Source organism: Larimichthys crocea, chromosome XVIII (assembly GCF_000972845.2).
Source record: "Larimichthys crocea isolate SSNF chromosome XVIII, L_crocea_2.0, whole genome shotgun sequence".
Taxonomy (NCBI): Eukaryota; Metazoa; Chordata; class Actinopteri; family Sciaenidae; genus Larimichthys; species Larimichthys crocea.
This window is the reverse complement of record NC_040028.1, coordinates 19,466,819-19,578,198: the sequence shown is the minus strand read 5'-3', so window position 1 is coordinate 19,578,198 and position 111,380 is coordinate 19,466,819. Positions and strand designations below refer to the sequence as shown.

Genomic DNA, 111,380 nt, shown 5'->3' with positions numbered 1-111,380 from the left:
CTTACATATCATTCTAGATATATATCTGATATGACAGATAGAGACATGCATTCCTGTTTATCTGAACACACAGCTGTCTCAGTTCAGACTCAGATCCTCTCACGGTTTCTCATTTCTATTATTAGGTTTGCCAGAACATGCAATCTATTATTTTTTGTTTTGGTTTGAACCTTGACTAATGTGATTCTAGTTGTGGTTAGAGTTACTTCAACTTATCTTTTCTTGTTTTAATTTAGAGAACGAGGGAGGATACGATAAAAAACGAGGAGAGAAACGAGCACGAAGGTTTGTGCAAAAATACAAAATATGAACTGAGAGAGATGAATTGTTCACGGCTTTAGTAATTCAACAGTGGCCTGATTTTCTATGAATGACAACTCTTATGCAGCACTGTGGTTTGACTATTTTTAGTGGAGAGGTCACTGATCACAGCATCTTCCTCATAGAAAACTCACGGAAAGATGGAATCTGTCCAACTGGTACACTCTTCCTTATAGAGAGAGACAGGTTTGTGTTCATTCTCAGAGTATTTTAGACTACATTATTGTTGGACTTTTTTCCTCTTTCAGACCACAAATGATCGTTTGAATCTGTCGGCTTTGGAGGAAATTTCTGTCCTCAGCATTCTGCCCAGAAGAAAGTGCAAACTCTTAAAACTCTCAGAATGTAATCACTTATAATGATATGCTGCAGCGAGTGTTTCCTTTTGCAGGGAACCACACGAGTATTTGAATGTCAGTTGTACTTTTGAGGATTTAGAAAGAATTCAGCACTGTAACAAACTAAAGGAATTTATAATCAATGCAATCACTGTGTCTGAAGTGAAGCCAATGCAGTTCTTCAAACGTCCACTTGAGTCTGGCTCCAGAAGTGAGTCAGTCTCCTAAGTCCCCATGTCCAAATGTCCAACTTCACACAGCAGAAATAACATGTTTACAGCCTGGTACAAAAAACAGTTTTGGTCTCTGTAGCTAATTCCCCGTTCATGACAACTGTACTGAGGGTGAATATATACAACTCACCGTTCACATATAAGGCTTAAAGTATGAGTTAAGAGCGGGGACCACAGCTGTGGTGATCCATCTGTCTGTTCTTTCTTCACTGTCAGTCACCTTCGTTCAAACTCAACTTTATTTGTCACTTTAACCACGAGAAAGCAGCTCAGTAAATAAACAGGGTGAATGCAGGGAGTTCATTTAGAGACATGTCAATGAAAACATGAGACTTGCAGTCTGTGTATAAATCCTTATATATATATGAACGCTCTGCACACAGCATTACACAGGTGATTTCATCCAGGTTGCTTTGAGCTTTGCTGCATTGCTCATCTGCACACTGGCTGTCTGACAATCCTCTATTTGAAGCTGTGAAATAAAGAAAAAATCTGAGGAGTCGATAGAAGCCCCTGCAGATGTTACGTAACGCAGGCTGAATCAATATCAGACAACAGAGGATGCAAAGAGGTGCGTGACGTTTCTTTAATTTCTGCACTTCTGTTAAGAGAGAGACAGTCTGACGGACAGCCACAGAAGTCTGTGGTGTGATATGCGTGATCACAGCAATGACTGTTTGAGCACAGAAATACTGGCTTAGCAAACACCAAACATCTACAGCAACATCTGCTTGACTCTTCTCTGACAGATGTCCGCCTCCTCTGCAGGACTTGTTTACAGGTTAAAGCTTGATTAGACAACTAGGTCGAATAATCTTCCTTTACTGCAAACAGCTTCTCGTTTTCAGACATGTCACACATTAAAGAAAAAGCAGATAAGTCGTCTTGTTTTGGCAATTAAAACATATGACACGTCTTGTGCTGGTTACCAAGGATACGGATGAAGATGAAAAAAGGTTATCATCTACCTTAAAATGTTGTTAAGGCAAAAAAATGCAAATCTCTCGACTCATCAGCGTTTCAGTTTGTGATACAGACACAGAGAGACGAGTTTGTGTTTGACAGAAAATCCAAATCAAATGTTCTTCCAGCGGAGCTGCAACCTTGAGGCAAAGCTTAGACTGCTTGTTCTGGCAATCATCAGAGTTATTTTGATGCTGTAAAAGCAACACACCAAAAAAACAACTTTTAAAAATATATCCGGTGCGTTACGTACAACTGCTGCACTGAAAATCAGAAATGAAAATAAAAACATTTTTACAGCAGAGTTCTGTTTAAAAAAATAAATAAAATTACAGACTTATATTGCATACATAATACTATCTGTAATTAAATATATATGTATAAAATAATGAATGTTTCGACAAAATCTGGACTGCAAATTTATAGTTTTTAATATTTATATTTTACTTATAATTTTTTTTGGTGCTACTATCCTGAAAAAGGCATGCACACATGGATTTCCACCTTTTCACTTTCTACATCGTTATTCATCTCTCAATCAAAAAGAGTTCTTCAAACTCATTGGTTGAGTTATAACATGATTTTTTTTTTTAAATATGCATTGCCGACATGAAAAATAGAGAATAATATCACTCTTATGAGTAAAAACTTTGCCCAGACTGACCTGATTGACACGTTTGTTGTGTTTTTTGTTCTACGGTGATTTACCGTTATGTTGTCTTGGTTGGAAATGTTAACATAACTCATAAAACAAAAGCAGACAAATGCTTTAGAAACATTTTTGTTGGTGGTGAAGTTGTTGTTGTTGAAGTTGTTGTTGCTGTTGTTGGTGAAGTTGTTGTTGTTGAAGTTGTTGTTGTTGGTGAAGTTGTTGCTGTTGTTGAAGTTGAAGTTGTTGAAGTTGTTGTTGTTGTTGTTGTTGTTGTTGCTGTTGAAGTTGTTGTTGTTGAAGTTGTTGTTGTTGTTGTTGTTGCTGTTGAATTTGTTGTTGTTACTGTTGCTGTTTTACCGTTGTGTTGTCTTGGTTGAAAATGTTAACATAACTCATAAAACAAAAGCAGACAAATGCTTTTGAAACATTTTAACTAAAAAGACCTTTTTGTAAAACATTTTTTTTTCCAAAATCTAATTATATTGAATAAAAATCATGGAACATAATTACAGCGTCAAGTCTTTCCTATTATACTGGAAAAAAGCGAAGCCGCTCAGTCAAGACTTTGTTATTCTCAAACAGAGCACCGACCTGAACTTTCACAGAGAAATATTTACCTGTGTGTCAGTCTTATCCATTAATGCACGAAGGCTCAGTAGTCTGCTGTCAAATATAAATAAAATAATAAAAATAAAACATTTTTTGTATAATAAAAAAAATTATGTTTTTGAAAATGTAGCATAATAATAATAAAATAATAATAAAATAATTTGAATGTTTTAGAAATTATAATATTAACGAGTAATGTGTGATGACGCAATGACGTACGTACGTACGTACGCCAGCCGGGGTCAAACGCGCGTTTTTTAAAATGGAGAAGCGGCGCTCAGTGGTTCAGCGAAAAGAAAACAAAAGAAAACAAAAGAAAACAAAAGAAAACTAAAGAAAGAAAAAGATAGAAAAATAAAGAAAAATAAAGAAAGAAAAATAAAGATGCTGCTTTGCTGCAGCAAACACCCCCACCTCGACATGTTTCACCGGGAAACCGAGGCAGGATGACGGTTCTGAAAACAGCGGAGCCAGGACGATGCTAACGATGCTAACGCTGCTAGCTCAAGTTCACCGGAGATGTTCGGTCGTGGTGAAGCGGCACCGCCTCCTGTGGACACCGTCCGGACCAGAACTACGGAGGACAGCAGCCGGACAGCGGAGCCAGGTCAGCGGAAGCCTGAGCTGATCACATCGCCAGCGGAGGATGAGGCAGGAATGACGGTCAACATTTCCTGATGTGAACATCGCCATGAGACATGAGAACATTTACCTGACGCTTCCTGTCACAAACTGTGACGGAGAACATTCACTAATGACCAGGATCAAACATGAACCTGACCCAGAGACCCTGAACCGTCTGTCACTCATGGACACAGAAGCTGAACCGTCTGTCACTCATGGACACAGAAGCTGAACTGGTCCGAGAGTTGGAGTTTGACGTTATCCAGGAAGAAGATGATGCAGGTGAGCTACAGGTGAGTCTGAGTCATGTCTGAATGTGTTTAAAGCTGGTCTGTGATTGGAGGATGAGCGAGGGGGCGGGAAGTGTGAAAACAGTTTGAACTGAAGTTGTCGTTGTTGAAGTTGTTGTTGTTGAAGTTGTTGTTGTTGTTGAAGTTGTTAGAGTTGTTGTTGTTGTTGAAGTTGTTGTTGTTGTTGAAGTTGTTGTTGTTGTTGAAGTTGAAGTTGTTAGAGTTGTTGTTGTTGTTGTTGAAGTTGAAGTTGTTAGAGTTGTTGTTGTTGAGGTTGTTGTTGTTGTTGAAGTTGTTAGAGTTGTTGTTGAGGTTGTTGTTGTTGAAGTTGTTAGAGTTGTTGTTGTTGTTGAAGTTGTTGTTGCTGTTGTTGTTGAAGTTGTTGTTGTTGTCGTTGTTGAAGTTGTTGTTGTTGAAGTTGTTGTTGCTGTTGTTGTTGAAGTTGTTGTTGTTGTTGTTGTTGTCGTTGTTGAAGTTGTTGTTGTTGAAGTTGTTGCTGTTGTTTTTGTCGTTGTTGAAGTTGTTGTTGTTGAAGTTGTTGTTGAAGTTGTTGTTGTTGTTGAAGTTGTTGTTGTTGTTGTTGAGGTTGTTGTTGCTGTTATTGTTGTTGTTGTTGTTGAAGTTGTTGTTGCTGTTGTTGTTGAAGTTGTTGTTGTTGTTGTTGTTGAAGTTGTTGTTGTTGAAGTTGTTGTTGTTGTTGTTGTTGAAGTTGTTGTTGTTGTTGTTGTTGTCGTTGTTGAAGTTGTTGTTGTTGAAGTTGTTGCTGTTGTTTTTGTCGTTGTTGAAGTTGTTGTTGTTGAAGTTGTTGTTGAAGTTGTTGTTGTTGTTGAAGTTGTTGTTGTTGTTGTTGAGGTTGTTGTTGCTGTTATTGTTGAAGTTGTTGTTGAAGTTGTTGTTGCTGTTGTTGAAGTTGTTGTTGTTGGTGAAGTTGTTGTTGGTGAAGTTGAAGTTGTTGGTGAAGTTGTTGTTGTTGTTGGTGAAGTTGAAGTTGTTGAAGTTGTTGTTGAGTGTGAGTGTGTGCTGTGAATTAACGAGTGTGTGCTGTGAATTAACGAGTGTGTATGGAGAATGAAAACGTGAAGTCCATCATTGTGTGGCCATGATACGTGCATCAGTGCCGGTGTAGATGGTTCAGAGGCCGAGTGTCACATCACCATGGACAGCGCCCGTCTTTTTGTGGTTGTGTGTTGCCCGGTGTTGTTATGTGCTTAATGGGAGGAGCGCCTTTGCACGCGTGCTGTTTGCGTGTATAGGCAGGGGCCCGTGGCGAGTTTGTGTCCAGGGCCCGTGGTCATGATAATCCGTCTGTGCCTGATTGACATGTTTGTTGTGTTCTTTGTTCTACAGTGATTTACCGTTATGTTGTCTCGGTTGGAAATGTTAACTCATAAAACAAAAGCAGACAAATGCTTTTGAAACATTTTAACTAAAAAGACTGAACACATTTTCTTCCCTTTTGTAAAACCTTTGACATTTTTCCAAAATCTAATTATATTAAATGAAAATCATGGAACATAATTACAGCATCAAGTCTTTCCTATTATACTGAAAGAAAGTCTTTGTTATTCTCAAACAGAGCACCGACCTGACTTTCACAGAGAAATATTTAACTGTGTGTCAGTCTTATCCATTAATGCACGAAGGCTCAGCAGTCTGCTGTCAAATACCACTTGTGAATAGACTCTGATTCAATATTTTTTTCCCTGTTTACACACGTTTTTCACTTGGACCCCCTGCAGTGCTTCAGAAAAGCAGCCTGGCTCTGTCAGATAGTCATACGGCTGCTGGGGAAGCCAGTGAACCGCCTGACGATGATAAATTACTGTTAAAACTTGGATTATTGCAACAAAGTCATCGCTAATACAGAGTTGTGTTTTAAACTGTAGAGTCAGAACTTTAATCTCTGCTGAGAGCTCATTATTACCTGAAGTGGGAGCAGGTAGGAAATCCTATATGAGACCAAAACACCTCTGTGGAAATGTGGAAAGGGTTTCCTGGTGTGCGAGCGTCTCTATCATCATTTCAACTGGATCAAATTCAAGTGCTGGATTAGATAAGATGGTGGGAAGCGAAAGATTTTGGGAAAACATTGGCAGTTTGGATTTCACCCTTTATTGGCGGGGGTTGCTGCGCTGTGCGTTAATAACATGAAATTCATGTTTAACGGCACGAGCTGTAGACGATCCCTGAAGATGTTTCCACGCTGTAAATATCTCTTTCTCGCCGATGCACATGGATCACGCCGTCGCCAGTGACGACAGTGCGACAGGTGGTCTGTAGAGTCGCACTCAGTACATTCCTTTTTCGCCGTGAAGCACACATCTCACCGAGACAGGTGACATTTAAATGACGCTGCAGTCATTCAGGGAGGTTTTTTCTGGAAATATAAAAGGTCACATGGTGCCAGGGTGACAGTAAATACCAACAATATGCCAGATACTTGTTTTTCCAGGAAAGTAGTGATAACCTGAGTTTGAACTGTCGTATTTTCACTAATAAAAATAGGACTGAGAATTGTAATCACTAACCTGTATTTCTCTTCATGCTGCATACTGTATATCAACTTCTAGACCAGTGGCTCCCAACCACAGGGAAGAAAGAGAAATCTGAGGAAAAAGTGCAAGAGCAGACGAGCCTATTTCCTGAAATAAAATGGATGTATACATGTACATATGATCAAAAATTACTAACAAGGTCAACAACACAAGACATAGCAGCCAGCTTGTCCAACAGCAGTCAGCCCAGCTCAGGTTCTGGCACAACATTGGCTCTGCTCCCTGTCACAATTAACTCCTGCCTCAAAACACTGCCCTCGGTGCTCTGAGCTCACAGTCACAGTTTGCTACAGGTTGCAGCACTTTGCTTCACTGTCCATCAGGAAGCTCTGTAAATCACAGCTGATGCGTTGGCGGTGTGCGACTTAACATTACGTACTTTAAAGTTAGTGCAAGAACAGATGGGCGCAGAGTACGAACGACAGAGGCACCGTTCACCTAATTACAAGTCAGTGTAACCTGATTTTAAATGTTAATTTATGGTACATGGCGTTGCTTTAAATGAATGTTTTCATGTGTGATAAACCTTCATATCATTCCCCATGGCTTCCAGTGAAATACAGGCTGCTATTTCATGCATGTGCAGGTATATCCAGGTGTTCGATTGATGCAGCGCTCTCTTATTGCTGTTGTTTGTCCGCCTGGTGCTGGAATGTGTGAATGCAGCTCCAGCTTTCCTACTGTCTGCGGCATGGCAATTTAACTGCTGACAGCAGCTCAAGTAGAGGAGACAGTTGGTGATTCAATATAAATTAATATCCACTTCTAAAAGGGCCGACCCATGTGCTGTGCAGAGCTACCCCACAATTAATGCTTGCTTGAATTGGTGAGGAAGTTGAATTGAATTTACAGGGACATAATTACCGGCCTGTGTTTCCTTGTACAATTCTCTCAGAGTGTTGTAGGAAAACATGTTTCATTTCAGATGAACATATTCAGGTCATATTGCTGACCTAAAATCTTACCTTTGGGTTTAGGAGTGAATCTGTAAGTCATCCTATGAAACTCCTGTGCAAGAGCTCTTTTATTACGGAAGAGAAGATCGGTCTTGCTCTATTTGAACATTTCTTTCAGGTAGTTACAAGGAACCGTTTCAACCGGAGAAAGTCTTGATCATCCATACACCCATCCATCCATGAAATATTGATCAAAAAACAGCCGTGTGATAAGTCACAGATACGACTTTGAAGTGCAGAGGTGGGTGAATTCATTACGGTGACTCATCCAGAACCAAATGCTGCAGCAGCAACGTGATTATCAGCAATGTGCCATGATATCATGTGTTCTGCAGGCTGCCTTTTCACTGGATTACGATAAGGTGTTTTAAATTACAGGTATATTAAGAGCCGACTTGTACTCCGCTGTCAGCTTGGCAACCCTCTCCTGTAATGTCATTGGGTAACGGGAACAATTACATAAAAGAAGTTATGTAATGGCCTAATGGTGGTGCCAGTAAGTGACACCATTATCAGCGCCAAGAGCACTTATATCTTCATACGTACGAGGATTGTAGATTGATTTGCCTGACTTTCAGGCTGATGATGGACTAGGTTGAGCAAAAAAAAAACTCAAAGAAGAAAAGTTGGTGCAACTGAATAAAAGTTTAACTTCTGTACCAGAGAGCTGACGTGTCCACACAGTCAAACCCCGGCTGTGATCTGATCTCCAACATCCTGTCAGCCTCCCACCAGCTCTGCACAAGACTGAGGCAAGCAACCAACTTCTCCCAGGGTGGATCTTCTGCCTCATCCTGCTCTCTCAGCCGGCTAATCTTCCCCCTACCTGTGCAGCCATCGAACCAACGCAGAATATTCTGTAGGCTAGATAAGGCCAGATGGAATAGCAAATTAGCAGTATCGATTGCTTATTAGATTAGAGAGGGTTTGTCAGGAAGGCCGAGAGGAAACGCATCCTACAGCAGCTGTGTTCCAGCTGGTGAATCAGCAGATAGCTGTGTTTTACGGAGGCCTACGTCTGGAAAAGAAAATCAACCCTCTCAAATCAGAGTTAAATCTCCACAGCAGAGAGGTCAACAGCTGCCACTCCTCAGTGAGGAAATCAGGCTGGATGGTAGAGATTACTAAAGGGCAGAGGAGGATTAATGAGCACAACAAAAGAAGTGAGACGAAAGAACATTCAGACACAACAATGCACTATCTGCTAATCCACCTTTAATGTTTTCTGATCTGCTGCAGAGCATGCACACGTTTTTAATGATGAAAGTTGACTTTTAGTGCCGATTGCACTCGTATTTGTGCGTTTAATGTAAAGCTAAGCTCAGCATAAAGTCTGGAAATGTTCTGAACGAACAAGGTAACGAGGAAACGGGTAGCCTGGCTCTGTCCGAAGGTGACAAAATCAGAATAGTAGCACCTCTAAAGCTCCGATTTCTCTCTCAAAAACCAAAGTCTACCACCATCAATCTGTGGTTTTAGAGGGGAGATAATGTTCTGGACCATTTCTTGGCCTGGATCAGTCTTCTTGCCACTGTGAGTTTGCCAGACAACCACCAAATAATTCAGGAAGTTACTCCATCCGGCCAGGAAACAGTCTGGCACATAACACTCGTGTAAAACCACAAAATGTTTGTTTTTACATGTCAAACATTTCCTGTCTTTCTGCTAATCTAAGCGAACTGTCTGCAGGCTGTAGCCTTACACTGACGAGCCATAACACTACGAATAACACTGATTATGCACTGGTATACCAACATAACACTGGTTATGTTGGCACCCATCAGTTGGTGGGATAATATGAGGCAGGAAAAATGCGCCAGGAATTGAGCAACTTTGACGGGGCCCAAATTGGGTCAGAGCATCGGGTGTTCCCGGTCTACAGTGGTCAGCGTGTGTTGAAAGTGTTTCAAGGATGGAAATGCGGTGAACCGACGGCAGGGTCATGGGCGTTCAGGGCTCACTGATGCACGTAGGGAGTGAAGGCTGACGACAGACGAGCTGCTGTAGCTCAATCAGTTCGCTACTTTGTGACAAAGTGGGTGAGAACACAACATCTATCCCACGGATGATCAACTCCACGTGTAGTTTAACCATGCGTGTCTATTGTTTTAACCATAGTTCAATCAGTTATCATCATTTTACAAATACATCTACTATCCTGAGTTTGTTTGTTTTGTATTATGTTTGGTTACATCTCACATTTCATCATCTTTGGTTGAAATAAGAATACTTATTGTGAAGTTAAGTGTTTTTTTGTTACTTACCATCCTCATCATGTGTCCAGGGACATAATTGATATAATGGCTGACATAATTGATGATGTCACTGGACTAGTCCAAGTGTGTGGTGGGGGCTTAGGTAAATTAGTTTAGGAGTTATTTGGGTCTATTTGTTGTTTGATTTATGTATGGTTTGAATGTAGATTAATGGTTTCTATTGTAAACTGTGTAAGAATGTAACGTGGTGTTAGGAAACCAGTGGCGATATCTCCACCAGCGGTACAGTCAGAGAGCAAATGGCAGGTGAACAGAGATATATATAAGATATATGAGCAGTTTCTTTTTGTCTGTTGAGGAGAGAACAAAGAGAACATGGTACACGTCATGTGTAGCTATGAGCATATGAAATTGACCTTCATGAAAACATGTGAAAAGACTTTGAACGATATATTTCTGAAATGTGGAGTTAGAGGTTCAAACAGTTTTTCACCAGTTTTCAGGATTTTGTGGGCGGTCCTTAAAGGGTGGCTCGATGACACGCTGAGGCCACCCTGAGCAGAGAGATAGAGATAAATTCATCTCAGCTCAGAGTGTTTCAAAGTTAGTCATGTCATTTTCTGAACTCATCCGACACATTTCAGTCGAGAGAATTCATTTTCACCTGATTTTGACTCCTAATTTCATAAACTTGTTTATATTTTTAATCATTTAAATCTGGCTGGGTGGTTAATAACACTTTCTTCTTTGGTCTGACAAACTCAGAACACATATTTATTCTGACTTTACATTAACTTTAACAGGTTAACTAAAGCAAATATTCTGATATCTGTAAATTAGAGTTTTGACTTTTGGAAATTACATTTTCACCAAGCGAGGCTGAGGAGAAGTCAGCCAGTATGATTCATTTGAAGCTATAAGGAGCCAAAGCCCTCAGAAATCAATCAGCGGTTTAGAGAAACACGCTCAGTCTAACATCCTCAAGTGGCTTGCATTACAATGAGAAGCGAGTGTTTATCAAAAACTCCCCGGCTTAGCGCTGTTGTTAATTAAGAAAAAGGAAAAAAAAGGATTATTCTCCAAAATAATTTGAACAGGACCAACGGAGAGCCAACACACACACACAGAGGGAGGGACGAGAATCCGGCTGTACCTGGAGGACGTTTTGATTTGTGTGAACACTGTTAATATCTTATTAAAGATGGGGAACTCAAAGAGACAATCAATACAGACACATTGTGTCTATAGTAACCAACAAGGAGACAATAAGAACTAGAAATGTAATTAAAGTGGTGAAAATGAGCTTTTGTAGCCCTACAGGTACATATATAATGACAAGCGGAGAGGCAAGACCTTTAGGCGCATTTCATAATGAAGAATATGTCGCGTATGAGTGAAAATGAGAATCCAATACGTGCATCAATACGTCAATGTTTGTATTTATGAAAACGTTTGACATCTGCATCACGGCGTGCGCGTAAACAAAATGCAGTAACGTCGACGCACGTTAATTATTCGATCGGTTTGATGAAATCAAAAAAACGCAGAATGAGCTCTCTGCTTCCAGCTCGATACAAAATAAAGATCCTAAAATGTCACTGAAGCAGATTTGTATTGATCTCCACTTGTAGACCAAGAGGTTGTAACGTGCACAACATCTTTTTCTAAATATAGCCGCCTGACGCTGGTACAGTTTATTCAGTTTGAACTGCGAAGGGTTCAAGTGAAAGAAGTGAAATCTTATACCACAGCAACAGCAGCAGCAGCTGCTCTCGTGTTTTTCAGTATATAGGCACATGTATGACGCGTGGCAGAGGGATGATCCTGTCCGCTCAAACCGCTTCATACCTTCTCCTCCTAAGGACATAAAGTATGAGCTCAGGAGAGCATGAAATTGAGTTTAGAGACAAATGGGAGTAAATGATGTTTTCATGATAACCTAAAGCAAACACCTAGGCCATTAGCAAGTTAACAAGCCAAACCCTCTAATAAGCTCGGCTCTTCTCACAGGGGTTTAATGATGAACAGAGGTAATGGCTGGACTGCAAACAGACAAGGATGCAGCCGGGGTGGTCTGAGTGCATCACTTTGTTTCCCAACCGTGGAATTCAAGCCAACAGGAAAGCGTACCGAGGGAACCTGGTATGTGGATTAACGTCTGCAGCAATGTTTCATGAAGACAGCATCATCTCAGGGACACGAGTACAGAAAATGAGACCGGATTTGTTCCGTTAGTTTTGTGGACATTGGAGCCACGACAAAGGTTCTGTATTTATATTAAATTAACAAGGCTGCAGGGGGGGAAATGTCCCCACAGTGACATGAAGATGAATGACGAGTATTCGTCCAAAACAAACAAATTGTTGAATTGTGATTATAGGAGTGAAATCCCCTCAGAGGCGGCCCTGTTCCAGCTTTTATCATTCCCCCTCCGGACCGGCAGTCAAGTATGAAGAAGATAGCAGCTGTGCGTATCAACATGCCGTACGCCTGGGACCTCAGGGCAGAAAGAGGAACTCACCCGTTTACAGCCTTAAAGTCCGAATTAAATTACTCAAAGTGTTCAGGCTCACAGGATGTGCAGCCTGCTGCTCCGTATTATACTCTTTTACAATCTCTTCTTCACAGTGAGCGGAGCTGTGGTCAATTCTTCGATATGTCAGACTGTCAGGAAAGTTCTCATTGATGTCGGTTTTCATTCTTTGTACGCACTTGGCACAGGCACAAAAACCCTCTCCGGCGTCGCCGTCACAAAAAATTGTTAATATCAATATATTCACAATAGCTCAGCTCCGTTGTAGCACGAACAAAACAAGAGGCTTCAGTGCAGGAAATGATGGGTTCTGGAAAAGCTATTCACCATACAGTAATTGCAGCTCTGCAAGGGAGATAATGATGTTGAATGGACCACAAACAAAAGACTGGACTCACAGCTTTCGTGTTCTAGTGCTGCTTTTCAGATGAAATATCGCCCCGCGACAATAAGAGTCCCATCTCCAACGGGGGCCCGCCGTCTTTTTTCAGGAATCTATTCACTCCACAGAGACACAAAGTCGGACCAATGAGAGGTAAATTCAGCTTGTCAGAGAGGATGAGGAAGGATCTGAGCTTTTTTTTTTTTACTGAATTTGATCTTTGTAGCATAAAAGAGCCAAAATTCGACACTTATGCAGCAACTATTTCTCCCCCCTGCTGATTTCTTACAATTAAGATTCCCACACGCTTAAACCACAGAAGTAATGAGCGCTATTTGCAAGAGTTTAGTGTTAAATGTTTCCTGTTTTTGGTTTTTGAATCTTCCCACAAGACAATAAAAAAGAAGCTTGTCACAGCAAGAAAACTCTTGCAACACATTTATAACTACAACTGACATCCAACATGAGCAACCACGGGTCAAAACACACACTTTAAGAGCATCGACATGTGTTACAAACACACACACGTACGGTGAAGGCAACTCATCCGTGTCAGGCAGCCGAGTCACCGTCAGTGCCCCTTTTGTGTAAGTGACATCTGCAACTGTGATAAAGACGACACAGACAAAAATATGCTTCAAACTGATGTGTCATCAGTCTGGTCTTCACACACGCGCCATCAAAGAAATGTTCCACACGAACCAGAAGCTGAAAAAATAGCACAAAAAGAAAAACTTCCCTCATGGAAGAACTGTGAAGGAGCTGTGTCAAAAAGCTTTACAGAGAAAGGAAGGAATAAAATTCATGACTTTATGCTTCAACAGCAGATAAAAAAAAAACAGAACATGACTATAGCTGGGCGATGTGGGGAAGAGCTGGCTGTCACTCCTCCCAGCCCACATGATCTCCTGGAGAAGGAGAAGAAGCTGTGGCTGTCTCAGAGGAGACGTTATCCAAATCTTCATCAGCAAAACGGCGTCCAAAATAAAACACACAGCAGCCTGTGAATCCTGCAATGCAACACTTACTGAAACAGCTGGGACCCAACGAGGTTAGGCTGAATACTGGTCTTGGTTTGTTTCTGTCTTGATACAGTAAAATCTGGGGTTGGTTGTAGATCCGTGAAGATCTTCAGCTCTGACCGACTGGCGGTCGCTGACACTGGACCTCAGGTGACCTTAAAGACTCGGAGCACAGGAGCACTGGCCCGGTTAACGATCCCACCAAGGCTACACACCTGGGTTTCCTGATGGACAATACAGTAAACTGCTGCAAACTGTAACACAGGTGCCCGGGGTACAGGAAACTGGAGGTACGCAAGCAGGTAATGTAACCGGGCTCAGCAGGACATAACAGATATGACGGAGGCCAAAAGACCAAAGAGGACGTCAATGGAAGACGTTAAGAAGAGATGAAGAGCTGCAGATTTAACGGGTGACCCTTTTCATATCGTCATATTGTTATCATGAAAATATTGATTCCTTTAAGGTGTGCATCTTAGAAAGTAGACTCTCTCCCTGTTGAAATACTAGCCATGTCTGTGGATCTTCTGCCTGTCTGTAAAACATGAGCTGACGCATTATCCGGGCTGTCGAAAAACCTGACTGTTACACTGAACTGAACGCACATTACATAATCTGCATAACAGACTGTTCTGCACAAAGTGGTTAGAGGTCCACAAAAAGATCCTATTTAGGCCAAAATCAAAAGGACGGATTAGAGAACAAAGCAGATGAATCCACAAATGAACCGCATGGGCCTGTAAACCTCACCACTACTTATTCAAAGTCGCTTAACAGGTTTGCAAAAAAAACTACAGATCTTTCTGCCTGTAGGGAAATTAGCAGGACACATTATATATATACGCTTCAGTCTCTGTTACATAATCAAAGGCAGTAAATGGTTTCTGCTGTCAGCGTGTGTTAATCAGGCTGTTTCAGCCTCAGGTTGGCTTTAGGCTATCTGGAGGACTGACTTCTCCATATGGCGACTCAAAGACAGGCCGAGAGGAGAACAAAGCTGTGTCCCTTTGTTACTACATCCAGTGATGAATGAGCGGCACTCATGCACAGTCACAAACACTCCCCGAGGCACGTAGAGTGTGACACTGTCCTGCCGGAGATGAATTTAACAGCTCTGCTTCTCCTCTGTCGACTCTGCTCCTCACACACACTCGTTCTTACCTCATTCGCCCTTGCCTTGTGTTTATGACACAGATGTTTAATGGATGGATCCTGGAGCTGCACATTTAGATTAATAGTGAACTCAACCGAAGCACGGCTCGATAACAAATCATCAGGAGTGCTTTAACTTCATATCTGTGATCTAACTTTGACACGCCAGAGATAATTAAAAAAAATAAGATACCCAGAGATCTCTGCAAGACGTAGATATTAACACACCTGTAGTTTGATTTGTACATCCTGTGTGAACAGTTGTGCTCCACTCTTCAGGCTGTGGACTGGTTGCATAGGAGGGCTTAATAACAATAACGACAGCTCGGATCCATTAAGTCGATTCAATTTAAAGCAACATTGCGTAACTCGTCTACCATAAAATAAAAGATTTACAATCATGCTGTCGCTACACTGACTTGTAAGCAGTTGAATGGTGTGTCTGTCTGTCTTGCACGTTGTAACTTTCAGCATAGTTTATGGAGCAGCTCTCTGTGATTTACAGAGTTTCCCGATGGACAGTGAAGTAAACTGTAGCTGCTGTTAGCTCAGTTTGTTAGCCGGGCTGCCTGGACTGTGAGCTCAGAGCACTGGGGGGGTGTTAGTGTTTGTACCACAGGCGTTTTGGACCACCGGAAAGAAGAAGAAGAGTTTTTTCTGTCCCAGGGCTTGATGGTGAGTGGAGCCAGTGTCGTGCCAGAACCGGATGCAACTCAGCAGCTTCTGTGGATATAACGACAGAGGCAAAACGACAGAAGGCCAACGTTGACGGAAGAAGCCATGAAGAGAAAGGAAGAGAGTAAATCTGGGACTGCTGTCATAGCTGGCTGCTATGTCTTGTGTTGTTGCCAAGCGGCAGTACTAAATAACATTTTGTTTGTGGCCCCAAATCACTCCTGGTGCAGTCAATAAATCGCGCACACTGCTAATAACTGAATGAACACACACAGACGCACAACAGAGATGGACAAATTGAGGCTTTTTTGAGGCTTAGCAAGCAGAAAAACAAAAAGTTCACAGACCTGTGAATCCTGCAAAGATCATTTGTCCACAAAACAAACAAACTAGTTATTAAACTAGAAGGTCAGCCTAGAAATTGAAGAGCATACCACTAGTTTGTTTCTCATTTATTATGTCCGAGGTGCTTTTCAAAGCACAGTCACCTGTTGCACCACCAGGAATATGAATCTGTAGGTTAACGGACACGTGGCGTGAGAGCTGCGTGGGTCTCACGGTCCCTGTGTGATGAGCGAGTGAGTCAGTCCGTACAAACTGTGAGCAGCATAAGAAAGGCACAGTGAATGTGTGGCTCTAAACAACCGCACACACTGTTTATGCCTGCGGCCGGCCCTGAAAATGATAATGGGGCAGATTTATCACTTTAAATTCAAGGTAAGAAACACGTCGGCACTGCTGACAAACTGTCCACGGCATAAATAATTAACATTAACGCCATGGGTTCATGAGACATGGAAATAAAGGAGCAACATTGTTCTTGTATTGGAGAGTAGAGCTAATTGATTTATGTGAGACTCAATGCTCATTTTGGCACTGGGATTCTCTCTGGATGCTACTTTAAATGCAACAAAACCTCTAAAATAATCATTTAATTCTGGAACAGAAATTCTTTGTTTGTTTGAGCTGTGGGTGTTGGTCGAAGGTGATGCACACAGTGGTTGGCGTGCATGGTAGCAACAGCCAAACTCAGAACTATATAATGACATTTAAGCAGTGAAGGACATTTCTGCATCAGATGATGTGAGCATGACGTCGATGGTGAGCTGGATGTTTGGGTGGTGGGTGACAGGTACAAACAGGACCTCCGTCATGTCTTTGTAGTGATGTGCGCAGTGCAAAAAACGTCTAAATGAATCTCCTGACATCAAATGAAGGGCAGAATCGAGAGTGCGTCACTCCCTCTTTTAAGTTTTTCCTCTGATAAAATTCTAATTAACTTCAATCCTGGGTGACAAGTGAGGACACAGGGTTGGGAGCAGAAGGCGGTTTGTGTGTGTGATGAACCTCACTGTGACGTTTCTGTCACTTCACAACAGACAAGCATTGCAGTTACCATCTGTGGACTTTCCAAGTCAACCTGCGCGCCTGCTGCTGCAACTCATCTGTCATTCCTTGCACGTTGTAACTTACACGCCACCAACTATTTCACTGATTTTCACTGATCATATTCTATGGAGCACTTCTCTCTGTGATTTACAGAGTTTCCTGATGGACAGTGACATAAACTGTTGCCAACTGTAGCTGCTGTTAGCTCAGTTTGTTAGCACCACCAGGAAGAAGAAGAGGAGGTTTTCTGTCCCAGGATGCTTGACAGGGAGTGGAGCCAGTGTCATGCCAGAACCGGAGCTGGGCAAGCAGGTAATGCAACAGGGCTCAGCTGCCTCTATGGACATGACAGAGGCAAAAAGACAGAAGGCCAATGCTGATGGAATCAAATCAAATCAAATCAAATCAGATTTTATTTGTACAGCCCAAAGTCACAAAGTACATTTTCCTCTGAGGGCTTTACAATCTGTACAATGGAGTGACACCCTCTGTCCTTAGACCCTCGGTTCGACTGAGGAAAAACTTGCCCACAAAAAACCTTTAACAGGAAAAAAAGGTGGAAGAAACCTCAGGAAGAGCCACAGAGGAGGGATACCTCTGCCAGGACGGACGCACAATAGATGTCACGTGTACAGAACGGAAGAAGCTATGAAGAGAAATGAAGAGAGTAAATCTGGGACGGCTGTTGGACTAATATTATCTGGCTGCTATGTCTTGCGTTGTTGCCAAGCAGCAACCTCCAGTGCTTAATAATATTTTGTTTGTGGCTCCAAATTACTCACGCATATTTCACCCAACAAATCGTGCACACCGCTAATAAAGGTGTATAATGGGTGTCAACCTGCTGCTGCAACTCATTAAGTAAATCCTGCATTGTTCAGCGTGACTGAGTTGGACTGTAAATGGCGTGCGACCAAATATGCTGCATCCGCTTCTGTCACACATCTGTCTTCCTGTCAGGGTGACGTTTGAACAGATGCAGCTGTGACCGCGAGGTACATGCGTGTGGATACATTTGATAGTATTCAGTCTCAGCAAATTATCGCTCTCCTCCTCCCGTTCATCTTCCCCCTGCTTGAAAAACGCACAAAAACACCAGATAAAGAGCGGCAAATGCATAAATGAGAATCAGTATTCAAGCTCATGCTCGGCTCTATAGGACTGAAGTGGAGCGAATTCATACGAGGACAGAAAAACGTGGTCCCTTGTCACCCTGGGCATAATGCAGTCTCAAGCATATCAGGGTTCCCCAGCTGTGGCCATGCTGTCTTATCATTTCAGACTATGTAACACTTTCTACACTCCCAACTGGAAAAAAACAACAACAACTCCAATGCATCCAGTTGCCAGTAATACTCCCCCCCTCATCCACTAAGTAGAGGAACGAAAATAAATCAGGAATGCTTTTTAAGGTCACGGAGAGAAATCACAGATGTTTTTCTTCCTGATTGTAACACGGCATAGGGTGTAAGAAGAAGAAGAAGAAAGGAGGACATGAGTTTAACGATCGTCTCTAACCTTCCTCTTGTGAATGTGTCATATTGACTGTGCACCATTGTAGTCTTACTTTAAAAGCACGCACCTTCGCTCCGAGGTTGAGTCCCTCGTGATTTGCCCTTTTGTGAGTCACGGATTAGAGTCATAATGAGGACGAAGAAGGGCGAGAGGCTGATTATATCCTCATTGAACGAAAGGTCAGATCAATAAAGTTTGAAGAAAAGAAGTCATGTCCGCAGATAAGAGGCTGATAATCAACAGTTGATAATCTGTGAGCTGCGTCCCACTTCTTGCTGCTTCTGGCCACCACAGACTGGTGAAACATCTGCAGCAGTTTAAAACAGATAAATATGGGGGTAAGAAATCCAGTCCACAAGAGAAAGGAAGGGGCTGTGCTGTGTTTAGTCTCTGATTCCTCAGGCCGAGTTTTCATTAGTCCTTGTGCAACTCCAAAAGATATCCCAAGAGGTCGGTCATCCTCCTCGTTAGCTGACAGTTTGTGAAGCATGGACCCGTTGCATTAGTCCAGTCTTTCAAATGAGGGGATACAACAGTTTTCCAGTGTCTTAAAATAGCTGTGGAAGCCGTGACCGAGCCCACCGTACAGTAATGACAGAAAGAGTTCTTCATGATGCGTTTGGTATTTGTGATCCGTCCCCTAGTAAACCTGCAGCAGCAGCTTGACCAGAAGAAGTCCACAACTTTAACCCAGAACGAAGTCACTAATGCACATCCACATACACAGTGCAGAGACGTTCCTACACATGTTGACATGTTTCATTCTGTATAATCTCACGGGGGGTATGATCTATGATCCCTCTTAAATACTTTGCACAGTCTGCTAATACACTCAGCCATTTCTTCTTTGTAAAGTTCATTCTCAGGTCTCTCTCTGCCACAATAGATGACTCACCACTTACTGAACAGTTTGTTAGTTTAGACAAGAGCAGGCGTGCAAACATCACTGCAGGTAGCGCCAACAGAAATGCAGCTTTTAACCCTGACAGTGTTTGTGTCAAGGTGCGTCCACTGAAGCACAAAAGAGCCTGAAGGATAAGAGCTGAACTGTGAGCACACATGCTGCTGCTGCACAAACATGCATAATACTGTGCTCCTATACACTATGGCCTTGAAGGATATTGCACATTGACTACAATTTACATCACACTTATTAACTTTATAAACATGATTTCCAATATCTGCGGATATGTGCTGTAATTAACTTGCCGTCTTCCTTCGGCCCCGTGAGCTGTAATTGCCAAAAGTAATCACAGGTTACATGAATACATTACAACGCACATGAAGGTGAGAAATTTATGAAAGTCCTGCACCTTTTTCTTCAGCTTCCAAACAACAACAGTGTCACAGATTGATCTTTGGTGCTCTGGGGGATTTCACAGGTTCACTTAAAGTCCATTTTCTTTAATCCCTGTGGTTAATTGGACTTTATGACAGAGCTCAGAGTCCATACGTACGCTGCCTGCAAGCCATAGCAACAGGTCTGAGTGAGACAGCGTGTGCAATTACACGACTAATTATAGCATCAGTTCAAGCTGCAGGTGAATTAACACCCGGTGGCTCCTCTAACGTGTGAAAGGCATTCCTTCTAAGCGGTGCTGCCTGACTGAGATGTTTGATTGGAAACAGTGTTTACTTGTATGTTTTACTGGGAAATGAACCTTTATCAAGAAACACTTAAATTCACAAACTAAACCACTAAATCTTCCACGAGGAATACTGCTTAAATGATCTAATAATCTAATGTGGTTAAATAATAATAGGAGGATAATAAAGGATGCAGCACCTTCTCATACATTATTGTACTGTTAAATACATGAGTTCGAATCCAGCTGCAGTCCTTGTTGGTATAAATCTTAGATCACAGTGCCCCCTTTTGGTGAGTCCAAACCACACAAGCTTCTGACTGAGGTGTGGAGATGGAGCATGATTATTGGACTCCTATGTGAGTGATTTTGAGGTGAAAACTCGTCCACGTTGGCCCTGACCGCATCTTAAAAAAAAAAACAGCTTACAGTGAGCTGTTTGACTTTTTTGATGGAGGGTAGAAGAGGCAGTAACTATCTAAGCTCTTCCATCTGTGTTCCATCTTTTTACAGACTCTATTCTTCCGAGCAGCCAAGCATAATATTTCTCTCTAAGCTCCAACACACACACACACACACACACAAGGCCTACGCAAGCCAGTCGATTCTCCACGTCAAACCCGTCCATAAAGCCCCGGTTGTGGCCTTGGCTTTGGGTGAGGGGGGGAAAAAAGATGGGATACTTATCCTGAAAAGGTTTTATATTTCTCAGCCAGCTCGGCGCCATTCAGGCCGTTGCTTGTTTTCTAAGCAATGAGGATTAAAATCACCAAGGGAGCGCCGAGGAAAATCTAAAAAAAGGAATCCAAGAATTTGAGAAGTCTGCCTCCGGGGACTGTTTGTGCTTCACCTCAAGAATACACAGTCGGTCCAGCTCGTTTCCGTATTTTACATGTATGAGAAATGAGGACAGGTTTTTTTTTGTTTGTTTTGTACCTCACATTTTGGGAACAATCAGGAGGGTCCCTGCTCCAGTATGAATATTCAATATATGTTTATGCAGATGTGATTTCATGAAACAGCCAGAATGACGGAATACATTAAGAAAATATCTTATCAAAGTGTAATCAAATGTAATGCATGCGCGCTGGATGAAATATGCATGACAAATTGGCTTTGGAGAACACAGAGCAGGCAGGTCCTCTGAACCTTTTGCACAAAAGCTCATTGAAATTCCTTTCATTATGACTGTGGCGAGGAAACCGAGTGAGAGGGGCAGGCAGGCCGGGAGAGAGAGAGAGAGGAGGATAATGATTCTGATTACAGAGGCAGGAAAAGCCTTGCATCACGTACTGGAATATCATTGGCAAGAAGAAAAACACACACATGAGAGAGAGACATGAGCGTTTAGTTATTTTATTTACAAATGTTACTCTTTGCCATTCAGTGTGATATATTCTTCACAAACCTGCTAATGTGTACAATCCTCATCTATCAGTGAAAACTCCAGAGTGCTATCCAAGCAGACAGTTTCTTTTTTTTTTTGTTTTTGTTTTTTAAATATATCTCGAAAGAGCTCTAATAATCTTAATTACTTCTCCCTGTTACAAACGGAAAAAAAAAAAAGGCACGTAGACATGATATGAAGAGCTTGTCTGACGAAACGTGTTAATACCACACAAGCGGGGAAAAAGAAGCGTGAAGACGCGGACTCTTTAGATTCTCTCTCAGTGGACGTCATTGCAAAGATCTGCCTCGATAATCTTACAGACGATTTAACGTTTCGACTACTTTTAAAACATTTTAAAACTCTGGTGCATGCAGAACCCCTTTGTACAACTGTAATACTTAATGATAGAAGACGCGTTAACGTAGATAACTTCTTTGCAAGCTTACCCACTCAATCACACACGGAAAAGAACAAAAAAACAAAAACACAAATATAATTCTCATCAGCGAGATTTTCTAGAGTCATATATGTCCAAACCAAGAGTCCCAAGCTAGTTGCAATGGCTTCAATGTTCACTTTAATGTTCATGGGTTGTTGTCACAAGTAGTTTCTTCGTCAATCTGCTGGAGCACAGTCACGTCACATGGGGGTTGGCTGGCCAGCTAGAAGAAAACATTGTTACACTCAAAGAAAGTCAGAAAAACAAACACGTCATCGTGCAGGCAAGATCGTGCACTCACTTTTGAATCGCATGTAGCAGGAGTTACAGTAGAGCTGTTTGTGTCGTATTCTGACTTCGGCCCCGGCTTCCGATCCTCCGAGGTCAGACTTGCAGTCGATACACTGAGGAAGTTTAGAGAGACAGAGAGGGAAAGAGTTAAAGAGCAGCTCAACCCGACCAAAGTGTCCAAAGGCGGAGAGAGATGGAGGACAGACAGAAGACCCCTTTGATTGAGTGTGCAGGAAGAGAAAAATGAAAGATGAATGAACAACAGAGATCGTCAGGATGCAGGAGAACAAACTCAAGTTCCAGGAAGGATCAACAACCAGAGTCAGGAAACAAAGTGAGTTAGGCTTGCAGGATCAGGACCCCGAGATGCACCAGGTTAGTAATTAAAGAAAAAGATTTAGTTTTTAGATAGAGCGGCCGATGACGTGCTCCATCGCCGGGAGTCCAAACTCTCACCTTAAAACAGCTCAAATGATAACAGAGTCCGAGGGACTCGATGATCATGGCCGCTCCCTTTCCCAGCGGGGCGTCACAGAACGTACAGATTTTCTTGCCACTCACTGACCTGGATTACAGAACGTACAGCTGTGATTGGAGGGTCGAGCACACACATGACGTAATGTAATGTACACACACACACACACATGTTCAAACTGGTACACAACAGGGTTAATGTTTGCTACGGTAACAAATCCGACCGATATGGATGGACCTGAACATGAACACACTGTGTGATGCACCATGAACACATTATGATACATTTAAAAGTAGAACACATGAATATGACTTTCCCCCTTTACCATCCACCTGGACATTATTATAGACATCCCAGTATACCAGTGAGAGGTTAGACGCAGCTTGCTGGGTGTGTTAAGCGAAGCAGCATTGTTGATTTTACCTGCTCCGCTGCTGAGAGGCGCCCACTTCAGACGTGGGCTCTGAAGGGGTGGGTGACGGAGAAGAATGCGAGGGGGAAGGCGACTGCCTGGACCAAGGGGACGAGGGGGTTCCTGCCCCGCCTCGGAGGGATCCCATGGAGTAGGAGGAAGGCAGAGTGGAAGAAGAACCGGGACGCTGAGGCATCGACCCGCCACCGTAAAAGGACGTGCTGCCAGAGAGGGCAGAGTGAGGCCGGGTGTAGTTTTGAACGTGAGAGTTGCTTCTGGGCGTCCATGACGAGCGCCAGGAGTTGTAGGAGTCCAGGTTGTCGAGGGACTCGCCTCTGCAAAGCCAACCCACGCCACACCCACGTTAGCTGGTTAGTAGAGGCATTTAACAGCAGCTACACCGAAGGTAACTGTTTTTATGTCAGCCAGACTGATACATGTGTTAGTCTGAGCACACAACAGGTGATTAGTACCAAGCACCATAGAGTCAGGACTACTCTCTGCCTTTACCTGCGCATGGGGGGCACATCAGCCTCCTTGGTGTAGGGGGTGGTGGTGGAGCGCTGGCGGATCCAGCTGCTGTCCGTCAGCACCGGAGTCTTCTTCTTCATCTCGTTCAGGATCTGCTGCCGCTCCGCCTCCGCCTGCGACCCCGGCTGCTGACCCTTCCTCTCGAACAACAACCCGCTGCCCGTCACCGCTACCAGAGAGGTGAAGAGACAAAACTAAGAACGATGCTGGGTGGAAATGAAAAGTCAGCGTGAGCTCGGAAATGGAAGAGCGAGTTTGGTTCAATCGATCGATGAGTTAATTGCTTTTGCTGCGTGTGATTTTCTGCATTGCTGGGTGATTGATTTCGATTGGTCGTCTATTGATCAAACAGACAGAGCACAGAGGCGTTCAGGTTCAGAGCACACCTCTCTCTGGCTCTCTGTATCTCATGGCATTGAGGATGTTTCTCCTCTCCATCTCCAGCTCTGACGCCGCCCTCTGACTCTGAGCCTCTTTGTCACACGCGATCTTCAGCTGCTCTTCCAGCAGCCACTGAGCCATGCCCAGCGGCGGCACATGCACACCTACAGCGGAGCACAGCCCACATATATGTGCAACAATGTCACTCAATACACTTCAAGGTAAACCGAAGAGGCATAAATCAAGAAAACTAACCTTTCGGCTGAGGTTCATCAAGCTGAGGAGACGATTTAGACTTCGTCCTGTCAAATAGAAGAAAATAAAAGAATAGGTTATAACAGGAAACAGCTGATTGCAGACCAATCACAGGCTATTACCTCAGCTGGAGTCCTAACCCACTTACTGACCAATTTCATGACCGTCAACATAAAACAGACATTGTTTGGATGGTTCAGTTCAAACAGAGCCAGCGAGACACGATGCAGCGAATGCATGGACACGTGAGCGCTACAGAAAGACAGATTATGTATGTGCTGCACCGTTAGCAGGTGTGTATGTTTTCAGGTTACAGTAGCTGCTGTTGGAGTTTGGAGTGATTACAACGTCTGAGAGGTGTTTGCTTCTTTTTTTTTGGCAGTTTCAGTACAGCGCGGAACAAATTGTGTTGCCAAGACGCATCCCGACTCCGAGAAGTTTATGAAGAACTCAGAGAAGGTGGACGTAAAAACACGGAGAGCTCGACATTTATCCGCTCCACATGTAGATATAAAAGGCTAATTCTAAGATAATAAAACAATAACAACTCATATTTTTAAGGTTATACATCACTGAAAACATAGTTAGACATGTTTATATTCCATTTATTATTAATTAGTGGAGCTCATTACTCTGAAATAAACTGTAATCACTGTAAAGCATCAAAATAGGGGATGAAGCGAACATTCATTTCAAAGAGAAGTATGTAAGAAGAGGTTTTATTCGTGGCACTAGCACAGACCGCTCCTGTACTAACCTGTCTGCATGCGACAGTGGTGCCTGGACATGGGACACCGCCCTTTGTTGAGGGGTGGTGTGTGGAGACAGATGTGGTGAGGGTGACACACAGAGGTGGAGGACAAAGCACATGCAAACATATTAGTCGCACTTGTTAATGCACAGATAATGAAGCAGGTGTTGTTATCGACATGGTGCACACATGACGGAGGCGTGTTAGTGAAGGAGGTGCAGCGTCTCTACTGACCGCTGCTGCTGCTGCTCGAAGGCTCTCTCCCGCTCTCTGCGCTGCTGCTCGAAGGCCTCCTGCCGCCTCCTCTCCTCCTCCCTCTCCTCCTCTCTCCTCCTCTGCCATCTCAGCTCTTCCTCCTGCCTCTTCTTCCTCTCCTCCTCCTCCTGCCTCTCTTTCCTCTGCCTCTCCTCCTGGAGACGCTGCAGCTCCCGCTCCTCCTCTTCCCTCTTCCTCCTCTCCTCCGCCTGCCTGAGGCGCTCCTGCTCCTCCTTCCTCTTTCTCTCTTCCTCTTCCCACGGAGGAGGAGTGGCGGGCTGGTTGACGGGAGAGAGGGGCGAGCGTGGGCTAACGCTGTGGCTGTTCAGACGCGCCGGCTGGACGGAAGGACGGAAAACAGGAAGTATTTAACATCTGACGGCCTGATCTTCTATTAAACAGGAAGTGCAACAACAGTGGAGAAACTCATGTCATCCCGTCGTGTCAGATGTTTTGAAATTTCGGGAGTTTTTGTTGCTAAACTACGAGCTGGAAAGACCACACACCTCTCCTGTCCACGTGACCGCACATTTCAAGTAACTGCTGCGAGTAATTCGAGTAATTTCAGCTCTTTGGGTACATTTAGATCAGGGGGGCCCCAACCAGGGGTCCATGACCCCTAGGGGGTCCGCAAAGGTACTGCAGGGGGTCCAATTTTCACCAAAATAATTTGTGAGAATTAAAAAAATGAAGAAAAAGCAAGCATTAATATGCAATAATAGGCTACGTTTAGAAATTATTGCAATGATGCAGACGAACATAACGTGACGTATCGGGTAAATGGACTGTACTTGTACACGGCACCTTTCTAGTCTTCTGACATCAGTTTTAGGAGCTGACCATTCACTTGGTGTACAGCAGTTTGGGGTTCAGTGTCTTGCCAAGGACACCCCGGACACATGCAGGCTGGGGGAGCCGGGGATCGAACCACCGATCATCTGATTTAAGTGGACGCCCCGTTTGTTCTTTGTTGTGAAATTAACGTGAATCAATAACGTTACTAAATAACGGGAGCTACGAGTTCGATATTCCACCTCTGCAGAGGCCTTAATCATATTATATCAATGAGGTACCTGACACACCTGGCAATAGAAAATATAAGCCTCATCAACAACAGGAATAATTATGCATAAACTTTTTATCGACATAAACACATACAGGCTAATAATGCAGCATATAAGTAGGTGAATAAAGTAAATATAAAAGTTATTATTGGCCATTATTAGCGCCACATTTTCTCTGGTATTAAGTCATAAATTATGCAGATTGAAAGTCACCTCTTGTTGTTCGGAGCTCGTGGTGATCTCCTGCTGAGCCTTCAGCCACTCCTCGTGCAGTTTCTCCTGGTCGCGCTTGTATTTCTCCTGCAGGGAGAGAGGTCAAAGGTCATCTATGGTGACGGTGGAAGACGGTGACCTGGACTACACAGTCCAGGTGGAACAATAAGGAATAAAAGACGACATGGATATCATTTTCAGATGATTCCAAGCTCCCCGACGTGTCATCTAACCATCCTGATGGTTGATAAACCTCGAGACGCTCGCCCAGGGCGGGAAGTCTCTCTGGGACATCATAAAATCAGGCCGTGTATCCAGCAGGGACTAACACTGGAGGAGTAACAAGCCTTCTCGGCTACATCAGCACTCTGCTTGGACACCTTTGATCTCCATCCAGAAATAGACCCTCAGAAAAATGTTTTGACAGGGTTCCTACGACATTTAAGTTGAGTACATGACAGGCGCTTTCCTTTGAGCTGTCGGAGCGCTCTGTAAAGTTTTTCTGTTTGCCGCCTATTAGGAGTGTTGTCTGCACCGACTGCGAGGACTTCCCAGCCTGCCTGTTATTTCCTCGCTCCGTGCCTCTGCAGCTCTTTGTCAGATGGGATTTCCAGACGGGTATTTTAGATCAAATGGATTGTGAGGTTGCTTCATTTGGTGTTTTCAGCTTTATTATTTGTAGCGTACAGTCAGACCTAGTTAAGAATAATGCAGGCTTATATAACAGTTTCCCTCGTGGAGGTTGGGTTATTCGGGGTTTTTGAGACTGATTCAGAGGCGTCGACTCAACTTCATGGTCATCTCAGTGGCTGTTGTGTAATGTGTCATGCTGAGAGGTGTTAACATTGTCTTTGTCAATCAGAAGAACTTGATTGCACACTTTTTAATTAAATTTGACCGTCTATTTCTGACTTTAAGAGCATTAAATAGTAAACTAACAGAGAAACAGCATCACAAACTAGAGAACCAGCACTCTCTGAACACTGCAACCTTTGCAAAGGAAGACTTTTTTTTGTTATAGCTACGCGAGTGTGTCTTTATGTACCTGAAGGATGCGCTCCTGCTCCTTCTGCCACTTCTCTTGCCTCCTGCGCTCCTCCTCTGGGTCCCAAGACCAGCGGCTGGAGGACGGAGTGATTGCAGGAACAGGAATCTGCAGACGGAGGAGACAGACGTGCTGACAGCGGGCTCCACCTGCTCCTACTTATTGTTATAAATACTGCAGATACGCCTCTGTGCATGTAGGCTGACTTTGGGGCAAGAGGCAGGGAACAACCTGGACAAGTCGCCGGTTCACCACATAGAGTCAAACAATCATTCACACCTACGGACAGTTTAGAGCCACCAATCAACCTGTTACATGTCTTTGGATTGTGGGAGAGTACCCGGAGTACCCGGACAGAACCCACAGACACGGGAAGAGGTCCGAATACAGGAACCTCCCTGCTTTGTGGTGACAGCGCTAACCACTGGACCACCGCAACGAGGATTTCACTTCTCCATTTTCAAAGAGATCATAATGAAACCTCCTTGAAGTCACAGTTGAATAAATGGGTGACTAAAAGGTTTGAGAGATAAAAATGCACTGATAACACTACTCACATCTGGCATTGCAGACTCGGATCCTCCTTTAAAAGAAAGAAAATCATCCAGTCATTACTCGTGGCATGCACAGGCCGACCTCGAGGCCATAATCCACCGCAACAAGTTGACAGGCTTGTTAAAGTTTCAGCTTAAGTCAAGTACAAATCCACGACGATTATTCATGTTTTCAACGAGGGGCTGAGGTCAGATTTCACCCACGAGCACTTATTGATTCTCTCAATCCGAGATCACCCACTCTGTTTGTCACATTTACATCGGATGCCAGCTCTGAATCGGAAAATCAATAAACTGATTGTGTGGAAAAGATCCGACAAACTGAGAAAGAAAAACACACATTTCAGCAGCAGCATGCAAGAAGATGCACACACACACACACACACACAAGTTCGATAACTGCATGCTGAAAGAGCAACAGGAGTGCTTTTAACTTCATGCACAGCAAACTGTGTTAAACCTCAACACCATCAACAAAATCAAATACCACAAACACATCTTGTGTATTTGTGGTTGGTACGCTGGTGTAGTGTCTGACATGCTGTCCACCCACTGGAGATGAAGAACAACAAGTTTTTATCTTAAAAATAATAAAACCAAACAACGTTTAGACGTTAAATTCGCCCCCAAATGACGATAAACTCCGCTGGGTTTGGAAAGCATGTCAGCGTGTACCAAGCAAAGGTGAGGAGGTCACTGCACACTCAACCCTGTTTACCACAGAGGTAGACCAGAGCACTGACACCGGACCCTGAGCCACCTGAAGGAGGGAAAGGGGCAACAACAACAACAGCACAAGGATTAAAGCTCCGGCACCAGACAAAGACTGTAATCAATTGATACTCATCAATTGAACACAAGGCTGCAGACATGCAGAGGTCTGTTGGAAATCTGGAGGAATTCAGTGAGACGAAAAAAGCAGAGACCCAGCCACCAGATCACACAGACGTCATTCTCATGTTTTAAGAGGCGGTCAGCACTTTTTCTGTGTTTACCTTGTTCAAAAAACTCTGACCTCCGTTTTAAGTTTTTCAAAGATATGGGCTCTGACTCTACATGAGAGATGGGAGACAGGATACAGTGAGGCATGGTTTCCTCAGGGGATAGATCACCTTATATTATTCATACATGAATTACAGTTTCACAGTTTCAGAGAGAGTATGGATTTTATTACATAACACAGAGTAAATGTCAGCGATGTTATCAATATTCCAGTATTTGCAAAGATGTAAAGTCAACGAAACAACACCCGTACTGGCGTGCTTTTGTATTCAGTCGTCAGGATCAATTTCACAACCTTTCCGAGTGTGTGCGCTCTGCTCTTTACCTTTGTTCCTCATGGTCACCGTCTCCTCGCCGAAACCTCCGTTGACTCCATTTGAAGCCGCATCCTGCGGAGGAGACACGGCGTTAAAGAGCAGGAATATAAAAAAACTCGAACCTGAGTCGACCTGAGTGATTCTGGGTCACTTACGACGGCTGGTTGCGCTGGGGCCTCTTTGGTGGGTGGCAGCTGGATTTCCCTGGACATGCGTGAGGTGAAGTCCAGGCTGGGTTTGACAGCGTTTGCGTCAGGCGAACCTAGAAGTGCCGGATGATCCGTACTGGTCAGATTGATGGTCTTATGGCTTTTAAATGGCAGGGAAGGTGGATGTCTGTCCCAGTCTGCATCCAGACGACGCAATGGCAAAAACAAATAGTGTGTTTGGACATAAAACCACACGTGTGTGTGTAGCTCTGTATGTGTGAAACATTCGACAAAGAATTGTCTATTTAGATGAAGCCCACTATAAAGCAGGGGACGAGGTTGCTGTTATGGTGTTATTATAGAGAGCAGCAGGGGGTGACAGAGAAACCACCTTCCCCAGCCATGCAGCCCAGTAAAAGCATTTCATAAACCCACACAGTGTTTCTAACAGGCTCACAACCACTAAACTATTCCAACAAGTACGGTGTGTTAGTTCAAAGCGAGCTGCTCCGGTGCGGTTTATTACTTTTGTAAGGTGACACTGACGTAGCTTGAATAAGTAAGCCTGTTATACCAACACTGTGAAAACAGCACACTCAGAACACCGTAGACTTTTAGTCCTCCACAAGAAAAACACCGCACGGATACAGAGAGGAATGCTGATGAGACAGAAACAAGAACAAAACAACCAGGAGGAATAAAAAGTGGAAAGAAATAGGACACTCAGAGGAAGAAACAAAAAAAAACCCACGGCTGAGGTCAACAGTCCTCGCTCGTCAGACGGGAAAGTAAAAGTTACAGGTCCTTCACGAGCTGTCATGAGATCATTCATGGCTGATTTCACAACAGTTTACGGACCAATTTAAAGTGTCACAACTGTTTAGAGACACAAGCGGCATGAGCAGGACTGTCAGTCCAGAAACCCTCAAACACACAAACACACACACACTGTTCAGACGACTCACTGTTCTTGCCATGACGGCGTATATCCATAACCAGACTGCCCTCCTGCAGAGCCTCCTCCATGCAGGACTTCCAGTCTGTGTAGCTCATTTCTGCCACCTTGTGCCTGTTCACCGACAGCACCTCGTCTCCGGCCCGGAGCTGGCACATCTCGGCCTGGCTGCCTGCGACGAGAGGCGGACGAACGCACGGTCATTAGCAGGCAAAGAAAGCAGCCTGCTCTCCCTCAAGTTTTCTTGAACTCATTAGAGCTGTTATTCTCACATTAAGCAGTGCATGTTTATTTAGAGATCATAACAATATGAGGGTTCATAACGCAGCACTGACTTCAGCCTTTATATTTTAATAATTTAACACTGTAGCAGCAGCTACAGATGAGAATCTCTGGAGGTTTTACTGCCGTGAAAGCATCAAAACAACCAAAATACTTTTACTTACATGTTACCTGGTTATAAAAACAGTCCAATTAATAATATTTAAGATGGAATACATATATAAAATAATATTTTATTAAAGGTTCAGTGTGTAACTTGTAGGTTGACCTGATATTTTTCACTAATAATCACCTTAAGAATGAATCGTTATTGTTTTATTATCTTAGAATCAGCCTCTTTTTGAAATGGAAATGGATCTGTAGCTTTAATTATGTGGTATTAAAAGTTTTGCAGTTATGTCTCTTTGCATGATGTGGCTGCTGATTCACGCTCTGCTGCTCTGTAACTGCTCTGCATGTCTGCTAATGCTCAAAGGTGGATGTGGTCATCGTCGTGTGTTTTGCTTTGCGTGACCTCTGCCGCACCGTCTTCTGCTGTAAGCTGATTTTATCGTCTTATGTTCGTCTTTCTGCACTGAGGTGATTTACGGCGGCACTTGACCAGGACTCGGAGAGAGGGAGAGGGTTCAGGCGGGGACAGGAGGAGAGGCGTCGGGGAAGGGAGGGATCGGGAGGAAGCCGGAGAGTCGCGAGTGGGAGGTCATTCATTCATTTTTCACATCTAACTCGGTGAATTAAAGATTTATTTCAGCCACACCAGAGATGCTGATTGTTGGAACAGTGGAGAGCTTTATATTGTTCCTTGGAGTTTGAATGAAGGGTGTTTAACGACGAGTTAACGAGGAAATTAATCCAGTCGATATGGAAAATAGGCGATTTCCTTTCTTGACATTTTGTGCTGGTAAAACATCAAATCTGTCATTTGAGCTTGAGTTGGAGTTCATGCGTCGATGTGTGACGTGTCGCGAGCATTAAACTAAATCACGAGATACTGACTGTGAAGGTGGGAAGACTCTGAGCAGAAAGAGGCTCAGGCCCAGCAGATCTGACCCAGTTAGACGCTGCCCTACATAGGGTCTGGCATCGCCACTGCAATGGTGTCGGAACCCTGCTGACAGCTAACCAGCAGTAACTGGCTGCAAAATATAACACAGCCTGAGCGCTGGTTTCCAATATCACCTCTGTAATAGGTGGGTTTAAGCGCTGGGAATGAAGGTCGGCTGAGCAGCACACATGATACTGGAAGGTGAATAAAGCTCTGCGGTTTGTTTGAAGGTGTTTCCGCCTGTTGTTACCTGGCTGGATGGACGTGACACGTGCTCCTGTCGAGTCCCAGGCCGCCTGGAAGCCAAAGTCTTTGCTGCTGTTGGGCTTCTGGTTCAGGCTGACCCGCATCTCACAGTAGCTCTCCTGGAAACAGAACACCAACACAGGTGAGTAGAGAGGAACAACAACTATTCACATGCACAAGAACAACAACGAATGCAGAAACGTGGTCTTGACTTTCCATTACTCTGGAGATCACCCTGTCTGTGTGTGTGTGTGTGTGTATTAATCATTCATGGCTTTTGGTTGAATGCCAGCCTGTTGCTATTCTTTAATTTCTGCACTCTTGGAAATGAGCGACATTTACATAAGAAAAGAGGTTGGAGCAAAAATTAGATTTAGTGACGCACGTGGGTTCACTAATTATTTACAGCAGAGCTAAAAATACACGCGGTGACTGTTGACATTGTTCACGTTAAATAAAAAGCGTGTCCGATCTGCTGCGTCAACAGCAGGAAACTCGAGTACCTGGCTGCTTTCTTTGGCTGGAGGACCGAGCGGAGCTTCGCTCTTGACCGGAGGAGGCACAGGTGAGACGCTCTGAGTCGTAGAGCTGACGGTCTCACTTTTTTCCTCCTTCGCCTCCTCCTCCTCCTCCTCGTCCTCGCTGCTGTGGGTCGAGCTGGACTGAGCCTCGGCCTCATCCTCCGAGGTCATGAACTGATGATAGCGGGTCGGCACCGACGACTTCTTAGAGACAGCTGCGACGTCGCCGTTGACGCGCTTGTGAGAGTCGTCCAGCTGTCAGAGAACACAGTGACATTAGAACAACTAATAAAATAATTTATAACAGAGTTAAATGTGTTTCAACTCTTCTCCACCTGATCTGGTTAAACATCACGTACTGTCTTTTTACCGTAGCAGTAATGAATGTGAGGGAGGTAGTCGAGTAAGCATTATAAAAACACGAGCTGCATCCATTATTCACGCAGTAATCAGATCGGACTCTTGGGTAATACTGATGTGGCTCAAAACAAATAACGGCGTACCCGACTAACAAGGCAAAGATTCCTCACTACCGAACAAACACTGTCTCCTCCTGCCCTCTAGATGTCCTCCAGGCCCCCCGTCTGCACTGCTGGTTTGCAGATTTATGTAGTACTCACTGTAAAGGCTCGGGGAAGCGAGGTGAGGCGGGACGTCTGAGTCCCGAAGGGCCTTGGCGTGACAACTGAGGTTAGACGTGCGCTATCCGATCTCTGGTAGCTCCTGGGGAGGGAGGCGGAAACTCGAGACACCCCGGGAGGTTTGGGTTCCATTGAGCCGAGCTGTGGTTGTTGTTTGTACAGAGAACCAGAAGAAGGGGCCTCCACCTCGGCCTGGGTGACCGACAATGGGCGCCTTGGCTCGGGCGCTTTCTGCACGGCGGAGCTGGAGGAGGAGACAATAGTTGTGGTCTTCTCTGTCTCGACTGCGGTGGTGTGTTCTGAGACCGGACAGCTCTGTAAAGGTGCAGCTTCTGGAGACTGGGATCTGTGGGAAAAGCTGCGGCTGCTGGCGGTGGGAGCGACGGCGGTCGTGGCGTCGCTGCCCGCAGGACGTTCCACAGTGTCGACTTCCAGTGAGGTGGGAGGGGAAGCGGCCCTGCCGATAGCCGGGGAGGCGGCAGGGGGTTCGACCTCTTTCGGAGAAGGCTCGGGGGGTTCGGAGGAGTAGTAAGGAGTGTCAATAGTGTAGCTCCTGGGAGGAAGGGTTCGGGTACGAGGGGTTATGACAGGTTTCTCAAACACGTCCTCGTCGTCCAGGTAAGAGAGAGATTTGAGACGACCGCCGATGCTGTTTGTTCCTTTATTTTCTCTGTTGGACCAGACAGAGGAGGAGAAGGAGGAGGAGGAGGAGGAGGAGGAGAAGGAGGAGGAGGGGTAAGTCAGAAAAAAAGTTGAGAGTGATGGGTAAAATTAAAGACGAGCAATTTAGGGGAGATGAAAGGAGACAAAGAGGAGGACAGGTTGAAAAGAGGAGGGTGAGCGAGGGGAGGGGGCAGGTTGTAAAGCCATGATTAGATTACACTTTCACACTGACTGAAGGCACAATTACAGAGAGTCTCCTCATTCACGCCTGCACAAATGATCCTGAAGCCTCGCCGCAAAACTCCTCATACAAACCTCTTTTATTACCTCAGCAAAGGATCCTCCTCCGAGGGATAAAAAAAAGGAGCGACAGAGGAACAAGTTCAGCTGCTTGGTCAGTTTTACAGCATAAAATGATTTATAATCCTTGCACCTGATCAGGTGTGTTTCCTCCCGCCTTACCTCTCTTCTTGCATCTCCTTGAAGGTCTTAGACCTTCTGTTGCTGCTGCTGCTGCTGCTGTACGTGATCTGCTCTATCTTCTCCCTCTCCTCTTTCTTCTTCACGATGTCAGAGTTGACACTCTTGCGCCGGCTCTTCCATTTACTCAGGTCCTGCAGCAAAAGTAAAACCGGTGCATCATTTTTTTCGTTACTTCATCTAAAATAACACGAAAAGAAGCAGACGTGGTCGTGCTGTATGGCTAACTGTAGAGCTGACAGAGCGGGTGAAGTTGAGAAGGAGAGACAAAAAGAAAAAGGGTTACATTTGAAGGTGTTCTATTTGCGTGCTTCTAAGCTCCTCCCGGCTCACCTCCCCTGTGTATCAGGGACTGTGTGACCTAAATGCTGCTTTAAGACTCCATTATTTTGCCATGACACCAATCAGACTGCTGACAGACACACCGCTGTCCACAGTCATATTACACTGCATGCGTAACTTTTTATTAACTCTAATATACAAGAATGGATCGCTGGTGTTTAAAACTGGAGCACGGCGGACGAGCTTTACCAGGAATAACTTGCAAGTTTTTATGTGAATTACTCCTCCGTGTCTTACATCAGCTGTCTGCCTTACGTCATAACACCATTCCACATTAACTATGTGTTTAGTATTAAAAATATGGGATGCTTTCTGCCACGAAATCACGCTGTGATTTGGAAATGAGGACAGTCCATAGCCAGAGGGCAGTGCTGCACCAATCAGTGTCTGCCTCCGTCTCTCTCTCTCTCTCTGGCTCTCTTTTCACCCCGTGGACACAGACTGCACCACAACACCTGCTCCCCCTTATCCCGACTGCCTCCCATAGATCACGTGCTCGCCTCTCACGTCTACGTCGGGAACAAAACTTTCCTCCTGCCATCTTCCTACGAGACATACGAGTTGTACTCACATCCTGCCACTGGTCCTCGCTGTCCTTTATCTTGTCGCGATACTTCTGCAGCTCTTCGTAGCGAGCCTGCCGGATGACGCTGGGGTCGACTTGGATATCGCTTGTTGATTTACTCCTGTGGGAAGAAAAGTTGTTTTTAAAATCAATTTAAAAGAAAAAAGCAGGAGGGGAGGTTTAGTTTGCATAAAGATGTGTTCCACTCCAAGTATTCATGCACCATCTCTTACCGGCGAGTGAAATGAGCTGTAGGAGAATTCAAAATAGTCAAAATAAATCTTGTACCATCCAAATATTTGGCGCTTTAACCTGTAACTAAGTGTTAGTCTGCAAAACACAGCACACAGGTGAGCCACAGACATCTGTGGGAAGCTCGGGAGGTTAGTCACATGTGTCACACAGCCCTGCCCGTCATGCAAGAAGAGCAAAGTGGCTGAAAGCTTGCAGCTTACCTGTGAAGATTTACACCTGTCTCATACTGCTATCAGACTCAGTCATAACTCTCACTGGGACACACTGGGAGTTTTACAGTGTACCCACCATATTTTGCTATTATTTCACTCTGTCAATAGAGCTTTGTGGAGCAACAAACACTCCCCCCCTGCACTCCTGTACCAAACCACCCTGAACTTGGCCCTGTGCCATACAATACTCTGTGTTGTGTGTCAGCATTTAGCAGCTAGAGGGTGAGAACAGCAGCACAAAAGCAAAGGGAGGGGAGGTCGGAGGAGGGGGAGGGCAGCGAGGTGCGACTGTAAGAGGCCAAAGAGGCGAATGCAAACGTGCCACATTCCTGGGAGCCCGTATCAACTCACCCGTCGATACTCTCTCGCATTTGGCGCTGTCTAGGAAACCAGAGAGAACCACAGACAACAAAGTCACATTTCTGCAGTTCAGATGTGTGCAAACGCAGCTCAGACATTGTGTGTCACCTTTCCTCTCCCTGACATTTGTTGCTGAGGAGGTGCGCAGACGTGCATCTTCCTCTAAACAAAGCTGCCTTTCTGCAGACCCCCAACGCGTCGTCACTGGAAACACGACTTTAACATACGGGAGTGAAGTAAATCCAGATGGCCTCCGCTCAGGTTAAATGGACGCTTTGTGCCTGTGTGTGTGTGTGTATGTGTGTGTGTCTCATGTACAAACAGTCCACGGTGCAGGTTTGTGTTCGGTGAGTTACTATGGAGTCGCATCTTCTTTCAGAGCTGTGGGGAATTTCTATAGGCTTTCATGACGGCCCTCGACAAGACAGGACTACATTACATCGCCCTGCCCCGGTGCTGTCAGCGCGTCGAGGACGGTTATGTTTGGATTATTACTCAAGCTTGAACCGTTCCACACTCTGCTGCTGCTGCACTTTGAGCTTTAACACGTCAGTGTGAAGTTCCCTCCGCTGAGGAAAACAACATTGAACTCTGGTCATATTCGTGTAGCTGCAGGTGTTAGATGAGGTCAACAAATGGCCAATTCAGTCCATCACAAGAGCGATCATGAAGTCTCTCATATGTTTTTTATTAAGTTTGAATATTCACAGGCAAACTGGGTCTGATAGGAAGACAAAACCAAAGAGAAATTTGGAGTAATGATGTCTGAGGTTTGTGTCGTTTTGTTCAGAAGAAATAAAATCACACTTCAAAATCACAGCAGCACTCATCAGGTACACGTGTAAAACTAATCATATTGTCATCATGCAGAAAACCAGAATCAACAAGTTCTCTCGTCCTGGAAAAAGTAACAACAAACAACCAAAAAGTTCAGTCGCTGTTCCTTCGTTGCAGTTTGTGTTGAAGGCACCTATTAGTTTTCAGAAAGCAGAGTTTAATGAGATGTAACACTCGTCCATGAACGTCAAATCAACAAGCACTTCACCTCACAGCGTCAGAACAGACAGAAAATATTCCAAGACTGAAATGGCACGTCTGAGATTTCACAGAAACAACAAAAACAGGCACTGTTACAGCTTCAGAGCCGCCAGCCTCTCCACCAGGAGTTTTTTCTTATATCTGAGCCGACTGGCTTCCCTGATGGCTTGCCATCTCTGCAGGTCTCCCTCGCTGCAGGAAGAAGGCACCTGCTGGGCCGACGGGCCTCTCAGCGGGCTCAGGTTCTCATCGGAGCAAACTCTGAGTTTCCGCACGAGCATGTCGTCCGTTTTAGGGCGCGTCTCCTTCACGACCTGATTTTGTTTGTTTGCTGCCGCCTCCTGGGTCAGAGGACACGGCGGGCACAGGAGTCTGGCCTTGAGGTCCGGAGGCAGAGCCCACGGCTCTGGGATGGGCATAGGGGCGTAGTTGTCCGGGGCTCCCGAGAGTGGCCGCTGTTGCTGAGCCTGCTGGGTTTTCTCCTTACGATAAACCACATCGTCCTGCTCGATGTCGGGGTATTCGACCTCCTCGCCACCGTGGCCGTGCCGCTGGGTGACGATGTTGAGCTGCGGCTCGGACGTGTAGAGGCGACGGTTGGCCGACAGACGAGTCTTCATCATGGCCAAGTCTATGTTGGACTGGAAGGCCAGAGTTCGCCTGGCAAACATGTCATCGTTATCCATGTCAGGCATAATACTGTCATAATCAATGGGGTCCAGAGGCTCCCGGGGGTCTTGGCGCCCAAGGAGGGGCCACTTCTGACATTTGACCAGTTTAGGACCCGAGGTGGGGTCCACTGGGGGAAACACCAGAGGTGGAGGAGTCTGTAACAGAGGGGGCTTGGGGAGCTGTGGGGGAGTGTGTGCTTGGATGTGAGGACTGCAGGGTGGGCAGAAGGAGAGAGAAGGACAGAGAGGTGATGAGTGCATGCACGTGAACTCCATCAAAGAGCAAGAAAAGGAAGGAAGATAAATCTGAAGCAGTCAAAGAGCTGATATTTGATTCAAACGGACGTCGATCAAATCATTTTACAATGAAATGAACCTGCGATGCAAGCTGCTGCAAAAATAAATAAAGTCTACATTAGAAGATGCTGCAATAAAAATAGGATAAGCCTATTTTTTCACTAAGGTCAGTGCTTCATAAAGCGTGTTAGTGCAACCTTCAGCAGCTCGACACTCTCATTTATCATTAGTACGTTAGAAAAGCGGCTCAGCGCTCGACAGGAGCCGCTCTAAGACATCCCTTCATCGTCACAATCGTGCAGCTGTATCGACCTTTTCCCCACAACGAGGGTGGTGTGAGCCGAGGCCTCGTGTGTGTGGGGGTGAGAGGGTGAGGTGCCGCGAGGAGGAGGATGGCGAGGAGGAGGAAGGGCAGAGGAGAGCCAAGGACTGATGTCACAGTCTGAATCATCTGACGAGGACGAGCCCGACCTCTTAACGCTACAGCCGAGGACAGCAGCAGGGCGGGCGGAGGGGACAGAAGCAGAGAGAAGGTAAGAGGGAAAGACAGGAAGTAGTTAAATAGAAGGAATTGATACAAATGCAGAAAATGTTGAATCTTAAAAGGATAAATTAGCATGCAGTAATCAAGTAAGAAAAGGCTGTGCAAGAAGCAGGGATTACGTGTAGTTTATGACTGAACATGTGCGTCCTCACACACCTGAAGCCTTGCATCTTCTTGTACCAGGGTCTCCTCTGAGAGCCCAGCTTGATCTTCTGTATGTGAATGTCTTCTTCAGGGGTCCAGAACTTTGGTAAGAACTTGTCGTGAGTTTCATGCCCGGCAGGCTGAGGTTTGACGCCAATCTTGCGTGCGTAGAGATCATCCTGTACGGGGTCGGCGTAGCCCACCTCGTCGTCCTCGTCCTCGGAGTCGCCATATATCTCCCTGAACAGGCTGTCATCAGACACGGCCCGGCGGCGGTGGTGAGAGTGCTCGGGGGGCTTCGTTTCCCCACCGCTGCTGCTGCTGCCGCTGCTCAAGAGAGACAGCCAATCACACGTGTCAGAAGAATCTTTCTGCAGCTGCACAAGAAGCACGCCAGTCACGGCAAAGAGGAGCATGTTCCTCGAGCACAACAACATCAAATGAGATGATGCAAGGAGTAGCAAACCAATGCAAGCTCAAAAAACAAACTATAAAGGAGGCGATAAGTCGGTTTGAGGAGTTACGTTGCCAACTCAAATCACTGCAGAAGGAGCAAACAACGTGCCGCAGCTAAAATCTCAAAACAATTTCAAACCAACAAACTGAAGACGTGTTAGGCGGCCGGAGAGGTCGCTCATGGTTACAATCAACCATGCAAACTGAGGGCAAGACAAGCGTTCTAGTTTGCTCTCGTCAGGCAGGCACATCAAAGTCACACCGCTGCTGCTTCATGTTCTCTGACCTGAGGAAGGTCACATTCTGCTGAGGGGCAATAGTGACCTTAGGCCAGGGGCCCCCTCTACCCCCGGATGCCCTCCCAGCTGCCAGAGGGCTGGAGGGCACGGCGAAGTTGGTGGGAGGAGCCGGGGAGGGGCTGTGGAAGCGTCTGCTGGCCAGGTCGTCCAGGACGAGGTCGGGGTCGGGTCGATCGGCGTCCGAGTCGCTGCCGCTCTCGTACTCGTAGGCCCACTGCAGGTGAGCGTCGGCGCTCGACTCGGGGTAGCAAAGCCTCGTCTCGCTGAGGCCATCGTCGCACGGCGAAACAAAACACAACCGCCATAGAGCATCCGCAGACAACACAACAGAACCACAACACACCAGCAGTGATGGAAGAGGAGACAGTTTAGATTTGAATAAGAGACGAGAAACCTTCACACGGATGTTTACTGTTGTTGTGTGTTTCCGAACAGTACCTGGTGAGCGGGCCCTCATCCTCTGTGTACATGGGGCCCCAGCTGCGACGACTGTCCTCATTGCGCTCGGCCCGTTTCTTCCTCAGCGGAGCCGGGACGTAGCCTGAGGATTTGTCTTTACTGGGAAGGAACTGGTTAAACGGGGTGCTGGCCTTTGGTGTGATGGCTACCGACCGGCGGTAACTGACATGGTCCTTGTTGTCAGCCATCCTGAAGCCAGAGTCTGCCTCTGTGTCACTGCAACACCCTGAGCGGGAGAGGAGGAGGAAGAGGAGGAAGAGGTGTTAAAAAAAGAAAGGGTAATGAAGTAGCAACAAAAAAATTGGACAAAAGAGGTGAGACATGAGCGAGGGGGAGTGTGTTGTGTGTTCTGGCGTGACTTTAGTAACAGAGGGGTGCAGGGTGGAGGAGCAGAGGCCTCCTCATTTACAAGCTGCTGTGGATGGGCTGAGGAATGTCTCACTGCCCCCTCTGTGAGATCAGCGAGCGGCGCTTCCCTCTCTCCGAAAACATGCAACACTTGTGTCATAAAACAAGATCACAGACGGCGCCGATTTATGAAAAACAGCTCCTGAGTTTTCACTGAAAATATTCACTTTCAAAAGCGAGCCACTAGATGGCAACAGGCGTTTGTTTTCACAAGTGGGGAGGCAACTTTCTGGCTCCCGTGCAGCATATCTTCCCTGTTCACAAATATTTGAAGTTCTAGACAGACGAGCTTCGTTATAAATATTCATTTTGGGAAAGTTTGAACACTGCTCGAGGGTGAGAGGCCACAAAAATACAGGAAAACTTCTCAGCTTTAAAAGTCCGACTGTGTCTTTTACCCTCGCTGCCGCCTTTAAGAGTGGTGTCAGATGAGATGCTGCGGGGTTGAGAGCCCAAAGAGTCCAAACTGTCCAGCGAGTCGTCTCTCTTGTGTCCGCCTCCTCCGCCTCCTTCTTTCAAATGATGGAGCTCCTCTCGCTCTGAGTACCAACTATCTCCAAAACCGCTGTCCCTGACGTTGTTGCCTTTCTGACTGGACGTTTCCTGCAGAGCCTTTCACACACACACACACACACACACACACACACACACACACAGTTAGATAACAGCATTTATCTCCGCTTTGTGTGTGGTGAGGTGAGGAGGAGATCTCCCAAGTCTTTTTATTTAACTGGAACCTCGCTGGTTTTTCTGCTCGCTGCCATCTCTGTCAAAACAAACAGTTGCAGGTACCCACGATGACTGTGTTTACCGCATGAAGACAATGTTATTGCACATAAACACACACAAGTAAGCCCCGGGGGCCAGCAGACAAGTAAAAGCCTGTCAGCCACTTTAAAGAGAAAACCATTTTCAGATCTGTAATCCGCCCAATCCTCCCAGACAATACAAGTCCATAAACTAAACCCAGCCTGATCTCACGTCACTGAACTCGGGATTATCATAGCTAAACGTACAAGACGCACGGTAACCGACTGCTATTACTGAAAATCCCTGTAGTCACTTGAAGTATAGAGGGCCCGAACACAGACACCATAAATCTTACGTGAAGTGCCAAATTCAACACGAGAACTTGCTGTGGGAGGAAACGCTCCTTCAAGAAAAGAAGCAGCTATTTCTTCATGCTGCTGTAAACAAGATTAAAAATAGCTGAGTCAAGGAATCGGGTCACTTAACGTGGCTTTGGTTTTCTTTGGTGGTCAGAAATATGAGTCCGGCCCCCCCCTCCGTGTCTTGGACATTCATTCTTGTGCAGATAGTCTACATACCAGGCAGGGTCAGTGGCTGTAAAAGAGGATTTCACCCGTGCTATTTCTGGTTTCCAACAGGAAAATTCAGCTTTTGTTACATGTCCGAGCAGATAACTCAGCTCAGAGTGCACAGTGGGATGATTATCCCTTTTCTTTTTTTTTTTTTACCTTGTACAGCGCTGTGCCCAATAATCCCTCAAACGCCTTAAAATTCAGGTAAGGTCCATCATAGAAACGGTCACACTGAGCTCTTCTACCCAGCCAGTAAATAGTGATCAACACCTGGAGAGAAAAAGAAGAAGAAGAAGAAGAAGAAGCTTATCACACAGACATTTATTACCAGAAAGAACGCATCAGATTACCTTGCTACACCTTTACCCTGACTGATAAATGTTCTGTGCAGTGTCGGATCAGTGTGTTTGTTAGGATAGCTGCAGCTCTGCACTGACACACACTGATATCACCCAGACTGTCCAGGCTCATCCAGAATACTCTGTTTGCTGCTGTGTGTGTGTGTGTGTGTGTGTGTGTGTGAGTATGTGTGTGTGTGAGAGAGTGTGTTACTAGGCTGGACAGGTAAAACAATCACCGCTGCCCTTTTATACGTGATACGGGTCAAATTGACACGTCAGCTCTTCGGTTTTATGTCGTTAGAGCGCACCGCAGAGGGATCAAAGGTCACTCTGAAATATATATCTAATATTTAGCCTCAGATTTGAAGAATAAACTCATTCATTTAGTGTTCTCATGTCAACATGTTGTCATTTACAATCTGTATACTTTGTAGCTTCGTAGATAAAGTTAAAATCTTTTCGTAGAAGCATCCAGGTGGTCTGAAAGGTTCAAGATGCCGACATGTAATCACAGCGTTCTTTGTTTCTGTCGTCGAAAAAAGCTCAAAATTTAACGTCGCCGTTGCATATACAGCTGTTTTTCTGTTTTCATTGTGCTCCAACAGCACTGTCGGACTCGTAATAGACAGTTCATAAATAGATGGAGCAGAAACTGACAGTCTATTCTTCATCCCCTGTCAAAACCTTGTACTACGTTACCCACAATGCACCCCTGACAATTTGGACAGAGATTTGGGCGTGTTATGCTGGCGGCCTCGAGCTGTGACAGATAACTTTTTACGCACATGCAGTAGCACTCCCCCATCATCTGTAAACAGTCTTTGACATGTAAAACAGGCGTAGTTCCCCTTTAAAAGAAACACCTGAACATGCCTGTAACCGAAGCCAAATTATGTTTTATTATCGCTGAATGACAGAACAACAAATCGAATCCTCAAACATCTTTTCCACTCACATTTTTCAGCCTCCTGTTGGTCTCTTGATGCCTGACGAGAGAGAGAAAACAGAGGTGCATGTGAGAGAGAGAGAGACAATAAAAGAACAGAGGCTGCTTGTCGAGTTGCTCTGTGTCGGGCAGTGAAAGAGCTGGAAAATGAGAGCACAATCCAGACTACTGCCAGCCCTTCACTCACTCTCACACACAACAACAACACAAAGGCGAGAGAGAAAAACAAACCCGATCATTGCGAGCAATAAAGTAAAGTGTTGTTAGGTGCGTGTGTGTCTAATTTTCCACTAATCCCAAAAATCAAGCAGCTGTAAAAACATTTTGTTAAGGTCTAGAGGACAGGAGGCTTTCTGTTCCTGATTTGAAGTAACGATAAAACTAATAGCTTCTCGTTTAACATCTAAATACCAAGACAAGGCGCAACTGTTGCTAAAAAGGCCCCTGAGCGTGCTACCCAGGTCAGGCAGAAGTTCAAGTCATATTTCTGACAGACGACCTGCCAGTCGCTAAATCACTTTCACGGGAAAAGCTCAACCTGTGATCCCGATATTCCCTTTCTCTGTGTGCACATTGTGTACCTGTCGAGTAAACGGACTGTTTGTGTGTCCGTTCAGAGACGTCAGTGACAAACAGCCGCGGTGCATACAGCAAACACGTCAGTGACAGACGAAGATATACAGTCTGCTTCACATCCTCCGTGCATGCTGCACATTCCTGCTCTCATGTGGTAATACAATAGTCACACATGCCTCTCTTGCCCAGGAGCACCTGGATTTATTACAGCCCCTCTTTCCCAGCACGCAATGCACCTGCCGAGAATGTGATGCATGCACGCTGTTGGCACCTTAGATAACTGCATGTTCAGGTTCCTGCAGGCTGTTTGTTCAGGGAGAGGAAAGAAAGTGAGGACGTATGATGAAAAGTATTTGGGAACTGAGCATAATATATTAAAGTAATCAGAGGTACAAGTACTGTACTATGAAGTTCTTGCATTTCAGACCAAAATATTTACACCTTTTACATTTTTATGACGGCTATCGCAGGCATTAAAACATTATCATTCATTATTAATAATAACTGTGTGATAAAACACGATTAACAGGTAATAATCAAACCATTGCTTCCCAACATTTTTGGCGCGTGGCGTTTTACAAAGACACAGCGACCACCCGGGATGAGTCGTAGCCTCCAGACTTCTCCGATAGTTTCAGAGAGGTTAAATTATTTAATACATGAAGCAGAACTTCCTTATTTCTTATATTTATCCTCTAATGACCAATTAAATATATCTTATCTAATCAGGAAGAGCCCGATAATCCAATTTATTTATAGGGGCCATATTTCCACCCAGTTAAACATGAACTATAGATGGACACTTGGAGCGGCGCGTTTTAAGTTATTTACACATCCAGCACTTACAGAGCAACGTTATCTTAAATTTGTGTGTCTTTTAGCTTCGTTTTGGTCTCCACCGACTCCTGAGAGAAATATAACTTAGCTGCTAAATGCTTCATTTTGTTCCCGGGCTGTTTGTCTGTCGTTTGGAGCTGAGCAGTGAGTGCACGCTGTCTGTTATGAATGAAATCGACAGACTTGGACAGTAAATTTGTGGACTGGAGAAGTTTTTTAATAATATTATTATTTGTATCATGGTCACTTTCTTTGCAATATTTCTTACACTATGGTCACTTTACATTACAATACTCTTTGTATACATCCTGCCACTTTTATCCTCAGTACTTGTCTGTTTGAAGGTTGATTGTAGGTTATAGATATTTCTGTCTGTTTATTGTTTAGTTTGTTTGCCTTTTCTACTTTTTTCTAACTCTGTAGTGTATGCTACACTTTCCTCTGCTGCTGTAACAAGTAAATTTCCCCGCGGTGGGATGAATAAATCTAATCTAATCTAAGTTTTGACCTGTGAGCATGTTTACATCACCGTACTGGTACTTTTACTCCAGTACAGAGTGCTCTTCTTCGACCACTGATTGGATTTAACAGGATGGAAAGCAGACCAACTTTCTCACCAGTATGACTCATCTCACATGAGGGGCGAATTAGCCAATGGTGAAAACTGAAATGGACGTTTACCAATTTGGCATATTGCAAATTTATAGACCCAGTAAAAAAAAAAAAAAAAAAAAAGTCCTCTCTTTGTGTGGCTTGGAACACAGTTACAAAGTCTAAGATTATAGCAGTGGTAGCCAGGTCCAGAAAAAAAAGAAGCTGTATACCAAAACTACGACCACACTACTTCTCATAATGCTCATTTATGGCTCTGTGGTAATAGCTGAACAGAGGGGAAAAAAAAATACATAAGGGCTATTTTCAGGCCTTCGGAGCCTCGGGAGTTTGCTGGAATCAGCTGAGAGTTCATATGACCGAGCACAATCATCGAATGGACGTCACACAAGCTCTGCACAGAGAGTACAGACTGGGAATAGTCATCGGTGTTATCTTGAACACCAGTAGAGACGATATTCTGAACACTATATAACACTTGTTACATGTGGTAATCTTCTGTTAGCACGACACAACGCACAGAGCTCTGACGAATTAACAATCACTTCACAGACTGTCACGTCGAGGTCAAAGGGTGAGACACAGCCGATCCTCCACCAGCTCGGTGATATCCTCCTTCTTTTAACTTCCAGAGCGGAAGTGCGGAGATACAAGACACCTTTTGTGCAGAGTTAACCACTTACTGTACGCTGCACCCTCACGACGATGATCAATCGAAGGTTGTACCGTCACTCGAGGCTAATCCAGCCAGAGCCGTGGTTCCTACAATAACTACACCAGAAAACTGTTTTCTAACTGATCCGAGTGAGTTTTATCTTCTTAAATTGCGACATGACTGCGTGATATTGTGTAAAAAGTTAATTAAACTTCTCTTAAAAGAGTCATAGGAGTGTTCTGCCAACGCAAACAGGAGACGCACAACCAAAGAACAAACAACGTTTGTCTAAGTTTCAAACGTTAGCGCCAAAGTAAATGAGAGTCAATCACTTCCCTGTGTGGCAAAATTATATTTAGATCTCCAGCGAGATACGAGTCTGCAGGTAGAAGCTGCACGCGGTGTTTTTCAATCCGTGTGCAGCCACCGAGAAGATCAAGAGCAGCTCTGCTTCTTTGAGACAATAACACACAAAGCCTTAAATGAATGGGTTCAGAAGCACTGAAGATCACTCGCTCTGCAGCATTCGACACCGTCCTTCCATTCTAATACATACTTTTGATTTACAAAAGACACACCCAGATACCATCATGCATCAGGAGTCCTGAAAGAAAAACACCCCACAACAACCCTGCAGACACACAAGGAGAGTTTGAATAGAGGAATCAGCTCTGGGCGAGACAGTGTCGGGCATCATTGTGTCGTACTTCTCGGAGACAGTGCAACCTCTGTGAGCGAGGGAGCAGGGTGAGGCTGGCATTTCTCTCCCCGAGTCGCCCACGGAGCACAAATATAACCCTTTGTCTTGGCCTTTTTACGGCCAGGGCTGTGTTCGTAGGGTAGAAACTTTATTGGCATTTCACCATCATCACTCGTTCGGTTTCACAATCTGCCCACAAGTGACAGCGGTGCCATATATTAAACCATGAAACCATGAGCGTGAAGTGCCAGCTCAGTGAACCACACCCGAAATACCAACACGCAGGCCACTTCGTTTTATCTCCTTTGCTTTATTGAACACAGCAAACATCTAGACCTGTCACAGTGAGTTTCATCTGCTCCAACAACAGCACACACACACACGAGGCATGCGGCACAGCATGGGTTGAATAAATTCTGATAACAAGTCGTGTAGTCGGTACAAATTTGCCTGGGAAACAACACATTCCTGCGTGTAGTTCAAACATTTGGTTTGATCTCCTGCCAAGGATGCCGTTGCATAATCCAAATCATGTAGGCCTAATCACACACGGCCACTCCTTTTTATATCTATTGTTTAGAAAGAGTTACGAACATTCTCCAAAGGTCAATGAATTTCTGCCAGTCCTCCTTCTCTCTCTCTCTTTTTTTTGAGTTTGGATAGTGAACCCTTGTCAATAATTTGCTTAATCAAACGGCGGCAAAACGTGAGACTTTGGACTCATCTCAGCGGGGGATTTGTTCCGCTAGTTATTGGAGGTCGCAGGGCAAAAGCTGGACTCAGAGACCACATGGGTTTTACTGAAAGTACTACAATACTACTTAATGTCCTAAAGTAAAAAATACAGAAGTAAAATTCAAAATATACTTTAAAACAAATCAGAAACAAGTTTGTGAACACAACACTGACATTTTTAAATTTTAAAGCTGTGTCTGTCTTTCACTCTTTTATTTCACCAAACACTAAAAGTCAGTCCCAGATTTACCTGCTTGCCCAGCTCCAGTTCTGGCATGACACCGGCTTATCTCCCCATTAGCATTCGTCTGTGCCTCAGGCCTGAAACCCTCCTCTGTGGTACAAACACTAAAACACTCCCCCGTTGCTCTACACTCACAGTCCAGCTAACATGAGCTAACAGCAGCTACAGTCAGCAGCTGTTCCATAAAATATGATCCAGTTTCACCAAAATCAGTGAAATAGTTGGCGGTGTGTGACTTACGTACTTCTCGGGGTGATCGTACCGGGAGCACAAAGTTACAAAGCGTGAGAACAGACGTACGGCAGATGACAGAGACACCATTCACCTGATTACTGATTATTTTATGATAGGAAAGTTACACAATGACGCTTCAATTTGATATGAACAGTCCAATATTCAGTCTAATGACGCTTCAATTTGATATGAACAGTCCAATATTCAGTCTCTTCTAGCTCCGTCTTTGACTCTCCACCAACTCTTTAGCAGCTCGTCACTGACATATAGTGCACACTGGGTTTTTATAACACGGTAATATGTTTTGAATGTAAAATGTTATTCAAAATCAGTAACTAGAGCTATCACATAAAAGTGGTGCAGTAAAAAGAACATATGCTATATAAAGTATAAAGTGGCATAATGGCTAAGTGGCTGTAATTCCTCTTAAACTCCTCGTAACTTAAAGTTATGAGGAGGGTAAATGTGAATAAGGGTCCCAGACATCCTGTTTAAGTTTCTCTGTGACTATTTAATCTTTATAAACATTAATAGTAGTCAAGAAGAAGCCTTGTACCAGCTAATGTGGATCCAAATGAACAAAAAAAGATCAAGCCAAGCGTCAAAAGGCATTTAGTGCCATTCGGGAAAACCACTGACAGTATATATATATAAATATATATGTATATATATATACCCGTCATGCCTTCGATGTTTCCTTTATGTCAGCTTAGAGCTATGGTCCAACTTTGACTGCACCATGCTGCTGAATTTCCACCCAGCAGCTAAGAGTCTAGAAGGAAGTGGGTGAAGTTAAATAGAGCAGTTTTAGAGCCGTGATTCATCCGCAACACTCGAATTCCCTCATTTCCTGGGCAGCTGTTAGAGTCGGCCTAAAGTAGGCTGTGAATCACAGCTTCCAATGATGACGATAAGAGCAAATATTGAGGCACGCCATCCCCTCTTATCTCCCTACACGCATGTCTAACGCAACAGTTTGTGGTGCCATGTGATGATGTTGATGCAGAATGTGTCGCTGACTCATAAACGTCTTTATCAGAAAGCAAAGTTTCACAACGTAAGGAAACATGCGGTGCAGGTGGTGGTCAGGCCGATCGAGGCTCAAAGGTCAAACTGACATACAATAATCTTTTATGGCTGCCGTGACAACACAGACTGACATGAATTTAAACTCCCATGACGTGTCGCTTCAACCAATATCTGATTTCAGCTTCATGCCAACAAGAACTGACGTCTGAAATAACAATATTTCAAGCTCAAGCATTTGCTTTTTTGAGGACTTTTCATAAAAATTAGTGCAGATAAACCCCGAAACCCCACCGGGCACGTCTCCGTCACGTCGCGGCTGTGACGCCTTAAAGTGTTTAGCCCGCCAGACTTTGGTAATATTCCTGGTTTATGTGCTTCTAAATATGCTTCTACATGTGTAAATATGCTACGTAGTTCATTTGTTTAGCTTTTGTCTGTTTATTTTTGCCGACCAGTAGTTTGCACGGGGTATTTTATTTTGAAAATCTGCTGTTTCTGTGTCTGGCTTCCTGTCAGCTCGAGGTGCTCACAGCATCCATCAAAAAGCCACCTTAAATTCAACACGGAGCCGAGCCGGACCACGGCGGAGCCAGTAAAGGTTTGAAACATTGACTAGGACGGGTGCGTATTGTGCCCAGTGGAAATTGGGGGTAAGGCTGTAACTGATGATCCATCCATCCATTATCTGTAACTGCCTATCCTCAACTGATGATTGTTAATTATTAATTAATCCGTCAAGTGTTCAAAATCTTTCCATCAATTTCAAAAATCTTCAAACGTTCTTGTTTCCTCAATTTGAGAAGCTGAACTCAGAAAACGTGTTCAGCATTTTTGCTGGATAAAAATGATTAATTCATTATCAAAAGTATCATCAAAATCGACTGATTGATTAATCAGCTAATCGTTGCAGCCCCAAAACGAAAGTATAAAAGGTTCTTGTATGTATTGGTCGAGGGTTTGTTCAGGAAAAGTACTGTGTGAAAGGAGACACACAGATAACGACGTTATTGCTGCTGAAACAGAGAACAGGGAAGCTGAGCGAAGCACCTGTCAGACTGGGTTTAAGGGAGTGGAGGTTGGACAGCCACCAGGGGCAAAGACAGCTGATAGCAACCACTTTCTCTCTCACTCTCTCTGTCTGTCTCAGTTAGCAGCTCATTTGCCTAGACTCTGATAAGCAGCATTGAAATAAAATCATTGGTCGCTTGGCTGCAGCCTTGTTTGGGATGATCTCCTCATGTTACTCTCTGTGTGCCACCACCGGTTAAAAATACCTGTCAGAGAACCACAAAATCGCGCCCACAAAACGCAAAAAAATATGCAAGAAATGTGCTGCATTCAAGCGTCAAGAAATCAATTCGAACACAAACTATTCATGAAGACTGACTCGTGCACGAAACATTTGAGCTGCAGGATCGTCGAGAAAATGAGAACCTGTAACCGTGGAGCACGTTCGAGATGAGCAACGCCAAAAAATATTGATAATATCTTTTCCTCTGAGTGAATGAGATAGAGTGACATAACCACAACCGCGACCGCAAACTTTCTCACACACACACACAGGTGTGTACTCTCAAGACCACAGTGTACCGGGGAGGAGACGACACACTATTAAAAGCTCTTCTCCGGAGTCCTGATACCATTCCAATCAATCCTGCTTGTGCAAAGTGACCCTAAGGTCCTAAAAATAGGATTGCAAGCCCCCCCTCCACCCACCTCTGTGACCAATCCACCCCCTGTGCACGCTGCTGAGCCAAAGCGTTCAGCTCCAACAGCACAGCGGGGCTCCGGAGGAGTGAAAAAGTTCATTTTAAAGAGCTTCGTATGCAAACACGCCACATTTTTTTTAAGCTTTCACTACATAAGTTTAATGTTAACCGCCAATCTCGCGGAGGAAGAGGTAAGATAAGATATAAGGTGAGATAAGGTGAGATATAAAAGATCCATAAACTTTAAATTATCTCAGTATTTACGACGCTGGCACCAGGAATTTAATGATACAGTCGCGTTCAGGGCGACCTATGTTCCGCTGTGTGAAGTGAGAGTGTGTCTTTGATAAAAACAGTTCATGTGTGTGTACAGTACATCTGTGGTTTTGTCACGGTTGTCGGTGTCGCTGCAGAATGAGGGTGGATCAAAATGTTCCTGAGGGTTGTGTCTCAACCAAACATCCAAACAAAGACAAAGCCGAGTGAGAACACGAGAACGACTTCAGGACTTCATTTTGCCGCCTGCTGTGATGTTTTTCTACTTCAAGTTTAACAACCTGCAGGGATTGCTTGCGGAAGCACTTTGCTTTGTGCTTGCACAGCAGTGCTCTATGGCCACAGACACAGGGTGTCACACAGTTGATGGACTGTGCTCTGAGCTCTGCCGCTCTGCCGCTGAAGGCACACCTGTGTAAAAAAGAACTGAACAGGTTGTTCAACATACCGCAGACATGCCGAAGACGCCACTGACATAAACACGACTCCCTGAAACTGAAGAACTGAAGACAACACCGTGGTGTCACCAAATGCCACCATCAGAAAAACATTTAACGGGCAAACGTGTGATGACATCATGATTTGCAAGACCTGCAGTGAATCGGTTCATTCTCAATCAGATCAGAGTACCACCCATGGCATTGTAGGCTTTTGTCCTCCATCCCTGTGCTTTAACAGGTGCTTACTAACACACACACTGAAAATAGCGCTGACCTTTTTTAAACTACAGCTTGAATCACGCCTCACACGAGAGGACATGTGTCAAAAGTGGCATAAAAGTTCATCTGTGCGTGTGACTGGAAGCGTAAACGGTCGGTTCATTCATGCAAAGAGTCAAAAACATGAGCTCACAGGAGGATAGAAACTGTGTGAACGGTGAGGATGGTGGCTGTGGAAATGTCACAACAAGATCACAACTTACTTGACTGTCACTCTTGTGGATAAGTCCTGAAGATCTCCGGGGTGAAAGAGCTGCGCTTCCTTTAGTCCAAGCTTGCCGCAGGCCTTGAGGAAGACGTTTAGGTTGTCCTGGACAAAGAACAAAGCAGGGGAAGATGAGGGCTGTCCACCTTCAGAGGCAAAGAATAATCACTCAAGCATTCTCTGGCAGGGACACAGCCTACAACTCATTGCTTCCAAAGTTCATATCACCAGAGAGCACAGAGAGAGAGAGGGAGAGAGAGAGAGGGAGACGGATGGGGAGGAGCATTTGTGTAGCAAATAAGAAGCGACCGGAGTGCAGGACACACACAAACACACACATGCATGCATGAGGGGAGAGGCTGCGTGACAGGAGCTTGACTGACAGCGGCAGAGCTACCTGTGGGCTGGGTTAGGGTGGGGACAAAGCCAAAACCAGGAGAGATGACATCAGAGCTGTGTGAACCCAACCAACCAACCAACCAACCGGCCATGCGAGTGCAAAAGTGACACACACACTTCTCACACCCTGAAACTGTCCCCTCCCCTGCCAAGCCCTTTCCCCGTGAATACCTGCGAGGTCTGCGGGGCGGTGGCGGTGGAGTATTTTGGAGACATTTTTTTGGTTGCTATGAAACATGAGGTCGGGTGACAGAAACCGACAAATATTTTTCCTGAAGCTGAAAAGAAAGGACAGGGAGGAGTGGAGGAATGGTTTCTCCTCCTACATGTGTGTGTCAATCATTTTAGATTGCATAAAGTTTATATGTGCGCACACACACACATACAAAAGGCATTCAGCTCTATAAATACACGCACACATCTCACGCATTTCAAACAGAGCCTCCACCACAAAAACACCATGTCATTCCCGGGTTATGACTTTTCCAGTTGTAATCCCAAATGTCTTGTTTGTATGTAAGTCTGCACTTCCCATCGGGGACAGCTCTGCTTAAGAGGGTTTCATGTAATGACAAATGGCTTCAACGTGGGTTGGAATAATTAAGGGGTAGCTAGTTCTATATTTAAATGGCAAACATGCTTATTAGCAAATGGTTCAGAGAGAGAGAGCGTTGACCTCTCTGAGAGTGAAACAGCTTTGCTTGTCCCTCGATGGCACTTCAGGTCAAAGGATCAACCCTCCACCCTCCACCTACTTTTACTACTTCTGCTTTGTCATGGTTAAAAGATATGTGATGTAATTTTCCAGATTGGCCACTGAGTTAATTACAAACTTTATCTCTCGTCTTTATCTGTCCCGTGTTAACACTGTTCACACACAAACATTTTTTCAGTCACACTAAATTTATGAGCTTGTTATTCGATGCATACAGCATGTACGGTCAGAAACCACAAAGTATACATGCTAACCTCGCATACTCTGCATGCTTGACGCGATTCTAGCTCGACCAATACTGAATTTTTGAAACTTGATATATATGTATGTAGATATAAATAGGCAGTAACCTCCATGGCTGGGAAATTAAGTCAAGTGCTAAAAAAACTGTAATACCTTGAGCGGCCACTTGAGGCTGGCTCCAGAAGTGAGTCCATAAGTCCCCATGTCCAAATGTCCAACTTCACAGCAGAAATAAACATGTTTACAGCCTGGTACAAAAAACTGTTTTGGTCTCTGTAGCTAATTTCCCCGTTCATGACAACTGTACTGAGGGTGAATTTATATACAACTCACCTGTTCACATTATATTAAGGCTTAAAGTTATGCAGGATTAAGACGCTTTGATTGACAGGTGCGTGTCGTCAGGAGCAACCAGGCGTCAAGACGACGCTTCTGAAATCTACAGGTGACGTCGCTCATGCTCTGTCCATTTTTTATACCGTCACTGGTACAACAATCCTTTCATGGAGCTCTCTGGTGGACAAACTATGCAACTGTGACTAAATGCTTGGTGTTTCTGTGCAGTCAATTCTTGTAACTGCTCAACCAATAAGATAATATCGTCTCATATTTATCAGTCTAACTCCCAATCTCTCAGACCTCAACAATAAAGCCACTGCACGCCGCAGAGCACTCCATGTAACACACAACTCGCTATGGCAGAGAGTTTTGTACCTTCTGCCATAGAGAGCTCTGCGTATGAGATACTCTGGTCTTCCTCTTGTGAAGCAGAAACTCACCTGAAGCCAACGTAATCAAGGCCTGTATGAAGTGATAATTAACTTCATTAAGGCTCCAAGAACAGTGTGAGCTCACCGAATAACCCCCCCCTAACAATCAGTCCCAGAACATGCAGAGATAATGATGTTGGAGGAATGTTATGCTGACTTGTGCCTGCACATAATCCTGCTAAATATGCTGTACCCATCCAGCAGCCTCTAATCCTCCTCATGCAGACTCGAGGATCCTGATTTTTTAAGCACTTCACACCAAGAAACGGAAAGATTTGGAAGCTCATCAGGTGTCTGATTTGATAATGAGAAAAACGCTGGTCACATTGTGAAAGCTTGTTTTTCTTCGACTGCATTCTTCGTCTAGGATGGACAAACGCTACAATTCCCCTCGACTGACCCCTGGCAGCGCTTCGAACACCAAGCAAAGCTATGGTTAAAATATCAGGCTGCACATTTTCTAGTCCTGTGACAATAAACTGAGAGGAATACTTGAAATGTTGCCTCTCCTGAAACGGGCCCGAGAAAAGATGTTCCTGCCCCGACAGTCAGATCCAGTCATAACACGCACCCATGCAACACAAACACAGTAACAAAACATGGTCAAATGTCTGTCATTGCACAGATGATTGCACAGACAGTTAGATGAGTAAAGACACCCTCGAGGCCATTCAAACTGTCTGTTTATCTCCTCCCACTGCTACCTCAACTCACCAAGGAGTTGGTGTGTGCAGGAACATGCAGCAATTACAGAGAATTTCACGGTGGGCAGAGACCGATGGAGTCATCTTTAACTCTGTCCCTCTGGATTCAGCCCAGTGGGACTTGAATCAAGTAGCTGCTGGCTGAGGCCCCCTTAACGCCGCACGAGCGTCGGCTTCCTGCACTACTGGTAAAAGCAGCAGAACCAGGTTTGAACCGGGTTCACTGTGACCCACCAGAACCCCACACAGCTCGCTGAGTGCTCAGCAACAAGGCAGAGAAAGTGTGCTGACATGGGAAACATTCCCCTGGACACAAGGGAAGCCAAAGAATATGGGTCTGGAGCCAGTGTTACTAAATATTCCACAAAACCGAGAGATTTCCGGGTTTTTTTTCCCTCCCTGGTCGTTTGATTCTGCCAGAGCTGAAGCCTGGTATCGATTTGAGCGCTGAAATCTTTCAGATAACAAAACTATAACAACCGTGTATGCCTAATGGTAGAAGCTCTTCATATCTGAGTGTTAATGAGGCGTGTTTGCGGCGGTTACAAAGCTCCAACAAGCTCCAAGTTCTTCTTTTTGGACACATTGGAGATGGATAGATGGAACCGTGAGGAGAATGAACACTCATTTATATTAATCGGGATGAGAGATAGAGCGCTGCTTGACTACTATTTTGGGGGGGAGAGTTAATCTCACAGTAGAGTGAGAGTGAGTAATGTTTGTTTGGAGAGCTCTCCACGTTTTTTTTTTTCTCCATGTGGTTGGCAGTAACCGATAGCCGCGGGCCAACTCGAGGAGCCCTCCTTTTGCTGGAGAATTTATGATCGTGCGGTTTCAGGTTGGAGTCGTCCAAGTCTCGGAAATACCACGCCAGGGCTACTGATGGAGGAGGAGATACTTTACCTCATTACCTCAGCAGGTGCCCGGTCAGTTAACGGTCCAAAGCAAGCCGGGAGGGGAACTTGATATATGTCATAACACACATCTGATGGTACTGCAAATACTATATTTACTGTTTACATGCAGTGCCAGCCAGTTTCCTGCACCGCAAAAGTTGTCATTGTCTTGCCAAACATGCTAAGTGTTACCGAGCCCACCGACGTGCACGCTCAGGCTGCCTGGGTTGGGGTTCTCTATAATTCCTCCAGACAGCTGGACTCAATTACTCCCACAAGAGAGAGCTTTGTGAGGGATGGGTTTAAAGGTAGGGTTTTTCAACCCTCTACTTCCCGAGCACTTGTGTGCAGACACTCCCAAAAACATTTATTTCAACTGAGCCACTGTGGCCCAAAAGACCTCTGCCACCAGCTACTTAAATCTGAACTACCGGGGGTTAAAAGAAAACCTGAAAAAAGCTTGATTTAATAAAAGGTTTCTGCTCCCTTCTGACCTCCTGTCACTCAATCAGAAACTCAATTATCACATCAGCACAGAGACTTTTCGTCTCGAGTGATCTTGATTGAACGCAGCCTCGAGCGTGGCAGGCAGGCATCATATTCAGGGTGCACATCCAATGCTGCCGGTGGCCTTTGAAGCCGCTCCACGTTCGCTGAACTTATTAGCGTGGATGGATATAAGAAGCGACGAGTCACCGAGGCGAACACATCTCTCTCTCTCTCTGTCATTGGCAGCCGAGCCTCAGACCTGAGACCTCAGACATGAAACAAACAGCACTAACAGGAGACAAATGAAGGATGAAGAAAAGCAGGAAGGCTGTGTGTCATGATCAGTTAAAATGTGTCTCACGTAAGCTGAATAAAAAAAAGACTTACCAGTCCAGCGATCGGCGTGGGCAGCCTGTTAACCCTCTTGATGATACCAGGCTTGATCTTGTTGATCAGACTGTGAGCAAAAGAAAGAAAGAGAAAGAGAGAGAGAGAGAGGGAGTACATCAGAGGGTATAAGTGAAAGTACTTGGTCATTGGCTAGGCTGGTCTAACCAGCCAGGAATGAACTTAAAAAAAGTGTTGCAGAGTCTCGGTGTTGTGTGTTTACGACTGGGTTTAATGGCGGCCACCTGGCTTCAGTTTAGTAAATGGCCAGTGCGGTACCCTGATGTAAACACGCCGGATCCCTGGCTCCTAAAACATGCCCTGTTCTACCGGATCAACCCCAAACAAACCTCGAGTCACCACATGTGAAAACGGTAATGTGGTTTGATGGGTGACGATATGAATTTGGTGTTTGGAGATATAAAAAATAATCCTGAATCCCATTAATGATAATACAAATTCAGATTTTAGGAGTAATATTGAAGTGTTAGATGCTTTGTTGCAGGTCTTACATACATAAATAAAGTAAATAAGACCTCAGCTAACGATTATTCTCATATTGATTAATCTGCTGATTATTTCTATGATATAAATATAACATAAATAAAACATAAAACACCAGAAAACCTGAAAAATGTGCATCATCAATTGTCTAAAATCTAAAGATATTCAGTTTTCTACGTAATGTAAGACAAGAAATGGCAGAAAATTCCCCCATCTGAGACAAACTTTTTGGCACTTCTGCTTGTAAACTGACCCTAACATTATAGACGGAGCCACCAACTCTCCCGCAACTGCAACTGGGACAGGGTGGCTGTGGGAAGGACCGCGCACATCCTGTTTCTTTTTCAGCGGACGGGATCAGTTCCCTAACCCTCCCCAGAAGGGTATCCTAAACTTAAACCACTTAGGCTCCACGCCTAACCCTAACTGCCAAGTTTCTGGCATGATCCGGACCCTAACATCTCTTCCACATGTCTGACTTTGGACCTTGGAGTTTGCTCCAACGCCTCCCCTGAGTGGTATCCTAACCCTAACCGCCTCGTCTTTGGCTGACCACAGGTCCTAACATCTCATCTATATACCTGCTTTTGTACGTTGGACATCCTCTAACATAAACGCCTCTTAACCTTAACTTCTCTGGCTTCTTCTTGCAGAAACCAAACCACCGTATTGAGATAATAAACCAACTCTAACGCGCTCTCTCACCATCTTCACTTCTATGCGGTGACGGTACACTTGGTGTGGGGTTATCTGGTGGATTGAGAGTTAATGTGATAATAAAGAGCGACTAATTGATTGATCAATTAATTGTTGCAGCTCTAACTTTGCAGACAAACCAAACTCTGATCGAGATTTTTGTGTTTGTTTGTTTTTTATGTGAGTTTTTCTTACGCTTGGAAGGAGAGGCTGAGGCGTGGGGAGAGTATTCACTTGGTTGCAATCTGCAGCTTCACCACTAGGTGCCACTAAATCCCACACACTGGACCTTTAATCTGTACATAAATGGCAAATATCTCACCCTTGGTTTGTTAAAAAAAAGAACTTAAAAATTCAACATGAGATGAGATGTTGAGCTTGCAGTGTGTATCTTCAGCTGACAGAGCGGGGCTGGATGTGATGGAGGATATAAGACTTCATATGTTTTTAGAATGTGAAAAGAATTTGGGAAAGGACTCGAGTTAGCTGTAAAACAATAGAAAGCTGTAATGATTTCATCAGATAACAAACACACTGTAAGCCAAGTAGGATATAATCATGTGTGTGACCCACACCAAACATTCCTTTCCAAGCAGTCGTGATAACCACAACACAATAGAAGCTGAGGCTTCGAGGTGTAACCGATTTTAATCTGTCTTCCTCTTCTTCCTCACGCTGAGAAAAACACTGACAGCTCTCACTACTGGGAAGCGTCTCTGTCGAGCAAACCGTGGAGTCAGACTCAAATCAGCAGAACGAGGGGCTTCATCTTTGAACCGACGCCAGTGGAGGTTTGGAAGATTCTGCATGGGCTGCTGGTAATTACAGCGTCCTGCTGATTCGTGCAGATTCACACATCGCTGTGTCCGTCCACATACACATGTCTAAAAGAGGACGTGATGCAAAGCCTCCACACACAAACACACATCCCCGATCTGGGAAACTCTTAGAGCTAATTCTGTGCAGATAAATTTGTTCCCTTAACTCATCAAAACTCTTCATGAACTAATGAGAAAGCAGCGTGCTCTCCGGCTCTCCGATGTGGTTTCAGCTGAGGGCTTTCCGTTCACTACATGGCTCTTCACAGCTCTAATTAAAGTGAGGATGGCACTCTGCCCATCCACAGATCTGTAACATCTGTCATACAGGCAGCACAACTCCTCCTTTAAATAGATCACACTTCATATTCTAAAACAAGAGCGCACAGGGCGGATCAGACACTGGAAATAACAACATAAAACAACCTCTATTGTGCTGTCTCGCTCACTCGCTGACAAAACACTGGCTCACTTTATGTGGCTGACAAACAAACAGTGACCCGGCAGGGGGTCTGCCTGGGAAATATCAGTAACACTTACGTTGGAGTGCAGACCTGGAGGGACAGCAGAGGGTTTCCATATGAATGAGTGGGCTTAGAGAGTGGTGCCTGGGAAAAGCAGAGTACTTACTCACACAACAGAACGCCATTCTCCAGCGCTGATCGGAAGTCGGTGCTCCCGAATTTCTTCTTGGTAACTGCCTGGAAAAAAAAACAAAAAAAACACAAAAACACTGAGCAAAATAGCGAGAGGGGTTGGGTGAGGAGAGGAGGAGGCGGAGGTTTGTGTGTGTGTGTGTGTGTGGTGGGGCGGGGAGGTGCGAGAAGAAAGGTAGGATGTTGAGAACAGTAGCAGAGGAAGTCAGAGGTATTTCCTCCTGAGTTCCTACAGTGTCTATGGGCCACAGTTCTTCAGGTATCCCACGGGAGCTCTCTCGAGTGGCTCTGCTCTGCTCACATTAAATGCTGGTAAAAAACAAAACAAAACCAGGAGAGCTGAGTTAAAAAGCTGCTCCGGAGCCAGCCATGCCTCCCCCCCCCCAAAAAAAGCCACAAGGCTATGGGAGCATCTGGAGCTCTGAGGGGGGAAACACAGCGCTGTGTTACAGCCTCATGCCTTTCCCATGATCTCAAACCACCGCTGCAGGAACACCAGGAGTCATTATGCAGGCGCTGCATGTGTGACGTGCAGCCTTACACGCTTAAACACATGCACACACACAAACAGCATCCTTGATTTTAAACACACACTCATCTGTACATTTTAAAAACAATTTAGCTTTTCATATAGACAATCTGTGGCATTACCATGTATCATTTTTTAAATGTTTTCACGTGAAACTGCAACTTTGTTATGGGATATCACGTCCATCCTGATTGCCACTCCTTAACAGAGCTTCCTGTTCTGTTTTCACTATCAACGCCTTGACCACGCCGTGCCCGAGCTACTAAACACCAGAAAAGAACCAGAGTGTAAAAACTTCCACCAATTCTGCAAAAATCCTGTTAGTTTAAAACAGCACCTGCATCCAAATAGATAATTATGGACTAAGTATGCATTGATGCATGCAATTACTGTGTTCTTGTTCACCTTGCAAAGTCTTTGTTTTCAAGTTCCAGTTTTTTGTTAACACAGGGTCAACAACACAATGAAATTTGTTGGACGTGAAGAAGCAGCCAGCTCAGCATGAGAGCACTAAACACTGCAACAGTACGACACACAAGAATAAAAATAATCTAAGAACAAAATACAATATTAAAATTTAAGTTAAAAAAAATAGAAATACAAAATAAAGATACAAAATATAAATAAAAGGGTATGAAAACATGCTTCACAGGTACTGGAGGGAGCTGTATAAACAAACATGACATACTATGTATGAACAGATGATGGATATTGCATTTGGAGTGTTTACTTCTTATTACTGCTGCTTCGTTTTTCACTCAAGCGATCAAATACACGTTTATTTCATCCATAAACGTGTCCTCATTCTCAGGAGATTTGGAAGACGAGCACAAATGAATCAACGATCAGCAATTATCAGCGAAGCAGTCAATGAAACACGGTAATTTAAATAATTAAGTGTTAATAAGTAGTTCAACAGGATTTAGCCGAAAGCTCAAAAATGCCTCACAGTGTCTGGAAAACTAGTAAATGAGATCTGGATCCGTGTCAAACACTAATCACTCCTCGGCTCACGGCCAAACGTTCCAAATTTCTTTCACTGAAACCAGATTTTCAGGTTTTCTGCTAAAAACAAACAAACAAACAAACAAACAAACTGGGTTCACCTCATTGGCTGAGCTCAGAACTACAACAGCAGCCACATTGTAGGCGCAGATTTAGATCAATAAGAATGTTTGTGTTTCTATTATTTTGTCCACCACATTAACATAAACAATAACAGAAACATGTTTCTGTATACGTCCATCCATCCTCCATAACCGCCTATTCTATCAGAGCTGATCCCAGGTGACACTGGGCAAGAGGCGGGGTCCGCCTCGGACAAATCATCTCTGCATGACGTGTAACTTCTGTACTTTTAAATATGTTAAATATGTGACCAACAGAGCAGGTGAGCACACTTATTATACTGCACCTATACAGGTAAGAGAGCTGGCAAACACACAAACACACACACACACAGAAGGCAGGCTAACAGGTCAAACAGGTCCCACCAACCAAATTGGTCAGATGTGCCTTGTTTCAAGGCTTTTGTCGTCTTTTCAAGTGAAATGGACAAAAGCTGAGGACAATTACCGGCACAGCTAAGTACATGCCATGTCATTTTGAGGTGGACATGAGAAACCAGAGCAATTAGACCGGCCGACCAGACGACACTATTATTACTTTCAAACAAACAAAGCCGTCTTGCACCACCTCGGACCACACCCTGGGAAACGCGAGACGTCTAAGGCCCTCAAATACCCATCATTCCAAGAGAATTGGACCATGTTGTAATGGATGAATAAGATTAAAGTTTTGACACAGCAGCTGTCTGTGTTTGCACAGCGATTGTTGCGAGATCGAGCTCCACCAACTCCTCCTTCATTGACAAAAATACAATCAAAAAAACAAGAACACACACACGCCCGCGGAGCAAACAAACCCTGCAGTGTATACAGTGTGTAATCAGCCAGGCGCTGCAGTTGGCATATGAAATCCTGACCCCTACTGTTCTATGTATGTGGGGGCAGCAGCTGGGATCATGCACAAACAAACAAATGCAGGTGGAGGCAGCACCACAATTCGGATTCCCCCCGTTGCTTACATCCCTGAGCCTACACCTCGTCTCATCAGCCGAACTGAATGAACGGGATGATTAAGACATTATCTGCCAGTCCATGTGTGGAAGCCGGCTGTAACACAATAGTTTTGTCCTCTCCATCGTCATCATTAGAGGCATTAACTCCCCCCGGCTCTGGGGCCTGCTGTGCCCCCTCTCTGTCCTGTCCAACCTGCCATGTGGGATAATAACTCTAATCTGCAACAACATACTGTTACTCTGATTTAACGGGGAGATTTAAGGCAGCTACAGCTCGCCATCCTGCAAACCCACCCTCAAGAATGTGCAGCCGAACGTGTTCACTCATGAGTCTCATGACGACTTCCTCGCCACCCCCCCAAAAAAGACAAAAAGTGTGGCCCTCAGAGTTCATCGCGGGCTCTTAAAGTTCTCCGATACATGTGTGAAATGAAGCCTTATTATTGCAGCGAACCAAAGAATGGGGAACACAAATAATCAGAGGAATCAGGGAGTTTCTGGGTCTGTGACCACAGCTATTGTTTATTCATGCGGGGTACTGAGGCAAGTCAGTATTCAAGGTTTGTGCGGATGCAGACCCCCACCAACCACTAATTGTTCCTAAAATTCTTTGTTTTCTTCTGCAGAGGACAGTGGCACGGGGTCATCACAGGGTGACTGCAATACTATCCAAATAACTCCAGGGATCCGGCTCAAGAAAAATATACCACTGACGTATCGGTATAATAGGAGTACATGGACGTGTAGCTGCGTGTGAATGGCTTCTGGTGTGAGGCGCCGCTTCACATGAGCACATCTGAATGTGCCCGCGTCCCAGTTTCTAATTGCTCCCTATCAAAACAGTCGGTGAAGTGACTAAAGGATCACAACTCCCCTCGTATGAGAAACACAGGTGACAGAAGACTGGATAAATCATTTTAAAGACATTTTCTTCCAGAGGACTTGAAGACAATTGAGAATTTCAACAAATAAAACTTTAACCTATCATAGCTTTGATCATTTCAAGCAAAAACACCAAACTAAGCTTCTCAAACATAAAAATGAGTTTGTAATGTCTAGAAAACAAACAGACCTGGATCTGGATCTGTACCAAACACTAATCACTTGTTTCCTTGGCTCACGGCCTAACGTGCCAACAAACTGGGCTCACCTCGTTGGCTGAGCTTATGACTACAATGGAAGCCCCACTGTAATCATATCTGTCGCAGATTTAGATGAATGATGTCGATAACCCTCAAAACATGAAGGCATTTACGACCGTGTGGCTGCAGTTTGTCGTGCTGTTGAGATGTATTGCATATACAGGCGTTCTTTTTATGTCGTCCACCCCATTTATATCGATGAGGGTAAGCTAAATCGTCAGTGAGGTACATCACACATGAGATATGATTTTATTGGGGTGTCAATAGTTCAGTCCATGGCGAACTCGCCCTTGGAACCAGAGGGTGGCTGGTTCAAGTCCAGCATGGACCAAAGTATGGAGGACTGGGCTGGTAGCTGGAGAGGTGTCAGCTCACCTTTACTTGAGCAGGATACCAAAAGTGCTCCCAGGACGGTGCCGCTACATCTCTACATGTTTGTGTGTGTGTGGTTGTATTTCAGGCTTATATATGTAAAAACTTTATAATTTCCCCACCGAGAGATCCATAAAGTATCTATTCTGTTCCAAATTACAGAAACAAATCTTTGTATATATCCATTTTCCACAATCACTGGAGCCAAAGATCAAAACAAAACAAACAAACCACGATTTCCTGATATTTCAAGGACAAAAAAATTATAAATTTAGAGTTTATTGTTTTTAAAAAACCCAACAGCGTGAACCAAAACCTAAAGGAAGGCTTGGAATTTCACTGTTTTCAATGTTACATGACAGCAACAACCGGATAAGTAACAAAACTTCAAATAATCCTGGGGATTATGTTACCTTTGATTGGCTGCTCTTTGTTCCAGAGTGTGTGAGGAACACAATACACTCCTTTTCCATCCAGCCACGCACAAAAAATACAGAGGGGAGCTGAAATCTAAGACAGACTATAGCCTGTGTTGTTGTATGACCTTAATAACAGATCAATGGCTGGAGACAATCGCCACCTGAAAACCTGTTTGAAGAAGTATTCGAGGTATTCTGGGTAACACCTCCCTGAGTGGAAGCTCTCACAGAAGAGAGACGAGGTGTGATTGTGATTTATTTATCACCAAAACCAGAAGAAGCATTTACTCGATTACTACAGACGGCCTGATCTTCTGACCCGCACGTTGCATAAACGCTCCCACTTGCTCTCGATTGTCATAACAGTCACACTTACGGCCTCTATTGAATTAACAAGGACCTCTATTATTCCACTCGGCCCCTTATGGTTGTAGGACACAGCGCCCCGTGCTGACGCCTGGCCAGCTCTGAGGTGGGGGGACTATGTTCACAGCCATGGCAGCTAATGCAGGAATGTGTCCATGTGACAGGCTCCAGACCATTTAGTCTAGTTTCTTTTCTTTTTTTTTAACAGTACCACCAACCTCGCCGCGCACACATGCCTCTGTTTAAAGTGCTGTGAAGCCGAGCAGCTTGTTAATCATTCGGTGGCAGAATCCAATTTCTCTTTGAAGACAGAGCATGTTGTACGCCAAACCTACACCTTTACCTATTCAACTCACTCTCCCCTAATCTGAGATCATGCCCCCACCACCACCACCACCACAAGCTCAGCCACTACAATGGGCCAGTGTGCAAACTGATGTCACACCACAAGCATTCAGATTCACATGAAACATTTAGAACAATATTTGTTTAAACCGTACGGCAGCTCCACGACACCCGCACGGTGGCGGCGGCTGCTGCTGCTGTGAGGAGAATTTGCGAGAGGAGGAGACATAATTTCACCCGCTTGTAAAGAGAAAACCAAAGAATGAGAGTCTGGCTGGGCTGGAGGGTCGATGGAAACTAGATCATCTGACATTTTTGGGAATGAAAATGAATACTTTGACGACTGCACAAGGAGAAGGGGAAGCATTACCAACAGATCAGCGGCAGTTTTTCTACTTTCCAGAAACTGTCATAAACATTTACACATGCCAACGAACGTGATTTATCACCTGACACCTTAAAGTAGCTACTCCAGCATCCTGCGTGTGGCTGAGAGTATTCCACTTTACATCAAGTGCCGTAAACGTGTGTGGTAAAAACCACAAAGCCAGTCAGTTCATTAATCCGGGGGGGGGGGGGTGGATCTGTGCCTACAGCAGGCGTTCCACTTTAAACGCTCTGCTGATTTACTCCCTGCACGCTTTCAGCTGTCGCCTCAAAGACTTTTTGATGGGGAACATCAAAACATGACGAGCAGGTCGAGGCAGGAGATATAATAACTGATCAAATCCATGCAGAGAGAGAGAGACAGAAAGAAATAATAGACTCTTTGCAGCTACATGATGCAGGAGGTCAAAGGTGACACATGCTTCCATGCCTGTTCCAGCCATAAAGCAAAGAAACACACCTTACAAAAGGTGTGTGTGTTTCCCAGCTTTACATGAGTAACCAAACATGATCATATGTGAGCTGACACCACTTTATTCACCCTCAGTCACCTCGTCACTGTTAAAACTCCTCTCAGACTCTAAGCAAAGTTACATTCTGAATAGTTTCGGGCTCACCTCGATCCACCTCCGAGTCTCCGAGAAGGCTTCGTCGCAGCTGACAGCGGACTGCGCTCTCCACTCCATCACGCACGCGTATTATCCAAAGGTTTCCTTAGTGTCCAAACAAGAGAAAGAAAAAAGGCGTCCAGTGACCTGAACACGAATGTGGGGCAGCTCACAGACACAATGAGAAACTGGCCAAGCAGTGAATTAGTAATCACACTCATCATTCATGAAATGTGCCTCCCATTGTTCTTTTCCCAGCAGCTGATCGGCGCATGAATGCAAGGTGTAACAGTTGCGCATTCCCTCCGCATCAGCCCGCTGTTTGCCCGCTTACCTGTTCTTTCATCCGACACACCTGTGGGTTTGTTTCTGGGTCTAACTCCACCTTTGTGCAGCGACTCGGTCGAAGTACTGACAGGAGAAGATCTCTTTACTCGGAGGCTGTGTGGCAACAAGGAGGAGGTGGTGGTGGTGGTGGTTTCCAAAGTGGGGTCCGAGGACCACCCACTGGTCTCCAAACTGTCTCCAGGTGAACACAAGTTCCAGTTGTTGTTTTTTTCCCTTTATGTCTGGAAGATTATATAAATAAATATATAAAAAAATATCCTCACATTACAAGTCCTCACATATGTGCACTGCTGACCAGCAAACAGACAAATGTCCAAAATAAAAAAAAGTCTCTTGAAGGAGTTTCTGTTGTTTTAATGAATCTCTCTCCTGCAACGCCACCTAGCGGCGGCTCAGCTGCACTGCACGGCCTGAAAAACAAAGTGCCAATTTCATTTTAAGAGTGAAAAGAAACAAATATATGTGCCACCTACAGTAATGTCATTGAACAGCATGCCCCTCCATTATAATGCATGTAATGTTTTGTTTTAATGGTTCTCAAACTGTGAGAACCAACAACCTCCTTGTGGAGGAATCTCTGAAATAATTCTTTTAAATTCATTTGAACACATATAATTAGATGCTGGCCCGTAATTTAAAATACGTTTTTCATGTTCTGTAATATTTCATATCAGCCCCGAGACGTAGACGTGTTCATGCATGTAGCGTGTGGACGTCCATGATTAGTTATGAGCTAAAATGTGATGAACAATTTCTGCAATCGTGGCTCCAAATGGGAAACATGAGGAGGAGGAGGAGTGCGGATCAGGAGAACCACTTTAACATTTAGCTCTGGTTCTTAAGACGGTTCTGTTCAAGATTAAACCAGAATCTTCTTATTAAGAAGAACCCTTCCTCCTGTGTGAACTGTCACGACGAAGCCGAATATTTTCTGAGGTGGCACACGGCGTAAAGAGTTTGAGAAACACTGTTCTATATTATCTTATTTCAGTCACTTGTCCAGATAGTGTTTGATCGGGTAAATTTGTGGTGTCTAGGAGCAAAGACTTTAACACGGTGGTGTGAACGTAGAATGAAGGGGTCATGCAGGAGAATCAGGTAATCAGTGTGCCATGCTGTTGTGCTTGTGTTTATGTATGTGCAGAGAAAGAACCCAGGTTTTAAACTGGAAGTCCTTTCTTCGGTGTCCAAGTACATGTGGTGAAGTTCTGAGTTCCACAGTCACATGCTACAGATATGCTGCAGATATAAAATACCAAACACTGTGTAGACTTGTTGTTTACATGGTAATGGATGAATGATGATAATCAGACAGAATGAAGAGGGGTTTGTCCTGCAGTACTTCTGCTACTTTAATGAGAAACAGGAGGAGGACGAGTCGGCTTCCCCTCCAGCATCACCTCTCCCTCTTTCATTTTCATTATCCCAAGGAAATAAGGGGCTCTGACCGCAGACGAAAAGTCTGACAGAATATTGCAGCTCATGTTTTGAGCTCTGCGGGGCCACGAATTAGAGCGATTTCAGCCAGTGGACGATATTTCCGTTGATCCTCTGAGAAGCACGACACGTATATAAAGGAAGACGAGTTGTCTGTTTCCTTTCCAACTGACTGAAATGTTTGTGTTGAAGAGAAGATCCACAAGAGAGACGTTTAATAAATTTGCCTTTTATTGAACAGAATTTCATTCTTATTACAAAAATGTAGGCACCTTCCACACTGATGTACAGTCTGCGTTTATTTCCCCGTCACTGCGGCATCAAACAGCATCAGGCCTATCTGCTTTCTCCTTTTCTATGACTGAATTTGAAGCCTCTCAGCAAAAACGTTGTTAGACGTTATGATTAAAAAAAAAAACATCACTACATACAGTATGTATCATTGAACCCAGAGTAAAAGAGGTCGCCTCGGGCGACGTGGGAAATTTGTTATTAATTGTAATTTCCTCCTGAACTGAAAGTCAAACATGCCGCGTGAACAAACTTTAGTGCAGCGTGGTTTAAGATGCTTTAAGCAGCAGCAGAACTCCCATCGGATTTAATCCAACTCCAAGCAAGTGACGAACGACGACAACAGAGTGTTCAGTATGACATCCCTGATATTTTATTATTTTCCCACTTTACATCACTTGCTACATCATTTGAAAAAAAAATTAAAAAAAGAATAAATCAAATTTTCCAATTGGGTCAGCACTTGAGAATGTTCGGCAGCCGTGATTTCTTTGTTTTCTGGGTGGAGGCGACTTTCCTCAGTATGAATCTTTGGAGAGGGCGATGATTGTGAAACGAACTTCCTGCGGGTCGCGAGCCATGAAGACCTTACAAACCTCTACAGCATCCTGCAGCGTAATCCAACACATCGGGAAAACGAGAATTTAAAACTCAGCCAGGGAAGATTTCTTCATGATGTTTTTATTCTGTGACGTCTTACCTCGAGTAAAGTGTCTTCTGAAGTCTTTCCGTGGACGATGGGGAAAGGCTTCCGGCCATCTAGGTATACAAAAATCACCGCTAAATTAAAACTACCATCAACAATGTGACAAATACAACTAAATGTTTTCTATATAATCGACTCACCCAGTTCATACAGCTGTCCTCCGACGTTCACAAAAGCTATAAAATGCAGATTGACTTTCTCGTCTAAACTCGGAGCCTGCGACAGACAAGAAATAAACACTTCTATCGAGCTGAACGCATTCTTTTAGAAAGTGGCGGCGTTATCGTCCTCGGAAACTCGATACAAACCTCGGTCTGCCCCTCCTGTGCGCTGGACTCGTGTGTAACACGTATACTCTGAAACAGAAAAGGAGCAGATGATTTCACAGTGCACACGGCAGCTCGACAGCACACTGGGTTCTTTCATTTTGGACTTTGTGGTAATGTCTGACCTCATCTTTTTCCAGGAAGGTGGCCCTTTCCTCCGGGGTCATTTTAGAGGTTTGTTCGATGAACTTCTTGAGAGCGGAGTCAGACTCTGAGGAGAGAGGACGACTGTAATCATAAACACTACATAACCCCCCAATTTATTCATTCTAACCTTCATACGATCAACCCTGCAGTCATGAAACTGTCTTGAGTTATTGCTTTCACATCTCTACCATCACATCCGATGCGATGATGATGTGGGATAAAGTACTCACCAAATTCCAGATGTGCCTGGTTGTTGGCCACGGCGTGAATCAATCCTATCGTTCCACAGGCGTTCCCGATAGTTTGCTTAACGAAGTAGACGTCAGGAGAGACCTCCTGTGGCTGTTCCTTCAGCTTCTCTTCCTCTTCCTGCTTGAATGTCTCATACTGGACAGAAGAAGAAGAAGACGAGTGTGTTGAACGTTGTTTCTTATGCTGCAGAGTCTGTAATGTTATGTATAAAAAAAAAAAAGGTACCTTCTCTGTCACTGGGAACAGGAGCAGCACAGCACACACCGGTCTTGGTACCATGCTGAGAAGCTCTGGATCCAGTCCATACACGTCTCCAAACTGCCAGCTTGGTCTCATTCCCAAACAATTGACAAACTACACAAAAGTGTGAGTGAGTAAGTGTGTGCACACAAAGACAGAAACATTATCCTTAAACTGTTGCTCTAATTGCTGCTGCTGCTGTTCACAGAATGACTCAGCCTCTCTCGATGCTCTTATTATGCACAGTCATGTGGCTAATCTGTTGCCAGGTTACCTCATTCATTGTGAGATGTTGCTCCACATTATTCCTTATTGACAACCTGTATCGAACATACACTTCTGCACAGTGCATTTCAGATATAGTTCAGTGTATATAGTGATGTATGTTACAGGTCCAGAATCAGGCCTCACATAGGCGACCCAGCCTTCCCATGGCGAGGCAAATTGTTCCATCTTATGATTAATCATCCAAACATCTGTGTGTTCAGAGTCGGGCTCTCCTGAGAGAACCATTTCTTGGTAATAGACTTTTTTTTTTATTTTATTCTCATCATGTCTCAATCTAAATGTCCAAAACATAACGTCTTGATCTCTAGAGAGATTTCACCTTTGAAAACGTCTTCGCGAGCATTATGTCGTCTTTAATAGCAGGACAGTCCCACATTACATGGTAATGGTTCGCCTTTTGTTTTCCACAGTTTCTCCAGCAGGTAGAGGAGTTTTCTGGGAGGGTGTGATAAAATATGTTGTCATATTCATATTGGTATCTCCAAATTGTTGTTCCCTCTTCCTCTCATATGCTTGTATACCTCCTTCCTTCTCCCATTACTTCTGACATATTCAGTGTAACGAACTCATAAGATTTGACAGCAGCCTTTTGTTGCTGCTCTCTGTGAGCCTGCAAACAACAGAATGTCTCAGTCCTCATCATCAAGTTATTTTTTAGTTAAATACGGGGTATGTTTATGATACTATTTACATTTTTGACATTGCATATCAAGAGTAGATTGATCCTATAAATATCTACTGTAGGCGTCCTAATCGATGCTTCTCTGACTTTTTAAGCCACATGCACAGTGTTTAAGTTAAGTTTCTATTTCTTGTGACTCGTTGCTGCAACATTTTTACCTGTACTGGACAATGGGGATCTCTTATAGACGCGTGCCTCTGCTCAGGCGTTGCATATGATCGACACAGCTCACCGTGCTTCCCTCAGGTTCATCATCACTGACTGTAACGCCCTGACTCCCCGCTGTGAGCTCCATGCTCGGGGCAGGATGGCACACTGCTATATTCTCGTACGCTTCCATCATATCTGCGTTCTTTTATTTCTAGAAAGCGTGACGGACGATATTATCTGCACCAAGTGTTCGTACTGAACGAGGGACTGTTTTTAAAGATCTCTCTGAATGCTTTTAACTCCGTCATTGGGGCGTCCTTGTTTCAGCTGATGTTGTTGATTTCATGACTCATATTACAGTTTTATTATATTTTTTAGACTCATGCGTTGTGATATTGTCCGTGTGTGTTGTATCTGTTTTAATTCGACCTGTTCTTAGTTTGTTAGTTAGTTTTTCCTCACTCGAACTCGAGGGTCTAAGGACAGACGGTGTCACTCTCTGTACAGATTGTAAAGCCCTCTGAGGCAAATGTACTTTGTGACTTTGGGCTATACAAATAAAATGTTATTTTATTTTATTTGTGCTGCTGTCTGTCTCGACCAGGACTCCCTTGAAAAAGAGGTTTTTGATCTGATTTTTGATCGTTGTTTCAGCTGATGTTGTTGATTTCATGGCTCATATTACAGTTTTATTATATTTTTTAGACTGTCATGTGTTGTAATATTGTCCGTGTGTGTTGTATCTGTTTTAATTTGACCTGTTCTTAGTTTGTTAGTTAGTTTTTCCTCACTCGAACTCGAGGGTCTAAAGACAGAGGGTGTCACTCTCTGTAGAGGTTTTTTATCTGATTTTTGATCGTTGTTTCAGCTGATGTTGTTGATTTCATGACTCATATTACAGTTTTATTATATTTTTTAGACTGTCATGTGTTGTAATATTGTTTTAATTTGACCTGTTCTCAGTCGGTGCTGCTGACTCCCTTGAAAAAAAGGGTTTTTTGGTTAAATAAAGGCTTAATAACATTTTTTTTGTTTGTTTTTTTGGAAATGTGCTCATGCAAACACAGCCTGCAGGATCCATAGCTGCACATCACCTCCTAACTTTTGCACTGTGTCATGATATCGTGACATTGTGTCTGCAGCCTCGCAGCTGGTCTCAGGCCTCTCTGCACCTCTGTCACTGTCCATGTAGCCCACGTGGTGTCCAAGTGAAAACACTCACCTTTGTCATGACCTGAAAACACACACACACAGTAAACACACGTTAGTTCATCTGTGTTCATGTGTTGCACACACACACACACACCGGGCTTTTGTTCTGTGTGTTAGCTGCACGTTAGCTCGTGCATCACATGCTTTATGAATGAATGACCAGCTGCAGCAGAATGAACCAAACGTACCTCCGGGTTTGACTCGAGGGGCAGCCAGCGTGGACAGTCCATGTCGGAGCGGATCAGCTGTTCGTTTGTTTTCCTCTCGGACTGAAACTGATTTAGTTTGAAAAAAAAAAATCTGTTTGACAGCTGGGACTCACATCCGCGTCTGGACACTCACATGAAACGTGCAGGGGTGATTTCTCCTTTATAAAGCATGCACACATCACACACACACTGCTTTAATGCACACACACGCACAGTTGCATATATTATTAGTGTGTCTGTAGTGTTTTTAAATCACAAATACTTGTATAACAGCTCTGTATCTGCAAAGTGAAGCATGTTTCACCCCCTTCAGCCCGACAGTGGACTCTTCCAGGGTCATGGGCGTGTTTCTATGATCTGATCCAGTGCAGATTTTTATTTATGTGATTTATCAGCTGTGATAAAAAAAATATATTTTTGGATATAAAGAAGAAGCAAAAAATAATTAAAAACAACCGCACACAAGTCAGGAAGCGGCTCGATTCAAAGCGTGTAGCCCCGAACAGGAGACCTCCAGACGGGCGGGGGCGCTGCGATGTACCGCTCCATCCACCTGGACATGTCATGTTTATTTTTATTCTTTCCCAAAATTGTATTGTAAGAACAAACAAACAAATAAAGAATTCAGTCATACTAGATCACATTGTACAATAGCAGCAGTTACATGATAGTTTAATACGGATCAGAAGGGAAAAGCAAAAATAAAACTTGTAGACTTGTAATCTTACATATAAATAAAGTTATAACTGTTGTGACAGGCTATTGGTTGAAAATATCTGCATGAATATTCATTATAGATAGACATTTATTATTAGTAATTAAATTAACAGACTTAAAATAATCAAAAATAGCTTAATAATTAAATTAACAGACTTAAAATAATCAAAAATAGCTTAAATGATGGTGATGAATCTTGCAATTTATATTTATAGATGTGAAATTTCCCAAACAGAATATAGAGGTTGACAATAATACATAATTTATTTTCTTTGTATTCAAAATAAGTAATGTTTTTTCCCTCAGTGCTGATTTTATGTTTTGTTTCACACAGTGTATAGTTCTCAAGTTCTTTCCAAAATGTGCTACTATAACTATTTGCATGTTTATTTTTTATCTTTATGTGCACTGTTTCTTTTCTTTTGAATACATTTGCACTGTTTCTTTTCTTTTAAATGCATTTGCACTGTTTCTTTTGCTTGTAATATGTCTGATTATACCAGAGATCAAATAGTTCTTATTGATTGTGCTGAATTGAACAGTTACAGTGAAACAGAAGTTTTATTTAGACAGACTGGTGACTCGTCATTCAGCTGCTCGTACTCTGTGTAATGACTCCGCTCTGTGCAGAGATTCTGAAACAGTTTCAAGTTATTGCACAAGAGTCCGTATGTATATTTTTATATGTATATTTTCAGAGGTAGAACAATATGTTCCTGCTCCTTAGAGTTTATTCTATTTATACTGTTGTCACCAGCTTCTGTGTTGATGCTGCTGCTGCATCTATCTATCTGACTGTAATCTTTGCAAATGCATATAAACACATCTTCATTTTTATTAGTGACCATAAAGTCCCTGGTTTATTAGGATTTTATTCACATATTATAAGGAATGACAAGAAGAATTATGTATATTTAAAAGATGCATGAGATGCATTTACATTCATCTTTGACAGGTATGCGGCTCAAACAAGTAAACTCATGACCAGCAGACCTTTGTCACACAGTACGGTCAGTACAGGTGTTTCCAGTTATACTAATTAGGAGTTTCCAGTGGGCCAACATGCAGCGCAGCAGCAGCCTGACTCTGTTTGACCTGGGACAAACTGAACCTTAACTAGTATCACTGGTAAAAAGGTCTATGAAGTGTACACGACTAATAAAAACCAACAGTGATTTGATCTGGATGATCTTTAGTGATATTTTCTGTGTGAAACCGTTAAGGCAGCGTGTAACACTGTAACACAACATTGATGAAAAGAAAAAAACAAATAGTTGAACTACAGAAATATTGAGACATTAATAAAATGCAAAAATCATGTACTGGAAGTGATGCTTTTGCACTTTTACTGATACAGCTTTGACAGCTGTTGGCATTCAGAAACTATAAAGTCTGTGGTGAAGTTACAGAAAGCAGGGCGAGCTGAGCCCAGTGCACAGAGCAGATGTCACCTTAAGACAGTGTGGAGGTCAGAACATGGATGTTTGGATGGTTCTGGATGGTTCTGGATGGTCAGGTCAGGTCCAGAAGGAGGCGGTGATGTGGCCGTGAGAGGAGGCAGAGCAGCCTCCGGTGCAGCAGGTGGCGCTCTGCAGCTTTATTGACGGTTACCGATCAAAACAAACCGATGCTGCAGAGAGGAGCTGACTGCTCGAGAAGTTCCTCTGATTAATTTAATTAATCACTTCTAACAGCTGGGAGCGTTCAAGACAAAGAGAGAAGATGCCAGCAGCGGCGGATTCACACGGTGCGTGTTTCACGGTTTAACGTTAGACTGACGGTGTCACAGAACCTCCACCCGAAACGCTGCCACTGATCTCCGTCACGCCTGGGTGGTGTGCGTTAAAGCCGGTGTTTCGGTTCAACGAGTGACCGTGTTAACCAGTGACCGTGTTGTTGCCGTAGTTACGACATCAACAGGACGGAATGTCCTCGTGAATGTCTGCTGTCGTAACCACGGCAACCACACGGACGCATTCGGCCGAGGGTCTCCAGTTATCACGGTCACTCGTTGAACCGAAACACCGGGTTAGGCTATAAGCATAATAAATACTTGACTATACAAGATATACATACTATAAATAATATACTATATAAGATATACGTACTATAAAAAATATACTATACATGATATACATACTATAAATAATATACAAGATATACGTACTATACAAGATATACGTACTATAAATAATATAATATACAAGATATACGTACTATAAATAATATACTATACAAGATATACGTACTATAAACAATATACTATACAAGATATACATACTATAAATAATATACTATACAAGATATATACGTACTATAAACAATATACTATACAAGATATACGTACTATAAACAATATACTATACAAGATATATGTTCTATAAATAATATGCTATACAAGATATACATACTATAATAATATACTATGCCATTTGGACTTGCAATAGTAAATACATATGTTTCCACTTATACTAAATAAGGTTCAGTTCCATTTATTTTGACCTGAATGGGACTGAGCCTTAATTAGTATCCTTGGTACCGCCTGTGTTTGTCCGGATAGTTCATGTCAAAGTAGTTGCTGTGAAATAAAAACTTTCAGCTGCACGATGAAAGTTTCCAAAGTCGTGCCTCCTTTCCTGCTCATTAGTCAGCTGCCGTCTCTGTTCAGAGTCAAAGACACAGGTTGGGAAACAGGTTCTTCTTTAGTCACAGAACAGAGGAGATGAGAACAACCAGAAGTCTAGATAGAAAGATAGAAAGCTTTTATTGTACAACAGACATACTGTGAGCACAACGAAATTACAGAGGGCTTCAACGAGGTGCTGCTCCTAATATAGGTAACAGTATAAAACCACAATATAAATACAAACGCAAAAATAAAATATATAAGCTGTACAAAGAAAACAGGAGGTATTCATAAAAAAGTGAATCTTGCTTGTTTTTGCATAGCAAATGATAAAAGCAAATACACAATTGTTGCACATGAGGTTATTGCTCGTGACACGCAGGTAAGATTATTGCACAGGAAGTTATGAGGTAAAGTTATTGCACAAGAGATTTTGCATGTTGGGGGGGGTTAGTGCATGTTGGGAAAGAAACTGTTCCTGAGTCTGTTTGTCTGTCTATTCCAAACAATCCACTGGTTGATTATCTTTGGTTACCGTCGCAGAACAAGCAGGGATGACTTCCACGTCTCAGACTCTGACCTTTTTTAAAATCTTTAACATAAGACCAATATTTAAAGACATTTAAACGTCACATTAATGAGGATTGCGCCTTTCTTTTCGCTTTGGCTGCTGAAAGTATTTTGTACTTTGGTGTTTGCATTCTTCATCACATCCTTCCTGAGTTGGTTTTGTGTTTTTAAAACATGTGCTGCTTTAGTTTTCATCCGACGGTGCAAAAACAGTTAAACCTGCATGTTTTATGTTTGTTTTCAATTTATGAACTAACACTTTTCTTCCTTTTCTTCTCTTCTCTCTCAGTCCTGTCCTGAATATGTATTATATTTAGTCTCGTCTTCGTGATATACTGTATGTACTCATATTTGTAGTTGTATTATCTTAAAACAAGGACAAGGAGGTGCAATAATTATCACAGCCAGACATGAGTGAATATTTTGAAACTAGTAACACGATTTATATAAACGTGTCTCTTCACTTTTGTGCTTCAGGTGTCACCAAAGTCGTGGACAACATCAGTAGGCTTTCTCCAGATCTGCTGGCTGAAACGGTGAGTATGTTTTATCAGAAAACATTACTTCAAAAAAAGAAAAACGGTCTTTGATTTAATATTTAAGCGAGCGAGTGAGTCAAACATCATGTTGTCGCTTGTACGATTACCACAGACGAGCTTTACAGCAGCGTGACGTTTCTGTGGAGCAGAACCTCGCTGTGAGATTAACAGCTGGGTGTTAAATACTATGTAACAGTGTTCATTGTAGGAGTATTAGCAGCCTGACTGAAGTCTGTACTGCACACACAAGTCACAGAGGATGTGGTATCGCTGCCATATATTGTAGTTGTAACTAATCTGATGATCTCTGCAGTGTCTGCACATTCTCACTTATCTTCGAGGACACACCAGAGGAGTGGATTCAGCTGAAGTTTCTGACGTGAGTCAAATATTTTTCACTTTAAATTAACTCATCTTCCCAAGTTCCTCTTTCGTTACTTGTTTTGTTTTTCTGGGCAGAAAGTTCAGAGAGCTGGAGTCAGACTCGACCATGAAGCCGTGCAGAACATCGTGAGATTTCTCTTGTTAACGTTCAGGTATGTCTTCCATCCTAATATTTCTTTACTCTGAATGTGGTGGATGTGTCTCCTCTTGTCTTCTCCGTGTTTATTCCGTAACGTTTGTATCACCAGGTCAGCCGGGAAGAGCAGCCTCTCTGGGGATGACCTCGTGTCGAAGCTGGAAGAAGGCAGCAACAAGTGGCCCAAAGCTTCCCTTCAGGTGTTGCACAGGTTGTGGAGTGAACACGGTGCATCGGTGCACGCTCAGCAGGAGGTCCAGGCCATGCTCAGCATCAGCCAGGTGTGTTCATATTTAACTCATTTTCAGATTTTTTCCAACAGCCTAAACACAGAAGCTGACGAGACTTTCTGTGTTTGTTGCATCGTTCCAGTTGGTGGACGTGCAGTGGAAGCTCGGCATGGCAGTGAGCTCCGACACCTGCCGATCGCTCAACTCCCCGTACGTGACTCTGCTGCTGAAGATCATCGAGCCCTCCGGACAGATTTCTCAGAGGTCTTTTGAGATGACCATCCCACAGTTCCAGGTCTGTTCGCGTGTTGGTGCGAGTCCGTTGTTTATTTTTATTACTGGCGTGTTTCTGAGATTCTTTGTTTGTTTTGTCCTCTGCAGAACTTTCACAAGCAGTTCAAGGAGATGGCGGCTGTTATGGAGACCGTATGAAGATCGCATGACGCCGTTACACTCCAGTTTACATGCAAGCAACTGAAGAGCAGCTTTACGCATTGTTTTGTGTGTCTGAAAATGTGGATACAAAATACTGCAAAATGTCAGTTGTCGGCTTTGCTTTAGTTTGCATACACTCCTAAATATTTTACTCTTAGGACCTCCAGTTGGTAAAATATTTTGTCTCCACTTTAAATGTTGTGTGCATCCAATCACTCTGTTGCCAGTTTATTAGGTACACCTGCAGTCAGCCCTAAAGGTTCTAAAGTTTGAAGGTGTTGCACCTGTCTGTCTAATGTAAGTCAGTTCAACAGCACCTCAAACTACATCCTGAGAAACGACCTTTAAGTTGAACCAACACTTCAGTTTGAACAGTGTCAACAAAAGCTTTAGAACCAGGTTTGAGGATTTTATTGCACGTTGGTTTTCAAACTGAGGTCTGGGGGCCAACAAGGGTTCTTGAGTGGGTTGCAGGGGGTCGCCAGCAAAAGGAAGAATAGAATATTGTTATTGTTGTTGTTGTTGTTAAGTTGTCCATGTTGTTTAAATAGGGTGAAGTTAGATCATAAACTAAGACAAAAACCTGTCAGAGTGTGGGTCCATGATCTATATTTTTTATTTTTGATCTATTGTGGGAGTCCTTGACATGATAAAGTTTGGAAACCACTGTGTTAGACTGCATTACTCTGAGCTAGGTGTACCTAATAAACTGAGTGTATATTTCCGCTGCTCATACTGCTAAACTCTGACTAATATTCAAATTGTGCCTCATTTTCTAACACTTAGAATACTCGTAGTTTGCACTAAACTTCAGTTTGGCTCTTGTTTTGCACTTCATTAGGTACACTCGAACAATCCAATGTGATCCAAAGCAACAGCTCTGCCATAAATTCAACTTTTATGTAGCTTATCATTTTTCAGTTCTTGTTGACCCCGTCAGAGAGTTATTAATCTGACTATTGTGTCCATTGTGGAGTTGAGAAGTGTTTCTAATATTCTGGCCACGCCATTTACAAACACGAGAGGGCCCCTTTAAATATAATGCACTCCTGTCTCGCTAAGACCTCATTAATAAACAGAGAGTCGAATTATGACCTCTCTGACTGTGTCAACAAAAACTGAAGCATTAAAAGCTTCAGTGAACACAGCCGTTCCTGTATTTTTAACAAAGGTTGAAGGATACAACGTCCTGTATACTACATTCATTTAGTGACTCTGCAGTATCGGGTTTTTTTGACAGTCCTCGTGTGTTTTGTTCATGTCTAAATTAAAAGACTTGTTGTTGTTGTTTGTACTTTTGTGGTTCCGAGGAGGCCTTTGACCTGTTTTCTTCTTCAGTGTGTCCTTGCCTGGATGCCATACAACAGGAAACACATTTTAAATGTAATCCTAACTTCACAGCTCAGAGCAAATCAAAGTAAAAGCAGCGGAAACCCGTCACTCATCTCTGTCCGTCATTGGTTCTCCCGCAAGGAAGGAGAGCGAGGCGAGCTGGCTACAATTTGCAACCTCACTACTGGATGCTAATAAATCCAACACACACTGGACCTTTAATAATTTATCATCTGACTACTCTGTATGTGTGGAAATATTTGTGACCTACTTCGGGGTAGTTTTATAGTCTAATAGGTTCCTGATGTGAAGTCTCTCCAGCTCAGAGCACTGCTTCAGTCGTCCAGTGTATAATTGCATATTTTACCTAAAGAGGAAAACTACAACTTATCCAACAGTGGTTGAGTGTGTGTGTGTGTGTTTATTTGGTGGCCTACAGTTAAGACATGCACACACACACAGCTGTGTGGGGTTCAGTAGGCTGCAGAGCTCCAGTGGCTTCTGCCTCAGTGATGAAGTTATATATGGCACGGCGACTATATTTAGGTTAGGTGGAGTGCTTGGAATGATCGGGGAGATGGGAACTCCTCTGGAGCAGAAAGCATATCAGATGTAATAACATCTATCCCAGACTGTGAATCAGCACAGCCTGCTTGTAAACAGGTCGCTCTGAAGTGACTTTTTAAATTTCTTTAACTGCTTTCACGTGTTTGTGTGTAGGCAGGATTGCAGAGTTCTAGGCCTGGAGTGCCAAGTGCCATATGGGAGCTGCAAACATTTTCCACTTGCACTACCATGGAAGAGACTTTCCAGTTATTCTGCACTGCTGTGGAGAAAGGTGGAGCTACGTGCTGTCACGTTCCTCATGGTGGCTCTGCCCTGCCCACTCCTCCAACATATGGCATGGTTAGGGCGGGTTCGTCGACGCGCACAGGCAGCCGCTCCGCCTCCAAGGCGTTGTGGAAGAAAGGATCACACAGTAAGGAGACTGCACTAAGAGGCGATAAACAATCATCCAATGTATGTATTTTATCACCACAGGACTCGCCGGTGAAGCTTGTGCGTAACGGGATTTCAGGGCTGGGGCTTGTGTTAATGCGCCGCCCCGGTTGTGCGCGCAGGAGCGACGCGCAGCGCGTCAAAGAAATCAGATTGAGGGCGACTTGTGTTTACACAGGAGCCATCCACAGCCACGTTTTAGCAAGCAAGCAAGCTGTGCTGGGACAGTACAGTGCAGGACTGTTCAGCTTCTGACTCGCTGCCCATGCAAACAGTGGAGGGACAGAGCAGGGCAGGGGCGCAAGGCACAAACGCACATCAGAAGTGAATTTCCTTGAAATCCTTGAAGGAAAACGAGATTAAAAAAAAAAAAAAGTGGTTTGGAGAACATGGAGTGTAGCAGCTGATCGACAGGGCGAGCACATGTTGTGCACGTAGCTAATCGCCTCATTGGAGCAACTTTCACTGTGGATGTGGGCATGGAAAGTGTTGCAAAGTAACGCGCAACTTCCACCCGGGGGATGGTTCATCGGCACCGTTTGATTTCAGAGTCATTTTTTTAAGTCCCACATCAACATGGAGAGCCAGGATGAGAGGGAGAGCAGCCCTCCGAAGTCAGACAGGAGGTTCGCCCTCACTTACATCGGCTGGTCCACGCTGGACAGGCGGACCACCCTGCCCATGCTGCCGTGGCTGGTGGCCGAAATCCGCAGGAGGAGCGAGAGAGGCGACTGCGGCCCCGCGGTGCAGCCGAGAGAGGTCCAGCTGGTCCTCAACCCTCCCTTCATCCGCTGCGTGCCCTGCAGCAGCAACAACTCCTCCGTGTTCATCTTCGAGCACAAAGCGCAGCTCATCTCCCGCTTCATCCACAACAGCAACGACCTCACGTACTTCGCCTATCTGCTGCGGGGACAGCCGGACAACCCCGAGTCCGAGATGTCCTGTCACGTCTTCAAGGCCGGCGACCCCAACCAGGTAGGCCAGAACCCAAAACAAACGCACCTTTAGACGTCATATCCGGGCCAGGAGAGCCTAATAGTGCTATTATTGCTGCAGACACAAGAGCTGGGGTGACTTTAAAATAAGGTTGCAAAGGGTTGGAAAGTTTCCTGTAGATTTCTGGAAACTTTCCATGGGAATTAACTGGAAATTGGGGGTAATTTAAACCAACTATCATATCCAAAAGTAAATATAAACATTTTCATGCATGCAAAAAACAAACAAACACAAGTTTGAATTATTTTATTGGACAATATTATTAGGAAAGGTTAAGAAATCACCTGTGCAGGTAGGGGGCGTGGCTTCAATAGCTCTGCATTACTTGCATAAAATCTGGTTGTTTTTAGTCAAGATTGTGCAAAAAATTCCCTTCAACTACATTTAAGTTCCCTGTTTTGTTTTGTAAATTCCTGGGGTTATCCCCATAAATTCACGTTAAGTCCCATGGAAAGTTTCCAACTATAAAACTACCATGATGTCAGGATTTATGATGTTTTTGCAAAGCCTGACTTGAAATCTCCCTGAGGTGACAGCTATGTTATTTAATCTCAAACACACACACACACACACACACACATATAGACACACACATAGTAGATTAGTCAGTGGGCCAAACATATTTGCTTTGGCATTAAGTATTTAGGCCACCAGTCAGTGAGAATGAGATAAACAGAGCACCCTGGATTTATTTATTTATTTTTTGGACAAAGTTAATCCATCTTTGTGTTTTTCCTCTTTAGGAGATCAGACATCTCTGTCTCTCTCTGTCTGTCTGTCTGTCTTTCTGTCTCTGTCTGTCTCTCTCTGTCGTGTGACAACAACAACTGAACATGCACAGTATCGAGTCAGCACATTTACATGCTGATCAGCATGCCAGTCTTGAGTAATAAACCGAAAAATGTGGTAAACAGTCCAAAAAAAAAAAATCAGGAACGTGGGAGTCGTCGAGGTTTAAATGTGTGAGCGTGTGTCATGTGTTTTTTTTTGTTTTGGTCATACTGTATGTGTAAGACACTGTACTAATATTTGTGTGTGTTTGCATATTGTGTGTTATTTGTGTGTGTGTGTGTTATGCCAATATGATTCTTCACCTTGCTTGTAAGGCGAGCTGAGCTCTTACACTTGTCCAAGTTATTCTTGTTTCCTCAGCGAACAAGGAAATAACGTTCACGAACAGATATGCAGTCATGCTCACATTTTCTTTTCTTTCTTTTTTTTTTTAAGCCGGCGTTGTCTCAGGTTTCCTGTGCTATGTACAGAGTCTGAGGCCGGCTGTTTGTGTGCTGCTGCTGAAAGCTGAGAGCAGAAGACAGACAGAGGCAACAAGTCGCTTCTTTCGAGGTGTATAGCCTCTCTGTCGGGGATCCAAACACGTGCAGCAGTCTTGAACATACCTCATTCGGCATTACTGCGCAACAAAAACCAGTTTGGCAGTCGGGGGCGAGCAGCATGTGCAAGGTGGACCATGTGGAATGCAGTCATGGTTAATGATCATGCACCAGGTTTTTCCTGTTTGTGATGCAAACGTTGTTACTGTTGTCCTTACTGAAGACATTACTTTGAAACCTATGCTCAGCTGTGGACGTGACAGGACGCATCCACATCAGAAATGTGGTGAGAGCAGTGAAAGTATAAAGAATGGACAGAGATTTCTGAAGAGCTGCTTCAGGCGCTTGCCGCCGCTGTGTTTGTAGTCCTGGTTCATGGCTGAGGTGGGGAAATAAAGCCAAACGCTAAAAAACTGCAGTTCCTCTAATGTCCACTTGAGGCTGGCTCCAGCAGTGAGTCAGTCTCCATAAGTCCCCATGTTCAAATGTCCAACTTCACAGCAGAAATAAACATGTTTACAGCCTGGTACAAAAAACTGTTTTGGTCTCTGTAGCTAATTTCCCCGTTTATGAATTTATATACAACTCACCTGTTCACATTATATTAAGGCTTAAAGTTTAGCTTTTGATTGACAGGTGGGTGCTGTTACAGGTGGCTTGTCTGAGCACCCAGGCGTCATTCGGCCCAACTCAGGTGTTCACATATTCTTACATCACTCAGTTATGCATTAAGGTGTTCCAGTCGCCTCTGGAGTCTTCATTGGTGTATCCATGACGATGGGCTGTATGTAACATGCTGCTAGAATAATATCAAGTTAAACCGGGGTACTCATTTACGTCCTCTGAGAGGCTCTCGTGGCAGGGTGCATGAATTTAACACCGAGTCGACCCAACGGCGTCGTCGTGCTGTTATCAAGCCAGCAGCAGACAGCGAGCCTGCACAGCGAGCAGTGGGATCCACCTCTGCTCTGACTTGGAGCCGAGCCACAGGAGGAGAAATCTCTCACTGGCTGACCCTCGTAACTGTCTTGTGGTCTTGGCTTTATCATCCCTCGGTGACACACAGCCAAGTCAGAGCAAGAGTGACATACTCGAGTCAGGGATGAAAAGTTAGCATTCGTCTCAGAGCACAGACGTTTAGTTTTCTGCTGATGCGAGGTGTTAACGAGCCTGTAGAGTCACACCTGAGCTAGTTCTGGTTAGCCAGGACAGGTGAGATCTCCGATCGCATTTCCCCCAAAGTGAGAAACTGAAGACTGTAGATTCGTATCTGGTTGTCCTGAGAGAAGGTGACATGCTCAATCTGCAGGAACAAACTTGAGTTTATGAATCTTGTATTATCTGATGCAAGAAGAAGAAGAAGAGCACCTGATTCCACGAGCTTCTTGCACCCGACGTTAAGGTAACATAGGAGCCTTTGTTGTGTGTCAGGACATGAACTGGGTTCAAAACCGGTTGTCCAGTTTGTCCTCAGGCGGGATGGAAAAGCACCGGGAGGACGTCACGGCTGCAGACACATGACAACAGTAGAACCAATGGTTGGAAGGCCACGCAAAGACAAACGTGTAGGAGAGCAGCAGCATTATCTGCATTATCTCTGACAAACGAAGTCATTGCATTGAGCGACTTACTGATTTCTTTGTGTAATCTTGCCCTCGGCTCTGACATGAGGAAGCGTCTTGCATAACTCTCACTGCTTCCATCCTTATCTTGCATGACACGACGATAACCTTTGTGTCTCTAATTGGCTCTAATTGCAGAGCGTGCCGGCTCCTCGCTGTGTTTCTGGCTTAATGGTTGCCAATAAAGGCAACACGGAGCGTGTGCCAGCTACTGTTTGATCAGATATGATCGGGGTCTATTGTGAGGGGGGTTTATACATTACATTATGCATGCAGTGAGCGCTCAGGACTCACAATCCTGCTGTTTGTTTTCTCCTAAGCTCTAAAGCTGCAGGTGTTTATGCAGACAGGCTCTGGATAGTGTTCAATGAAGCCATGCAATGGTGGGTGAAGGTTGGATGTAACACCCAGTTTGAAGGTTCTGGATATGTTTGACTATATTTCATGTGACTTTCCTCTCACTGCCCTAACAGCTTTCTGCCTGCCCGTGCACGTCTCCGCCCGAGGAATGAGCGCCAGCACCTTGACTGGCTCTGCGTTGGGTTGACTGCAAATAATTAATCAGATCAAATGGTGCTGCAGCGTCATCTTACTCATGTATAATCCAGCAGTTCCTTGAAATGTTAACACGCTGCTGTCATTTTCTCCCTGCTCCGTGACAAAGTGGTGCAGGACAGGACGTGACAGCAGCTGTGATTCCCCAAACGAGCATGGTCTTTGAATTACCTTCATCCAGCTACTAGAGCTAACAACAGCTCCATGTGTTTGTTGTTACCAGTCACAACTTCTAGTTAATAAAGCTAATGAAACCTCCATGTGCTAGTTGAAAACAGTTTCCAGTTAATATTTTTAATTTTCCATCTAATTAAGCTTACATTAACTAATTAATTAAGCTAATGAAGGCTCCATGTGCTAGTTGAAAACAATGTCTGCAGCTGATAGTTTTAATATTCCAACTAATTAAGCAAACAAAAGCTACATGTGCTAATGGAAAACAGTTTCCAGCTATTTTATTTATTGTTCCAGTTAATTTAGCTAACAATAGCTAGCTAATTAAGCTAACGAAAGCTCCACGAGCTAGTTCAAAACGGCTTCCAGCTAATATTTTAAATTTTTCAACTAATTAAGCTAACATTAACTAGCTAATTAAGCTAACAAAAGCTACACGTGCGAATGGAAAACATTGTTTCCAGCTATTATATTTATTGTTCCAGCTAATTAAGCAAGTTAATTTAGCTAACGAAAGGTCCAAGAGCTATTTGAAAAAACTGTCTCCAGTTGATATTTTTAATATTCCAGCTAATTTAGCTAACGAACTCTAGCTAATTAAGCTAACTAGACTCCACAAGCTAGTTTAAAACACTGTCTCCAACTGATATTTTTAATGTTCCAGTTAATTAAGCTAACAAAAGCTACATGTGCTAATGGAAAACATTGTTTCCAGATATTATATGTATTGTTCCAGCTAATTAAGCTAATGGTAGCAAGTTAATTTAGCTAACGAAAGGTCCATGAGCTAGTTGAAAACTGCTTCGAGGTATTATTTTTAATTTTCCAACAAATTTAAGTTAACACTAACTAGTTAATTAAGCTAACGAAAACTCCAGGAGCTAGTTGAAAACAATGTCTCCAGATGATATTTTTAATGTTCCAGCTAATTAAGCTAACGAAAGCTACATGTGCAAATGGAAAACACTGTTTCCAGATATTATATTTATTGTTTCAGATAATTTAGCTAACGAAAGGTCTAAGAGCTATTTGAAAACACTGTTTCCAGCTCATATTTTTTAATGTTCCAGCTAATTAAGCTAATTAAGGATTTCCGATAGGTAGCTAATTAAAGGGCCAGTGTGTAAGATTAAAGGCCTCTATTTTCAGAATTAGTACGACATGGAATATAATATTCATAACTATGTTTTTATGCATGTATAGTCGCCTGAAAATAAGAATCTCTATTTTGTTTTGTTACTTAAAGATGATTCTTTTATGTCTACGTAGACAGCGGGTCCTCTTCAGTGGGGACCTCCATTTTGAAACCCCATGTTTCTACAGTAGCCCAGAACAGACAAACTAAATACTGACTTTAAACACGGCCTTTTGAATGTTTCTAGGAAGGCGAGGGTCATTGTGAGGAGACTGCAATGCAGCGATTACACCACTAAACCCTACAACACAGTACCTTTTTTAAGCTAAAGAAAACTCTGTTTGGTTTTTATCTCAAAGGGTTATTTGAAGGTCTTCCAGGAAAAACCTTTCCAACATTAGAAAATGAATTACACAAGTCAGAGTTCCTCAGCTTAATACAGCTCTCTGTCACACAGTTCAACCCTTGAAAAGGCACTTAGGAAATGAGACTTTAAAATAGCTCGCGTAGCCTCAGTCTCTCATAGACAACGTCCATGAAAAGACTTTGTCAGGATGTTTTCTTTTATTCACAGTCGTTCCTTTCCTGTTTGCCTGCCCTCTCCTTTTTATCCTCTCGTTCTGGTCACACCTCTGATGCATTTGTGTTACATAACCCTCCCTATAGTCTACACAATAATTATATTTGCACAACAGTCAGCGTGCAGCTCTTATCAGACAGGGCTGGGGATGTGTTGCAGTGTATGTGTATGTGTGTGTGTGTGTTTGTTTTAGGGCTCATTGTTGTCTTAAACACGTTGTTTGGCTGACCTTGGCTGCGACCCTGGTTCTAGGCGTTGTCACGTTTTTAGGAGCCTGACAGTCAAAATTAATGAGACTGAGGGATGGCCTCAAATTTCCGAGTCTTGCCAAACAGTGTTAGACTCACATTTACTGTCCTGACTTGTTTTTTTTCTTCCTCATTGCGAATTAGAAACGGCAGATTTGATGATCATTCCTGGTGTGAGTGCCTTTCACACAGTGCAGTGCAGAAACAGGCTCGGTGACCTTCAAGTCTCTGATTTCCTCCAGCGCTCTGTTTTGTCTTCAGTCCTATAGAGTGTGGGTGTTTGCTGGCTCCTCGCCTGCTTCTGTTACCAGTGTAGTGTTTGGTCTAGACTTAGTAGACTTTTTCTTTTCAGCCTTGAGTTATTTAAAGTCGCAACATGAAGTTAGGTCATGTTCTTTGTTAATCAGAACAGGTCTGGGGGGTGAACTGCAACTGCGAGCTAAACATAGTTTAATTTGTTCCGTGTTGACTGATTTCCGTGTTTGGAGATTTATTTTAAAGGGTCAGTGTGTCAAAAAGCAGAAATGCAATATAACATGCATAACTGTGTTTTCAGTGATTATATAATCACCTCATGAAATGAACCGTTATTGTTTTATTATCTTAGAATTAGCCTTTTATGTCTACATATGGAGCGGGTCCTCTTACACAGAATCCACCATCTTTCGTGTTTTGTTAAGTAAAATGTCAACAAGTGGATGACTATAGTCATCCTGGAAACTTTCCATGGGAATTAACAGGAATTCATGGGAATAAACTGGGAATTTACTAAATTGAAGGTTGGCCCTTAACATGGAACTTAGATATAGTTGAAAAGGAAAACATATTTTAGCATAATCTTGACGAAAACAATCAGATTTTATGCAAATACATTTGAATATCTGCTATCACAGGCACATAGCACACTGCTTACTGCAGGGCTATTGTTGTTTAATTGTTGTTAATTCCCATTAATTTCCATAATTCCCTTGGAGTTTCAATATTCTCAAAATTCCCAAGCTTAACTTTCCATGGAAAGTTTTTTAGAAATTTACCAGAAACTTTCCACCCCTTTGCATTCCTATTATTTCGCACAAGAAAAGCCAAGGGAGGTAGAAATCTTTGCATCAAAGCAATAGATTAGCTTCTTACCCTTACGTCGCTTACTAGACATGACATTTGCTATGACCTGTAGTTTTACAGCGTATATAACTAAATACAGTTTATAAATAAATGTATCTAAAGGAACCTTAATAGCCTCAACATGCTACTCTTTTGGCACATGAAGGCCACCGTAGATTCTCCTACGCACTTGTAATTTCACCACTAGATGCCACTAAATATCACACGCTGTATCTTGTTCAGTGTCATAAACACACACAAAGTCACACCGTGTCATTTGAGTTCATAGTTGTGTTGTAATTGGTGTTACTCTGTCTCCATTGTGTTGTTTTCCTCGTGTTGTTCGGTCGTTATGGAGGAGTTGCGACCTGCCGTTTGGTTCCAGCTCGCTTCCTTTACTCCTTTGTTTGGATTTTTTTCCTCGTCTAACGTCTTCCTGTTCATCATATCCCGTCGTTCCACTCTCCTTTTTTCCTTCAGGTCCCCGAGGTGATCAGCAGCATTCGCCAAGTGTCCAAATCAGCCCTGAAGGAAGACGCCAAGCCCAGACAGGAAGCTGACGAGGCCTTCTACAACTCCCAGAAGTTTGAAGTGCTTTACTGTGGCAAGGTAGAAATGAACCTTCAATATGAAATGTTTTGTGTTTGATAGGGCGATTTAATTAAATCTGTAAATCTAATTCAAGGTGACAGTCCTGCACAAAAAGGCTCCATCCACCCTCATCGATGACTGCATTGATAAGTTTCATCAGCACGAGGTCGAGCGTAAGCGCCTGCGCCTGCTCAACGGCCAGCGAGGGTCCACAGAAAGTCCCCCTGTGGAGTTCGTCGTGGGGGCAGAAGGAGACCCACTGTCCGCTGTCCTGACTAAGAGTATAGAAGAGCCTGGAGAGGGCCCCGGAGTGGAGGACATGAGCGGAGGTAGAGATGAGAGCATCATGCAGATTAAGGGTTAGGATGAAATAACAACTACAGTTTCATAGCACACGCTCTACATATGTTATATATCAGTGTGTGTCTTTGCTGTATGTGTTTCAGTTAAAGGCCTGTCTAGCAGCACCAGTCAGAGCAGCCTCCGCGGAGCGTTCCCCGAGTGCATCCTGGAGGATTCTGGATTCGAGGAGCCTCAAGAGTTTCGTACGCGCTGCAGCAGCATGGCAGGGGGCATGCAGAGGAAGCCGGGGGAAGGCATGATGATAGGCCCCACGCGTCGACGACACTCCAGTGCACCGAATCATGTTCAGCCATCCGACGCGGACAAAAACCGCACCATGCTCTTCCAGGTAGACTGTGGTTGATTTCCATGAAAAGTAATGACGTGCTTTTTCGCTGAGGTTCGGGATGAGTTAGCGGCTCAGACGTTTCTTATCTTGGCGTCCAGCTGAGTGCAGATGCTCAATCCGCTGGTAGAACACAGCACTGAGGAGCTTTATCAGGACAGCAGTGCTCTCTGATTAAAACTGTGGTTTAGCATGCACTTAGGTCCCAGAAATTGACAAAGACGTGGATCATCGGCGGGCCGAATGATGCCTGGCTGTTCAAACAAACCATCTGTAACGCCACCTACCTGTCGGTTACACATCCACGCTCTTAATCCTGCAAAACTTTAAGTCTTAATATAATCTGAACAGGTGAGTTCTATAAAAATTCCTCCTCCCCTGGCTATAGAGACCAAAACTGGGGACTTATGGAGACTGACTCACTTCTGGAGCCAGCCTCAGGTGGACGCTCGAGGAACTGCAGCTTTCACAGACACACACGGCAGCTGCTGCTTGATCAGAGGATCTATTACATCTGAATTACAATCATTTGCAGTGTACTGACCATGTTTGAGCGTGACAGAGATGGAGGACAGTTGTAGGAATATTTTATACTCTTTGGATTGAGTCCAGATTTGCAGTGGATGGCAGGTTTATGAGCAGAACTCTAAACATACTCCCTTTGTCAGAGAGATGGATGGATGTTTTTTCGTTTCTCTCACTCATCTGCGAGTCATAATTCGCCTCGAAGAACTTGATTCCATCTGTCACGCCGGAAAAACCAGACGCTTGCTTCGCTTGGCGTCGCACCATTTGTCATTGTTTGTCACACACTCTTTGCATTTTGTTGCGTCCAGCCTCCCGCGAGCTTTCGTACCGCCGCAAATCATTTTTATGCGCACGTGGCTGGCAGTTATAATGTACAGACGAGGTCGGCCTCTCTGTGTGTTGCCGCTTCGGTTTAAGAGGCTGTAACTCCTGAGTAGAATTTGTGACCGGTGTAAAAAAAATGAAAAGGCATGCCGGCTGCCATTCCTCGCACCCCGTGCCCATTTCCTCATGGAGCTAAATTTAAAACCAAACGCTCAATATGATACTGCACATAGCAGTCAATTATGGGAAAAATCGTTGGTGTGGACTTGTTGACCTTGTTGACTTTGTTTATGTATGCCAGAATAGCCGCAGCCCTCATCATGACACACTCTTTACCATGATCCATGCACAGTGTTTGAATACTTCTTTATGCCTCCGTAAAATATACTTTTGTGTTTCACAGGTCGGCCGTTTTGAAGTGAACCTCATAAGTCCCGACAGTAAAACTGTGGTGCTGGAGAAGAACTTTAAAGATATCTCATCGTGCTGTCAGGTTGGTTTATTTTCACTTGCTGTGTTTACACTGAAAACCTCTCTCCGCTGTCTCTACTGCAGGAGGAAAGGCTCCGGCTAATGTCATGCACATCTCTTCTCTGCATCTGAAAATGTTTTTTTTTGTTTTTTACAGGAAAGCTTTTTTATTTTCAATCCTTAATCTGATAAAATGACATTTTTTATCAGTTTGATGCAGTCCTGTGTCTTCAAATGCTGCATAGAGACGTTTTGAAGCTCTGGCCGCCGTCATTCTAAGGGCGCTTTCACACCGGTGCTGTTTGGTCCAATTTAGGCGAGTTTGTTTTCCCGGATAGTCCGGTTCATTTGGGCAGGTGATCTGAACTCCGGTCCTCCTGAAAACATGGGTCTGGGCCCGCTGTGCAAGTGAACCAAAGATCAGAAAGCCGATCAGTGAGCCAGGTTTTCTTCTTCCTGTCAGTCAGTCAGTGCTTGTTTTTGGGGCAATACCGCCCCTAAACGAGCACCTGTCGTTACTGCATTACGTTGTCCAGGCGGTGTGATAGTGAACCAAACCAAATGAAGGTGTGAAATTTTTCAGCATTCCGGACTATCCTGGTGTGAAAGCAACATAGATATTTGGAAAAAAAAGACGTCGATCATCAGCGGATCTAAGCGGAGCCGAGCGACGCCTCGGTGCTCAAACAAGCCACCTGTAACGCGCTGTCTTAAAAGTCTTAAAGGTCCAGTGTGTAAAGTTTAGCAGGATATTATTGGCTTCAAATAATAGTCTGCCATGTTTCTACAGTAGCTCCAGATTGTCCTACAGTCTTGGAAGGGTGAGGCGAGGGGTATTCTGCTGGTTGCAGTTTGCAACTTCACCTCTAGATGTCACTAAATCCTACACACTGGACCTTTTAATGTAATTTGAACCATAAGAGACCAGAACTGTTTTTTGTACCAGGCTGTAAACATGTTTATTTCTGCTGTGAAGTTGGACATTTGAACATGGGGACTTATGGAGACTGACTCACTTCTTCTGGAGCCAGCCTCAAGTGGACGACAAGAGGAACTGCAGTTTCTTTTTTTTGGAGACTGACTTCTCTTGCTGTGATTCGCAGGGTATCAAGCAGTCCGACCACTTTGGATTCATCTGTCGGGACCCGGCAGAATCCGGCCCCAGTCAATATGTGTGCTATGTTTTCCAGTGTGCCAGTGAATCTCTGGTGAGTCACACGAAACACGTCAATTATTCAGTTTGTCTCTATACCTTTTTTCTAATCTCGACTGTTTGTGTGCTCGTCTTGCCTTCGTGTTTGACTGTCAGGTGGATGAGGTGATGCTGACCCTGAAGCAGGCCTTCACCACGGCAGCAGCCTTACAGAGCAACAAGACCCAGATCCAGCTATGTGAAGCCTGCCCCATGCACGACCTCCACAAGCTCTGCGAGCGGATTGAAGGTAAGCCGCGCACAGTCACAGTCTCATGAATATATTGATGCACGCAGCAACATAAAGGAGAATTCTTTCTTCCTCTTCTGTTCCCAGGTCTCTATCCACCCAGAGCAAAGCTAGCCATCCAAAAATATCTCTCCCAGCTGACTGATAATGAGCAGGTGGAGATTTTCGAGCGGGTTCAGGTAAGGTCTCTGCTTGATGATCCGCTAAAATTACCAGCAGTTCTTCGGTAAATGATTTCTTTTTATCCACGTGTGCAGAGATCGAAGCCCGGCTCAGACCAAGAGGAGAACGAGCTGGTGATTCTCCACCTCAGACAGCTCTGTGAAACCAAACAAAGGTCCCACCTCCACATCGGAGAGGCCCCTCAGGTAAATGCTTCACCATGAAGACGATGAAATGAATTCAAAATGATGCTCATAGATTCTCAGTTATAGACTTATTCATGAGCTTTAACTTCACTAAAGAGCTGAAGGAACAAAACCAAGTGGTGTAAGGTGAACACCTAAAAACTTAAAATATCCTTGACTTCTTTTGGTGTACACCCCTGCGGCCAAAACGGGTCCTGTCTGAATGTGGCCTCAGGTTTTCAGTGATTACATGATTATTTACCTCAAAACTAGCCAGTCCGAGTCCTCGAATGCCAACAAACAAGTCAAAGTCGGTTGTTTTGCTGATACTTTTCTGTGAGTTATTTGTTTTAGACTTGTGTGCACTCAGAAAAACAGTGATGCTGCGGTTTATTTTCCAACCTCCCAAGGTGCAAACACATATTACCAAACCAACAAAATAATAAAAATAATAATAACTCAAAGTACAACGCAGTCTCTTTCTCAGTTTCTGAGCTCCACAGACGTTTCCACCGTAACCACTCCAGACTCTCCTCACTGAGGCCCAGGCAGCCTCTTTTTATACCTGTAGCTCCTCCAACTAAGCCTGATATTTCTATAAGAAACTGAATAGATGCTTCCGATAGTGCATCCCGGTGAACATGCTGGGTTGCTGGTGTGGATTTGCTTGCTGTCATCGAAGTGGCGATGCCTGGGCAGCAGGTTGAGGCAATAGAAGAGAGGCCTCCAGGCACTGTCCTCCTCATCCTCATCCTCTTCCTCGTCTCTCAGACTGTTTGCCGTCCTCGCCAACTTTTGACAGTGTGGTCTTAAATGCATAGCCTACATCACTTCCCATCTTTCATGCTAAGTTAAGCTTGGTTGTGTGTCACCTTAACTAAGATGCTGAGGGATGAATACGTGACATTAAAGTGTGACGGGGTTGTGGATTGTTACTTCAGCCTGTGAAGTTAAATATTATCATTCGTATGACAGAACACCGACAACAAAAACCTGTGGCCCCGTGCTTTGTATACAGTTAACGTGTTGTAATGCATTAATTATTCCTGTTTATATTATTATTGTTCTTAATTTGTTTATCATCTGACAGAATGCAGCAAACAGCTCATCATCAGGAGACGGCGCAGGCACCAGCAGCCGCTTCAAACTCGATATTCTCAAGAACAAAGCTCGCACCTCGCTCACCAGCTCTCTGGAGAACATCTTTGCACGGGTTGGTTTTTCTCTTTTCCGCCCGCGCCTTTATCTTTATTCAATTCCCCGCTGTTATTGTATCTACCGTTTTCTCTCTTTATCCACGTCTAGGTTTCTTTTTTCAGACAGAATATAGCCACCGTGCCTCTCTGCTCTCTCTTTGTATCAGTTGCTTGTTTCCGTGTCACTTGTCATCCAGAGGATTTGGATTGACCCATATCTGCCAGCGAGACAGTAGAATAATTCCTTAGTAGACAGATCCAGACAATCTGAGACCTCTGCTGCCATCTGTTATTGTCAGAGAGACATGAGCTGAACATTGACACAGTTAATGTCAAGTCAGGATTTCATCTCCTGTCACTTCTGATTCTCTGAGTCGATGTTTTATTCCTGTCTGCGCTTTTTATCCATCTGTTTGTTTGATTATTGTATAATCGTCTCTTGTCACCAGGGTGCCAGTCGTATGCGGGGCCGCTTGGGAAGCATGGGAAGCATTAGCAGTTTCGAGAGGGTAAGTGTCCTTGAGGGGGAAGACGAGAATTCCCAGAACTTCACTACTCGAGGGACTCTGGGAATTCTCACTTCTTACCCAGCGGCTTTTAAAAGCATGTCGTGTTGCAGCTCTGCCCTCAGTGCGATGCTTTTACTTTCATCAGTGTCAGGAGTGTTGGAGGCAAACGTGTCAACAGCTCTCTCTCTCCTCACATGGAGGCATGACTCTGCGCTGTTATTCCCGCATAGTTTCATGATGAAGCTACAATTGGCCAAAAGAGGGGAGCGGCACGGCGGCGAGCTGTGGGAGTGTGTTTACAGAGCGATCAGAGAACCATTTGGAGCTGTCGGCTCCGCTGTGTCACCGCTGTGCAGAATGTGGAGCGAGTGCGCGATGATCCGTCTGACTCTGATCAGTCACGATGGAGTTAAAACGAACGAGCGCTCCACCCGTTTTTGTATTGCACAACTGACTCACAATGGACCGTTTGCAGGAGAACCGGAGATATCAACTTTTATATTCCACACACACACACACACACACACACACACACACACACACACACACACATCGTGCACCTAACGTAGCACCTACTTTACCCACAATGCAACACTTAAGGTGGAGATTCAGGTGTGTTAGAGTAGGAGCGGCAAGTGTAGCTTCAAGCCGAGCAGAGATGAAGAGCAGGCTGCAACTTGTAGTCATGTAGCTGACGCTTTTATCCAGATGTGTCATGTCCAGGTGTTGGTAGTGTTGGAGAGGAGGTCCTCTCTGAAGAGTAGGAACTGGTAGGACGTTCCACAAACCGGGAACAAAAGACGAGAAAAGTTTGGATTGTCCTGAGCGTACGGGTGGCAGAACCAGGAGGAGATAACATCTGTCTGTATGAGGACGTTCAAGACCCGGAGACTTCCGGTGTCATCACATTAGATAACTTCTTATATTTCACTGTGTAGCCACAAAAGACAAAAGACTCTTCCACACATGCAGTCGTCTTCTCCACCACATGTAAACAGGCTTTAATGTGTGAAATCGGGGGAGTTCCCCTTTAAGGAGGAGAGGCTCAGCTGTCACATCGATCACGTCATGTCAGATTTAGAGAGAATATGAACCACAGAGTGAGTGAAGTGATGAGGGACGTATCCATGATGCTTCATCTCTTATTTTTACTCCAACCACCAACACTGACTGCTGCAGATAAAAGAGAAAAATCAGATCAATCCATCACAGTCACGATGACACAGACCGTTCAGCTTATGAGGAGCAAGTAATGGCATTTTTAACTTTCATGAGAGCTCCCTCTGTTGTTGTTCTACGTTTAAATGAAGTGACATTTTAATGTGCCATCTTACACCTTCACCTTCGAGGCACACCGGTGACCCTCATTGTTACACGAGAATGTTGTTTGCCCCGTGATTAAGTCAACAAGTAGCCCTCTGGGGTTTGTGTCAGGATGCCGATGGCAGGAAACTCCAGTCAGGATGTCCAGCCGTACGCCTGCTGAGCCGAGCCTGTCCTGGCTTCCTCTTCTCAACCCCCGTGATAGGACACGGCGCTGCACGAGGGTCTGATTCACAGAGACGCTCTGCGAATCACAATCACGACGCGTGACATATCGAGTGCAACAGACCTTCAAGTTAGCTACAAGCAGCACAAATGTCCCATCATGTCAAATCATAGAGAGGGAGGTGGAGGGAGGAGACGGGAGGAGTTTTCATGTGGAGTTCCTCCCCACCAATAGTGTGTGAAGCCGTGAGTCACAGGACATTGTCCATTAGAATACAATAGACGTGGGAGTTGTACTGCCAGGCATGAGGTAACGCGGAGTCCAAGGGTGTTGAGTGGAAAGTTGGACCTGGGACGAGTGTTGCTGTGGCGTGTTACGCTGGCTAGGTGAGTGCAGACCCGTAACTTGAGTAACTGAGGTGGTGTTTGTTGTATTTGGTGCCTCTGGAATAGAGTTACCGGCTGTGTGTGTGTGTGTGTGTGTGGTTTGATGTCCAAAGATGTGTAACATGCTTATTAACCTTTGAATTCTGCCTGTGAAGCTGTACACGATATTCATGTTTAACTTGTCGTGATTACGTTAAACCATTCTCACAAAATCTGGATGTATTACTGACACCTCTCTCTCTCTCCCGTTCACTCTGTCCTCCTCAGCAGGATGAAGAATCTCCTGGTCACTCCCCTCCGGGCTCCCCTCCCGCTTTCCCCGACGATGACCCGGAAGCTGGACTGCAGTTCCGCCGGCGTGCACACACCTTCAGCCATCCACCTGTGAAGAAACGCATCTCGTTCGAGGGACAGCCGAGCAGCCAGAGCAGACAGGCTCCGCTGCGCAGGCAGCAGTCCGTTAACCCGGAGCTCCTGCAGAGCAGGTAACCTGCACCTCACACACACCTCTTCCCTCTTTGCATCTTCGTTAGAGACGCTGCAGCCACGTTATTTTCTTCCACAGGCGTTTGTGTTTTTGTTTGGAGATATGGCCAATGCTAACTTTGCTCAGACAATCAGAACTTGTTGCTTTTTCCTTTTTTAATCAGTTGAACACTAACTAATCATCGAGTTAAATGATCTAGTCTGTTTGATCAGTCCTCTCCTCCTGCTCCTCTATCTCTGAACAATAGCATCACCCATTTCCTGTCACTGTTTTTTTGATCGCTCAGTGTTTTTTCTGTGCTCTGACCAAACGCTCTTTCTTTTGTGTAATGTCTTTTTTTATTTTTGTAATTTGTAATTTGTGGGCATTTTCTCGCCCCAGTCCCGTGGCCGTCTCGAGAACGCGCAGCGTTTCGGAGAGTGAGTCCTCCTTCAGCCTCCCCTCCTCCTTCTCCGCTCCCACTTTCCTGAAAAGCATTTACCAGGGCTCACTGGGCTCCCTGAGCTCCCTGGCAGACAGTGGGAGCCTCAAGAGGTGAGAGGGGGTGCTCAGACACGCATCCCCGCCCCCCTGCCCTTCTTCTTCGCCGTGCTTTAAGACCCAACAAACGTATCGAGGGGTGGGAGGATGGGTGGGAGGGTACCAACTGTCTCTTTGCTGGGATGGCAGTAGCCGCGTACGTGTTGGCTGTCCAAACCTTTTAACACCCAGCTGTTTTTTTCTCTGTCTATTCCTATCCGTAACTTTTCACTGTTTAAAAATACTTTCCAGCTGTTTCGTTTTTATCCCCCTCCATCATCTCTGCAGCTGGACCGCCCTCTTCCTGTTTCGCTCCGAAGTAGAAGGGGATGCTGATACACCCCTCTCTCTTGTTGTATATGCATGTGAACGTGAGGCTGTTTTTAACCTGGATTTACAGCCTGTATTAACTGCACGCTCGTGCCGTCACCTTTCCTGACCTGTGCTGTTCATGATGACTCTAAGCATCATGCTGACTCAGCTCAGGGATGTGTTTGTGTTGAAATGGTACTGTTAACATTCAGCCGCACTAATCAGCTACTAAAGAAGAAGTGTGCCTCCGGATTTTCATCTCTACCCTGACGGGGGTCTGCTAGGTGTCTGCATGGCGGGAAGTAAAGGTTGACATTTCCATTATGAATGAGACTCAGCGGAGCAGGCTGCTGTAAAATGCCCTTTGCAATGGATGTTTTTCTTCAGCGCTCGCACTGTTAATGCAGCAAAAGGAGGAAGAAGAGCTTCTTCAGCACACGTTGTCCCCCGATGATGAACACAAGCCGCAGCCTCGACCCGCTGGGTGTTTAAATCTCAATCTGCCAACAGGTTCGACGCTGTGAGATAACTTCACCCTCGGCCTCCTAGTGCTGTTTTTTTCTTTACATCTCTAGCAGCAGGGAAACATATTAAGAGAGAGTGTGCCAAGTGAAGAATCTCAGTCTGTAAAAAGAGACGATGATGCATGAACAGCTGAGGGAGTAAAAAACAAAAAAAAACACAGCGGCCTCGGGGACACACGGTCTCAACAAAGGTCACTTCCTGTTTTTCACTGTCCACATGATCAGACGGGAGCTCGTGTGCTGAGCAAGCTTATTGACTACTACAGCGGTCAGGTGATCCTCGATGACACGAAAGGCTGTTTAAACTTTAAAGGATTCATGAAATCTCACTCAGTAGCTTGATATTAAAGTGTAATAATCCTTTTACAGTCTAATCTAGCGAATGCAGCTTGATTAATTGTATTAATTACGTTGTTCTACAGAGTCAGTGACTGTGAATTAGTGACAGCAGAGGCTGCGCTCTCCTCATTTCTTGCACTGTGCTCAGCCTCACCTCACAAAACCCTCATCACGTGACCGAGCGCCTTGTTTTCGGTTTGGACCTTGTAGGATTTGCTACATTGTCTGCATTGTTTTGTGTTGGCAGGTGTGAGAAACCTCAAGGCCTGGATGTTATTATGACTGGATGAATGTGAAACATTAGTTTTCTTCTCCGCTGGCAAGCTTCCTTTTCCAGAAAGCAAACATGCACGCCCATCAGCTGTGTTTGTGTGGCTGACGCACACACTTTCTGCTTTATTAACATTGGGTCAACACCTGGTACATATTTTTTTATCAGTATGTTTGAGATTTGTTTCCTGTGTGTGTGTGTGCGTGTGTGTGGATTTGTAAAAGCTGCTGAAAGAGCGCCGTGGTAACATAAGATGATACCTGACTCATTCATCGGGTGTCTGTGACGCTGATGTCTTCTCTCGTAGCAATGGGGAAGGCAGGAAGAGGACCCTGTCCGGCTGCAGCAGCGACTCAGTGAGCGGAGGTCTCCCTCCGACCCCACGCAGGGTCTCCTGGAGACAGAAGATCTTCCTGAGGGTCGCCTCGCCCATGAACAAACCGTCTGCAGCCATGCAGGACCCAGGTCTGGTAACACAATCCCTGGAGCGGTTCGAACAAGGCGCAGCACGGTGTATAGTGAATACGCTCTGAATAATCCACAAGTGCATAGAAGATGAGGAACATGCTCTTCTTAATCTCCTGACTGTGCATGCATACGTGGTGGAAAGGCAGTAAAGGTTGAAGGGAGAGGAGAATTAACTTTGGTCTGTCTTCTGGTCAGTTAGTGTTCCAGCTGGTTTGTCAGAGCTTTTCTACATCATAAAAACATATTGTACATCTTTATGTTGTTTATATTTTATGTTTTATCTTCTTTATATTCTTTTATTTTTTACTTAATGCCTGTTAATGCATTAAAAACACCAGGACAAATTTCTTGCAATAAATCTGAATCAGGTTTAATGCCAAGTAGGTTTGCACAAAAACTATAACCAATATAAATACAGATACAAAATCTTCTAAAATGAAAGAGCTGTAGTGCAGAAACAGAAGAATAGTGCAGAGATCACAGTATATTCACAGAATACTATAAATGTGCAGGTATATAACAGGATGAAGTGGTCTCCTGTCTGCTGCATGCAGGGAACATGAATAAGAGACAAAACACTGGAGCAAATGTGTCATAAAACCAAAACAGTGAGCTAAAAGACACAAAAAAGCCGTGTTGAGCTGCAGAGTTGGGCGATGATGATTAATAAACATCCAAACAGTGACACTAAAAACACAAACATTCACATTTGAAAAAGTCTCAGCCATTAGATTCATTGTTCATCTAAATTTCATATTGATGTTTTCGGATGTTGCGTTTCAGACCACTCTGACGGCAGGGAGCTGTTGCCTCTCTCCCCTCACGCCTTGGACCCGAGTCTGGATCCTTTGGGCCGCCTGCTGCCACCGGGTGAGAGACCTAAGAAGACGAGGGCCGACTACCGGGCCCTCTGGAAGACCGCCATCCATCAGCAGATCCTGCTGCTGCGCATGGAAAAGGAGAACCAGAGACTGGAGGGTGAGTTCGACTCACTGCCGTGCACATAAAGTTTAATAATCCCCCTCAGAACGAAACCTTCCTCTGATCACATGAATGATGAATACGAAGAACAAGATGTTCGCAGTCTCGTTGCTGCTGGATCATTCAGTAGTTTTAGTGTGTGTTCTGTTCCTGTGCAGACACTGGCGGTATTTATAGTCTGTCATGAGGCCGTACATGTTGAAATCTGCTCACACTGGGTCTTATTGTTAAGGCTGTTAAGATATTTATTCCAGTGGCAACCACTCCTATCTTGAAAGTTTCACACTCACCACACGCTCGAGCTTAAAGTCTTGTCGTTCCTAACTGAAGCTTTGCGAGTGTGTACGGGGTTAGAAGGCTCAGCGTTCGCTTCTCCCACACGGCCACGTCTGTTTATTTTGAGAGGTCGAATGTTGCCTTCTTGGATTGGGATTCTGGAGCACGTTCTATATTTAGAGCACGCATGCAGAAAGACAAACACCCAGCGAGTTCAAACTAACAGTAATTGTTAAACCAACAGGATGCAGCATTTGGAAATATTGCCCTCTAATGGGCTCGGCTTATTTAGGCCGCATTCCAAACCTCTCAGCTCTTATCTGGAGCCAAGAGGATGAAGCAGAGGTCGTATCGAATAGTTCATTAGCAGCGGACAGCTCAAAAAAAAAAACCCAGCTCATAACGTGAACGTCTTGATCTCAGAGAAAAGGAGGAGACGGAGACGTTTTTCCTCTTCAACCTCCTGCCTATGTGTCGCTTTTATATTAATATTATATCCTACCAACACATCTCTCTCCCTTCTTTGTTACTATGACACCAATGCTGGTCTGAGGACCTAACTGTGAATAACGCTTTTCAATAGAAGGTAAGCGCTTATAAGAGGAAGCCCTTGGGATCAAGGCGGATAGATGTTTTTGCATGATTTCGGGTGTTTGTTGTTGTATTCGGCTTCTTTTATTTGCATGTTCAGGTCAAAGTTTTTTTGTTTCTTTTGTCCTTTGAGTCTCTCCCCCGCTATCCTGATGTAGTTTCTCCAGCATATTGAGGATGGATCTTTGGTGTTTATGTGGGTTACTGTGGCTTGTGTTTAGGCTTTGAGCGGCGACAAAAGGTGCGAGGGACTGTATCCACGCTCGCTCTCATTTCTGACTTGACACAAACAGAAGTACAGTTGATTTCCTGGTGCGAAAAGACAAAAAAAAGATGTTGAATTTTCTCTTCTGTCTCTTTTTCGTCCTCGTGATCGTGCTGCAGCGAGCAGAGACGAGCTGCACATCCGCAAGATGAAGCTGAACTACCAAGAAGTGGGCCAGTGCTCCAAAGATGCGCAGGCATTGTGGGAGAGAAAACTGACAGCCCCGGGCAGGATGACAGTCCCACAAGACAAGGAGGAGATGTATCGTGCACTCTGCCAAGGTGAAAAGATCGGCGTGTGTGAGAGAGAAAGAGGCTGCGAAGATGAGGATGGATTTGTGTATCTGTAATTCTCCATACAGCGGTACAACGTACACTTTTTTTTTTTGTGCAGGTGTTCCCAAGAGCAGGCGCGGGGAGGTGTGGCTGCTGCTTTCCCATCAGCACCGGCTGCGTCACAGACTGCCCCAGCGTCAGCACGCCCCGGACACCGCCTACCACGACCTGCTCAAGCAGCTCACCGCACAGCAGCACGCCATTCTGGTGGATCTAGGTGTGCACGCAATTGTAAAATAGTCACGAAGGATGTTTTTGTATTTTGAGCTCCAGCCTCAGTAGCTGTCATAGTGGTTTGGTTGTCGTTGCTTCTTCTTGTCGAGGGTGAAGTATATTTAAATATCTGTCTCTGTGTCTTAGGCCGGACCTTCCCCACCCACCAGTACTTCTCAGCCCAGCTCGGCGCGGGGCAGCTTTCCCTCTACAACCTGCTGAAGGCCTACTCTCTGCTGGACACAGAGGTACGCTTTCCCCTCGAGGGCATTCAGTGCGCTGAATGTTATCGAATCGGTAGCTCACGTTTTAGTTTTTCGTATTTTGCTCACACAGGTCGGCTACTGCCAAGGAATCAGCTTCGTGGCCGGAGTGCTGCTGCTGCACATGAGCGAGGAACAGGCCTTCGACATGCTCAAGTACCTCATGTATGACCTCGGCATCAGGCAGCAGTACAGACCCGACATGGTCTCTCTGCAGGTCAGTCAGATCAGAGCCAGATTTGGTTATGTGATGTGTATTTGTACAAACTCTCTGAATATTAAAACCTCTACAGATCTGACTCAGACTCCACACATAGAGGCTTTAAAGTGAATGTTAGAGTATGCATACAGTATGTAACAGCATGTGACTAACACACACACACACACACTGCCTGCTGAGAGAGAGGCCTCCTGTGGGATGGTAGTTAACAGCAGCAACACACAGTCGAGTGTCTCCACCTCTAATTCAAACCACACCTGCGAGCCTGCTCTGTTAGCTTCAGTTAAACATCAGCTGACCTCACCGGGGGTGAAAGCATCAGCAGGCGTGGTAATGTTTAATCTACATCAGGTAAACCATTCAGCCGAGCAGAGGTTCCTCTTAGTTCTTCTCTGCGCTGCACTTCACTTTTCTTTTTAGTCTCGATCCCAAAGTTTGCAAAGACGAGAGGACGTTTTTTCTAGTGCGAGGAGGTAAAGATCTCACCGTCTTCTTCTGTTATCAGTCTTACAATTTCCTGACCGTTGGAGTCTAATTTTAGCCCGAGCTAACTTCTGCTTCTCTTTTCTGTCTGACTGTAGCACTTGTCAGGATCGCTGTAAAACATTGTAAGAGAGTTAGCGCTGCTCATTACATGCTTGGCCTTGATGCATGTCTCTGCAAGCCTTTAAAACAACAGTGGTAATACTTAAGGAGCTCTCTGTTTAGGTAAAAGTTCATGTGCCAGTTCACCTGCAGATCCAGACATACCTGTTTGTTCTGGCATGGCACGTTTAGACCCGTTGCCGTGCAGGATTATCTGTCTGAGCACACTGTCCTGTCTGTGTCACCCCAGATTCAGATGTACCAGCTCTCCAGGCTGTTGCACGACTACCACCGCGAGTTGTACAATCACCTCGAGGAGCACGAGATCTGCCCGAGCCTCTACGCCGCGCCGTGGTTCCTCACTCTCTTCGCCTCGCAGTTCCCTCTCAGCTTTGTGTCCCGCATCTTTGGTACATTGTTTGCTCACACATGAATGCTTATCAGCACAATGGATGACTTTTAAATAGCCTCGTAAAAATGGCAGCCTAAAGATAAAGTCTTTTCATTGCTATGCCTGTGTTTGTTTCTCTCCCTTTAGATTTTGTGTTTGTCCAAGGCACCGGCGTGATCTTTAAAGTGGCCCTGTGTCTGCTGAGCAGCCATGAGGGGGAGATAGTGGAGTGTGACAGCTTTGAGAGCATCGTGGACTATCTGAAAACTACACTTCCTGCACTCACGCACACACAGATGGAGGAGACCATTGCAAAGGTACAGAACGGGAAGTTGAAAATGGCATGAAATATATTCGCAGACATGTAAACCTAAGACCCGTGCATGAATGGACAGCTTTGTGTGCGGGTAAGCTGAACGCTTCCAGGAAAAAGTGTTCTTACAATAAGACAAGACAAGACACATCCGCCTTAAAGCTGCAAACCTGCTCGGCTGAGCCTCTCCAGTTACTCCAGATTAGCCCGATACAATACGTTTAAAGCTTGTGGCTCCATCTGTAGGTGTTTCATCAAATATCCGCCCCTCTGGTGATGCATTTTCTCCGAGCGAGGTTTGTAGTAAACTGGTTTAAACCCTGAGGCTGAAGACGATTTGAAACCTTCCCTTCGGCACCTCAGTACTCACTTTGCTGCACCCCTAGATCATATTTTTAATCTGTCCTTTTATATCAGATTATCCAGAAATACTGAAAAGCTGCACAGTTACATGAAGGTGGAGATCTGTGACTTTATTAACCGCCTGATTTCAAAATTGTCCCACAGATCTCAAATGTTTTCAGGAGATAAAAAACTAATCATGAGGATTTAGATCATGGTACAACAACGGCTGCATTATTTGTACTTTGTACTGTATTTATCATCCTAATAGATTTGAGTAGAAAAACTGTCCTTGTTCACACTGGACAGTCACATTTCTGACTGTGAGGCAGAAGTTTCCGGTAATTGGAAATAAAGTGCTCTTAAAGTTGCTGTAGGTGTCCCACAGGGGTCTGTTGTTGGTCCTCTTTTATTGTAATGTCAAATAATTATAAGGGTAAATTATAATGTACACGCACATGCTGATTATACTGTTTTAGATCTTTCAGATCTCATTTATCAAACATGAGCTTTTCATTAAAGTCAAAACAAAATGTATGATATTCTCAAGGTCACTCATGAGTTTGCAGCCTATTGTCTCTGTGCAGACAGCTCAAGGTTGTCAAATTGAATGAATATGGTTATAAATACCTGGAAATATGGCTGGATAATAGACTCACTTTAAAGATTTGGGGCACGTCTCATGGTCAAATGTGGATTTTTGTATCGAAACAAGCCGTGCTTCTTCGTTTGCTAGTCATTGTACTGTCTACAATTATGTCTGCTGCTCTCAGCTCCCCACAGAGAGATGTAAATCTTTAAAAGTCGGTCACACATATGTGCTTTTCATTTCTATGTTCCTAAAACAGCTGGACACTGCAGCAAACATTCATCAAACAGGGTTAAATGAAGTAAATTGTTGTCAACAAGCTGCAAGTATGTTGCTGTAGTGAGAATTTACAGCACCAGGATGGTGTATGACTGTAAATGAACTGTAGTGACCTGAGTTTATTGTAATGTCACCCAGTTTTTATTAGTTTCTGTACAACTACGTCACAGAGGAATGTTGAGGAAGGTTTGTTCCCTGCAATAATTTATTTCACAACATCTCTGTCTCACTGTGTGACCTGTTTGTTTCTCTGTCAGGTAATGGAGATGGACATCTCCAAACAGCTGCACGCGTACGAGGTGGAGTACCACGTCCTGCAGGACGAGATGTTAGACGCCGGGCCGCTGCCTGACGACTCCGAGCGGCTCGACAAACTCGAAAAGACGAACGTACAGTTGAAGAAACAGAACATGGACCTGCTGGAAAAACTTCAGGTATAAAATCTAACCGTATAAACGTGTATAAAAGTAAATCAAGCTGTTTGAACTCAAGATCCACAGAAGTTGCCACTTGTAGTTTCTCAGACTGCCCGTAGATGGCAGTAAAACACAAGTGAAAAACTGAATGAAAACGATAGCAAGACAAAGAGATTGAACACTGTATGTTCTCCAGATACTCTTAACATGTTGATCAGTAGTTTGGGAGTCTGTGTGGCAGGAATGTTCAAGTCACACCTGATGGTTCTCATTTTAATGAGGGTCAAAGAGACGTTGAGCTGCTCTCTAAAAGTCGTGGACTCGTGGATCTGTGGATTCTAGATAATTTGTCCTGGTACATAGTCACACTAGCACTAACTTCTAGTTGAGAAATACAGATGTGTTCACATCATGCTGCGTATTTACTGAGGTGCAATGTCCACATCCTGCAGGCCGCACGTCAGAAGATCCAGACGCTGGAGACGAGCGTCGAGAACTTCCTTTCTCGGGAGAGCAAAATGAAGCACATGATCCGCTCTCTGGAGCAGGAGAGGGCAGCTTACCAGAAGACCATCGAACGCATGCGCTCATGCCTTCCCCCTGACGCCCTGACAGATGTGGAGATGACCCAGATCAAAACAGGACCCAACGGGAAAGCCAAAACTGCAGCCAAGAAGCCCTGATGGCAAACCAGGGCGGGGTGGTGGGGGGGTGCTGGCTGCTCTGGGCAGACGCACACTGAAGTGAACAAATGGAGAACGCTTCAGTTGGAAGTGCTGCTGAGAGACCCACAGCTATTGTTGTACCGCTGCAGAGTAGCAGCATTTTCAGTAAGATTATGTGTGTGATGTCTGGACTCTATGGGAGAAATATCTACGTGATATCTGTCAGCGTTCGACAGAGGATGGTTTCAGTTATATTAGCAAACAGTCGGTGCATCAAAGCTGCTGCCGGGGCTAAAGGTGAGATCAAGACGCACAACATCCTTCCCTATCGAGACCTTTTTGTTAATCACAGGGGGATTTTTTTTTTTTATAGATTGACGTGAGTGAGAAACGTGTCTGCCTCTGCACTGCCTTGATGTATTTACTACCATTCAGCAGTGAGCAGAAGAAGAAACAGTCCTTTTGAACCTCAGGTTCAACTTATAGCCATTACCAGTGTATATGATCATGTTGTGTTTCTGAACTCTGTGTCTCACAGCGATCACTTCTTATTCACTTGAAATATCTGCGAATGTAACGTCCCTCCAAAGATCACCGTTAAAAAGAAACGCACGCCTTTCGTCCTCAAACATCGGGCTTTAAGTTTTCAGCGGTATCTCGTCCTGTCGTGTCGTGTCGTATCTCAGTTGCTCATCTCTCAGCACGCCACCGCTGCCTTTCACGTGAGAGAGAGAGAGAGATCTTAAGTAATTGCACTCGCTGCTAAGGAGGAAGTGTTTCTTCCAAAAAGCTCAGGCAGGATGTGAGGTCGTCTGCCTTCTCAGTTTCCTGTGTGACTGACCGCGGTGTCACCTCGTTTTTTCTTTAGTTTTTTTTTTCTGTAAGTGCTGCATTCAGACGCTGAAGCTGAACAAGACAGAGTTGGTGTGATCTGAACGTGCAGCACGTGCCTCTCTTCTAAAAAAAGGATGTTGTTTGTTTGACAAATCTGGCAACACGATCTCTTCCTGTAGTTCTTGGAAGGTGAGGACTACAAGTAGCTAGCCATGCAACACGTCTGCAGCTGCATTGCTGTCGGGTCACGCAAGAAGAGCTCAGTTTCCTTTTGAGTGTGGACGAGTCGCTCCTCAGATATAGACAGTATCTGTACACACACACTCGCATAGACATAAGCTGAGCAGTGATCTTGGCTGACTGCATGGGCAGACAGTTCAAATGAGTTGAAAGAGTGTCCCTGTCTCTCTCTCTCTCTCTCTCTCTTTGGTTTTGTTTTATCCCACCTCCGTGTCTGACTCACCATTGCCAGCTCTGATTGAAAGCAAAACAGTCCTGGGCTTGACTCTGCAAAAAAAAAAAAAAAACATCCTTACATTAGAACCAAGGGTGATGTCTATGATGAAAGAAAAAGTACTTACTAAAAGCGTCTATCAGTCTTCCTGTCCTTGGTGACACAAGTTGTGGCGACACCTTTTGTGTCTATTTCAGTGCAAAGTTTTTATTCTGAAACTTTAGCCGACGTATCCTTCGGCATACGACGCGGTATGTTTATGTTTTAGCACATAACCAGAGCACTTGCACGGTGATTCACTTCAAGTTTTAAAGAAGGTGACTCTGCACCAGACGTCTCATAAACAAGAAGAAACAGTCATCTGAGAGCTGGAAGTGAAACATATCGTACATGACAGCTTCCCTCTTTATCTACAGTATTTGTCCGTCATATAAATTGAACTTTGAACCAAAGATGTGGTTGCTTTTTAAAGAGAGAAAAAAAACAAAAAAACGAATGAATGCAAAGTGAATGAATTCTTCCGAAAATGCTGTGATTAGTATTGTTCATTAAATGTCCTGATTTTTATCGTCACTACACGTTTTCAGCGTTCTTCAGGTTTGCACTAAAAGCTTGAAAAGATACCAAATATCGGCAGCGGAAACTTTGACACACTAAAGAAGAAGAAAAACTACCACTGGCAGACGTGTTCACTCGTCGTGTTATTCCTTTGTGCCAAAAAAAAGTTAATGATGGCCTTTAACTCTCCGTTAATCGGAGACGAGACCATTGTGTCGATATCCTCGTGGTCAGGGACGGGTCTTTAATTTTCCATCCGGTGCTCTCAGTCCTGACTGCTAAATAATACTTGTATCACTGTGTTTTTAAAAAAAACACTCGACTAATGAATGGATTGTTTTCCTGTCAACACGAGGGCTACACACACACACACACAAGCAAATATACTGTCATGAATTCTTCAATAAACTTCACCTTGCCTTGTTTTTTTCTGTCTACACGCGTCCAAATGTCTTTCCCCCGCTCGCTGGGTAAGCTCTCATAAAGAAATCATGTTCCTTTACTGCTCGACAAGGTAGCAGCACTTCAAGTGCAGGATGTAGCCTGAAGCTGAAACGGTCTGTGCGTGTAGACATATTATTGCGTAAAAAAGGGCCAAGGTAGACTTCAACAGTTTTAGAGTCTATTTAAAGGCCTTTTCAAGAGTTATACTTTTGTTAGCGCCTCGGGCAGAGACGACGAGATGTTTCCAGTGGGAGAATAAATCTAAAAAAAACTCAGATTGTTACAGTTTACAGTGAAACATCCAAACAAATGTACATTTCTGAATTAGTGATATTCCCCACATGCTTGGTGGAAGAAAAGTGAGAGACAAATGAGAGACAAATGCTCACACAAAGAAAATGACGTGCAAACATATTGTGCAAAGTTTAACTCCCTGGTAAAAGTACTGCATGCATGGGCCTGTTACTTTATTCCAGCCATCTGTTCGTACTTTACAGTGAATTAATTTAGCATGTAGCCTTGATCGACCCAAATTCAAATCAGAAAACAAATCAATGCACGATAGACGTGCCAAAACAGAAGCTGAATTTATTTTACAAGCCGTGATAGAACAAATTCATTTATGGAAAACGGTGACAGTAACCTGGATGTAACATAACCCTCAGTAGAAAAAGTTTCTCTGTTCTTGCAGCGGATGATAAAGAAATGTGTACGACGTGTGATGCATGCAGGTTTTTAGCACGAAGGTTCTTTGTTGGAAGCCTTCAGCATGTTCTCCTCGTGTCTGCGTTGGTTCCTCCACAGTCCAAACACACACATGCACTTCACAGGTTAATTGGTGACTTTTTCAGCTTTATTTGACAGTTATAAGCTGAAGGCAGACAGGAAAGTCGGGGCAGAAAGGAGGGGGGCAGGCAAAGGGCCGCAGGCCAGATCTGAACCACATCCATACTGGTGGCAAGGCCTTTAGCCCCCAGTACATATAGGGGCGCACGCCCCACCACCAGGAGAGCCACTGGGGCGCCCCCAGCATGTAAAAGGATTCGTATTAAGGGAGGAACAGAGGGTCAAATGAACACGTTTACATTTTAAACTATTATGGCTGCAAAATTACTAAATTTGGTCGAATATATGATTTTTTCCAGAACAAAATTACTAAATTTGGTCGAATATATGATTTTTTCCAGAAAAGAGCATTTAGTAACTTACATCCCGGGTCCTGGTCTGTCCTTTCACCCCTAACCAGTTTGCATTCATCAAATTATTATAACACCAATTACAGATCCAGTTTTATTGGGGTATATCAGTGACATGGATCATTGGGGGACCCACCTGTCATTCAAAGCGTCCACGCTCTTAACCCTGCATAACTTTAAGCCTTAATATAATGTGAACAGGTGAGTTGTATATAAATTCACCCTCAGTACAGTTGTCATGAACGGGGAAATTAGCTACAGAGACCAAAACTGTTTTTTGTACCAGGCTGTAAACATGTTTATTTCTGCTGTGAAGTTGGACATTTGGACATGGGGACTTATGGAGACAGACTCAAGTGGAGAACTTATGACGGGCTACTGTAGAAACATGGCAGTGCAGGATGGCGCAGTCTGTGGAAGCAAATGAAAACACCCTTTAAATCACATCCAGTTAAAAACAACTCAGACGAACACGTCTGGAACGTGCCAGATGGCGTTGATGACAGCGTACATGAGTTCCTCTGACAGCACATCGGACAAAAAAGGTTGGAAGCCATTGATGTAGTCATCTTCCTAGCCCTTTGTTCGTTCTGTAGTCTCTAAATATGAACCAGAGCTCGAGCTCAGCGAGGAGGGGCTTTGAAAGATAGCAGCCGTAAGAACAAGTCATTGTTTTCCGAGGAGGGTCTTACCCAGAAAGGACTGTTGAGTGTTACTGTGATCGGCCTCTGCCAAGCCTGGAGCTTGTCACACATAAGACACACAAACGCCGCCAACCAGGAGCCTATCACGCAAAACAAAAGGGGGCCGCATTCCTTACGTATTCCCACACGAGGTTACATCCTGCAGCAGGGGAAGAGTGGGATGCTGGGGGAGTCCGCTGGGGATCGGCTGAGAGCGACACTTCCTCTGCCTGAAGGTCTTATCAGCTCTGTTTGTGTTTTCTCTCTCTCTCTTCACTATCTTCATCTTTCAGTCCATCTCTACCTCCCACTCCTTTACCCGCCCTCCTCATCCCTCCCTTTGGAACTGGGTTTGGTCTTGGAATATTTACACTATCGTGGAGCTTACGGAAGAACGTGCAGATGTCCGGACAGGTATTCAAGTGAATGACAAGTGCTCATTGACACACTGCTGTTCTCAGGCAAGATATTTGCCTGAGAGAGTGTGTGTGTGTGTGTGTGTCTTAAGGGCATTAGACCACAGTCTTAGCAGCAGAAAAGGAAGAAGCTGACACTGTGAGCTGGTTGCAATGAAGGAGTGAAGGGGTAGAAGAGGGAGAGTGCAGGAGGAGGAGGAGGAGGAGGAGGGAGAAGGTTAGAAAGGGTCCTCCTGCCTTATATGGGAATTCATACTGCACCGCTTGTGGCACAGACTAAAAGCTGGAGTTGTCTGAGTAGAGAAAACACACACACACACACTGTGCTCCAGCCGACAGTACAAAGTATTACAGGTCACGGAGTATCTATGCTGAGAGCTCAGCTTCTACTCTGCGGCAGATTATATGCAATTCAAATCGAGAATTTTGTTTTTTTGGTAACAAAACGTTACACAACTGCAGCAGAGGTGCATGAGCGATGTGCTGTATAAACGGGGCTCAACTGAGCCTGAGCTGGACTTCTAGTCTCAAGACAGACACTGGGAGTTAATTTAGAGGATGGAGATAGGCGAGGAGAGGTGGAGAGGGAGAACAGCTGGAGGGGTGGGAGAGAGAGAGAGACTCAGGTGGGCTCAGTCTAGTCCAGAGAGAGGAGTTTGCTCCCCTGAGGCCGGGAACACACACACACACACACACACACACACACACACACACACACACTGACACATTTCACTGCGCCTCATAGTTTAGCTCTGCCTTGATTTCTCTCCCCATCCCCATCCTTCTTACACCGCCTGCTCCGGCTCTTTCAAAGCTCCGTCCTTGTCTCTTCCTTTCCTCTAAATCTACGAAATAAACTCCTCACTGTAGCCAGCCTTGGATTCCAATCAGCTATCCACACTGCACAAGCATGCAAAAGTGTGTGTGTGTGTGTGTGTGTGTGTGTGCACCTAGACTCAGAGCACCACCACCACCACACTGACATGTTTTAGTTAGCACGGTGACAGATTTGCTTCCTACAGAGTGCTTTTCTCTCTCTGTACCTGTCATGGATGTAGCTGCCAGAGGGGCTTATGGTAAATGGCCAGCGCCAGGAAACGGCAGAAGGAATAGGGAATTGGGCAATAATGAAGCCACAGAAGAAACACAGAACTAAAAACACACACCACACACACACACACGTGTGTGCGCGCTTCCTATTCCCATGACTAGTCCAGTCCGTTCCTTTGGTTCCTTCCATCGAGAGCAGGTAGATCCACGAACACCGCCTGGAGAATCTTGTGATTAATGACACGCCTGTCATGTCTAAACCTTCTTCATCTTTTTCCTGATGAGAGCCACTCTTCCTCCTCCACCTCCACCTCCTCCTCCTCGTCCTCACCTCCTCCCCCAGCGGTCTGGCAGACACACTACTCGAAGAAAATCCCCCCGGGGGCCAGCTGCAGCTACATGCTGGGGGAGTATCGCCCCGGCTTACCTGATCCAGCGCTTCATTCATCTGTGTGGCCTCTGGAGGCCTGAAAAACACACTCGGTATCCTGCACACGTGGGAGTTACAAATATGTATGTATGTACACACGTGTCACTTTAAAACTGCCGCACACGTGCTGGCCGAACACTCCGTGGCGAGATGTGCTCGTAGACATCTCGGACAAGGCGACGTGAGGCTGGAGATCTCTGGCAAATGTGACCAAAGTCCCCCCAGGTTGACTGGAACCATCAGAGCACAGAGAGACCTTGCGCCTTGAGCTTCTTCTAATCACATTATCCAGCAGCTCTGCCTGGCTCACATCACCTCAGCAATGATTAAGACAAACACAGACAAGAGAGAGGAGGAGAGAGAGACAAAGAGAGTGCTAGGCTCAAAGGAGGGGGTGGTCAGACAGACAAGGAGTGAGTCAGACAGGCAGACGTCCTCCTACATGTATCCGATAAAAGTGCAAATAATATGTAAAGATCAAGCCCGGAAAAAAAGATGGTGACTTTATCTTGTGTGTTCAGGGTTAAGCCCTGTCAGACCCCGGCCGTGTGATATCAGCGATAAGGGCGTGAGTCTGAGGTTGGAGAAGCACTTCTTACATCATTCAGTGTGTGTGTGT

General features: G+C 44.4%; 4 protein-coding genes across 18 annotated transcripts; 2 read left to right on the top strand and 2 right to left on the bottom strand.

The window, feature by feature from the left end:
- Window positions 1-21,351: 21,351 nt before the first annotated feature.
- Window positions 21,352-65,502, bottom strand: lmo7a (LIM domain 7a). Of its 11 annotated transcripts, XM_019257395.2 has the most exons (34): window positions 65,418-65,491; window positions 65,093-65,188; window positions 58,810-58,880; window positions 56,162-56,231; window positions 51,557-51,663; window positions 43,037-43,067; window positions 41,897-42,010; window positions 40,817-41,030; window positions 39,954-40,236; window positions 39,515-39,805; window positions 38,809-39,045; window positions 38,421-38,588; window positions 37,252-38,022; window positions 35,282-35,423; window positions 34,351-34,502; window positions 33,205-33,895; window positions 32,567-32,839; window positions 32,068-32,182; window positions 30,501-30,662; window positions 29,542-29,732; window positions 29,395-29,458; window positions 29,063-29,119; window positions 28,071-28,096; window positions 27,514-27,621; window positions 26,469-26,555; window positions 25,171-25,529; window positions 24,943-24,984; window positions 24,186-24,232; window positions 23,936-24,094; window positions 23,529-23,718; window positions 23,030-23,353; window positions 22,588-22,696; window positions 22,142-22,244; window positions 21,352-22,063 (listed from the first exon to the last, which is right to left on the bottom strand). In XM_019257395.2, the coding sequence occupies exons 2-34, from the start codon at window positions 65,159-65,161 to the stop codon at window positions 22,041-22,043; spliced, it is 5,850 nt and encodes a 1,949-aa protein (XP_019112940.2). In that variant the 5' UTR covers window positions 65,162-65,188; window positions 65,418-65,491; the 3' UTR covers window positions 21,352-22,040. The 11 variants fall into 11 exon arrangements, with proteins under 11 accessions (XP_019112940.2, XP_027146676.1, XP_027146666.1 ...); XM_027290875.1 differs by lacking the exons at window positions 37,252-38,022; window positions 38,421-38,588; window positions 38,809-39,045; window positions 39,515-39,805 and adding an exon at window positions 36,094-36,123 and having other exon boundaries at window positions 35,282-35,396; window positions 39,990-40,236; window positions 58,814-58,880; window positions 65,418-65,502; XM_027290865.1 differs by lacking the exons at window positions 37,252-38,022; window positions 38,421-38,588; window positions 38,809-39,045; window positions 39,515-39,805 and adding an exon at window positions 36,094-36,123 and having other exon boundaries at window positions 35,282-35,396; window positions 39,990-40,236; window positions 65,418-65,483.
- A 1,579-nt stretch (window positions 65,503-67,081) lies between these two features.
- Window positions 67,082-71,562, bottom strand: uchl3 (ubiquitin carboxyl-terminal esterase L3 (ubiquitin thiolesterase)). The gene is made up of 9 exons (XM_019257360.2): window positions 71,351-71,562; window positions 71,173-71,184; window positions 68,816-68,944; window positions 68,569-68,725; window positions 68,317-68,402; window positions 68,174-68,221; window positions 68,006-68,081; window positions 67,860-67,918; window positions 67,082-67,767 (listed from the first exon to the last, which is right to left on the bottom strand). The coding sequence occupies exons 1-9, from the start codon at window positions 71,390-71,392 to the stop codon at window positions 67,678-67,680; spliced, it is 699 nt and encodes a 232-aa protein (XP_019112905.1). The 5' UTR covers window positions 71,393-71,562; the 3' UTR covers window positions 67,082-67,677.
- Window positions 71,563-73,666: 2,104 nt separating this feature from the next.
- On the top strand, window positions 73,667-78,302 carry commd6 (COMM domain containing 6). The gene is made up of 7 exons (XM_019257363.2): window positions 73,667-73,835; window positions 75,762-75,820; window positions 76,137-76,202; window positions 76,283-76,359; window positions 76,456-76,624; window positions 76,716-76,868; window positions 76,955-78,302. The coding sequence occupies exons 1-7, from the start codon at window positions 73,811-73,813 to the stop codon at window positions 77,003-77,005; spliced, it is 600 nt and encodes a 199-aa protein (XP_019112908.1). The 5' UTR covers window positions 73,667-73,810; the 3' UTR covers window positions 77,006-78,302.
- Window positions 78,303-79,057: 755 nt separating this feature from the next.
- Window positions 79,058-106,967, top strand: tbc1d4 (TBC1 domain family, member 4). Of its 5 annotated transcripts, none has more exons than XM_019257409.2 (24): window positions 79,058-80,314; window positions 87,562-87,690; window positions 87,767-88,001; window positions 88,119-88,363; window positions 89,616-89,705; window positions 90,787-90,891; window positions 90,993-91,125; window positions 91,213-91,304; window positions 91,383-91,493; window positions 92,563-92,685; window positions 93,118-93,177; window positions 95,323-95,537; window positions 95,921-96,073; window positions 97,812-97,969; window positions 98,756-98,950; window positions 99,813-99,815; window positions 100,205-100,366; window positions 100,479-100,637; window positions 100,781-100,881; window positions 100,970-101,113; window positions 101,952-102,111; window positions 102,240-102,409; window positions 103,873-104,049; window positions 104,484-106,967. In XM_019257409.2, exons 1-24 carry the CDS (start codon window positions 79,916-79,918, stop codon window positions 104,712-104,714), a joined length of 3,750 nt encoding a protein of 1,249 aa, XP_019112954.2. In that variant the 5' UTR covers window positions 79,058-79,915; the 3' UTR covers window positions 104,715-106,967. The 5 variants fall into 5 exon arrangements, with proteins under 5 accessions (XP_019112954.2, XP_019112953.2, XP_019112955.2 ...); XM_019257408.2 differs by having other exon boundaries at window positions 95,320-95,537; XM_019257410.2 differs by lacking the exon at window positions 95,921-96,073 and having other exon boundaries at window positions 79,059-80,314; window positions 95,320-95,537.
- Window positions 106,968-111,380: the final 4,413 nt, after the last annotated feature.

Bases quoted from the DNA above. Each gene is read 5' to 3' on its own strand.
- lmo7a (XM_019257395.2), bottom strand. From the start codon at position 65,161: ATGGAGTGGAGAGCGCAGTCCGCTGTCAGCTGCGACGAAGCCTTCTCG. The intron at 38,589-38,808 runs GTGTGTGAGGAC...CCTCGGCTGTAG, and splicing joins AAGAAGATGCAAGGCTTCAG to CGTTAAGAGGTCGGGCTCGT. The intron at 24,095-24,185 runs GTTAGTTTTCTT...GCTCCGCTGTAG, and splicing joins TGATGAACCTCAGCCGAAAG to GTGTGCATGTGCCGCCGCTG.
- uchl3 (XM_019257360.2), bottom strand. From the start codon at position 71,392: ATGGACTGTCCACGCTGGCTGCCCCTCGAGTCAAACCCGGAG. The intron at 68,726-68,815 runs GTACCTTTTTTT...TCTTCTGTCCAG, and splicing joins TGTTCCCAGTGACAGAGAAG to TATGAGACATTCAAGCAGGA. The intron at 67,919-68,005 runs GTGAGTCGATTA...TTGTATACCTAG, and splicing joins AGGACAGCTGTATGAACTGG to ATGGCCGGAAGCCTTTCCCC.
- commd6 (XM_019257363.2), top strand. From the start codon at position 73,811: ATGCCAGCAGCGGCGGATTCACACG. The intron at 73,836-75,761 runs GTGCGTGTTTCA...TTTGTGCTTCAG, and splicing joins AGCAGCGGCGGATTCACACG to GTGTCACCAAAGTCGTGGAC. The intron at 76,203-76,282 runs GTGAGTCAAATA...TTTTCTGGGCAG, and splicing joins ATTCAGCTGAAGTTTCTGAC to AAAGTTCAGAGAGCTGGAGT.
- tbc1d4 (XM_019257408.2), top strand. From the start codon at position 79,916: ATGGAGAGCCAGGATGAGAGGGAGAGCAGCCCTCCGAAGTCAGACAGG. The intron at 87,691-87,766 runs GTAGAAATGAAC...ATCTAATTCAAG, and splicing joins AAGTGCTTTACTGTGGCAAG to GTGACAGTCCTGCACAAAAA. The intron at 97,970-98,755 runs GTCTGGTAACAC...GTTGCGTTTCAG, and splicing joins TGCAGCCATGCAGGACCCAG to ACCACTCTGACGGCAGGGAG.